We start from the raw sequence: 113,378 nt of genomic DNA on the forward strand, positions 1-113,378 counted from the left end.
AAGAGGCCAGTGCATGGGCCCAGGCAAGGAGTGCCACTTGCTTAGACAGGAACCATAACGGTGGAAATGGAGAGAAGAGGGACGCTTTGGAGACGGGTGTGGAAGCAGGATCTGCAGGATGTAGTCAACCAGAGGAAAGTGTCACGAATGTCTTTTGGGGTTTCCACCAGAGGAAACGGAAGATGAACAGTTGAGGAATGCCAGGAAAGAAAATGAGGTCTAAAACTTGGGGTGGGAATGGAGATTTTGAAGAAGAGCAAAATCTTTGGATTTTGCCCAGGAGAGGGCTAAGGAATTCCTTAAGTGGGAGGCGAGGCTTGGCGGGAACAGCTGAGGCCGGGTTTGAGAAAGGGGCCTAGGGAAGGTTTGGGTGGGTAGGAGTATTTGGGATTAAGGTGCGCAGCGGAGAGGCGGGAACTTGGCCTCGGGAGGGGTGCGGTAATTCTAGGCCGTGAGAAGCCGCTAAGAAATGCAGTTGGAGAAAGGGGCAGACCCATAGGAACTAATAGTCGGCACCCGGGATAAAACCCGCAGGACTGGGAGGCTAGCCAGGACCCGCCCAGGAGGTTTGAAAATGCCGGATTAGGAGTGCCCGAGATTGGGGGTCGACCCAGCCTCACCCCTGGGGCGGAACCAATTGTGACGGCAGCGAGGTTTGCTGCCGGCGCTACAAAAGTGCCGCACGGGGACGACGGCGTGCGCCGGCGTGACGCGGCCGCGCGGGATGGGCAGGGCCGAGGCCTAGGCGGCGACGAGAGCGAGAGGCCGCGGCGGGACGGCGGCTCTTCCACCCGACCGCCATGAGCACCAAGCAGGTCACTTGCAGGTCAGTGCGAGGCCCCGCAGGTCTTTCCCCGGGTGCGACCCAGTCCTGCGTCAGGGAAACAAGCCGGAGCGGGGTCGTGGAAAGTGGCTCCCGGTTCGGGGTCCGGCTTCCGCAGGCGAGGCGGGCGCGGCGGCCGAAGCCTGGGGCCCGGCGGCAGGAGCCTGGGACCCGGCGGTGCGTGGCCGAGCCTCGTGGCGACATCTGGACGAAGCCAGCGCGGGCGGCTGGAAGGAAGGACTGCTGGTGGGGTCCTGGGGGCCGGGCCAGGAGGGTTTAGCTGGAAAAGGTGATTTGGAGTTGCGTAAAGGGGCACCAGGAGGTGGTTTACAGATGGAGATACCACGCAGGTGTAGGCTGTTAATCGTTGGTGAGGGCCTCAAAGAAGCTGGGGCCCCGAAAGCGGCCTTGGTTTCCTAAGAGTTTGGAGAATTCCGATGCAGCGTAAACTTGCAGAGTTAGCGAGTTAAGAATTGCTGTGTGGAAAATAGCATTTACTGGAAGTTTGTTCATTGCCCCGCCTATTCCCAAGTCATTTATACTCGTCACCAGTCTTCAGTACTAGGCAGACGTTATTCCTATTTTGCATTGCAGGAATCTCAGGCTAACGGAGGTTGAGATTCTCATCTTACTAAGAGACCCATTTCCGTGGAGAAATACAACATTAATGGGTGGCTGGTTGTAGAAAATTCAAAGCCAGGTGGCTGCACTGCTCCTGTTAAATACAAATAACTTGATGAGTAACACCCTCATTCCTTGCTAAGCGTGTGGCTTGAAGGTACTGGGATCCTAGTCTTATTGGACCTGGAAAGTACAATTTTTCTTTTCATAATTGGTTTAAGTCTGTGTGGGAAACATTGATTAGGGGGGAAAAAAACCAGCCCACAGTTGTATGGTTTGATTGTGTAATGAGCAGTTTATTTAATTATCATCTGTGTTGTTACTTTTTTTCATTAGTATGAATAGTTGAGACAGTGTAATGTAAAAAGTTTCCTGTTAGCATTAGTCTACATTAACTGTTCAGTCAGTTTATGCAAGGCCTAGGTGACGTATATTTAGCAGTTGTCAGAAACTTGCACGTAAGTGTCTATAGAAAAGAATTTTACTAGGTTATTTGTAATAGAAGGTCTTTTGTGAAGAGCTTTGTGTATGTTTATTTTTATTTGTATAAAGTTCCCCCTGTTGGAGCAATATTCTTAGTCATTGTGGACTGTATAACAAATTTTGGTTACTGCTCCTAAGATGCGGCCACATAATGGTGCACGTTTATATGATGCTTTGTAATTGAACCTCAACTCTGTGTGGTAATCTAATTTTACAGATAAGGAAACCTTATGCTCAGGCTTGAACCTTGCCCCTAATTCACATCTAACTGCAGGAGCAAAAATGTAAATCAGGATCATCTTGGGTTTTCTCCTTCTATACTAGGAGATGGCCTGACCTAAAAGCTTTAATTCTGTTTTTCCCAAATAGGGGTGTCCTGCAGGAATTTGGTGCAGAGAAACTAGAGTGGGTTGGAACGTTGGGAAGGAATCAATTCTGTTTAAGTACTAACTGTTGTTCGTTGCAGGGGTTTGCAGTGTGCTGGGTGCTCTTTGAGGTTCTTTACAGCCGTGTCACATGTAATCCAGCAACATGCACCATTCCACAGATCATAAAACCAAGCCTTGGCATTGAAGTGACTTGCCAAGGTTATTCAGCTTCCAGGTGGCAGATATGTGGCATCAGAATTTATGCTCTTGTAGACCCTATGGCTCCCAGATAAGTTTCGGAAATGCTAAATTAAAGTTTCTTTACTACAGGAATTTTCAAAGCTTTTAATATGGTCATATGAAAGGAAAACTCAGCCAAAACCATAAGGAAAATAAAGGTTACTTGCAAAGAGATGTGAAGGAGTTGGGCCTCACAAGGGCTGCCTCGCCAAATAAAAAACAGAACACATATTTAAACAGGAAAAACGACCATATTACCAAGCGTACCAGGTTTACGTTAGTGTGCTCGCGATGGGAAAGCTTTTCTCACTTGATTATCTTATTCACTGAAGTCATATCTCCACACATTGGTAACTTACATGAAATGATCCAGGTATGATTTATTTGGGGGACCAGATCTAAACTGAGTGGTCTGCTGTTTTTGGTTTATGTCAGGGTGCAAACTGTTTTTGGTTTGTTTTCCTTGCTGTGGGGTGTGATATACTTGCTTATTCTGAATGTCAGCTGGACAGGGAGTTTGTTTTGCTTCCATTCTAATACGAATTATTTCTCTCAGAGAGATGGATGTGAAATGTTAGGATTCCGAGACTTAATGACAAAGACACTGCATATTTATTGCCTGGAATGCAAGAATGGCCCCTCACACAGTTGTGCTATCAGTCAGCTCCCCTGATTTCTTGACACTCCACTCTATCCAGAATTTCAATCTGGGGATCCTTTTTTGCTGATTCTTTTTCCAAACCATCTCCCTAAGTCTTCCAGTCTGTTTTCAAAGCCCTGGTGCAGGCCTTTATTATTGCTTGGTAACCAGTTTGTTTGTCCTCCTCCTCAGTGTGATAGAGGTCCCTTTGTTTTATAATCAGTAGTACAAAACCTAGAATTACAGTTTCCTGAGAGTCGGGCCTAGAGCTTTTGACTCACTGAAAGTCACAAAATATGGGGCATCTTGTGGCCAGTGAGTGGTAGGAGAAGCTTGAGCTCCAGACTTGGGCAGTTCTGGATTCTGATTCTGGTATCACAGTCTCTTTATCTGTAAAATTGGGATAGTAATGCCTAACCAGCAGCGTTGGTTAAGAGATTAGATAACAACGACTAACCATCCTAAGAGCATTTCTGGTGTGTTAGGCTAAGCACTGACATGCAGTCTGTGAAGTACAGCTATATCATATTACAGATGGGGAAAAGGTCTGGAGATTTAATTAATTTGCTCAAGGTCACGGGAAGCTCTCTGACCTCAGAGTCTTCCTTTACCCACTACACTGTACTTTATTTCATCCCCACCTCTTATCAGTTATTTCAAGCCTACTACCGTGCCTCGCATTAGCTGTGTCCCCCTTGATGGACCTTTTGTCACAAGCGGTACGGCCATAGAATTTAAGTCTGTGAAATTATGTGCGAAAACAGAAAGGAAGGTGACACTGAGAATGCAAATTACCCATATACCTGGAAACGGTTTGCAAAAGTGTTGCTAGAGGCAGGTACCGTTGAAAGACCTGCAAGAAACCAGATTGATTCTGTTTGGTTCAGCCGTCAGGCACAGCGAGAGCTGCTGGCAGTTCTGTGGCCAGTAGTGAACCTCATATCCTTTGCAGCATATAATAGCCACACCATCTGAAACGGTCTTTGGGGTCACCCAGGATAACAGATGACTTTGGAGTGTCCCCTAGAAAGAATCTCCCTGCTCTGAGTCTCCAGCCATGCACTTCCCCCCTCATACTAGCAACAGCCCACACTCCTCCCCAGCTCCTGTCTCAGTCTTCTCTCTAGGAAGATATAAGGGATGGTTTGGCCATAGGGAAGGGTGAGCAGTTGGAAATTTATTACAGGGTGTAACATGAAAAGGGCCTGGATTCAGTTTAGTATAACCTAGATGCTGAGGAATCGCTATAAGCGGATGACAGAGATGCCCCGAAGGACAGGCAGGATGCGCTCAGGGAAGTTTTGTGTTTGTCACTGGGGAGTGGAAATGGTGACATATGCTACAAAAATAGGGCTGGCTGGCTCTACCTCTTATAACACTTGTTTCACACCCACCTTTGTTGAAGGCAGTGATGGTGGCCTAGAAGTTATTTTTGAACCTGTTAAGATTTCAGCTCAGTGACTTACAGAAGTAAAATGGCTTGCATGAAGTCACCAGCTTATAAGTGACAAAACTAGAAGCTTTAGGTGGTGGTTAAATATTTTGGATTTTTGATGGGAAAGATAGTGCAGTTTGGAAGGCAAGTTTTCTGAATAGGACTTCCTCTTGCATGCCTGGTTAACAGGTGGTATCTGGTAGAGAAGCTGTGGTAGTCTCTTACCCTGATTCTTCCAGGAAATCTTGTCTAGTTCTCCAAAAGAAATTATTAAATGAAGTATTTGTTAGATCTCTCTTTTGTGAACCTGTTTATGTAACCAGTGTGAACCTGTTCTCTTCCACTCTTTGTGAGTTTACTAATCCTGATCATCGGATTTGGCTCTTGGCACTGATTTTATTTTTTTTATTCTTTTACTTTTATACCTTCAAAGATTACCATACTTGAGGATGATTGGAACAATGTCACAGTGTTGAGTAGCATTTCTCAAGAATTATTACCAGACTGCTTAGAAGCGTCATAAACTTTCGTGTCCAGGATCCCAAGACCACCCCTGCAGCTAGTGATTGGCTAGAATGACCCATGGGACTAGCGCATAGTCGTACTCAAGGCTAAGATTTATCACAGTGAGTAGTAAGGAGTCACAGATGGATCACAAGGGAGAAGGACTCAGGCGGCATCTGGAGGAGCCCATGTGCAGGCTTCCTGCCCTCACTTCCTCCCATAAAGGGTCACAGCACACTCTTCCTCCCGCAGCAGAAATGCAGCAGCAACATGTGCCCAGGGAAGCCCACTAGAGATCCAGTGCCCTGGACGGTCACCCTCTGCCCAGCATGTACCCAAACCAGGCTCCCAGAAGGAAAGCAGATGTTCAGCGTAAACCACATTGTACACAGTGTAGGCACAGTGAGCCACTTTGATCACTTAGAGACAGTTTATATCAGTGTAGGGAACTGTTTACCAGCCAAGTCCCAGGTGCTATAAGCAGGGCCTTGCCTCGTAAGCAGGCTCAGACCTGCTCTATTAACTCTGCTGCATACTTTTTAAATCAGTGTTGTGACAAGATTCTTTTCATATAGGCCTTTTTTTTTAAGTTTCTAACAAGAATACCCTTCGTTTGCCAGATTCTGAGCCTTTTTTCTTTCTTTTTAAGTAAATCTACAGCAGCCTTATAGCAAGTTACTACACAATCTCTGATTTAGTGGAAGACTCCCAGTGGGTGTTGCCTGGGAAAAGCATAACTGACCATCTAGAAAAGACCCTATAGGACGCCACCTTAGTATGGTCACTTACATCACAGGTCCAGTCATCTTTGTAGGCTCAGAAATTTGATTCTGTTGGTGTATTTAGAGATGGCTCATGCTACCCAGACTCAGTAGACACTGACATACAAAGTAGAATACCCTTTTAACATTTCCCGGGAGAAAAGAAATTGTCAGGTGGGCCTGGTCAGCACTTCTGCTTTTGGGGAGATAGACAGGTGGAGAAAATTAGAAGTGTGCTTAGGGAGCAAGGAGGGATGGAAGGGCCTCCAGCTCAGCAGCCTCCCAGGCCCATTGTAGGGCCGAGGTACAGCGTGAATTGCCACCTGTGTTCTCTGGTACCCTTTCTCTGGGAAGGACAGTCCGGGCCTTCTGACCTTCCTTAGAGTCCACTCCCTTTCCCAACGTTTGAACGTTGTCAGTAGTTCTCCAGTTCCAGGCACAACCACATAATTGGTTAGGTTTAGGCTTTCTGTGTTCAGTCGCATTTGGTGATGTTCCAGCTGCGTCTTCCTCAAGTTATTCCCAGGCTTTTTTCCCCCCCTTGATGTATACTTGATGTACAATATTATGTAAGTTACAGGTGTACAATATAGTGATTCATAGTTGTTAAAGATTATACTCCATTTATATTTCTTATAGAATATTGGCTATATTCCCCATGTCATACAGTATATCCTTGTAGCTCATTTTATACCTAATAGTTTGTTCTACTTAACCCCCTACCCCTATATTGCCCCTCCCCCCTTCCCTCTTCCTACTGGTAACCACTGGTTTGTTCTCTGTATCTGTGAGTCGGCTTCTTTTTTGTTACATTCACTAGTTTGTTATATTTTTTAGATTCCACATATAAGTGATAACATACAGTATTTGTCAGACTTATTTCACATAATGCCTTCCAAGTTCATCTATGTTGCTCCAGACGGCAAGATTTCATTCTTTTTACTGGCTGAGTAGTAGTCCGTTGTATATACGTATACCACATCTTCTTTATCCATTCCTCTGTTGATGGACATTTAGGTTGCTTCCACATCTTGGAAATTGTAAATAATATTGCTGTGAACATTGGGGTGCGTGCATCTTTTCAGATTAGTGTTTTGCATGTATCTTTTCAAATTAGTGTTTTGGAGGTTTTTTTATATACCCAGGAGTGGAATTGCTGGGTCACATGGTGGTTCTTTTTAGTTAGTTGGGAAACGTATGTACTGTTTTCCACAGTGGCTGCACCATTCTACATTCCCACCAACAGTGTAGGAGGGGTCCCTTTTCTCCACACCCTCACCAGCGTTTGTTATTTGTGTTCTTTTTTATGATAGCTATTCTGACAGGTGTGAAGTGATCTCTCACTGTGGTTTTGGTTTGCATTTCCCTGATGATTACTGATGTTGAGCATCTTTTCATGTGCATGTTGGCCAGCTGCATGTCCTCTTTGGAAAAATGTCTATTCAGGTTTTTTGCCCATCTTTTTTAATCAGGTGGTTTGGTTTTTTTGATGTTGAGTTGTATGAGCTGTTTATATATTTCGGATATTAACCCCTTACCAAATCATTTGCAAATATTTTCTCCCCTTCAGTAGGTTGTCTTTTCATTTTGTCGATGGTTTCCTTTGCTGTGCAGAAGCTTTTATGTTTAGTTTGTTTATTTTTTATTTTATTTCCTTTGCTTTAGGGGACAGATCCAAAAAAATATTGCTATGATTGATGTCAAAGAGTGTTCAGCCTATGTTTTCCTCTAGGAGTTTTATGGTTTCCAGTCTTAAATTTACGTCTTTAATCCATTTCGAGTTTATTTTTGTGTGTGGTGTTAACCGGATGTTCCCAACCATGTGTTCAAGAGCCCCAGCTCTCTTGGGTCAGGGGCCCCAAGTTGGGAAGCACTATACCATGGAGCTGCCAAGAGAGCACACTGTGGGCTGGAGCGGTGGGAAGGTTTCTTGGTCCAGCCAGGACTCGTGCTGGTCATGAAGGAAGGCGGGTTATCACAGTTAAGTACAGTGAAAGATGGGGTACAGTGTTGCAGAAAGGGGCCACGGTATGGACAGAGGCAGACTGCCAGGAAAATCAGTTTTGGTGGGAAAAGGTCAGGGCTGTCTTGGGAAGACCAGAGCTGGGGTCCCCTACTCAGCAATTAGATCTTCTCTAAGTCATCACACCTCTCTGAGCCTCAGCTTTCCTGTCTGCATCATGGGTATAGAGCTAATATTCCTCAGAGTAGTATCAGGATTAAGTGAGATAAAGAAGTAAAAGTGCTAGACAGAGTACTGATGGTACTGCTTGTTGGAGCTGTTGTATTTTTCCTCATTTCATGGATTTCTGATAACATACTTGTTCAGAGGGAGGGAGGGCCCTCCTTGCCCCGAAGTCTTCATTCAAAAGGTATGTGTTATCCCTTGCTAAAAAGATAAACTGTCACAGCCATACGGGAGAGGGGAGAAATGAGTGAAACCAGAGTGCTTGGGAGTTGATAAGGTGAAAGCTGGTGTGGAAACATCTTGGGAGTTACCCTGCCACTGTCTGCTTTTGTGTATGTTTGAGACTTTCCATAGTATATTTTTTAAGTTAAAACATGGGTTCACAGATAAAGCCCCTTTACAGAGCAACCTCCTGACGGGCTCCTCTCACCTACACTTCCAGCCTCTCCAGTCTGTCTTCGCCCTACAGCTCCAGTGGCCTTTCTGCAAGAGGCCTAGGAAGGGGGTTTCGTGTGTCTCAGGGCTTGACTTGGGCCCCTTGTCCCTTATTGGGAGGCGCACTCATCACTATTCCAGCTGCCCCAGTCAGGCCTGATCCTCCATCTGTCTCAGCAGGCCTGCCGCACCCTCGTGGGGCCTCGCTTCCCTGCCTTTCTGTGTGTTTCTGGCACATACTCCTCCCGCCCATCGGCACCCGGGCATTCTGTAGAGTGCTTGGCTAGGCGCCCCCTGGGCCAGCTCCCCCTTCTCTCTGCCTCGGTCCATGGACTGTGACTCCTCAGCCCGCTGCGTGCATTGTGATAAGGCCCAGGTCCCTCTTGTAACTAACTGTCAGCTTAATCGGCAGCGTATTTTTACTAAACTAATAAGAGCTGAACTTTGGGGGTACCCACTGTGAGATAGGTATTGTACTGAGCATTTATGTGGTTTTTTTTAAACCATACTCTCTCCAGCATTCGATACTTATCGTAATTTTTTTTTAATAAATTTATTTATTTTTGGCTGCGTTGGGTCTTTGTTGCTATGCGCGGGCTTTTCTCTAGTTGCAGCGAGCGGGGGCTACTCTTCGTTGCAGTGCACGGGCTTCTCACTGCGGTGGCTTCTCGTTGCGGAGCACGGGCTATAGGCACGCAGGCTTCAGTAGGTGGCTTGCGGGCTCAGTACTTGTGGCACACGGGCTTAGTTGCTCCGTGGCATGTGTGATCTTCCCGGACCAGGGCTCGAACCGGTGTCCCCTGCATTGGCAGGCGGATTCTTAACCACTGCGCCACCAGGGAAGCCCTTCATAATCTTTTAAAACTAAAGCAACCATTTACTATTACAAAAGCAGTATATGTTCATGGTAGAAATACTAGAAAGTACAGATCAACAAAAATAAGAAAATACCATGGGGGAAGGGTAAGCTGGGACAAAGTGAGAGAGTGGCGTGGACATATATACACTACCAATGTAAAATAGATAGCTAGTGGGAAGCAGCCGCATAGCACAGGGAGATCAGCTCGGTAGTTTGTGACCACCTAAAGGGGTGGGATAGGGAGGGTGGGAGGGAGACGCAAGAGGGAGGGGATATGGGGATATATGTATATGTATAACTTATTCACTTTGTTAAAAAGCAGAAACTAACACACCATTGTAAAGCATTTATACTCCAATAAAGGTGTTTAAAAAAAAAAAAACACCATATGCCTTACCCTCAAGGATTGCCACTCGTAAAAAGGCTATTGTCGGGCTTCCCTGGTGGCGCAGTGGTTGAGAGTCCGCCTGCCAATGCAGGTCCCCGGTCCGGGAAGATCCCACATGCCGCGGAGAGGCTGGGCCCATGAGCCATGGCCGCTGAGCCTGCGCGTCCCGAGCCTGTGCTCCGCGATGGGAGAGGCCACAACAGTGGGAGGCCCGCGTACCGCAAAAAAAAAAAAAAAAAAAAGGCTATTGTCTGTCTTTTCACATTGTTAAAATGCAGATGTGTGCATGTGTGTAGTTAGTGTTTACCAAAATGAGAGCATACTCTATGTGCTGTTTTAAAATTTTTTAATTGTGGTAAAATGTGCATAACATAAATGTACCCTCTTAACCATTTTTAAGTGTTCAGTTCAGGAGTAGTAAGGACATTCACACTGTTGTGCAGCCATCACCACCATCCAGCTCCAGAGCTCTTTTCATCTTCCCAACCTAAAACTGTGTCCCCTTTAAACACTAACTCCTCATTCTGCCTCCCCCAACCCAACAACACCCATTCTCCTCCCTCTCTCTGTGAATTTGACTATTCTAAGCACCTCTCATAAGTGGAATCACACAGTGCTGTCTTTCTGTGTCAGGCTTCCGTCAGTTGGCATAACATCTTCAAGGTTCATCCCTGTTGTAGCACAAGTCAGACTTTCCTTCCTTTTTAAGGCTGAGTAATATTCCATTGTATCTGTAGACCACATTTTGTTTATCCATTCATCTTCTGATGGACACTTGGATTGTTTTCACCTTTTGGCTACTGTGAATAATGCGCTCTGAACAGGGGTGTACAAATACTTGAATTCTTGCTTTCAGTTCTTCTGTGTATATACCCAAGAGTGGAATTGCTCAATCATGTGGTAATTCTATTTTTAATTTTTTGAGGAACCGTTTTACTGTTTTACATAGCGGTTACACCATTTTACTGTATATTCTGTTATCTAATATGCTTTTCTCAGTTAATTATCTTCAACTTTCCATGTCAATAAATTACCTGATACCTAGTCCGTACTCAGATTTCCCCATTTGTCCCACAAATGTTTCTTACAGCTGGTTTGTCCAAACCAGAATATAATCCAGGGCCAAATATTGCATTGGTTATTACATACCTTATATTCTGTCTACTCATCTAGTGCAGTTTCCTCCTTTTAAAATTTTCTTCTTTTAACAGCTTTATTGAAGTATAATTTACATACCATATGTAGGGACTGTGTCTATACGTAGCCTATATAGGCTGTATAATCTTTATAAGGACCATTCTGTTCCTATAGATTTGCCCCTTTTTTAACACTACTTATAAATGGATTCATACAACATGTGGTCTTTTGTGTCTGACTTATTTCACTTACTGTAGTGTGTTTGCATCTCATCCTTGTAGCATGTATCATTATTCCTTCCTTTTTATTGCCAAATAATATCCCGTTGTATGGATATATTACATTTTGTTTATCCGTTCACCAGTTGATGGAATTGTCAGTTTTCACTTTTTGACTATTATGAATAATGTTGCTATGAACATTCATGTATTATACATGTATTTGTGTGAACATATGTTTTCATTTCTCTTGGGTAAACACCTAGGACTGGAATTGTTGAGTCATATGGTAAATTTATGTTTAAGTTTTTAAGAAACCACCAAATCATTTTCCAGACCCAGGCCCCCTCCCCTTATTTTTTTCCATGACGCTTCGTTGGTAAAGAGATCTGGCCCACCTGCTGCCTCTTCTTTTGTATTTATCTGGTTGCTTCCTCATGAGGTCTTCTAGCTTGTTCCCAATCCCCTGTATTTCCTATAAACTAGAAGTTAGATCTGAAGTTTTGTTGGATTCAAGTTAAATGTTTTTGACTAGGATACATGGCAGGTTATGTTGTATATTTCATTCATATTGGGTAACATCAGCAGACATGTAATGTTTGAGGTTTTTTGTTTTTCCATATAGATACTGGGTCCAGCATCATTTGTTGAATTACCTTGACACGTTTATCAAAAGTTAATTGACCGTGCATGTGTGATTCTATTGACAAGCTTTTTCTTTTTCTTTTTTTTTTTTTTTTTTTTTTCTTGCGGTATGCGGGCCTCTCACTGTTGTGGCCTCTCCGGTTGCGGAGCACAGGCTCCGGACGCGCAGGCTCAGCAGCCATGGCTCACGTGCGCAGCCGCTCCACGGTATGTGGGATCTTCCCGGACCGGGGCACGAACCTGTGTCCCCTGCATCGGCAGGCGGACTCTCAACCACTGCGCCACCAGGGAAGCCCCCGTTATCCTTTTTAAATATAGCAGTGTGTATATGTCAGTCCCAAACTCCCTAACTATTCCTTCCCTCCACCCTTCCCCCCTGGTAACCGTAAGTTCGTTCTCTAAGTCTGTGAGTTGTTTTGTTTTGTAAATACGTTCATTTGTATCATTTCTTTTTAGATTCCACATATAAGCCATATCATGTGATATTTCTCTTTCCCTGTCTGACTTCACTCATTGTGACAATCTCTAGGTCCATCCATGTTGCTGCAAATGGCATTATTTCATTCTTTTTTATGGCTGAGTAATGTTCCATTGTATATATGTACCACATCTTCTTAATCCATTCCTCTGTTGATGAACATTCAGGTCGCTTCCGTGTCTTGGCTATTGTAAACAGTGCTGCAATGAACACTGGGGTGCATGTATCCTTTCGGACCATGTTTTTCTCCAGATATATGCCCAGGAGTGGGATTGCAGGGTCATATGGTAGCTCTGTTTTTAGTTTTTTAAGGAACCTCCATGCTGTTCTCCATTAGTGGCTGCACAAATTTACATTCCTACCTACAGTGCAAGAGGGTTCCCTTCTCTCCACACCCTCTCAAGCATTTATTGTTCGTGGATTTTTTGATGATAGCCTGTCATAGCTGGTTTTAAAGTCCTTGTCTGCTGAGTCCATCATCTGTCATTCCTGTTAATTGACTAATTTTTCTCCTGGCTATGGGTCACATTTTCCTGCTTTTTGGTATGTCTAGTAATTTTTGATTGGATGCCAAACATTGTGAGTATTTTTGAGCATTTGGATTTTTTGGTCTTCCTTCAAAGAATGTTAAAGTTTGTTTTAGTTGACAGTAAGTTATTTGCTATCAGCTAGATCGTTTTGAAGCTTGTTTTTAAAAAAAAAAAAAAGAAAATGTTTATTAGGGCAGGTCTAAAATCTCTTTATTTGGGGACTTGTTTACCCTTAATGCCAAGGCATGTCCCTCTACAGTTTCCTCTGAGTATTCAGCCAGGCCTCTCTGCTCTGGCTGGACAGAACTAGAATGCCTCCCAGTTGTTCTTTCAGGGCCAGAATTGGACAGCTTAGTGGAACATTCTTATATGTGTCTCCTGGTGCTCCACTATCTTTTTTGAGCCTCACCACAGTTTATAGTAGAGTAGGCAGTGTAATTTTTGTTTTATAGGTAAAGGTAGGAAGGCCCAGGGAAGTTGGTTTTGTGACTTGCTTACATGTGGCACAGCTAGATCTTGAGCCCAGGTCTCTGACTCCTTTACAGCCATACCCTTTAAAATCCATGAGAACAGAGCAGTCTTTCAGTGTGCATTTTCTCAATCATGAGGCTCACATTTTACGTATGTGGCCTATCTTAAATCAAGAGGATATATCTTAAGACAAATGCGTGGGATCATTTTTCTTCCAGAAAAGCTGTCATTGAAATAGATGTGGTGAATCTAAAATCACTGTCTTGGGCTTCCCTGGTGGTGCAGTGGTTGAGAGTCCGCCTGCCGATGCAGGGGACACGGGTTCGTGCCCCAGTCCGGGAAGATCCCACATGCCGCAGAGCGGCTGGGCCCGTGAGCCATGGCCGCTGAGCCTCCGTGTCCGGAGCCTGTGCTCCACAACAGGAGAAGCCACAACAGTGAGAGGCCCGCATACCGCAACAACAACAAAAGTTTTATGCCTCTGCTTGTCTCATCAGGTATTTTATGCATGGTGTGTGTCGGGAAGGAAACCAGTGCCTGTTCTCACATGACTTGGCAAACAGCAAGCCATCTACCATCTGCAAATACTACCAGAAGGGCTGTTGCGCCTACGGAACTCGTTGCAGGCAAGCACCCGCTTCTATCGCCAGCTGTTACACTGAGTTCACTACCTTCACGGATTTAAATCCTGGGTCTTGATGATGGGAAAACTTTAGTTTAAAAGTAATGTTACAAAAATAATTTTGAAACCTCAAATTTAGTACCATAAAAATTTTAATTTTTCAGAGTCACTTTTCATGTCTATTCTTATGAGTCTATAGTTATAAATTTGCCCTCAGAGTATACATAAGATTTTCTATCTTGCCTTTTTTTAACATGTCATAAGCTCCTTCCAGCGCTGCTACTTTATGTCTTACCTGTAATTTTATAATTCTTCATAATGTTGACGTACCATCATTTTATTAACTATCCCTGTATTAGATACTTAAGGGGCTTCCAGTTTTTTGCTATGAGTGCAGTGAACATTTATGAGCATGTAGAATCATCCTTTTTTACTAACATCTGTAGGCAAGTTTTGTAACTTCTAGACAGGAGAAAATTCCAAAACCTGTTCCTGTGCTGTTGTAGTGAAGGGCTGATCTGCTTTCCTGGGCTGCAGAGCTCCCTTCAGTCCTTCCTCTGTGCTGCCTGGGATGTGGGAAGTTGGCCCACTCAGCCCTCCCCCTGCCAGTGGTCGCCCCCAAGAGACAGTCCAGGAGAAGCCAGTCAGTCAGCATCTCTAGAACCGTCGGGCTCTCTGTGTGTGGTCTGGGCAGTGCATCTGTCCCACCCAAGTCCCACAGGACACTTAAGTGGAGGTGATAGCAGTGTACTACTCACTCTGAATTGCCAGGTAATTCTTACTAATTGATAAGACTTTTATCAGTTAAAATACAGGGAACGATTGTCTCATTGTCCCCATCTACAGATGGAGCAGAAGGAGGGATGTTCCAGGTCTGGGGAATGCGGGAGGCATGTGCATGTGGTGTGTCCGTAATGCATCTGCTGTGTGTTTTGTTCAGGTACGATCACACGAGGCCCTCTGCTGCAGCTGGTGGGGCCATGGGCACTGTTCCCCACGGGGTGCCCTCCCTGGGTTTCCACAGTCCTCACCCTCCTTCCGACCTCACTGCATCAATCGTGAAAACTAACTTACACGAGCCCGGGAAACGTGAAAAGAGGACATTGGTACTTAGAGACCGAAGTGAGTGAGCAGAATCCTTCTGTTGCCTTTTTGAACAGCACTCTTGCTTTCCTTGGCCTTCTCTTGTCAAGGGGGCTCCTAACCTCACACCCAGAACAGTCCTGAGAACAGGCTACATCTGGCTGCAGAGCGTTCAGATGACGCATTAGGCCTCGTGTCCGTGGTGGAGCAGAGCGCCAGGTTTGCCTGGCAAAACATTGAAAGTGGCCTTTTTGTCACCATGTAACTGTCATCTGCATAGCGTGGTTGCCCAACTCTGAGAAGCACCAAGCTGTTCATTTCAAAGCTACATGTTTTGTTGAAGAGCACGTTTCACTGTTTGTCTTCTTGGTCAGTTCATAGTCTTAGTTCTTAGGCTGAGCCAGTTCCACCTTTGGAAATAGAATAGCATGTTCAGGTTTGGGGAGTGATCTGTACCCTGGAGCAGGGTTTGTGTGGGTAGAAGGCTACAAATCGTAGTTGTTTTTATTGGCTGGTCCTCACCAGGTGAAGGGGTTTCTACTTCTGGAAATTGTTCAGCATAAGATAGGCAGATCCCATCCTAAGCAAACAATAAATCCATTGCGTCAGATATATCCCCTCGGAAAATGTTAGAAGCATGATGGGTAGGCAGCAGCTCCCGTGTGAGAAGCGGGTGGGTGGCCGAAGGACAGTTTGACTCTGGCCTCAGGACCCAGAGACTTGCTCCAGATTTTCATTCTCCTTCACTTTAAAAACATTGGTAACTTTACTGGTAAAAAGGAAACCACTGTATTCTATTGACCTTATTCTGAATTCCTTTTGACTTATACTTTGTTTTTTTTTAAATTTTTTTTTTTAAGTGTAACTGGTCCATGTGTTGAGATTTCCATACTTGGCATTTTTAAAAAGGAACTTTAGTGTTATTTTATATAAATATATCATGGTCTGCTTTGCTATTTCCCTATGTTGCCAATTATGTTTTTTTGTTTTTTTATTATGATTCTAAGTAATATCACTCTGAACATTTTTTCTTTTATTTTTCCCCTCTTGGCCTGTTTTTTTCCATACATCCCAAGAGTGAAATTCCCAAAGTCAGGGTTAATTTGTCAGGTTTTGACTGAATGCTTACCAGAAAGGTTGGGCCAGTTTTCATATGTGTGTGTGTGTGTGTGTGTGTTTTATTTTAAGATCTCTCTGGCATGGCTGAAGAAAAGACTTGCCCAAGTGTGGTGAGTAATCCCGGAGGCTGCAGCAACCTGCAGAACAGCCCGGAGCTGAAGCCGCTTTCCTACCTAGAAGCAATCAGGAGTGGTCTCGACAGCTTGGAAGCTAGCAGTTCCTACAGCAGCGAACAGCAGCTGTGCCCCTACGCAGCTGCCGGGGAGTGCCGATTTGGGGATGCTTGTGTCTACCTGCATGGGGAAGTGTGTGAAATCTGTAGGTTACAAGTCCTGCACCCCTTCGACCCAGAGCAAAGGAAAGCTCACGAGAAGGTACAGTTGCAAGCCTTTACGGGAACTCTTTTTAAGGAATTTGAAGTGCACTAAGTAACAGAATCGGTATTTCTGTAAGCATCTTTCTGCCAGTAATACCTGCATTGTGTCCCTGGCCAGCCAGGCCGAGTTCTGGAGAATTTGAGGAGTTCGGTGTCGGAAGGGACCTTGCAGGTCATTAGGCTCCCGTGTTTGTGCGGGCTTCTGCTCAGCACAGAGCTGTGGAGGTTGTCTGAACCCTCTGCCGTCCCCCGGGGGGTGTTCAGGTGAGCACGGGTTAGCGCTTCCCTCCTCCCCAGGGACATGACATCCCGGTGCTGTGCTGTGGGTTCGGTTCATGTGTGCATCCACTGTGCGAGGGCCTGGGTCCTAGGTCCTTTGCATTGATTCTGGTGCCTGATGCGTGGTGCTGCGCAGGGGACATGCTCTGTTCACCTGCCTCCTGAGTGTGAAGGGATTCGTTCAGTAACTGGTTCTCGTAGGAAGAAGTGATGCTGCTGACCTCTGACCCTGGCCTGTCACCCTGATGTTTTAGATTAAGGGTTATTTGGCATTAACGGTGTTGGTGTTGGGAATGGCGGTACCCAGAGGGGCAAGGAGACCAGGGTCCCAGTCTTTGGGACCTCCTTGACCCCACAGTGGCCCTCTATTCTTCTTGGGCCTCTGGTCTCGGCTTTAAATTGGAAGTGACCATGGAGCAGTGCCGACAGGCAGGGGGTGACCCAGTGGAGGTCTTGAGAGAGCTTTGTGTCCCGAATGCAGGCCTGCCTGAAGCAGCCACAGTCCCCGTTCCTTCCCGATCCTGGTTGTACTGTGTGGCCGGCAGTCATTCTGGGCTCTCACCACTCCCCAGCCCAGAACCAAAGGTTTCCTTCCCCCCTCCCTGTACTTCAGATCTGCATGTCAACATTCGAACACGAGATGGAGAAGGCCTTTGCCTTCCAGGCGAGTCAGGACAAAGTGTGCAGCATCTGCATGGAGGTCATCCTCGAGAAAGCGTCAGCCTCAGAGCGGAGGTTCGGGATCCTTTCCAACTGCAACCACACGTATTGCCTGTCCTGCATCCGGCAGTGGAGGTGTGCCAAGCAGTTTGAGAACCCAATCATCAAGTAAGTGCAGCAGGGGTCTTACCTATAGAATCTGGGAGAAGGTTTGATTGGGGATTTTCTTCCATCCACAGGGAAGCCTTCCCTTGTCCTCCACAGGTGAGTGGTGAGTCCTTGAGCAAGGACTTGAGCAAGTCGCAGACCCTCCCTGAGCCCAACTGTCTTTTCCTTTAAAAAGGAAGGTGACAATTCCTGCCAGGCATTTAGGTTGTTGTGGGGACACTCAGCAGGGATCCTCTGTGTGAGAAGGCCCATTTGCCTCTGGCACAGTTACTGGTGGTCCGCCCGTAGGCCGATTGCCTTTTTTTCTTTAATCTGTAACGCAGGGCTTATTTGAGGACTAAATAGAATAGTGCATGTAACACATTTCACATAATGTCTGATACATGGGATGTACTCAGTGAGCCAACACAGGGTTTTATCCCCCAGTTTTATTGAGAGATAACTAACACATAACATCATAGGATTCTTAAATTCTGCAGTGGGGTGGGAGAAAAGCTAAGTCATAGTGAGAAGTTACCGTGTGCTGTGTACTGTCAGAAACTTCACGTACATTAAGTCGTAATTCTCTCAGAGACCCTCTGATCATCATTCTCATTTTATGTATAGGGAAACTCAGGTATGGTGAGGTCAAGTAACTTGCCTGAAGTCACACATTCGTGTGGTAAAATACAGCTTTATTGAGATAAAAATGTACAACTCAGGGCTTCCCTGGTGGCGCAGTGGTTGAGAGTCCGCCTGCCGATGCAGGGGACATGGGTGTGTGCCCTGGTCTGGGAAGATCCCACATGCCGCGGAGCGGCTGGGCCCGTGAGCCATGGCCGCTGAGCCTGCGCGTCCGGAGCCTGCGCTCCGCAACGGGAGAGGCCACAACAGTGAGAGGCCTGCGTACCACAAAAAAAAAAAAAAAAAGTACAATTCAGGGTTTTTTTAAATATATATATATTCTTAGTTGTGCAGCTGTTGTTACTATAGTCTAATTTTAGAACATTTTCATCATCTTAAAAAGAAACCTCTACCTACAGTCACTGCCTATTCATCCCTCTTTCCAGCCCCTGGCAACCACTAATCTCCTCTTTCTCTATGAATTTACCTGTTCTGGACATTTCATATAAATGGAATCATACAATATTGTGGCCTTTGTGTCTGGCTTCTTTCACTCAGCATGTTTTCAGAGTTCACCCATATTGTAGCATGGATCAGTACTCCATTCTTTTTTTTGCGGTACGCAGGCCTCTCACTGTTGTGGCCTCTCTCGTTGCAGAGCACAGGCTCCGGACATGCAGGCTCGGCGGCCATGGCTCACGGGCCCAGCTGCTCCGCGGCATGTGGGGTCTTCCCGGACCAGGGCATGAACCCGTGTCCCCTGCATCGGCAGGCGGACTCTCAACCACTGCGCCACCAGGGAAGCCCCTCCATTCTTTTTTAGTGACTATAAATAATATTCCATTGTATGGCTAGACCACATTTTGTTTATGCATTCATCAGTTGATGGACATTTGGGTTGTTTCCACCTTTTGGCTATTATGGCTAGTGTGCCTATGAACATTTGTTTATTTGTTTGAATACTATTTTCAGAACTTTTGGGTATACCCTTAGGAGTGGAGTTGCTGGGCATATGGGAACTGTGTTTAACATTCTGAGAAACTGCCAGACTGCCATCCATAGTGGCTGGACCATTTTACATCCCCATCAGCAACATAGGAGGATTCCAGTTTCTCCGTATTCTTGCCAGCACTTAGTTGGTCTTGATTTCTGATGTTAGCCATCCTTGCAGGTGTGAAGTGATACCTTAGTGTGGTTTTGATTTGCATTTCCCTGATAACTAATGGTACTGAACATCTTTTTCTGTGCTTATTGGCCATTTTGGAGAAATGCCTACTCAAATCCTTTCCCCATTTTAAAATTAGTTTGTCTTTTTTATTGTTGAGAAGAACATGTTTCAACAGTAAATTAGGTTAGAGGATTGCGTTTGTACCTTTTAGAATTCCGGGGTGGGAAAAACACCTGGAGCAGTCATGCATTTGACCACAAGGTTTAGTGGTGGAGTGGGCACAGGATTTGTAACTGAATCTCTCCCTTACTAACCTCATTCTTACTTCAGGTCTTGTCCAGAGTGCCGTGTGATATCAGAGTTTGTAATTCCAAGTGTGTACTGGGTAGAAGATCAGAATAAAAAGAACGAGTTGATTGAAGCTTTCAAACAGGGAATGGGGTAAGTGCTCTGCGCTCAAGCGTGATCTGGTGCGGGCCTGGCTCTTGTTTCCATCTTTGCTTCATGCAGGGCCTCCCCTGTGGGGAGGCCACTCAGTGTCTTTTCTCTCGGGCAGCATGCTGGGCTCTGGGGACACAGATATGAGCAAGCAAGGCTGTGGTGAAGTGGACTTGCTTAACGGTTTTTAAGCTGAGCGGTGTCCCTTAGAAATCCTGCTTGTAGTGCTAAGATAGCCTTTTTATCTCTGATCATTCGTTCAACAAATAGAGATGAAAGATCTGTCTGATAGGCCTTTTCTAGTTGCTGGAGATACAGTATTAAACAAACTAGACAAAAATCCCAGCCCTCACACAGTTCACATTCTACTGAAGGAAAAAAATAAGAATAATAAGAAACAAACAAGAAAATAGGAAAATGTTTATTATATGGTGGGGCTAAGGAGTGAAATAAGCCTGGGAATGGGGATAGGAAATGAGGGGATTGCAGTTTCCATGCTGGAGCCCAGAGGACACGTCAGTAAGGTGACCTGTGAGCAGAGACCTTGAGGAGGCAAGGCGGCGAGCCACGTCCATGTGACTGAGAAGAGCGCTCAAGAGGGACGGGGCTGTCACTGCAGAGAAAGCTCTGAGGCTGGAGCGTGTCTGCCTTGTTCGGAACAGCAAGGCGGAGCTGCAGGAGAGAAGCAGGTGGGGAGAACACTGGAGACGAGGACAGGGGGAGTGGGGTGAATTGTGTCGGGCTCTGTACATCATTGGATAGACTAGCTTTTTTATTCTGGCTGAGGTGGGCAGCCGTCATACGATTTTGACCAGAGGAGTGACATGATCTGATATATTCTGAAAGGATCACTGTGGCTGAACCACTGAGAATATATTCAAAGAGGAGGCAAAAGTGGAAATGGGGAGACCAGTCAGGCTGTTACAACAGTCCAGGCGAGATGTGGCAGTGGCTTGGACCAGGGTAGGAGGCATGGAGGTGATGGGAAGTGGTCAGATTCTGGACCTGTTTAGAAGAACTGGGATGGATTTGCTGATGCGTTGAGTACGGCGGAGGATTCAGATTTCACTTCCAGTGTTACTACTTGTCATTTCTTTGCTGCACTTCTATCTTTGTTGGCCAGTTTCCTCTTTCAGTTATCTGTTTTTGTAAAATGTCTTGTGGATGTATCACTGGGCAACAAGGAGGCAACACAGCTCCACTGAATAACAGATGCACAGTGACCAGTCACCGACAGATTTGGGAGGAGAGTTAAGATGGTCAGTCACTGACCATGGCGCACACGTGCTGTTTGTATGGTGGTTTGGACTGAAGAGCTGACAGTGTGTGCTTCACATGGTCACTCACAGTTGTGTGTTGTGGTGACAGAAATTTGAACCGTGTTGCTGGGGGACCAGTGGCACTTAACGAAACCATGGTGGATTCATTTCCTGTGTCTGCTGTAACATTACCACAGACTGGGTGCTCAAAACACCAGACATCTGTTCTTTCACACTTGTGGATGCTGGAAGTCCAAAATCCAGGTGTGGGCAAGGGTGGCTCCTCCTGGAGGCTCTGAGGGAGAATTTGTTCCAGGCCCCTCTCCTGGCTTCTGGGCACAGCGTAACTCCAGTCTCTGCCTTTGTCTGCTCTGTGTCTCTCTCTCCCCTCTGACTCGTGTAAGGGTCTCTGTAAGACCCTCCCATTAATCCAGGATGATCTCATCTTGAGATCCTTAACTCCATCAGCAAAGATCCTTTCTCCAAATAGAGTCACATTCACAGGTAGCAGGGCTTAGGATTTTGAGCTGTCTTTTGGGGGCCGCTATTCAACCCACCGTACATGGTGTATCAGTCTGTTCCAGATTAACAACAGACTGGGTGGCTTATAAACAGCAGGCATTTATTTCTCACAGTTCTGGAGGCTGGGAAGTCCAAGATCAAGGTGCCAGCATGGTCGGGTTCTAGTGAGGGCCAGCATCCTCTCACTGCGTCCTCACATGGTGGAAGGGGTGAAGGAGCTCACCGGCTCTCTTATAAGAACACTAATGCCATTCGTGAGGGCTCCACCCTCATGACTTAATCACCTGTCTCCTAATTCTATCCCACTGGACATTAGGATTTCAGTATATGAATTTTAGGGGGATCCAAACATTCAGACCATAGCACATGATCAGAACCTTGCAAAGCAAGGGCTGCCTGTTTACCCCGGTGGTTCTGTGCCCCTGCTGATGGATACCTCTGCTGTTTCTGCTGTGTTAGCTATTTAGAATATTGTTTAGAATTCCATTTTAACTTGCATCTTTTTAGCTTATCTTTTTTTTTAATGCTTTTTTCTTGGGATTACAATATACTCCTAATATTTTAGTCAGAATTAATGTTCCTGCTGCCTTATATAATATGCAGTTACTTCCTCATTACCATCTTTGTGCTACAGATATAATGCATATCATACATTAGAACTGCACAAGGTAATAATTTTTTATTATTTAGGTATAATTGACAAATAAAATTATGAAATACTTTAAAGTGTACATCATGGTAATTTGATATACATTGTGAAAGGAGTCCCCCATCTAGCTAATTAACACATCTATTGCCTCACAATTTTTTTTTCTACCGTCTTAGCAAATTTCAGTTGTACAATAGTGTTGTCAACCAGTCACTGTGTTTTATCTTTATTCATCTTAATAGGTGATAGTTTGCACCCTTGCCTCTTGCAACCACTTTTCTACTTTTTCTATGAGTTTTTTTTTTTTAGATTCCCACATAAAAGTGATGCCGTCCAGTATTTGTCTTTCTCTGACTTATTTCACTTAGCATAATGCCCTCAAGGTCCATCCATGTTGTCACAAGTGGCAGGATTTCCTTCTTTCTCGTGGCTGAATAATATTCCATTGTGTGTGTGTGTGTGTGTGTATATACACACAGACACATACCACATATTCTTTATCCATTCATCTGTTAAACAACTTGTTTTCATATCTTGGATATCATGAATAATGCTGCAGTGAACATGGGGGTGCAGGTATCTCTTCTAACAGGTGTGAGGTGATATCTAATTGTGGTTTTGATTTGCATTTCCCTGGTGATTAGTGAGATTGAGCATCTTTTTATGTGCCTGATGGCCATTTGTGTGTCTTCTTTGAAAAACTGTCTCTTCAGTTCCTCTGCCCATTAAATCTGATTGGGTTTTTTTTTTGCTACTGAGTTGTATGAGTTCTTTGTATATTTTGGATATTCACCCCTTATCAGATCTGTGACTTGCACATATTTTCTCCCATTCAGTAGGTTGTCTTTTCATTTTGTGATGGTTTCCTTTGTTCTGCAGAAGCTTTTTAGTTTCACGTGGTCCCTCTTGTTTATTTTTGCTTTTGTTGCCTTTGCTCTCAGTGTTAAATCCAAAAAATCATCTCCAAGACAGATGTCAGGGAGCTTGTTGCCTATGCTTTCATGTCTTACATTCAAGCCTTTAATCCACTTTGAGTTAATTTTTATGTGTGATACAAGATTGTGGTCCAGTTTCATACTTTTGCATGTGGCTGTCCAGTTTTCCCAGCACCATTTTTTGAAGAGACTGTCCTTTCCTCATTGCATATTCTTGGCTCCTTTGTTGTAAATTAATTGACCATATATGAACAGGTTTATTTATGGGCTTTCCATGGTGTTCTATTGATCTGTGTGTCTGGTTCAGTACCATACTGTTTTGATCACTATAGCTTTGTAAACTAATTTGAAATCAGGAAATGCGGTGCCTCCAGCTTTGTTCTTCTTAGGATTGCTTTAGCTGTTCAGGACTTTGTGGGTCTGTACAAATTTTAGGATTGTGAAAAATGCCATTGGAATTTTGGTAGAGATTGCTTGCTTTGGGTGGTATGGACATTTTAACAGAATTCTTCTAATCCGTATGCATGGAGTATCTTCCCATTTATGTGTTGTCTTTGATTTCATTCATCAGTGTCTTGCAGTTTTCAAGTGTATGACTCTTTAACCTCCTTGGTGTTTCTAGGTATTTTATTCTTTTTGATGCAGTTGTAAATGGTATTGTTTTCTTAATTTCTCTTTCTGATGATACTTCATTGGTAGTATATGAAAAAACAACTGATTTTTGTATATTGATTTTGTATCCTGCAACTTTACTGTAATGTATGGGATGTAATATTTACATGCATTAGAACCTCACAAGGTAATAATAACTTTTGCCTTAAAACTTGTCAGATATATAATATTTCCAATGCTCTGTCATTTGGTATGTAATTCCTTCCAATTGATACAGTTGCCCTTCAGCCTCAAGAACTGCCTTTAACATTTTTGCTGATCTGCTGGTGATGAGTTTGAAGGTTTTCTTTTTATCAGAAATAGGGGTTTTTTCCCCCCATTCTTGAAGGATATTTTCATTGAATTTATTGGTCTAATTGGTCTCATTCACATGTTTGCCGCCTCTTTCAATGAGTAAAATTCTGAGATAATAGTTTGGGGTTTTCCCCTCTCTTCTTTCAGCACTTTGCAAATGTCGTTCTTTGCAAATGTATAATCTGGCCTCTGTAGTTTCTGATAAGAAGTCATGTGTGATTCAGATTGTAGTATGTCATTTTTCTGGGTGTTTATCCTGGTTTTCAGCAGTTTGATACTTTGCCTAGGAGTGATTTTTTTCATATTTTACTGCTTGGTTTTCTCTGAATTTGTAAGTTTATATTATTCACCAAATTTAGAGAAAGTCTGGCCATTGTTTCATCACATTTTTTACTACACTGCTTTTCTTCTGGGATTCTAATTACAGGTGATAGACTTTTTTATATTGTCCTATAAGTTTCAGGCTCTGTTCTTTTTTTTCCTCCAGTCTTTTTTCCTCTCTGCACATGTTCTTGAACACATGTATAGTAGCTAATTTGAAATCCTTGTTATCTTGAAGTTAGACTCTGTTGATTGTCCTTTAAGAATGGGTCACATTTTACTGATTCTTCATTGAGTTGAGTCATTTTGGATTGTAACCTAGACACTGTAAATCCGACCTTGTAGAGACTCTGGATTCTGTTAGGTTCATTTATAAAATGTTAATGTTTTTGTTTTAATAGGCAGAGAAGTTGTTTCGACTCAAACTCTTGGGCAGCAGTTCAAATCTCAGTTCAGTTTTTTTATCCTTAGCTGAGTTGCCTTGAGCCTGCTGCATTGATGTGTGGGTTAGGGACGGGCCTGGGATTTGGGAGGACTTAGTATGCAGTATTTGGATGGGTCCCTCTCCAGGCCCTTTTCTTTGGGGGACTGTTTCCTCTCTTCCAGTGGTTGATTTCCACCAACTCTTTTTGTTCTTTAGGCCAGAAAGACTTGATTTTTCCACTTGAGTTTTAGCCACCCCACGTAGATACTTGCCTGGAGCCTGCTCTAGGTTAAGTGCTATTTTTTCTTAAAAAGATAACTCCGTCTTTTGCCATTCCATTCTTCCAGGTGTCTAATCTCTTGAAGAATCCTACTTTTGTTCACTCTCCAGTGCCTTCAGGTCTTTTAAGAATGTCTGTATTTCTAGTTCATCTGCAGGAAGGGTACTAAAAGCGAAACTGTATATTACCTTTTTAAATAGTTCCTTTAAGTTGCAATATTGATTACTAAAGATCTTCTTCTTTTACCATTTTTACCTCCTGCGATGTTCTTGTGTGTCCACCAGAGGGCAGGAGTGGCAAGGCAGAGGGGTCCAGCCTGCAGAAAGGCGCTCTGCTGCAGTTCTCCGAAAAGTCACGTTATTGCTGTTTGGGTCTTCCTGGCCTTGCTTTCTGTTGATGACAGTGTTTTCATGCATTCCACAGACATTTACTGAGCTGCAGGCCAGGTTCCCTCAAGCTAAACACCAATGTGGGATATAGAGTAAAAATCAGTAAGAAATGTCATGGCAAATTACAGAAGGACAATTATGATACAGGTTATCTGGTGACAGATTCATCATGAGAGGCTGGAGCCAGATGTCACAATAGAGAAGGCACTGGGATCCACCTGGGAGTGTCAGGGAAAGCAGGATGGGAATGGGACCCTGAGCCCTGAAGCATGAATAGTTCGTGTGTTGGGGTTGGGGGCTGGGATGGCAGATGGGATGCCATGGATGCAGAATGGTGCAGATTGTGTTTGGGGAGCAGTGGGCGTGGTCCCTGGGGGTTGAAAGAAGTGTATCGAAGGATGTGGGACCTACAGGGACACAGGCACAAGTCTGAAGGGGCCTTGAGTGGTCTTTAAGAACAGGACGACAAGGGACACACTGTTTGGGGAAGCTCCTCTGAGGTGTGTGAAGAGAGTAGAACCTGGTGAGAAGGCCAGTTGAGACTGAACCACAGCAGGCAGGCAGGCAACAGAGGATGGTGCCCCGAACGCGTCAACGGTGTGGGAACCGAGAGGATGGTCGACTGGGGAGGTGCTTTGTAGGCAGAAGTCACAATTGGATGTGGGTGCTGAGAACAGAGATGGAGTAGGAGTGATCTGGAGGCTTATGTCCCTGGTAACCAGATAAGGCTGGGGGAGGGGGGGCGATCATTTGGGGGTGGGGACCAGAGAATAATGTTTTGAACCTGACGAGTTTGTTAAAGCCAGCGTCCCGCAGACCCTGTTAAGAACTTGCCACTTGAGTGGTCATTTGAAGATCTGCTCAGAACCTTGGGGACAGTGGGCCATGGATGGCGTCTGGTCCACAGACTTCTGCTCAAATCCACTCCCCGGTCACCTGTGCTTGAGTCAGACCTGGTGGAAGTGGACAGCCGCTGGGGAGCTTTTCTTTGTGCTGCTCTGAGGCCTGCCTCAGGGGCTTTCACCACTGTCTCTGCCGTTGTCCCGACTGAGAAAACAGGGAACACTGAAGTCAAGAAGGTCCCTTGTCTGCCACCGCCACGTACCCCATCCCCGCGGCAGCCTGCCCTTTTTGCTGGGATTTGGCTTCATTTCTGCACCTTCCCCGCCCTTCTGGCTTCTCGGGCATCTCTTCCTCTGCAATGTGGGATCACTTATGATTACATAAGTGATTACAAATTTCATTTCAGCGAGAAGGAATGGGAGTTGTCTGTTTAGTTCTGAGTTTCCTCAGGAGCAGGGGTTCGTAACATAGGGGTCTGTAGCTAGAAACTGAAGATGGGGGGAAATCTTTTTTAACTTTCTGATAACTGTATTTTGTAGACCTATGTGTCTTCTTTTATGCATTTAAAAACATTGTTCCAAGAAGGGTTCTGTAGCACATAGAGTTACGAAGCCCTGCTCTGGAGGGTGGGGAGCAAGGAAAATTGGAATGAGACTTGTAACTTTAGGCAGCTGCTAAAGCCTGCTGCTTTCCCTGTGACTCCTAAGTGAAGGCTTCCTGTGGTCACCTTGACGTCATTGCTGGCCAGGAGGAAGGAGAACTTTCCTGGGTGAAGCTCCTGTTGGGACTTTGAGCTGAGGCAAGTAGCCCAGCTTCAGAACCTTGGAGCCCAGACAGCTGGCCCAGAGGAATGCTCAGGCCTACCTGCCCCTGGAGGCCTTTGGAGCACTGCAGGCTCAAAACACAGTGGCGGCCCCGTGCACGTTCAATTCCACGTGAGGCAGCATATCGTGGTGCAAGTACTGTCCAGCTTGGAAATCAGCATCCAGCCTCTCTGAGCCTCATTTTCAGCCCCTCTGACCTGGCTCTGATAGGGATGGAGGAAGACAGTGGTTCATCTGCACCCCAGATTTTCCCACTGCTCTTTTGATCCTTTCTTTCTGCTTTTCAGAAAAAAAGCTTGTAAATACTTTGAGCAAGGCAAAGGGACCTGCCCATTTGGAAGCAAATGCCTTTACCGCCATGCTTACCCTGATGGGCGGCTAGCAGAACCAGAGAAACCTCGGAAACAGCTCAGTTCTGAAGGCACCGTGAGGGTAAGGACTTCGCCATCTCTAGTCAGGAACACTCACCTGTAGGCATTTCCGGGGACTGCTCCTGGCCCCTCCTCGTAGCTTTGGCAGAAGGGCATGTGGTAGGCAAACAAAATAGAAGCTACTCAGCTTTCACGTTGCCTTTAGCAATAACCAGGCATGTTTGCTGGCTGTTTTTGCAGTTCTTTAATTCAGTGCGGCTCTGGGATTTCATTGAGAACCGAGAAAGCCAGCATGTCCACAACACTGAAGACGTCGACATGACAGAGCTTGGGGACCTCTTCATGCACCTCTCCGGAGTGGAGTCATCAGAACCCTGAAGAGTAGGTGGTCGCCCTGCGTCTTCGGCTCCACCAGCCGAGGCTTCCCCAAGCCAGGGTGTGCAGAGCTTCCTTCACGACAGCCTGGGGTGGCGTGTCACTTGAATTTGAGTGGGGTTGTATTTAACCTTGGTCTCATCCACTCCATTATTACAGCCATGGGAAGGGTGAGAATATAAAATAACCTGAACACATATATGGAATTGCTGCTTCCCTAGTTGCTGTTTATGTTAGTTGCACCTCAAACTCCTCAGGGGGGCCAGCTGACGAGCCAGCGTTTTCACTGATTGATTCAGACCAGCCTGCCTCCCGTCTTCGAGGACTGTGCAGCTGCCCCTAAAGCAGCAGATTCATTTATCTTACCAAAGGATTCCTGTGTGGTGAACCTCCCTAGTATACTGAAGTAGTGTGGTCAACACTGGATTTGTATATTGCTTTTCAAAAACCAAGTGAGCGCTGCACACCTTAGCACAAACTTGACTTAGGGCTCTGCAGTGTCCCAAATCAGGGGAGAAGTCTTGTTGCAGGACGTTCAGCAGACAGGTATAAACTTTCTTACCTGGGGGTGGGGTGGGGGGGCTCTTGAAGTAGCAGGAAGCAGAGAGATATGGCCCCTCTTTTCCGGTTTGTGGTAGGGTAGGGTCACAATCGGAGTAATCTTGCACACATGCCTCCAGGGAAACTCTCACCTGCTGGCTTGTGCCCCGAGGGTTCATGTATGTTCTTATCTGTAAAACCTGGCTTTGATTTTAAATTTCATAAAAACAGCACCCAAGAACAGTTTCTGGTTCTTATCTAGCGGTGGTCCTGAAGAGAGTACAAGTCTTCTGTCATCAGTAGTGATTTTAATCAGTAGTGATTTTAATTGAAGGAGCATAACCTTGTGAATCAGAACGCAATCCAAGCCTAAATTATCTATTTTTATAGACAGTTGTAGACACCAAATGTTTTATAAAATGCATTACTTTACTTTAAAGAAGAAAGTCTCCTCTTTACCTGAGTTTGGAGTTCTTAAGTGAAGGGTGACAAAGGCTGAATTCAATTCCCAGCAGAGGCTCTGGGCCCATTTCCTGTTTCTTGAGTTCTGCTCCCAAAGGCATGAACAAAATGGAGTTCAAGCTGTGAGCTCAGGATTACTTTAAAAGGAGGAAACAGCCATTAAACCTACATTTAATTTATTTTATTAAAATAACAAATTGAATAACTGTATTTTGTCAGGCGCAATAAAAACAAAATTAAACCCAAGAAAACCTGTGTTCCTGGCTTCCTTGTATACGATGTGATGTAGGGACAAGGCTGGCGGGGCAGGGGTGGGGGGGCCCGCCCCCGCCCCATAGGGGCAGCTCCTGGAAGACAAATTCAGCACAATGGAAGACTGCTCCCTGAGAGGGCGGAGACTGGGAGGGGCAGGCCAAGCACCTCTTCTGGAAAACCATCCCAAAGCACTAGAGACCTTCAAGAAAAGGCAGTGTCCCCAAAGTCAAGTCCATAGTACCAAAGCAGGCTCCTCCAGGCTGCCACGGTCTCGACAGTCCTGGGCTGTTTGGTGCATTATGTGCAAAACTACCTGTTTGATGCCACACCACGTTATCTCTGAAGAGAAGTCCTGTGATAAGCGTTCCTCACAGGAGCTGATTTCCAAAATCCACATGTCCCCACGTCACGGCTGGTTTGCCTGCTACCTGCATTTCCCCTCTGAGTGCTTTTTCTTGCCCTAAAAATACTCGAACAGCTGGGGCCCCAGATCATGTACTGCCATCAGCAGCCACCGGTGCATCTGAAGGAGGCTCGGCTCATGAGCACAGGGGTTGTGGGGGAGCAGGACAAACCAACACTGCAAATGGCTTCCTCCTCCCAGGGCCAGAGGGATAGAAAAGGCAACGTGAAGTTAAGGCCCTGTGAGTGGTCTAGAAGGTCCTTAGCAGCAGCTTCTCTGAAGACGAGCTCTGTCCCCGCAAAAAGGTGATGCCTGCTGACTTCCCTTCCCACCTGGTGGCCTGAGTGCAGGTGCAGAGTCAACTAGAAGACAGGCAATCTAGGGGATGTGGTCAGCGTGCAGGCATTGATGTCCTCGGTATGGGCCGCCCGGTGCAGGGATGGCTCAGAAGCGCTCCGGTTGATTTTCGGTAGAGAGTGTTGGAGCAGCTCAATGGAAGACAGGATCTGAAACAAGGCCATAAAATGCTCTCATGGCAGGGGACAGGGCATTCTGCAGCAGCAGCTTTCAATCTGGGCCAAAGACACAGGCCGTTCTCCCCACCCCCACCTGCATCATCTTGTGGAGAACACAAGTCCCTCCCTATAGAACAAACAGCAAGAAACTTCTCTCCTTGTTTGTATCACTAAGAACTCCTGCTTTAATCAGTTCTAGCACCTTGAGCCAAGTCTTACCTGGGGAAAAAGAGGCCTCTCTTCCTTAACTTTCTTCACACAGTCGGCTACCAGCCTCTTCATTGCTTTGGGGCAGTTCTTGTACAGCTTACTAAGGTCTGGGGAGGCGTACCCTCGGCCAACCATGAAGATGATCTAAGGGAGAGAAAGCAGTTGAGGGAACAGGTGGATGAACAACAGTGAAAGCAGCACCTTCCACCCTGTGTTGCTCAGACGGGCAGAGCCCGGGGGCTTCCACGGCGAGCGGGTCGTTCAGCACCAGTGACGCACCTGATCGCGGTTGCTGATGTGGGAGTAGGGCAGCTCCCCCGTCATAAGCTCATACAGCACGATGCCGTAAGAGTAGACGTCGGACTGGAAGCTGAACGGGTTATTGTCCTGCATTCGAATCACCTCTGGGGCCTACGGGGACAAAGTGCATTTGTCACCATCTGCGCCCCACAGACATGCAGGAGCCAGGCTGTCCCTTGGGCTGGGTATGAAAGTCCCCGCCTCAGCCCTGCTGTAGCTCTTTCCCAAAGGGCTCCCACTCTCAGGCTCAAAGGAGCTCAGGAATCCTGTCTCTTGAGATCCAGCACTCCCCATCACCTAACTCCCCCCGAGCTGTGCTTCAGCACTTCCTCGTCGCCAGCTTCCTCCAGGAAACCCAAATTTGCCCAGGGGCTGCCAACACTACAGGTGTCACGGAGGTGGTCAGGAAATGTAGAGAAATGCCTGAAGCCTGCATACAGACCTCCCATCACATCACCCCTCCTGGCCCTGCACCCTGCTAGAGGGAGCCCAGCCGCCTCACCATCCACAAGATGGAGCCGGTGGGTTGTTCAACCTGCTGAGAACCACTCCAGCGCGACTTCACTGTTGCCAAACCAAAGTCTCCAATTTTGACCGTCAGGCCTTCATGGAGAAATATATCTCAATGCCTGTTAAGGACTGTGGTTTTAAAAGAATGGTCAAGTTACTTTTGAAAAACTTCCCCAAGTTCTTAACTAGCACCATCTCGGCCTCCCATCTGCCCCAGCCTTCTCTGCACTGGATTTGCTAGTGCTTTAGAACGCGGCTCCTTCCAGGAGGTGCTCCGGGCACCAGATTCTCTGGCTCCAGCCACAACAAGCCAGTTTGCCCCCCACTGCTGCTGCTGCTGCTGCTGCCTCCATTTACACACCTAGGAGCCGGGTCTCTGGCCGTGTGACATTGCCACATAACGTAGGTGCCTTTACGCCCCAAGACTCTGAGCATGGCCTGCTGACTGCTTACATCCATTCGCCTGCATCCTGCCCTCCAATGGCTAACGGAAACACCCTGAGTCCTGAATGCTGTCTGCCTGAAGGCATTTCTCACAGGATAGGTACCACTTGGTGACTTCGAAATCAAAACCAAACACCTCAGTTCTGAGTAAAGAAGCCAGGCAGTTTAAGGCCGACTTGTGGGATCTGCTGATGCCCAGTAGTTCATACCTCCTTAAAATCGGTGGTGTCTGCCTTCATGGTATAATATGTTGGTCCCCAAAAACCCACCACTAAAAGGTATCCTATGTCTCAGACCCATGCCCAAAATAGGCCACATCCCATCATGCGACCCAACACAACTGCTGTGCCTCTCACTGGCCAAGAAGCAAAGTGTAGCTGTAATGCCATACTCCCTTCAAAGAGAAAGGCTGGTGGAGGGAGGCAGATGTACAATTGTTACATTTCACACCCTACAGCAAGAAAAACACCTTTATTCATTCCCCTTCCGTAAAAGCACATTAAGTCTTTGGAAAGGGTTGATTCCAACAGTAATCTCTAAGGAAACCATTTCTGTGCATTCAAGAAACAATTTTAAGTAGTAATTTTTAAAATCTTGCAACTTTTGGCTTGCAGCTACTGTCTGACCAGATATACAGTCCACAAACTAGAAGTAAGCATAAAAGACAAAAGGCCCATTCTCCCAAGTTAAATTTAGTAATAAAGAGCATTTAAAAATTGGCCTGTTTCAAGCATAACCCAAACGGGTATCTCAACTTTCATGGAACTCTTTCCAGAGTCACTTTTGCTGAGGTAAACTTTAAAAGTGTCCTAAATTTAGAACTGAGCAGTCAGATGAAACTACCACCAAAGGATACTGTTGGATTTCATGTCTCTGTGGATGATGTTCTTTGCATGCAAGTAGCTGTGAAGGGAAAATAAGTCTATTAAAACCAGTTTGAGAGATATTGGTAGAAAGCAGCTTCAAATTACATCTAAGAAGTAAACCACTTGAAGGCCTGACTCCTAGTTGAGAAGTCACTTTCGGGGATTGGCCCTGCACTGGTTCAGCCTGGTCCACGTCAGGACTTACACCTGAAAGTGAGGCCACAGCACAAACAGGGAAGGTCTTCTTTCAGCATCAGTTTTATTCAAAAAGTAATTCCAACAACCCAAATATCCATCAACTGATGAACAAATAAAACGCTGTATACAATGGGATATTCTTCAGCCATAGAAAGGAATGGAATACTGATACACACTACAACATGGATGAATCTCTCAAAAACACGCCAAGTGAAAGAAGCCAGACACAAAAGACTTCATCTAGTTTCTTGAAAATCTTCTAAAATTAGTGGTGATGGTTTACACCTCCGTGAATATACTAAAAAAACTGAATTGTACACTTTAAAGGGGTGAATTTTAAAAGTGAATTTCATCTCTAAAAAATAACTGACTAGTCATTTCTGGAAATGTACACAATGCAAATTCCGTATGAATTTTAAAAATACAACATGAGATTTTATAAACCACTTGCAAGCACAGCTTTAGTTAAGTTCCTAGTTGTCGGGGGGTATGAGGGGTACCCCTGCTCCACATTAGGGGTACTTCAAAGGAAAAGTTTGAGAAGCACTGCCCTGGCTTAGCCAAGAATGAAACGCACACGCACACCCCTTTCACAGAGAAATGTGTCGAAGCACAAAGACCCAAAACAATAGTATTTAATGGAGGTGCTATGGATCACCTTAATTTAAGCATTCTCCGAAAGGAAAAATTACACAGAACGTGACACCTGATCAAACCTTTACGTGGAATAAGCACACTTGATGGGCTACACCTCAGACACGATGCCCACCAGAAGGTGGCAACCCGCACTGTGTTAGAGTGTTAGGCTGAATTTTTTTTTTTTTTTTTTTTGCGGTACGCGGGCCTCTCACTGTTGTGGCCTCTCCCTCTGTGGAGCACAGGCTCCGGACACGCAGGCTCAGTGGCCATGGCTCACGTGCCCAGCCGCTCCACGGCATGTGGAATCTTCCCGGACCGGGGCACGAACCCGTGTCCCCTGCATCGGCAGACGGACTCTCAACCACTGCGTCACCAGGGAAGCCCCTGTCTGGCTGAATTTTAAGGGCGGTTGCTGGAACCTGAATCTGAGCCCTAAGGGGGTAGCCTCAGCTTGGGCAATAAACCTGAATTTCTTGTTCCTTTGGCCCACCACACAGGTTCATTTCCAGCTGTGCAAAAATATCACAGAAGTCACTTAACGGGCCTGGCTTTTCCTAATCTTGGTTCTGATTTAGGGACAAGTTGATCCTTGGACCCCAGATTTTCTACGCATCAGGCCATTCACTCACTCCATTCCCTGAGCCGTCTGCCGGGCAATGTCAATCAACTGGAACATCTGGAACTTGGTCTCCTGGACGTGCAGGTGTTTATAGAGGCTGCTGCCCTCGCACCACTGGGTCACAATTGCCAGGTTGTCCTTCGTCATGTACCCCATGAAGAGCAGGATGTTCACGTGCCGGGTTTTGCTGGAGAGTGGAGGGAAGGAGAGAAGAAAGGCTCTGAACCTTCCGCTGCTGCAGAACAGGGAGATCTAGTCTGCTTTCCCACTGTCTCCGACCAGACCCTGCATGTTCCTGACACCACCCAGGCTTACAGTCCAGGGGCTAGCAAAGCAAACCCAGCCGACTGCTGATGAACCAGCTGGTGTTGTGAGCTGATAGAGGGGCTGCCGTCACTGCCCTCAGTGCTGGCCTTGATCATACAGAGGACGTTCTCTTTCATCAACATATATTCACCAATCTCCCCACAGGGGTCACAAGGATCCCTCATCTATGGAATCCATCATTACTCAGTTTATTCCTACAAGTGTAAACAGTGACTCAAAGACTTCAAAACTGACGGTTTTGAAGTCCAAATTAAGGCAACTTAGCTATAAAGAGTTCTTGTAAATAAATGTGAAAATAGAACCCACCTCTCCCTACGTCAAAACAAAACCCAGAGATAGAACCTGGGCTGTTCTATCAGCGTAGTGAGCCCAGAGACCTGAGGCAGTGGAAGGGGGTATGCTCATCAAAGGGGGCTCTTCTAAAGGCTTAACAAGCGCATAAGCTGGAAGAAACCTTCCGCTCCTTTTCACTCATGAGGGAGTTGTTTCAACCACAGGACTCCACAGTGAACACTCACCACCAGTCCCAGCCATCAGCCCTCAGAGACAGGTCATGATGCCATGCAGCCTACTTCCTCTGCGGTGCTTGTACCAGCATCCACGCCCCGCCCCTGCCACACCAAGGGACAGGCCAGCTTTCTACTCACCGAAGGACAGCCACTTCATTCCTGAAGGCCTGGAACTGCTCTGGTGTGGGGTCAACAACCTTTAGAATCTTTACTGCAACATCTCCTGCAAATTAGTTTATAGTCAGTGCAGCTGAATGATCTTACTTTGTTATTTTTCATGTACACTAGATCTGAAGAAGATATAATTAATCACTTATTCAAAAATCATATACCTACACAGATGGAACAAATACTATGCAAATTTCTGAATTATCAAGTAGCTTAAAAAATTAGATTATACTACTATCCTTAAAATACCGCCCCACAGGCCTTGAACCAGCTTGGTTTAAACTGTTCCTGTCAAGCCTGGCATCCCCAGCGCTGAGGTCATGTGTGACAGGTCACAACCTGGGCCTGTGAAGATGACATCAGCAGATGGATATGAATGGCCCAGCAAATACTGAGTCTTCGGGGCCAGGAGGCTGGGGCCCAGAAGCAGGCCAGTTAGTAAGCAGTTGATGCTAAACTCAACAGCCACATTTCAGTGAGACCTGAGAAGCTCCCTTGTACAAATTCAAAGACATATATTGAAATTAAGCGTCTCGGCCTTCAGTGCCGTTAGAAAGTAATCCTAATGATTAATACTGATTGCTTACTATACCCTGGCACTGTCTGCTCTCACAGGTATTACCTCCTTTAATCCTCGTAGCTGCTCTATGAGGTTAATACTGTCGTCCTCATCTTACAAGCAACAAAATGAAGTTTAGTTACTTGGCCAAAGTCATACAGCCAAAAGAAAGTGCTGGAGCCAGGATCAGAACCCTAGTCTGACTCCAATAGCTGTACTTCTAACTAAAATACTGACTACTGACTGTCAATCACTGTGAGTAAAAACCAGCCTCTTCATATAACTTCAGAAACATCCAGGGATCAATTCTACTTTACAGGTGCTACCGATTTAGAAGCCACTTTCAGAAGTGTTATGTCATACTTACAATAGTTGTAAAGATAGTAAATTACCTGAAGCCCCATTAGGACCTCAGCTTTTCATGACAAATAACTTTACTAAATACAATGATCAAACAAAGTAGGAGTTAAGTTCAGTGGCACTTGGAGGTGACTTAGTTCCTCCACAACTGAGCATGTGCCCTTGGCAGCACCCCCCTGCAGCCTGCTGGAGCACTCATTCCACTTTTGGGGAGCACCAAATGGTACAGAGATGGTTCTTATGATAGGTCCCTAACTGTTGCCCTGTGATCTCTGTTTGTTATCATCTAAAGCTAAAATCCCCACTTAGCAGCAGCTTCCAAATTGGTTCTTATCCAGTTCACTGGCACATGAACTTACTGAGGGCCCAGGGCTGCCTGGAAGGTGCTGCTGACTTTGGATGGCAGAGCTGCATATGCTATATTCAGAGCTACCTTATAACTAGGAAGATGCAGCTGGTAAACTATGCAGCCCCAACCTCAAGTTCCTTATGACTGAGTAGAGGGACAGGAGTCTTTTGCATAATTGCCCATTCTGGAGCAGTCTGAGCCAAGACAGGATTGGGGTCGGGGGATGACAGAGGAGGGGAGTAAATACCTTGGCAGAGAGGATATAGAAAAGTTTTCTGAAGGAAGTGCGATATAAGCCAAAGGAAGGGGCTGTTCTAGACTTGGTACACCAGGAACAAAGGTGAGGTAAGGGGGATGAGAGAAACGCCAAGTTGTGTTTGGGAAACTCTAACATAGCATGTGATTTGACACCTGTAGGACAGGAGGGAGGCCAGGGAGGAGGAGTCTGCTACAAGAACGCAGGTGCAATGCAGGCACATTGGTGACAGCAGGGATAAAAAGGAGGAGATGGAGGCAAGAAACCCTGTGAAGGTGAACTGACTCAATGTGGCAGTCAACTGAGAGGAAGGGCCAGGAGATGGCCAGGCAATAGATGGGGGTTTAAAGGGACAGGCTGGAGATAGGGATGCAGAAGAAAGACTTGGGGAGATGCTGGATGGTCCCTCAGAAGGGGTTGCTTCCTAGTTCATGAGCCTAGTTTTGCAAGCCCTTCCCTTTCTCACAGCTTTTCTCTGGGCATGCTCCAGTCATCGCTGAACTCACCCTCAGCATCACCCATTTTGGACCTGATCAGTAATGCAACCTCAGACCTCAGATGATCCATCAGCAGCCAAAGCCTGTTCACAGTGACTCGCTCTGACCTGCTGTCAGCTGAACATCCTCCACCTCTAGCCTCTACTTTCTGGACTCGTGAACAAGACTTATTCCTGTTAAAAGTTCATCCTTTCTTTGTTCTATCATCATAGACACTTCAAATCCTCCCATCTTTCTAAATCCAAATTCTATTATCCAAATCTGCATGACACCTCTGTGTAAGTCATCCACAATACCTGAGTCATGCAAGTCACTGATGGAAAAACTGAACAGGGTCAAACTATAAACAGAGCCCATGGCACCATAGGGATCCAGAGGCCAGGCAGCTCACGGTTAACAGTTATGGTAGCAGATTATGTGCACTTTCTTACTCAAACCCAGAGACCATACTCTGTGTTACAGCACAGCCTCATTTGTATGTGTACCCTCCAAGGACTGCCGTACCAGCGATTCAGTCTGGTAGGAACAATGGGCAAACACCATAGGAAAACCAATTTCAACTCCTATACAAAATGGTTTTCTACTGGTAGGAAATGCCCAGAGCTAGAATGACTTTTCAGGTAACTCATGAGCTCCCTTATCACTCTGGTTTTCAGGACAAGGCTGGGCAAACCTCCTAAAGGTCTTGCACAATCTGAGACCCCCATTTCACCCAAATGATATCCAAAGTCTTTATGGTACCTTATAACCCACACCCCAGACCTCACTGCTATTAGCCTCTCCCTCTCTCATTCTACTAAAGCCATTCAGACCTCCTTGAGTTCCTCGGACAGGCCAGGTGAGTGGCCCATTTTGCATCTGCTGTTGCTGCTTCCCAAATGCCACTTCCTCAGCAGACTCCTCCCTAACCAATCTACTAAAAACTATGAACCAGGCCTGCCACTCTATACCTGCTTTCCTCCATTTTTCTCCTTAGCACTTAGGACACACTATCTCCTTTGCTTTTCTTGGTTATTATGCCCACCAGAATATCAACTCCGTAAGAGAAAGAATTTTTATCTGTTTTGCTCAGGGCTTCATTCCTAGCCCCTAGAAAAATGCTCGGTATTAGAAGAATGCTCAGGAAACACTGGCTGAAGAAATGAGTGAATTCTAAGATGCAACTGTCAGCAAGGCAAGTTATGAATTGAAAAGCTGTCTGTTTGAAGCTCTGGAGTTGGAAGTGGCCACAGCCTCTAGCAGGGAATACCAGGGACTTAGTTGCTCAGCAGTCCTCGGCACCAAGCACATCATGACTAAGTCCACCTCTCCAGCATTCCGCGCAATAGGCATTCAGCAACACTGCTTAATAACTACAGGAAGTACTCATTATTTGTCAAACCAGAACTTCTTACTTTCCCTTCATAGTAAAGTCAGAGGCAAATGTAGTACAAACAAGTTAAGATACATGGCTATTGGGTATCATGTTTTTAATAAGATATTAATATTATTCATCTACCATTGAAGAAGGAAGAGCTATTATCACTGGTGAATTTCAAATGTTTTTACCCCTTTTTTTTTTTTTTTTTTTTTGCGGTACGCGGGCCTCTCACTGTTGTGGCCTCTCCCGTTGCGGAGCACAGGCTCCGGATGCGCAGGCTCAGTGGCCATGGCTCACGGTCCCAGCCGCTCCGCGGCATGTGGGATCTTTCCGGACCGGGGCACAGACCCGTGTCCCCTGCATCGGCAGGCGGACTCTCAACCACTGCCCCCCAGGGAAGCCCTGTTTTTACCTTTTTAAACACCAATTAATTTCCCTGCTTTAATCATCTGAGATTGTCTAAAACTTATTATACATACCCCTGCTTTCTAGAACGGAAATAGAATGAACACCATTCCTCCACTACTTATTGACTCAGTCAAAATGACAAACCTCAGCCTTAGGCTGGGCTGGGGATCCCCATAGATGGTTATACCAGGCTGCTGACTTCACACTGTGGCCCAAGAGTGTTCCCAGGTTTGGGGATCTGCTCTTGAGGGGGTTGCTGCCTTCTTATGCTGTAAGTGACCTCGCTGCTAACAGTCTGACAGCTTCAACTGCTATATTCATCTCTTTTAATGTGTTGTTTGTAATTAGCAGAGGCTGCCAAATCAGACCCCAAATTCATGCCCCAAAGGACACTCTGCACTTGGGCCCACAAGGGTCTCTTCCGTACATAAGGTAAGTGCGCTGATTAGTTCACGGATCTGAGGCCTCCACTTTGGCTGCCTTAAGACCTTTTCTGTTCACAGCCGACAGGCAGAATCGGTGGGGGGGGGGGGGGGGGACGACACCAAAACAGCTGTAATTTTTAATAAATTGAATAAAACGTTCTATTATATATAGGAATCAGAAAAGCAACGGGGGAAAAAAATGGAAGCAAATATAGCACAAAATACTCAATCTAGAAATTACGCTTTCCTTGACCCTCTCATTTTCCTCTTCATTCACAGACCACGGCTTGCTTTCTGAGGGGCTAAAAGTCCACTGCTCCTCGCTCCTCTGACTTTTGACACTCTTAAATTAGAAGAAGTAGAATCCTAAAGCATTAGATGTTAGCTACATCCTGCCAGTTGTCTTTATGGAAGGAACACTATAGCAGATACATCTCCTTACCATCGTTTAAAAGTTCGAGATTGAGACAAAACGGAAGCTCAAGGCAGTACTGTGCAAATCTAATGCTCTGAAAAACTACGAACCCCCAAATAAAAGTGCTCAATCAGAGGAAGCTTAAATTTGGGCGCAACTTAAACTGCATGTATTGGCTTTTAGCTGAGGCTTAAAAACGGATAAAAATGATAAAATGCTCCTAATGGAAGCATTAAAAGCAGTGTTTTCTGCTCCACTTCCTGCAATTACTTACAGCCTTCTTGTCTCAGATACAAGCACTCAATCTCACAAAATTGTGTTTTTCTTTTCTAAGGGATCACCAAGACATTTATGACATCTATGTAGAAAATATTCTGCAACAGCATAATTTCTCAGTGACCCAGGAGGCAGGCCAGTAGTATATTAGACGCAATTTTTGAAAGAAAAGGAATCACCCTACATGTATCTACAAACGTTCAGTCCTTTGCCAGTTCCTACAAAGAACGAGAAATTTGTCAGATGATTAGTTATAAGTGGAAAATCCACAGTGTTTCTCAGTTTTTAACAACTTGAATTTTAATGCTCTAATGTATTTTATGCTCATAACTTTGTCCATTTATGTATAAAGATGAATACGGTGGCATCCAAAGTAGAAACACAGGCATCTAGGCACCCTAGGTTTTGTGTGGGGTTTTGTTGTTGTTGTTTGCTTTATTAAAATCTGAATTTAGAAGAGATGTCTTTTGGGGAACATGTAGCATTTTCCAGAAAACAGTTTCTGGCTGACATCCTAAAGCCAGAGGCATTAAAAACCTGACAGAAATGTTAAGTATGTTGACAAAATACAGAAGCTTTGGCTACAGACCTTAAAATAGAAAGTTTCTTCCAAGTGACAAAGTGTTTCCATTAAAATAAGAATGTCAAGTCCCCACAGATTCAAGAATTAAGTCTGTGCATTCCTGTTTGATAGAGATTCCCACAACCAATCCCAGGGCACAGCAAAGAAAATCGGTTTTAGGAGGCTCCTGGCTTTCCTGTGCACAACTGTTTGACCATGGGTATGTGAGTTCCCCCTCTTGGGGACCTTGGTTTTCTGGCATGTAAAATCTCTAAGGTCCTTTCCAGTTTTAAGTTTCCAGAATCCATGCCCCTCCTAATAGCAACAGAGTCTTAAACACATTTAAGGAGCTTCAAAGCATGTTCCTCCCAGGCGCACACTGTATTTAATCAGTTTATAAGAGACTGTGACATTTCACTATGGTGCTCAACTCTTTTTCACCAATTTCTCATTATCCTGAAAACGTTTTCATACCAATTATAGCATTGTTGAGTCTCAAAACAGTATGAAACGTCACTGAGATACCATTAAGTTCAATCTTCAGATGCAATCAAGTACCCTTGGAGAGTGCTGCTGTGAGCCTGCCTGGCCCTCTCTGGACTGAAACGTGACTTCACCCTGGTAGTAAAGGAAGGGTCCCAGACTTACCATGCCACTTGCCCTTATAAACAGTCCCAAAGGAGCCTGACCCAATCCGAGTGGAGAGCATCACTTCACTGGCTTCTATTTCCCAGTAATAGCTTGAATCTCTCTGTCCACGAGGCCTCTAAAACAAGCAGAGATCACTGTTATACTCCATGGACTGTTAAAAGTCTGTTTAACGAGGGTGTCAAAGAAAAGATCAACCCAACTCCATCCATTCCCATATCTTTTAAAGATAAGACATATTAACTATAATTCCAGTTTTTGTCTTTTGAGAAAATACCGTTTTAGTTGTGCCCTGCCTTGCAACAAACCAGCAAGTTTTCCAATGTAAGCACGCCAAAAATGGCATTGATATTTATAATGTATTCATTTAATTAGAACCCCCCAACCCTAAAATTAAAGGCATTCTCATTTCTGACTAAGCTTTTCTTATTGAACCCTAACATGCAAGAGGTACTGTTAACCATACTCACAATTTTGTTTTTCTCCTGGGTGCTGGATCCCGGTGCCCGCTCTCTCTGTGCCGGCACAGGGGTTTTGGGCTGTGACCAGCCTGTTGGGCTCAGATTGTTGGGACTGCTGGACAAGGCTGAAGGTGAGGCTTAATAGACAAGACAAACAGAATTCACACATGGGTAAGCCAACAGAAGGTGCACAGCATAAAGAGAAAAAGTCCATGACTATTTGCTAAATGACTTAGACAAGTACCTGATTCACCGTGACTTCGAATTGCATCCTGAAACAGAAAAGGAAAGCTGGTCAATTTCTGCACTAGAAAAGATGTTCTCTGGGGGAGGGAAAGGGAGAAGGATTTACAGGAGCAAAGTGGATTATAAAATCTCTAAAACACCAAAGGTCTAATTACATACTCTAACTTTTCTTTGATTAAATTCATCAAATGTCTGTGGCCAATATCTCCAAGATCGTTATCATCAAATATTAGGAGGACTGATGCTAATTTCTCATATACAATAAAGCAGCATTCTTTTTTCTCTCTAGAAAGCAATGCACACTGCAGACTGATACTCTTTAAAGGAAGGCTGGCAAAGTTACTATCAAGGTGAGATCCTTCCAGTGGTTGGGGATCTTGCTCCACTGAAGCTCAAAAAAATAATAAAAAAATATTTTTAATGAGGGGTTCAGTGGCAAGTTCACTGTTACTCCTCTAGGAGTTGGATTTGCTATGGGTAAGCACCACGACTACATATTTTATCCAAACCTAAAACCATAGAAAGCTGGAAGGACCGTAAATCCCCTAATCTAAAACCTACATTTTACATATATGAAAACACGTGAACAGATAAAGGAACATGGCGAGTGTCACACAACCAGTAGGTGGCAGAAACAGAACTAAAAATCACCACCCACAGATCTCAGCCATGAGCTCATTCATCACAAAATGCTCCTCAGATCTTATGGGTAAGCTCTGAAACTAGTTACATTCTACTCAGGTGAGAGGTCAAAGGCTACCTTTAGAATTTATTAAACTGTTTAGTTGGAACAGTTTAAATCACAGGGCTCTCCATGAGACCTAAATCCTCATTTTTATAAATCCTCACTTGGAGTATATAAATAACAATAATAGAAAAACACTTGGTCCCCATATCCTCAAAGAGGATTATTTCTCTTGGAAGTCTTACTCTGTTTTCTTTGTGTAACCACAGTAAAGACAGGATCCTTTTTTTCACACAACTGTTACTAGAATGCTCACACTCTATGACATCTTTACAAGAGATAAGAAGAATCACAGGCCAAGCTGCGCCTCCCCCACTTTCGCAGCCCCACCCAAACAGCTTCAGAATTTACCAATAAAGCCTGGTTCTGGGGTTCTCAAACCTGGCCAGTCTTCAGAATCACCAGGAGAGGTGTTTAAGAATACAGATTCCCAAGCCCCTCCACCCCACTAGGACTGATTTAAGTATGTCTGGGAGGGAAGGTGGGAAACCTAGGAATCTGCATGCTTTTGAGTATGACAGGATGACTGCCAGGTAGACAAAACTTTGTCCAAAATAACTTGAATTTCAGTAGAATATTTAGCAGCTGTAGCTTTATTATTCAACTAATCTATTCTTTGTTTTTAGTCAAAGCGTGGCACAATGTATTTTTACTGACCAGAAGTACATTCCCATGCACTAGGATTTTTTCTTAATGTCATAATTTTCTTCCCTGTATCCACTTACATACCTCATACTTAATTCTGTGCTAATTTCTACAGTTGGACTGATTTATCATCATCTCGAAATCTAAATATTAAAGAGAACTAAGATGGTTTAAACAAAGCAAGGAAGTGTACTTTTAAAATGCTGAATCATATGTGATTTTTAAAAAACAGGAATCAAAATTTGGTCTGCTTCTAAAGTACAGAGAGGATTAAGCACCACAGATGTGCTAGTTATTCTATAATAAAACTTCAAGAATTTTCACTTTTCATGTTCCCTCTAAGTATCAGTGTTTATACAGGACTAAATCACATATCAGAAGAAAAGTAACTGGTATATTACTGTATTATTATCAGGGCTAGTGACAATACAATAGAGACAATAAAACTCATAGCTTGCATACACATGACCCCCTCACAATAATCTTGTGATAACCAAAGTGCCCCCAAATGACAAGTTTAGGCCCCACATTCGAAAGCCAACTCTTTTGTTGAGCCCCTCCCACATCTGATCGGTAGGACAAGTATGTCGAAAATGATCTGAGGTCTGACTGAGGTACGTAAGCTGTGCCTGAGGTAGTGGGTGGCCCTGAGGTTTTTCAAGGAACAATTCATGATGTAGATAGAGCACAGCTGTCTTTGATAAAAGCTTATCAAAGGATTTTCAGGGCATACCAACCAAACTGACATATTTTGTTTCTAAACAAAATATAAATAGAATAGTGATGCTGTTGAGTAACAACTAAACAAATCTAGCATTAGTCTTTAGTTGAAAATGATTTTTAAAAAAATTTTTTAATACCCTTGGCCTCAAAATCTCACTTGAGAAACTGATTTCACCTATCAACAATACCACATAAAGTTATTTTTTTATTCCCAAATATGCTATTGCCAAAAAAAGAAAACATGAGACCAAGTCTGACAAGAAACATAAAATTTAGTGATTGTTTCATTTTTGACAGGCTACTGTCTGACAGTCTTAGCAATCCTGCTACTTTACAAGAAAGCAAAGGCATGAAGAAGAATACCTACTCTTCCCCTCAAACAAAATCGTCTGGACCACGCCCTGGGAGAAGCATTCAGGCTGTTATTCTAGTCCAAAGCAATGAGAAATAAGAAGAATAAAGAACAAAGGAAGTATTTTAAGTGTATTCAGTTGTTAATAAAGATGAACTAGAAAGCAAACCAAACAGAACATACAATAAAGCCAAGAAAAGAAAAAGCAGTTTGAAAACACTAGCTTTGCGCATTTATATCTTCCTAAATACCTGCTTATTAAAATCCTGTGACTCCACCCTCTTATTTCTAAATAAAATCACTTAAAAGTCTTTCAGAGAGTTTGTAGTCCTCTATCACTATTATTTTCTTTGCCACATGAAAAAGAAACTACTCTTTATGTATCTTATTCACTAGCTCACTGAAATCCTATTCAAATCTAACATGGAAACAATCAGTTCAAATGTTAACATTTCTTCAGGAAGTTTCAGTTCTCCATTTGAATGATATACCAACCAGATTAATTAAGCTAGTCTCAAGATACAGTGAATAAGAAATTCAAAAAGTCCAGAGACCTGACAAAGTGCTGCAACATTCCTTATCAGGTCTGAAACCCAAAACTCTCTTGACACAACCATCAACCCCACCCAAATAACTGACACTCTTCACCACCCGCAAAGGACCCTATTACCTCAATCATCCTGCTGTCCACGGGCAAGGTGGTGCTGACCATGTGGACATTAGGTGTGGACGTCGACCTCTGCCACTGGGAGAGGGAACATTCAGAGGAGGGCCTGGGGGTGTTGAATGTGAAAACGTGGGGTGTGGAGTATCTGTGCTGGGAACTAGGTGAAAAGGAGAAAGAAAATTCCATGGTTGACACTCAGGCCTCTGTATTGGTAAAGTCTTTCGACTACCTATTTTCTGTTTCTTCTGTTTAGATGCCTTTGCATGCAAATTTTTAAAAAGTAAATAATATATGTGCTCAGAATTCATGTGAAAAGAAATGATACGTTATAAGTTTTCTTCTATTTAATAAATCACCTCTACAGGATACTCCGAATTTTTAGACCATCTCTGGGAAAGAACAGATTAGCATTTGTCAACCAATACTACCCCCTACTAAAGCTAAATGGAACTTGCCCAGGTTAATTTAGAGACTAAATTAGAAAACTTTAAGGAAGATTTTTTAATAGACGGTTAGATCTGCCAAGCATGTCTGCGAACAGGCCAGCATTTTATCCACTGTGCACTCTCCCCCCGTAAACAGCTCACAAAATCAATTAATGTGAATTCAGTTTTTAGGTTTCAATACCTAACCGTGAAATTTATCACTGGCCTCTTTTACCCAACGCCACTCTCCCACCAACCAAACTGGGAACACGCATTAAGTATAACATTTTCATTATCTGCTCCAAAGATTACTCGGGAGTTTTGTTTAGATTCAAGTAGCACCATGCATAGATTCAAGAGATAAAAGACTTTTTTTCTAAGAGAAATTGCTCTATCCCAATTGCCTTTCCAGGCAATTCAACATTAATGCCTTCAGAGGCCTGGTTTCTTCTACCTAAATCTTCAGAAGCAAGTACAGTTTTTCGGTCAGGTTTGCTTTTCAAATTATCAAGAAAAATAAAAGTCATATACAAATATATCCAGATATCACTTCGGTACAAATTCCTTGTTCTGAGATATACTGTCTTTAACAATTTCCATGAGTCTTACAAAGGCTAGTAAATATTATATGATTATATATAAATTAAAGTCAGATATTTTGGACAAAGATGTAGATTTATTTTAGGTTCCAAATTCATGTGTAACAGTAAGGCATGTGCACTCAACAAAACTCTGATTTTAAAGCTGGAAAACAGAGTAAAGACAAATTATGTGCAAACTCACAGGCACATTAAAACAGATATTTATATTAAAAATCTAATTAGATTCTTTTCAAGATAGCAGTTTATTCAATGTTGGGTTGGCCAAAAAGTTCGTTCAGGTTTTGCCATAAGATGTTATGGAAAACCTCGAACGAACTTTTTGGCCAATCCAATACCATGGTTTTAGCAATGCAAGGCCATAATAAGCACTTCAAAGTTGAGGGTTTTATTCTTACCGAACCATTGTATATCGTTTTGGGATGCTTTCCCTGAGGCTCATTGCATACTGAGGAAGGCAAAATCTCAAACTCTTTAAAATGTAATGAGATACAAGGGACATGCTAGGATAACAGAATAAAATGTAGTCAGAGTCACTTTCCAGAGTTTAAGAACTAGAGGACCACAGAGAAAAAGTTCTGTTTTGCTCTAACGCCAATGCTGAGTTCCACAGAAGCAGCAAAGGGTTTACACAGAGAAAGGAGGGAACGCAAGGGAACTCTTGTATTCATGCTTTCAATCCCACCTGCCCCAATAAAACTTTCCAAAAGAAAAGCAGTAGGTAAAAAAAAATACCTAACAGGCATCCGGGAGACAGACTCTCGCATCCGACGCATTGTCAAAGAAGGCAGTACTGGGACCCCACTATCACCAACAGTGTAATTTGGGAACAGCCTAAATGAAATCAGAGGAAGACTGGTTTATAGACTTGCAGTAGTAATTTTACAGTCAGTCTGCCTGGCCTTGCAAACTCACAGCTACTCAAACTCAACTTTTCCTAGTCACATTTTACTGGACCATTTCAGGCTACCCGCCAGGGTAAGGGGGTACCTAAGTGACTGGGTTTGAACGACTACAGAATGTGAACAATCTTGACCGGCCAATGAGCACAGAGTCTCTAGTGTGCATTTCTAGGGAATACTGGCCAAATGTCCAGCCATATCAAAATAATGTGTTCTTTTAAGCTAGAGTAGGGCAATTCATAACCTATATCACGTAGAGCTTTTCAGAAACATTCTGTCTTGGAAACGCACAAATGAAAAGACAGAAATATGAAGGATAGATCACCTTCAGCATCAAAAGTCATAAATAAGAGGAAAAGTGATATTAACATTAACTGGGCATCTTCCCTCCATGAGATGAGCACTTGGTGCCCGGTAAGTTCACATGTTATCTCAGTTAAGCCTCAAAAGAACACTGCAGGGCTTCCCTGGTGGCGCAGTGGTTGAGAGTCCGCCTGCCGATGCAGGGGACGTGGGTTCATGCCCCGGTCCGGGAGGATCCCACATGCCACGGAGCAGCTGGGCCCGTGAGCCATGGCCGCTGAGCCTGCGCGTCCGGAGCCTGTGCTCCGCAACGGAAGTCTACAACAGTGAGAGGCCCGCGTACCGCAAAAAAAAAAAAAAAAAAAAAAAAAGAACACTGCAACCATGGTAATACCCCCGTTTTTCAGATGAGTGAGCTGAGGCTCAGAGGGGATTACAGATAGTTAATGACAACATTGAGATTTTGACCAATGTCTGCTGGACTCCAAAGTTTGTGCTGTTTATGCTACCCAAGCTCTCTTTGCAAAAGCAACACATGACTACCACGTAAGCAAAAAAGATGTTCCCATGGTAGTTTAATGATAACATTCCCTTAGTTTTTCTGGTACCTTCAAAATAGGATAAAAGTTCACCTTTGACTTTTCATATCCCTGTTAATAGTTTTTAAGAGGTTCTTTGGAATATGTAACTTTTAATTTAAACCTTTAAAAAAAACCAGTTTGTCTATATGGAATATATTTTAGTAACTGGTTTGTCTCCTGAGGGATACATGTGTTTTTTTAAGGTTTACTGTAATATCATTTTAAGACTAATGTTTTCCCTAGTTTGAGGTGAAGAAAACAGCACCAACCACACTTTCTGCTCCTTCTCGATGTCAGAGGTCTGTTCAGTGTTATTTAAGAGTAGACAGAGTACTGTCTACTAGCAACCTAGTAAAAACAATCTGGGGTGGGGGGGGGCGGTTCATATCCCTCTGCTCTTTACCTTACTGAAGCACAGTATATCAATCTCTGTTTGACAGGTAATACTCCTACCAGCTCATTTCAGAGTGTTATATACCACCTTAAAACTTGCTAGTTAAAAAAAAAAAAAACTTGCTAGTTTCAGAACTGTCATGTTTCTAAAGTAGATCGTTTCTAGATCATGATAATTCATTTAATAAGTCTAAAACCCAGACTTGTCAGTCAAATATACAGTATGCATCCTCAAAAGGGGTTTATATCTCCCTGCCCCCTTATATTCTTTGAAAAAAGAACAATGCCTTACAAGAGCTGTCTGATATTACTCCAGTCCACACACATAGTAGGTACTTTGGTGCTACAATGCTCGTGAAACTTGTAGCCACAAGTCTGACATCTAAACCCATTTAGCAGGAACTTCTGACAGATGTCACAGAAGGCAAGTTTCAGGAAGGTCTTCCGAGCCTGGAACAAGAACACAGGTGTAAATTATACTGAATAAAAAACAAAATAATTTCCTTCTTGACCCCCAAGAGGTTTTATTAGAATGGAGAATCACACTTCCAACATTTGTAAAATTCATACACAGAAATTAAAGTACATCTGTGATCTAATGACACCTAAATTCCTTTACTGTAAACAATGGCACAGCTTTAAACAATCCAACAACATATATACTTATTATCTCTGAGAAATTCCTACTGTGCCAGCCAAAGCATCCAGCATACCACAAAGAGAGAAGAGATCTGCAACTTACAAAGTTGTGTGTTGTGAGTGGAACATGATCCAGGAAATCTACTTGAAGTTCCTCTCCAATCAACGAGGCAGCATCAGTATTCCAATCTAAACGTGTTTTTTTACTAAAGAGGATTTTAAAAAACATAATATGAAAGGGAAATACTTAAATTAGGTGCAAGAGTTGAATACCAGTAATAACAACAGCTACCATTTAGCTCATGCTACATAAACATAAAACTTAACTTAAATCCCATACAACACTGACATTTAATTCATACAACAAACCTATAAGGACTTCCCTGGTGGCGCAATGGATAAGACTCCGTGCTCCCAATGCAGGGGGCCTGGGTTTGATCCCTGCTCAGGGAACTAGATCCCACATGCATGCTGCAACTAAGGAGCCCGCCTGCCACAACTAAGACCCAGTACACCCAAATAAATATGAAAAAACAAAAAACCTATGAAGTGGACATTATTATCCCCATCTTAGAAATGAGAGAAATGGGGCTCTAAGAAGGTAACTTGCTCAAGGCCACACACAGAGTATAAGGGCCTATCTGGAATCCAGGTCAGTCAGACTCCAAAGCTTGTACTATTAGAATAAAGTTTTTTTTAAACAATGAAATAAAACAATCTCATGATAAAGGAAATATGCAATAAACTTGACTTTGTAACATTAAAATCCTATAAAAATCCTAAAATCCTACAAAATGGGTTACAAATATTGCTACAGTAGCAAAATTTAATCACTAGCCTACTTCAATCTAGAAAATACATAAATAGAAAGGAATCACAAATCAAATGCACTTTTCTATGAAGATTGGGCTCAAATCTGTAGAACTGTCTGCAGAGTCTATACATATAAATTGATGAAAGACTCAACTGTCTTAAAATTTACTCTGAAACCACTCTTACTGTGCCTAAACAAGACAGAAAAATAGGTACATTTAAGTAAAAATTAATTCCCAGTTCCTTCCTCATGTCTTATCTAGTTTATCTGGCCCATTTCCTGAAGGAAGAATATTCTCAGGTAGGGAGAGAACACCACATATACAGCACCATTCTAACCTCTCCCTTCACCTTCGAGAAGCCTATTAGAGCCATCTTTCTCATTATATGGCAGGAAATAATCCATCCCTTAATATACTTCCCTATACAAGCTGTGGGAAACACAACATTACTCCAAAGTCCTGTTTTGCCCTAATGAAGAGGGAGAGGGTCAGTCCTGTTTCCTGATCAGTCTTGAGGTGCCATCCATCCAAAAGAGAACCTAGGGTAGCTTCAAACAAATACAGCGTGGACAAGAGTGGCTCAAGCCCCTCACTGTCTCAGAGTCTCTCTAGTCTTTAGGGAGCGCCAGGCACTGGCTTGGGGACCAACTTGGGACTGTACCCACATAAAACTGGCATCTGCTTCAAAGATTTTGCACTTCAGCAAAAAGCCCCTAAGCTGAGAGGAATAACATAAACAGATGAATTTATGCTCACCCTTTTTGTTGCAGCAAAAATAGAAATGAAACTTTTCTGATAAACAAGGAAAATAAACAATGAACAGGCTGGGAAAACAGCATAAACAGGACTGAAAGAGTTAAGCAATCTTGGTTATTCTTTAGCTGTTACTACTAACAAACACTTGTAGCTAGACTTGTCCTTCACAAAGCTAAACAAAGCTAATTACTCTCTGATTCCATATAAATTGTTCCCTGCACCTGGCATTTATTCTGGCTGCATTCTCTTGTAGCAAATCACCCCTTGTAGATGTTTACATTCATAAAGTAGGTCACCTGGCTGATAACCCAGAGATAAATGGACCCAATTACCAGACTGCCTGATGCCAACGGTGACTGTTTTAAAATACTGCAAGAAGAATACAAGACCTTCACCACTTTCACCCTTATCACTTACCCTGGACTGCTAGTTCCACCTGTAACACCCCCTGTAATTCCCCAGGACAGGGGGACACAGTTCTTGAGGCGCTAGCCTGCTGTGTCTTCCCTTTGCCTGGCAAAGAAAATAAAAAGCTTCTCTATTTCTTATCTTCCAAATCTCTGTCTCCGTATTTTTATTCAGCATCAGTGAACAGGGAGCCAAATTCTGGCAACATTTTGAGTACTCATTACCTAGGCTAGTCTCTCAAACTAGGGAGCCCCTTGAAATATAAAAGATGTAAGCTAAAGATCAATAACAGAACTAGCACTTTGCAAGAAGAACGTAAAATTAAGGTTGTTATCCCAGATTTGGGGGGAAACAGTAACAGGTAACAGTCACAGATGGCTCTGATGCTACGGGGTATTACTCCTAGACTTTGAGGCGATGCCTCTATCTTGCTCCCACCATTAGGAATAGGATGAACTACACTGATCCTCCTTGAAGCAGAAATTCCCCTGCATCTTTTAGCCCTGTATCTGTCAAACTGCTGGGATTCAGTAAATATTAACTGAATAAAAATGAGTGAATTATAAAAGTTAATCTCTTAAAGACAGTATTCTTTAACTATAAATAATAATGAAACACTTTCTGAGTACCCACGCTGTTAACTGCATTATAGCAAACACAAAATTCTTGCTCTCGAGAAACATACCATCTGACATTACTGTTTCCTTCTACGGAAACACTACCCAACAACTAACATGTACTTTATATTCCAATGCAATGTTCAAGCAAAATTTTCAAGTTCTTGGTATCTTATTTTTCTGAATTGTCTCTTTATAAACAAGGGTATTCAAATATTCACTATTCTATAGGAAGCGAGTACAATTTTTTTTTATGGAAACACTTATTATTTGAAGCTAGGAAATCCTTACTAGTATGAAGGAAGAGCTGGCTGACTTTTGAGTTCTTACCCCTTGTGTTCGTGGAGAAATCTGAAAACTGCACAGCACTCTGGTTGCAGGCCCCTCACCTTGAGAGCTTTCATAAGGCAGGCATGCAAGCTCATTCCATTCCGCACATTGACCTACAAACAAAGGATCACCTTTAGAACCAACAAAGGCTGCACAAGCACATCCCTTGGAAAGGTGAATACAGAAATAAATCCACCAGTCTGTAAGGGTATATGTAGAAGATTTTATGACAGCATTGCTTGTACAGTTGATCCTTCAACAACATGGCTCTCAACTGCACAGGTCCACTTACACGTGGAATTTTTTCAATAGGAAATACTACAGTACTACATGATTTGTGGTTTGTTGAATCCGAGGATATGGAACAGCAGACACAGAGCACATATACCAAGGGATGACTGTAAGTTACACTCGGATTTTCAAGTGCACACGGGGATGGCGCCCGTAACCCCCTTAGTTGTTCAAGGGTCAACAATAATGGCAAACACACACACTTCCTGAGGAAGCACCCAGAATGTCCAGCAATAGGTAAGTGCTTGAATAAAGTACAGAACATCTGTATGTGTCACACGGTGCTGCTAATATATTACTTATAATGACTCGTCAGAGGGTGTTCATATTAACCGGGGGAAAATATTTTTCAGAATAATACAAAGAGTAAGATTATTTAAAGGGTGGGGAACCTATATATGTTTATATATGTTATATGAGTGTGAAAAGATACTCAGCTGTTACCCCTAAGAGAAAGTGGTTGGGAGAGAGAAATGATCAACTTTCCCTTTCTACATCTCTAATTTGTTTGACTCAATGAAATGTTCATGCAAGCATAAACATCCACCAGAAAGGAAAATAAGCCAACCCAATCTATAAACAAACATGAGTTCTTCTGATCAAAACTTTGTATTTCAACCTATTTTAAACAAAATGGTTGATATTCCTAACAAAAATTCCATCTCACATGCACTTCACACTAGGGAGGGCAAGCAGGAAGTGGAGGAAATAAAGCCTCTGCCCTGCTGTCAGGACAAACATCACTGCTAGTTTAAATAAATCTGCACACCCATTCCAGACAGCCTTAGCAGTATACGCCCCTTCACATCCCCCTGTACCCAATCCTCAAAAACTCAGCAGGCACTCAGAAGCCTAACAGAGGGACTTCCCTGGTGGTCCAGTGGAAAAGAATCCGCCTTCCAATGCAGGGGACGTGGGTTTGATCCCCGGTCAGGTAACTAGGATCCCACATGCCGCGGGGCAACTAAGCCCGCGCACCGCAACTACTGAGCTCATGCACCTCAACTAGAGAGCCTGCGTGCTGCAAACTACAGAGCCCACGGGCTCTGGAAGCCACGCGTCCTGGAGCCTGTGCGCCACAACTAGAGAAAACACTGCACCCCACAACTAGAGAGACAAGCCTGCGTGCCGCAACGAAGAGCCCACACACTGCAACGAAAGATCCTGCATGCCTTAGGACTTCCCTGGTGGTGCAGTGGTTAAGAATCCACGTGCCAATGCAGGGGACACAGGATCGATCCCTGGTCCAGGAAGATCCCACATGCCGCAGAGCAACTAAGCCCACGAGGCACAACTACTGAGCCGGAGTGCCTAGAGCCCGTGCTCCACAACGAGAGAAGCCACCGTAACGAGAAGCCCACACACTGCGACGAAGGGTAGCCCCCGCTCGCCACAACTAGAGAAAGCCCGCATGCGGCAACAAAGACCCAACGCAGCCACAAATAATTAATTAAAAAATAAAAAACATAAAAAGATCCTGCATGCCTCAGTGAAGATCCCACATGCCACAACTAAGACCCGATGCAGCCAAAAATAAACTAACTAAATAAATAAATCTTAAAAAAAAAAAAAAGCCTAACATAAAGTGTGAGTGCCAGGGTGCTAATAATGGCAACTATATAAAAATTTCACCGAAGCTCTTAAGCATTTCAATAAAAGCCCTATACATTTTGTTTTTAAAGCCAATAAAGTTAATCAAAAGTAAGGCAACTAGACAGTATGGGCTGTAGAGAGAGCAGAATGTAGATTAGCAGTGCTTGCAAACTGCTCAAAGTAGAGTCCTTCCACTGGGTGAAAGTGTGACAGCTGACAGTGGCCAACCCAGCCCCTTCCCAGACGGAGGTGAGTGATGTGTGTACTTATTTTAAAGGTTTAAAATATTTTTAAATATGCATTTACAGTGTTTCACAAGTTTATTTTAAAGGTTTCTTGAAGCAGTGATACCCTTAGAAATATCCCACTAACTTCCAGCTTCCAGACACAAAACAACAAAGTAAAGGGAGAGAGAATGATCTGAACTATGAATACACCGAAAATAAGGACAATGAAAAGTAAATCAACACACACATTAATAGAATCATGACCTGTATCAAATACTGTGCAGTAGTACTTTGAAAACCGTAAAGTGATATCTGTGCTATTTAATCTTCATTAAAAGTCACAGCTCCAAGAGCTAAACAGTTCTTCAAATATCTTCTAATCCAGTGGGGTTCCCAAATGTGGCTGATATTACAATCATCTGAGGAGCCTGTGAAAATATTTTCCTGGCCTGCTCCCTCTAACACATCCATCTGATTCAGTCATCTTGAATGAAGCTCAGGAATCTGTATTTTAAACTGCTTCTCGGATGATTCCAGTGGTAATTAATGGGCCTCAGTTATGATCCAAGCACTCATCCAATAATAATTAACAGCAGCAGTTAGTCAAAGAGACATGTTTACAAAACAAATGACAAGAAAAATTCAAAAAACAAGCAACTACTAATTATTCTAAAATTATTTAAATCAGACGTAGATCCTCTCTATCACTCTTCTCTCTACACCTCCCCATGGACACAGGTTGTAATCAGCTAAATCTGACTAATCTCTGGAGCCCACTAAGTGATTATGATAGTCATTCTGGGCTCCAGCAGTGAAGCAACCTGGGGATGATTAGAAACAGCTGACTGGCCATGCTGGCCAGCAAATGACTCCTTCCTCCTTCAATGCTCCCCTGAAGCTGGGTGCCTAGTGAAAGAAGGTGGTTCTTCCAGAGACACACAGTCCACCTCTGGTCAAAGAAACAGAAGAAACTAACCTTCTCTGACAGAACTTTCTCAAAAGCTGTCAGAGAAGTCAAGCTTCCAAATCAGTCATCCCCAACCACCAGCTGTGCTCAAATGAAGGCTGTCAAGTACACACAAATGCCGGACTTCCCTGGTGACGCAGTGTTTAAGAATCCACCTGCCAATGCAGGGGACACGGGTTCGAGCCCTGGTCCAGGAAGATCCCACATGCGTGGAGCAACTAAGCCCGTGTGCCACAACTACTGAGCCTGCGCTCTAGAGCCCACGAGCCACAACTACTGAGCCCACACGCCATAACTACTGAAGCCCGCATGCTCTAGAACCCATGTGCCGCAACTACTGAGCCCGTGTGCTGCAACTACCGAAGCCCACGTGCCTAGAGCCCGTGCTGTGCAACGAGAAGCCCCCACTCGCCACAACTAGAGAAAGCCTATGCACAGCAACGAAGAACCAACACAGCCAAAAATAAAAATTTAAAAATTAAAAAAAAAGGATACACAGATATAGAAAACAGTCAGAAATAATCATAACTGCCATTTTACTTATGAACATGTAGTCAGCATGAGCCTCATTTCATAAAGGTCAGGAAACAGAGGCTAAAAATATTATGTAATTTGTTTAGATGATACAGCTTATAAAAGGCAATACAGGGATTTAAATTTGGGCCTTGTTGTCTTAAAGGCCCATACACTTAATTATTACGCCAAACTAAGTTTCCTACTCTTCCAGGCAAACTGGTAGATGGGGCTGGAGAAGATAGTGGCAGTAATGCCCAGAAGCAGCACCAGATGATCTTCAGCTTCCCATCACATTCAGACTTCCCACCTGGGCTCTCCACTTAAGGTAAGAAAGAAAATTATTGAGAAATAATGGGTAAAAATCACTTTGCAAATGAAAGACTACTGTTGAAAGATTAGGGGATTATTATTACTATTTTGCCAGCCATTAAACTTTCATTTGTAGGAAAGGGAACAAAAATAAATTTACTCACACTTTAAAATGCCTTTGAGCTAGCTTTGCCTTCAGTTCAAAATGTACCTAAATGTACAACACTATAACTGGAAGGCTCTTTAGGGTCACAAAAGTATAAAGGAAGTTTTAGTAAAGTGGAGAGAGTTGAACTGTTAGAAACAAGCTGAGAAAACTCTGGACTGTACTTGCCAACCTTGGAACCTTGCCTCGCCTAGGTACACAGAATAAACAAAATGCACTGCTTTTACACAAAAAACAGAGGGTGGGAAAGGAGGAGGTGTGGACGTTTTGAAGGAAGGTTTTCGCAAATGTCCCAGGCCAAGCAAAATCAGCACAACTTCACTTTTCAGTTTCAACCAGGTGTTTTTTTTCCCCCTCCCAGGATAGTAAGAAATTTTTTGAGCAGTAGTTTCTTAGAAAAGTTGAGATTTTGTGTCAGAAACTATGCAGGAATAACTGGCTAGTTCAGTGCCCTTGGAAAAGAGCTGTGATTTTTAAGCTACCTCCAGCTTTGCCACAAGTCCTAGGAAATTTACCAAAATAATTTTTTCTAGGTAATTTTATTTCCTTCAATATATCTGTAATACCGAAAAATTTTTAAATGAACAGTTTGCTTTAATATTCAGAACAAAACAATTTTTTAATCACCAGAAATGTCTAAGGGAATTTTTCAAAGAACCCTTTGAAATACATCCCCATAAGAATGTACTATTTTCACCTCACACTAGTGAGAATGGCCATCATCAAAAAATCTACAAACAATAAATGCTGGAGAGGGCGTGGAGAAAAGGGAACCCTCCTACACTGTTAGGGGGAGTATAAATTAGTACAGCCACTATGGAGATTACTTTAAAAACTAGAAATAGAGCTACCCTATGATCCAGCAATCCCACTCCTGGGCATATATCTGGAGAAAACCATAATTCAAAAAGATACATGCACCCCAATGTTCATTGCAGAACTACTTACAATAGTCAGGACATAAAAGCAACCTAAATGTCCAACAGCAGAGGAATGGATAAACAAGATGTGGTACATATATACAATGGAATATTACTCAGCCATAACAAAGAACGAAATAATGCCATTTGCCGCAACATTGATGGACCTAGAGATTATCACACTGAGTGAAGTCAGACAGAGAAAGATAAATATCATATGATATTGCTTATATGTGAAATCTAAAATAAGGGTACAGGGCTTCCCTGGTGGCGCAGTGGTTGAGAGTCCACCTGCTGATGCAGGAGACACGGGTTTGTGCCCCAGTCTGGGAAGATCCCACATGCCGCAGAGCGGCTGGGCCCGTAAGCCATGGCCGCTGAGCCTGCACGTTGGGAGCCTGTGCTCCACAACAGGAGAGGCCACAACAGTGAGAGGCCCGCATACCGCAAAAAATAAAAATAAAAAGGGTACAAATGTACTTACCTACAAACCAGAAATAGAGTTACAGATGTAGAAAACAAACTTATGGTTACCGGGGTAAGGTGGGGAGGAATAAATTGAGAGATTGGGATTGAAATATACACACTACTATATATAATATACACACTACTATATATAAAATTGGTAGCTAATAAGGAACTACTGTATAGCACAGGGAACTCTACTCAATACTCAGTAATGGCCTATCTGGGAAAAGAATCTAAAAAAAAGTGGATCTATGTATACGTACAACTGATTCACTTTGCTGTACGCCTGAAACAAACATAACATTGTAAATCAACTGTACTCCAATAAAAATAAAAAGGGCTTCCCTGGTGGCGCACTGGTTGAGAGTCCACCTGCTGATGCAGGGGACACGGGTTCATGCCCCAGTAAGGGAACATCCCACATGCCACGGAGCGGCTGGGCCCATGAGCCATGGCCGCTGAGCATGCACCTCCGGAGCCTGTGCTCCGCAACGGGAGAGGCCACAACAGTGAGAGGCCTGCGTACCACAAAAAAAAATAATAATAAATAAATAAGAGTGTACTATCTGTTTAGAGGAAATGTCAGTAAAGAAGACATTTCAGGCAAGACTAACAACAGAATGAAGGCCAAGAGCTGGGATAAAGCAAGGGGTGTGAAAAGAACACAAAGCAATAAAATCTGCGACTGGAAAGCCAATTAACAAAGACCCTAAGTGGAATCCTATCACACTGCTGGTGGGAATGTAAATTAGTGCACACACTATGGAAAAGAGTATGGAGGTTCCTTAAAAAACTAAAACTAGGGACTTCCCTGGTGGTGCAGTGGTTAAAGAATCCACCTGCCAATGCAGGGTACATGGGTTTGAGCCCTGGTCCAGGAAGATCCCACATGCTGCGGAGCAACTAAGCCCATACACCACAACTACTAAGCTCTAGAGCCCTTGAGCCAGAACTACTGAGCCCGCACGCCACAACTACTGAAGCTCGCGTGCCCTAGAGCCCATGCTCCACAACAGTAGCAGCAACTGCAATGACAAGACCACACACTGCAAATGAAGAGTAGCCCTCACTCACCACAACTAGAAAAACAAAGCCTGCATGCAGCAACAAAGACCCAACATGGCCAAAAATAAATAAATAAATAAATTTATTAAAAACAAAAACAAAACTAAAACTAGAGTTACCATATGATCCAGCAATCCCACTCCTGGGCATCTATCCAGAAAAGATGAAAACTCTAATTCGAAAAGATACATGCACCCCAGTTGACAGCAGCACTATTTACAATAGGCAAGACATGGAAACAACCCCAGTGCCCACCAATGGAATATTACTCAGCCATAAAAAAGAAATGAAATATTGCCACTGAAGAATACCATACTGAGATTTCCCTGGTGGTCCCGTGGTTAAGACACCGAGCTCCCAATGCAAGGGGCCCGGGTTCAATTCCTGGTCAGGGAACTAGACCCCGCATGTCGCCACTAAAGATCCCGTGTGCCACAACTAAGATCCAGCACAGCCAAATAAATAAATACTTAAAAAAAAAAAAAAAAAAGAATACCATACCAAGTGAAGTCAGACAGAAAAAAACAAATATTATATGATTATCACTTAAATGTGGAATCTAGAATACAGATGAATCTATACACAAAATCAAAATAGACTCACAGATACAGAAAACAAACTTACTGTTACCAAAGGGGAAAGGTGGGATAAATTAGGAGTACGGGATTAAAAGACACAAACTACTATACATAAAATAGATAAGCAACAAGGATTTACTGTATAACACAAAGAACTGTTCAGTATCTTGTAATAACCTATAATGGAAAAAATCTGAAATTTTATATATATATACACACATATATCGGAATCACTTTACATCTGAAACTAACACAATATCATAAATCAACTATACCTCAATTAAAAACAAAAAAACAGGTACAACTACAAAACACTAAAATAAAATTTTAAAATAAAGACTCAACGTGACAGTGAAGATTTTGCCTGCCTATAAGATGGGCAACATGATCCATAACGTTTTCTATAGGGTGATGGACAACTATATTGTCTGAGAGGAATGTTCACGTACCACTGTTCTTTGCTTGTTTGGCAAAAAAACACGGATAGTGTTGCTTGTCTTAGAAGGGTCCGTAAGTTTGCCATCATCTGATGCCCGACGCTGATAGCCAAACTGCTGAACTATTGTAGGGGAGATGCAGCTGGGGCCATCAAACACAGCGTCTTTGAATCCAAAACCATTGCTGATCGTCTTCCAGGCCCCCTGTATGTGCTCCATTGATGCAGCTTACACAATACTTAAACCTGGTAAAAATAAATAAATAAATAGACAAATAATTAGAATTCCTGAACAAAAGTAATTAACTCAATAATACAATATACAGAGTAATTGTGAAAACAGTAGTATGTGGGCTTTCTTGTAGGTGACATCTTCTGCTTAAATAAATTACTCAGAAAACTTCTATTTTAGTATATTTCCATAGAATATTTCATAGACAACTCAAAAATTAACAAAATGGGGATTACAGATCTAAAGACTCATCAAGGGTTATACCACCCGTTAAAAGCCAACCTGGAACTATAAGCCCAGGTCTCTTGACTTCTTATTCTAATATTGGGTGGGCCAAAAGGTTCGTTCGGTTTTTTCCATAAGATGGCTCTAGTAGCACTTGGTTGTCTTTAACTTCATTTGAAACAATTTTGTTAGATTGTATGTGACAGCTGTCATATCAGCGTGCATTTAAAACAAGACATCAGGGGCTTCCCTGGTGGCGCAGTGGTTGAGAGTCCGCCTGCCGATGTAGGGGACACAGGTTCGTGCCCCCGTCCGGGAAGATCCCACATGCCGTGGAGCGGCTGGGCCTGTGAGCCATGGCCACTGAGCCTGCGCGTCCGAAGCCTGTGCTCAGCAATGGGAGAGGCCACAACAGTGAGAGGCCCGCATATCGCAAAAAATAAATAAATAAAAATAAAAAAATAAAACAAGACATCAAAATTGGTGAAATTTTGTGTACCCATTTTAATATTGAAGATGGAAGGAAAAGAGCAACATTTTTGGCATATTATGCTTTATTATTTCAAAAAAGGTAAAAATGCAACTGAAATGCCAAAAAAAGATTTGTGCAGTATATGGAGAAGGTGCTGTGACTGATCAGACGTGTCAAAAGCGATTTGTGAAGTTTCGTGCTGGAGATTTCTCACTGGACGATGCTCCACAGTCGGGCAGACCAGTTGAAGTTGACAGTGATCAAATCGAGACAGTAATTGAGATCAACGTTATACCACATGGGAAATGGCCGACATACTCAAAATATCCAAATCAAGCACTGAAAATCATTTGCACCAGCTTGGTTATGTTCATCGATTTGATGTTTGGGTTCCACACAAGTTGAGCGAACAAAACCTTCTTGACCATATTTCCGCATGCAATTCTCTACTTAAACGTAATGAAAACGTTCCATTTTTTTTGTTGTTGTTGTTTTTGTTTTTTGCGGTACGCGGGCCGCCGTGGCCTCTCCCACTGCAGAGCACAGGCTCCAGACGTGCAGGCTCATTGGTCATGGCTCACGGCCCCAGCCGCTCCGCGGCACGTGGGATCCTCCCGGACCGGGGCACGAACTCGTGTCCCCTGCATCAGCAGGTGGACTCCCAACCACTGCGCCACCAGGGAAGTCCAAACGTTCCGTTTTTAAAACAAATTGCGACAGGCAATGAAAAGTGGATACTGTACAATAACGCAGAAGAGATTGTGGGGCAAGCGAAATGAACCACCACCAACCACACCAAAGGCTGGTCTTCATCCAAAGAAGGTGATGTTGTGTATATGGTGGGATTGGAAGGGAGTTCTCTATTATGAGCTCCTTCTGGAAAACCAAACGATTAATTCCAACAAGTACTGCTCCCAATTAGACCAACTGAAACCAGCACTCGACAAAAAGCGTCCAGAATTAGTCAACAGAAAACGCATAATCTTCCATCAGGATAACGCAAGACTGCATGTTTCTTTGATGACCAGGCAAAAACTGTTACATCTTGGCTGGGAAGTTCTGATTCATCCGCTGTATTCACCAGACATTGCACCTTCAGATTTCCATTTATTATTTTTATTTATTTATTTATTATTCTCTTAATGGAAAAAATCTCAATTCCCTGAAAGACTGTAAAAGGCACCTGGAACAGTTCTTTGCTCAAAAATATAAAGAGTTTTGGGAAGATGCAATTATGAAGTTGCCTGAAAAATTGGCAGACGGTAGCTGAACAAAAGGGTGAATATGCCGTTCAATAAAGTTCTTGGTGAAAATGAAAAATATGTCTTTTACTTTTACTTAAAAACCGAAAGCACTTTTTGGTCAACCCAATACTTTTTCAATTCCACTTCTCTCCTTTTGTTACTGTATATTAAGTATGAGCAACCATACTTGGAGTATGAATAACAATTAGTACTATGAGAAATAAAAAAAAAGTGTAAGCCATAACTTTCTGCCTTTGAAGAAGGAAAAGAAACTAGTATTCTAGGATGTGTGTTAGACACTTAATATATAATCTCATTTAATCTGTGTAAGGACCCCAAACGATTTTAAATCCCTTCCTCCAACCACCCTTTATTTTTTAAACAAATAAGGCACAGAAAAACCATGCTACTTGCCCAAGAACACCCAGGTGATAGGTAAAATAACCAGATTCTGTATCTGTTTATATTTAAAGTACACGAACTTTCCAACATAACATTCGGAGTTCAGTTTTAGTGCAGAAACAAACCTTATAAACCGAAGCAAGGAGAGACAGTTACCTAACAAAAAATAATCAAATGTTTTAATTGGGCAACAAGAAAACTGCAATGCAAGTCCATAGACAGTCACACAATGACAATAAGTCAGATACTCTGCAGTAAGGACATGCAATGCCCTGACGCTGACTGGGAATCAGCAACCATGCATAAGTGAGAGATATTAATTTCCTCCTGTAGAAAACAGTGAGGTTGACAGGGAATCCCATCCTTCTCAAGCCTTACTCCTTCAGAAACTTGTTTTATCTTATTATTAGCATTATTAGCAATAGTTACCTTTTACTAGGTGCCTACTATTATGAAACAGTATATACTGCATACATCCCACTCATATTACCCAACCTGATCCTTAGAGGATACTCTAGGTAGGAATTACATCCCCATTTTTATAGTTGAGCTTTAGCGGGCAGAGGAGGGATTCAGAATTGAGCAGCTCTATCTGACTCCAAAGCCCTTAACCTTCTCATATATAGCAGTGACACTTGAAATCATTTAGTCAGAGTTAAAATGGCCTAGAGTTAATCCAAACGTCTTGTTCTTAACCAGAAGTTTCTGTCTGAATACCCACTATGTACTATGCTCTTTCTCACATCACATGCCTGAAGCAAAAGGGGACAATATATATTAACTATTCTTAGCTGACAGCTGGGAAAACTAGAAAAGTTTAGAGACTTAAGATCACTACCTGGCATTGCTCTCACAGTCTTGGCTCAACTTTTTCGGAGGAGAATATGGTAAGAAACTATTAAAGTTTTGAAATGTTCTTAAAGACTGATCTGGTAATTCAGTATCACTCTAGGAATGTATCCTACAGAAGTATAAGGCAAGTGTATAAAGATATATGTATAAGCATCTTCATTAGAGCATTGTTCATATCCTTAAAAAATTGGGGAGAACACCAAATACTTAACAATAGGGAATTAAACAAATCATGCTAATTCCCACGTGATAAGTAAAGTAGATCTGTAGGTGCAAAGGTAGAAAAAGCTACCCAAGACAAAACAAAAAATGACAAATGTAGTTTGAACCTCTTTCATACTAATCTAGAAAGAGGGAGGGAAATCTAGAATCATAAAGAAGTGAGAGGGGCTTCCCTGGTGGCGCAGTGGTTAGGAATCCGCCTGCTAATGCACGGGACATGGGTTTGAGCCCTGGTCCGGGAAGATCCCACATGCCGCGGAGCAACTAAGCCCGTGCGCCGCAACTACTGAGCCCGTGTGCCACAACTACTGAAGCCTACACGCCTAGAGCCTGTGCTCCACAACAAGCAAAGCCACCGCAATGAGAAGCCCATGCACCGCAACGAAGAGTAGCCCCCGCTCGCTGCAACTAGAGAAAAGCCTGTGCGCAGCAATGAAGACCCAACGCAGCCAAAAATTAAAAAATAAGTAAAATAAATACATTTTTTTAAAAAGTAACACAAACCTATCTTTTTAATTTAAAAAATAAAGAAGTGAGAAAATATAGAATAATAAACAAAGTACCAGTATTTCAGCAAGATGATTAAGGAATTTTAACTTTTTATATATCTATTTACTTTTTGCTTTTTTATTTTACTATTTACTACAAACATCTATAAGCCTATTTTATTTATGCAAGGGGGAGGGGCAGGACAAAATCCTACAGCCTTCAAGTGGCAGGGCCATGACGCACTGCCTCCCATTTCTGGCACCTCTACCCAAGCCCCAACACACTCCTAACTCTAAAAGCTCAACTTCTTTCTGAACATGCCAAGCTTCACACCTCAGCACTTCTGAACTTCCTGTTCCCTTCATCTAGAAGGCGAAAACCTCCAAAAACAAGCAAGTTGGCTTTTTCACATCATTAAGGTCTTCACTTAAAAGATCCCTTTAGAGACACCTTCTCTCTCCACCCTAGTCAGAAGACCGCACTCCCCTACCGCCATCAAATAACCTTTATTTTCTTCATGCCGCTTACCACTAATGTTAACTGTCTACAGATTTTGGTCAGTACCTCCCACCCCCTTTCTGCTCCATGCCAAGCTTGCCAGTACCTCCTGCCAATCTTGTTCACTACTGTATTCTTAGTCCTTAATACAGTACCTGGAACACAAGCACTCAAATATTTATTAAATGAATTCAGCTAGGAGCCAGAATAATGCTGCAAAAAATATAATTTTTTTAATAGAAAAGACCTGTCAAGAACTAGCAAATGTGAATTAAATCTCCAGTTGGTAGTACGCCTTTAAAAAATACCTATTATTCAGCAAAAGACAAACTGCAATAAATTGCATTCTGTATTTAATTGTGAGGGAAGACTGCATTACAATCTATTGGTTAAAGAACCCACTTACAAGACTTAACTGTAGACTAAGTCAAAGATCATAGTTATTTTATGACAAATTCTAAGTTTTGTAGGCACTTGGAAAATAACAGTGCTGGTGTGTAGTAGAGAACATACTACAATAACTGTTCATAAAAACTGATAAAATAAATGCAAATCCAGCTTAATTCTCAAGTTTTTGATTATCATTCATAATTTTTAATTTTCCATGTCTATATCAAGACCACTTACAGGCTGAGAAGCACACTAAGGCAGTGCCTCCCAACCATTTTCATTTCACTCGTAGAAAATGATGGATCCTATTTGTAAGGTATGCCTACATAAGCAGACAAGCCCAGAAAGGCCAAGGCCCCTACCAGTTGCCCCAGGACTGACCTGTTTATCATAGGAAGCTCTAAGGCAAGGTACTCTGTTATCAATTAACAAGAAAGGGTACACATCTAAAAACAAGAAAGAAGCATCTTCTAAAAACCATACAGCAGGACTTCCCTGGTAGCACAGTTGTTAAGAATCCGCCTACCAATGCAGGTGTCACGGGTTTGATCCCTGCTCCAGGAAGATCCCACATGCCACGGACCAACTGGGCCCGTGTGCCACAACTACTGGGCCTGTGCTCTAGATCCCATGAGCCGCAACTACTGAAGCCCACGCACCTAGAGCCTGTGCTCCACAACAAGAGAAGCCACCACAATGAGAAGCATGTGCACCACAACGAAGAGTAGCCCCCGCTCACCTCAACTAGAGAAAGCCCACACGCAGGAACGAAGACCCAACACAGCCAAAAATAAATAAATAAACAAATAAATAAAAAGAGGAAATTGTTCATGTCCAGAGCAATTTTTAAAAAAAGATAACTTTGGTAACAAAAAGTTATATGGAATCTAATTTTAAAAGCTCATTTCTGTCCAATGATTAAAAAGTAATCTTTCTAAAATAACTCTCTTCACATATACAAAACAGTAGCTTTATTACGACAAAAGTTCGCTGATCTTAAACACTTACATGTTTATAGTTATATATGGTGAGACAGCCTGAGAATTTATATTCAACAGACTACACATTTACCTTTTACCAGAAAGGACACAGCATATTCATAATTTCACTTATTATGATAGCGAAATTCTATAAATTTAGGAAGTCTACAATTTACTTAACATGAATTCTTCTAGCCTATTCTAGAATAGAATATTCTAAAACACTCTAGAATAGGCTAGGCTCAACTGGTTTTCAAGCTGCTTCCTTCTGCATTCAGCCCTCCTCTCCTCCAACCACCCCCATTACAGAGCACCCCAGAAATCAAAAAGCCTAGATCCTACTCTACTTTGCTTCCTCCACTACTCTTCCATTAAAGATTTGCCACAATGGGCTTAACCCCAGATTCAGTCTCTGAAAGACACCAGGGGATGGATATCTTATGACAGAAAATGGGACAATTCATTAATTGCTAGATATCTTAGCTTTCTGTAGTCACACACTCAACATTTGTCAATGATGAGTAGATCAAAATTTCTCTAAATTTATTTTTTCTAGCACAATTTCTGAAGCTGGCAGGTTCCATAGGTTCACCAAAGTTTCCCTTTTATTGATTTCATGCTTCATTCTGTCACACTGGAGTTTGAAGATACATTCACTTTAGCCACGTAATTCATGATTTTTTACAGTTTGAACTCTTTTTCAAAGCTACATCTTTCTATACCAAAATGTCTGTTTTTATTATCATAGTTCACCTCTCATAATCATTCAACCTCATTTATTCTCTACATGAATATTCCTTTTCAGAAAGTTAGAGAATGATACCTTTTCTACATCTAAGTTAAAAAGTGGTTTATAAATTCTAAATAGTACTCAGTTTGGGAGCAAACAAAATAACCAAAATAGAAAGACACATAGCCCTGAATTATGCGGCAAGGGGACTCAAGGAAGAGTCAAAGACCAAACCCCTGAATCTTGAGATCCATTTCAATTGCCTTCTTTGGGCCCTTTTGGTTGGTGCAGTAGTGCTCCACCTTAGAAAGTTTTGCTTTCTGCAGTTTCAGTTACCAGTGGTCAACCATGGTCTGAAAATACTACATGGAAAATTCCAGAATGAACAATTCCTAAGTTTTAAATTGCATGCTTTTCTAAGCTTTTTGATTTCTAAGTCGTGTCATGAAAACTCACACCAACCCGCTCCCTCCTGCCTGGGATGTAAATCACCCCTTTGTCTAGCACATCCACACAGTATACTCTACCTGCCCTTTAGTCATTTAGCAGCCTTCTGGGTTATCAGATGGGCTGTCTCAGTATGGCAGTACATGTGTTTAAGCAGCCCTTATTTTACTTAACAATGGCCCAAAAGTGCAAGAGTAGTGATGCTGGAAATTCGGATATTCTCTTACTGTGCCTAATTTATAAATTAAACTTTATCATAGGTATATAAGTATAGGATAAAATAGTACAGAGTTCAGTACTATCTGCAGTTTCAGACATCCACTGGGGGTCTTGGAAAGTATCCCTCACAGATAAGGAGGAACTACCATATAACTAAAATAGCACCCAATATGTTTCGAACAAGGACAGAATAAGTACCTTCTTAATAGCCAGCTTCTTCAAGGAAGACTTCAAAAACTCAAGTCTCTTTCTTTCCTAGACTGTAACTCAGCACTTTTTCAAGCTGTAGAGAATGACCCATAAGTGTTCAGAAAATCATTTTGATGAGTCATGACCAGCTTTCTTAAAAAATAAGGCAGAGCACAATATATCCACATAGTACAGGTAAGTACTATTTTGAGAAAACTTTAATTCAGGTACACACACATTATAAAATGTATTCCTTAGTGTAGAACACTACTAAGTTTGAAAGCAATTGGTGTAATTCTAAAGCCCAGAATTCCTACCAGAGCTTCCACTGATTTCCCAAATGCATTTATCCACACAAAAAACATCTCCTTGCACTGAATGATAAATTTTTTTAAGGATCCATCTAGTCTTAAATTGTCTTTCTTAGCTCTACCAGTGAACTCTCTCCATGTGTGTGCTAATTCCACTTTACGTTACATTTTAAAATAGTCATTTCTGACGATCCAAAACCTATGGGATGCAGCAAAAGCAGTTCTAAGCGGGAAGTTTATAGCAATACAAGCCTACCTCAAGAAACAAGAAGAATCTCAAATAAACAATCTAACCTTACACCTAAAGGAGCTAGAGAAAGAAGAAGAAACAAAACCCAAAGTTAGTAGAAGGAAAGAAATCATAAAGATCAGAGCAGAAATAAATGAAATAGAAACAAAGAAAAGAAGAGCAAAGATCAATAAAACTAAAAGTTGGTTCTTTGAGAAGGTAAACAAAATTGAAAAACCATTAGCCAGACTCATCAAGAAAAAGAGGAAGGGCTTCCCTGGTGGCGCAGTGGTTGAGAATCCGCCTGCTGATGCAGGGGACATGGGTTCGTGCCCCAGTCCGGGAAGATCCCACATGCCGCGGAGCGGCTGGGCCCGTGAGCCATGGCCGCTGAGCCTGCGCGTCCAGAGCCTGTGCTCCGCAACGGTAGAGGCCACAACAGTGAGAGGCACGCGTATCGCGCAAAAAAAAAAAAAAAAAAAAAAAAGAGGGAGAGGACTCAGATCAATAAAATTAGAAATGAAAAAGGAGAAGTTACAACAGACACCACAGAAATACAAAGCATCCTAAGGGACTACTACAAGCAACTCTATGCCAATAAAATGGACAACCTAGAAGAAATGAACAAATTCTTAGAAAGGTATAACCTTCCAAGTCTGAACCAAGAAGAAACAGAAAATATGAAGAGAACCATCACAAGTAATGAAATTGAAACTGTGATTAAAAACCTTCCAACAAACAGAAGTCCAGGACCAGATGGCTTCACAGGTGAATTCTATCAAACACTTACGGAAGAGCTAACACCCATCCTTCTCAAACTCTTCCAAAAAACTGCAGAGGAAGGAACACTCCCAAACTCATTCTATGAGGCCACCATCACCCTGATACTAAAACCAGACAAAGATACTACAAAAAAAGAAAATTACAGACCAATATCGCTAATGAATACAGATGCGAAAATCCTCAACAAAATACTAGCAAACAGAATCCAACAACACATTAAAAGGATCATACACCACGATCAAGTGGGATTTATCCCAGGGATGCAAGGTTTCTTCAATATATGCAAATCAATCAATATGATACACCATATTAACAAATTGAAGAAGAAAAACCTTATGATCATCTCCATAGATGCAGAAAAAGCTTTTGACAAAATTCAACACCCATTTATGATAAAAACTCTCCAGAAAGTGGGCAAAGAGGGAACCTACCTCAACATAATAAAGGCCGTATACGACAAACCCACAGCAAACATCGTTCTCAATGGTGAAAAACTGAAAGCATTTCCTCTAAGATCAGGAACAAGACAAGGATGTCCACTCTCACCACTATTATTCAACATAGTTTTGGAAGTCCTAGCCACGGCAATCAGAGAAGAAAAAGAAATAAAAGGAATACACATTGGAAAAGAAAATATAAGACCGTCACTGTTTGCAGATGACATGATACTATACATAGAGAATCCTAAAGATGCCACCAGAAAACTACTAGAGCTAATCAATGAATTTGGTAAAGTTGCAGGATACGAAATTAATGCACAGAAATCTCTTGCATTCCTATACACTAATGATGAAAAATCTGAAAGAGAAATTAAGGCAACACTCCCATTTACCATTGCAACAAAAAGAATAAAATACCTAGGAATAAACCTACCTAGGGAGACAAAAGACCTGTATGCAGAAAACCATAAGACACTGATGAAAGAAATTAAAGATGATACAAACAGATTCAGAGATATACCATGTTATTGGACTGGAAGAATCAAATTGTGAAAATGACTATACTACCCAAAGCAATCTACAGATTCATTGCAATCCCTATCAAATTACCAATGGCATTTTTTTACAGAACTAGAACAAAAAATCTTAGAATTTGTATGGAGACACAAAAGACCCCAACTAGCCAAAGTAGTCTTGAGGGGAAAAAACGGAGCTGGAGGAATCAGACTCCCTGACTTCAGACTATATACTACAAAGCTACAGTAATCAAGACAATATGGTACTGGCACAAAAACAGGAATATAGATCAATGGAACAGGATAGAAAGCCCAGAGATAAACCCACACACCTATGCTCAACTAATCTATGACAAAGGAGGCAAGGATATACAATGGAGAAAAGACAATCTCTTCAATAAGTGGTGCTGGGAAAACTGGACAGCTACATGTAAAAGAATGAAATTAGAACACGTCCTAACACTATACACAAAAATAAACTCAAAATAGATTTGAGACCTAAATGTAAGACTGGACACTATAAAACTCTTGGAGGAAAACATAGGAAGAACACTCTGACATAAATCACAGCAAGATCTTTTTTGATCCACCTCCTAGAGTAATGGAAATAAAACCAAAAATAAACAAATGGGACCTAATGAAACTTAAAAGCTTTCACACAGCAAAGGAAAACATAAACAAGACAAAAAGACAACCCTCAGAATGGGAGAAAATATTTGCAAAGAAATCAACAAAGGATTAATCTCCCAAATATATAAACAGCTCATGCAGCTCAATATTAAAAAAAAAAACAACCCAATCAAAAAATGGGCAGAAGACCTAAATAGACATTTCTCCAAAGAAGACATACAGATGGTCAAGAAGCACATGAAAAGCTGCTCAACATCACTAATTATTAGAGAAATGCAAATCAAAACTACAATGAGCTATCACCTCACACCTGTTAGAATGGGCATCATCAGAAAATCGACAAACAACAAATGCTGGAGAGGGTGTGGAGAAAAGGGAACCCCCTTGCACTGTTGGTGGGAATGTAAATTGATACAGTCACTATGGAGAACAGTATGGAGGTTCCTTAAAAAACTAAAAATAGAATTACCATATGACCCAGCAATCCCACTACTAGGCATATACCCAGAAAAAGCATAATTCAAAAAGACACATGCACCCCAATGTTCATTGCAGCACTATTTACAATAGCCAGGTCACAGAAACAACCTATATGCCCATCGACAGATGAATAGATAAAGAAGATGTGGTACATATATACAATGAACTATTACTCGGCCATAAAAAGGAATGAAATTGGGTCATTTGTAGACACGTGGATGAATCTAGAGACTGTCATACAGAGTGAACTCAGAAAGAGAAAAACAAATATCGTGTATTAACGCATGCATGTGGAACCTAGAAAAATGGTACAGATGAACCAGTCTGCAGGGCAGAAACTGAGACACAGATGTAGAGAACAAACGTATAGGCACCAAGGGGGGAAAGTGGTGGGGTGGGGGGGTTTGAACTAAGAGATCAGGATTGACATGTATACACTAATATGTATAAAATGGATAACTAATGAGAACCTGCTGTATAAAAAAATAAAATTCAAAAAATAAAAGATAAATATAAAAAAAATAGTCATTTCTGCTACTTCATGTGATTCTTCCACTTTTCACATATTGCACTGCCAAGAAGACTCAAAAAAACTCAGTATACTAAGTTTTCATTCTTTCCTCAGGTACCATTAGTTATTCTGTGACTTTATTTATCATTCAAATTTACTGTGAAGATACCTACTTTAATGGATTCACTGAAAGTAACCTGAGACCATTCTCTAATACTGATTAGGTTACATGGTTCACTAACTTTTAAATATGACATTTTTAAGGCACAGAACTTATATACCCATGGTTCTCACACTATGACGTCTCATCTACTAAATTATTTTACCCTATGTAGAAGTTTCAGCATTTTGTTCTCTCTCAAAATAGCCATTCCTCTTTACCTTTTCATTTATCACTTCTTATAATGATCTTTATTGCTGTAAGGTCTTCTGTTTCCTGTTCTTTTCTGCTTTTAAAAGAAAATACCAAATAAGAGTGTGATGTTACATCTATTTCACTGAACTTAATGTAGATTCCACTCCCAATTTAAACCCTTCTCCAAAGTGCACACAACAAAGATTATACTCACTCACAGTCTTGTAACTTTCTTTTTAACCTTCTCTTCTTGATCTTCAGAGATCCAGTCTCTGTATAGCATGAGAACCTTCAAAGGTACAAAGTAGGTTTCTGGAAGTCTTCTTTTGAGGGGAGCCCCTGAGTAGAATTCTATACACCTCTATTGAGGCTTTGGGTCCTCTGTGATGTTCTTCAGGTAGAATTTTCCCCATAAAGCCTCCCTTCTTTGCTCCCTTATTCATAAAGAATTTACCGCTCGCTCCTGTCTTTTATGTTATTCACATGTATATTAATAGCCCTTCCCACCCTGAACTGTAATTATTTATTTACATGTCTGCCTCCCTACCTGACTATAAGCTCCTTGAGGATAGAGTACATGCATGCCTCTTTGTTCTCCTTTGTTTCCCCAGAACTTAGCAGGACATGTGACTCTGAGTAGTTATTCAACCAAGACTTCAAAACCAATGTGATGGTAGTCGCAGAATCCATAATACATTAAATTTATGTAAATTATTAAGGAAAATGGCTATTTTAATATGTAATATAAAATTATAACCACAAGCAAGCATTCATGAAAAACACAAATACTAACAAAAACTAGCTATCCGAACAATAACAATAGTGGTTTGCTCTGTTTTGACATCTGCCAAAACTCACTAGGAAACAAGATATAGTCACCAAATAATTAGTTTCTTAAAATTCTGTACCAACTAAATAGTAAAAATGATAGTAATATTAACTAACAGCTACTGAGTTCTTGACATTTCAGTACGTACAATACTACTGAGTAGATACTACAGTATGTATAATAATATTGAATTTTTCACATATCATTATGTTAGTATCAGTTCTTTACACATAATATCTCATTTAAGCCTCCCAAGAAAGATACTATCTATGAAAGATACTATTATCCTGATTTTGGAGATGAGGAAACTGAAGACCACAAAAGTTAAATAAAATTATCCAAGATTACACAGTAAGCTAGAGAGCCAAGATTACTGACAGAATATCTAAGGTCAAAAGCACTCACAAGTTTTACCAGAGCTTTATCACACCATCATTCTTTATTCTTAAGGCAGATAAGATCAGTGCAGTTGTGAGACAGGCTGTTGCTCAGATGAGGTACCAGATTTCAACCTTGTGGCTGCCTGCTCTAGCTTCCTGCTACTGGCTCTTTCCTTCCACTCTGGTCATTTGTTTTTATTATACTTTTATTTAAGATGATATAATTAAATTTGGGCAGGGGAACGGAGGAGAAAAGTTATCCATAGCCTTATTTATCCTAACAAAACATTTTTTGGATATCATCTTCTAATATTAGAAGCACAATACATGGATATCTGTTCAAAATAGACTTCCACCTTTTATTAGCTGTGTGGCCTTTTGCCAAATTGCTTAACTTCCCCCACACCAATTTTCTCACTCAATCTCTCATGCAATAAACATTACTGAGCAACTATTATGTACCAGTCACTGCTTTACTCTAGATGCTTGGGTTAATTCAGTGAATTAGAGACAAACACCCCTGATCTCAGGAGAAGCATATCTTCCAGTGGAGGACACACAATGAAGTGAATTATATAACATGACAGTGGATGATAAGTGCTGGGGGAAAGGAGACAAGTTGCAATTTACATAATGAGGTCAGAGTAGGCCTCATTGAGGAGGTAAGAGCTGAGATCACAAGTCAGCGAGTTTGACTTGCAAGTAGCTGGGGGGGACAGTCAAGGCAGAAGGATCAGCCAGTGAAAACCCTAAAGCAGGAGTGTCCTGTGTACAAGGAATAGCAGCAAAGAGATCATGGAGTTCAGTGAAGTGAGAGTACAGCTGGGGGAGGAGGAACAATGTGGTTAACATACTGTTTTGTAGGTCACGGCTGTAAGGACTCTGCCTTTTACTGAGTGAAATGGGAAGCCACTGAAAAGTTCTGAGCAGAGGAGACACACAATCTGCCTAAGGTCTTAAAAGGCCTAGTCCAGCTGCTATACTGCAAATAAACTACGTAGGCAGTAAACACACAATTATGGAGTTCAAAAGATGTCTGCGCTGAAGGATTAACTGTAAAAAGGGATAATAATACTCATTGAGTTGTCATGAAAATTGTTCAACAATGTTTGTAAAGCATTTAGCACTGTGCCTGACACTGATATTGTTATAGCTTCTGCCTCAGACAAGGACACTCAGCATAGGAAATGAGAGGGTAGAAAATGAGCCTATGCCTCAATGAGCCTCGTACACAGACAGCATCAGCCTAAAAGAAAGGGATTCTCCTAAATCACATGAAGGGGACAGTCCTGCTAGCTGAGCCACGGACCTTTTGCTATTTAGCAATGGTGTCTTTGGGGCTAACTGTGGCCTTAATCCTTGTCCATATGTGTACATGTGCACAACTGCAGTCTCAATCCACATCCTATGTTATACATTATTCTCCTTCCAATTTTAAATATTTCAGTTATTTGTCTAATCATATACCCCATTGGTTGGATGTAATTCATCCTTAACCTACTTTTTAATATCTTTATATTAGAGTATAATTGCTTTACAATGTTGTGTTAGTTTCTGCTGTACAACAAAGTGAATCAGTTATATGTAAACTTATATCCCCATATCCCCTCCCTCTTGAGCCTCTCTCCCACCCTCCCTACCCATCCCTCTAGGTCGTCACAAAGCATCAAGCTGATCTCCCTGTGCTATGCAGCAGCTTCCCAGTAGCCATCCATTTTACATTTGGTAGTGTATATATGTTGATGCTACTCTCTCACTTCGTCCCAGCTTACCCTTCCCCCCCCCCGTGTCCTCAAGTCCATTCTCTACGTCTGTCTCTTTATTCCTGCCCTGCCACTAGGTTCATCAGTACCATTTTTTTAGATTCCATATATGTACGTTAGCATATAGTATTTGTTTTTCTCTTTCTGACTTACTTCACTCTGTATGACAGATTCTAGGTCCATCCACCTCACTACAAATAACTCAATTTTGTTCCTTTTATTCCATTGTATATATGCATCCTTAACCTATTTTTAAGTCACATATTTTTTCAGATTTAAAAATCTCTGAAATCAGAACACATCTTAAAAACAATGCTGTGCCTTATTTATCCTAACAGAGAACCTTAAATGAACACCTCAGATATACAGGTATTTTGCTTAACAACTAGGTGTGAGATTACTGGGTCAAAAGATAAGAATTACGGATGAGTGTTGCTACTGTCATGTTTTCAATATTTTAAAATTGGTGTGGGGTGAATTTTTGTTTTTAAGATAAGCTTATTTGCTGAAGCAACTGGTTGCTATTTATTTTCTCTGATCTTTTTTTTTTTTTTTGAGGCGGGGGAGTAAGGTAAGTTTAACCAGGAAAAGGAAGGTTGTGTTGTTTCATTTTCTTAGAACTGACAAAGGTTTCCAAAAGTTTAGAGGGTAAAGATACTGACTGATAAAGGCAACACCAGTGGGTGTAACTTTAAGAATTTCACATTAGGTCAGCTTTCCAACAGCAGGTTAGGTGTTGAGTGAGATTATTTTGTGTTTTTTTATACTCTATCGAAGAAAAGTAGAACTCAACAGCTTGATTCCCAAAGAGCTCTCTGAAACCCTTCTAAAAAGGTGGCCGCCTAGGGGCTTCCCTAGTGGCGCAGTGGTTGAGAGTCCGCCTGCCGATGCAGGGGACACGGGTTCTTGCCCAGGTCTGGGAGGATCCCACATGCCGCGGAGCGGCTGGGCCCGTGAGCCATGGCCACTGAGCCTGCACGTCCGGAGCCTGTGCCCCGCAACGGGAGAGGCCCGCGTACGGCAAAAAAAAAAAAAAAAAAAATACAAGGGATCGGGAATCAGAAAGGCTTCAAATTTCTCAACACGGCAAGCTAGAAGACATAATGAAGCAAAGTCATCTAAATTCTGAAGGAAAAGTATTTCCAATTTAGAATAATCAGCAAAACTATTGTAGTAGAAAGATATTTTCTGCCATTCATTACCAAAAATATTTTACCCTTCACTATCCCTGTCTCAAGGGATTTTTTACATGAATGAGTAAATCAAGAAAGAGATGGCATATAGGAAAAAGGGGATCCAACACAAGAAAGAAACTAACAAAATCCCCAAGAGGTCAGTGGAGGGAAATCTCTGGATGACATCTGTGCATCAAGAACAAGAATCCATAATTTTGTGACCCTTTCTAGCAACCTCAAACTATCACCAACAACACTCACCAAGACGATGCCTTTTTCTTTTCTTCAGAGACAGAGAGAGGAGAGAGGGGAGAGAGGAAAGGGTGGGGTAGAGAAGTGGGGGGAGAGAAGGGATGGAAGGAAACAGCTCACATTTTTAAAGTTTTACATGATCCTATACTCTCCTTTTTTTAATTGAAGTACAACTGACTTACAGTGTTGTGTTAATTTCTGCTATACAACAAAGTGATTCAATTATATATATATATACATTCTTTTTTGTATTCTTTTCCATTATGGTTTATCACAGGATATTGATTGAATACAGTTCCCTATGCTATATAATAGGACCTTGTTGTTTATCCATTCTATATATAATAGTTTGCATCTGCTAACCCCAAACTCCCACTCCATCCCTCCCCCACCCCCTTGGCAACCACAGGTCTGTTCTCTGTCTGTGAGTCTGTTTCTGTTTCATATATAAGTTCATTTGTGTCATATTTTAGATTCCCCATATAAGTATTTGTCTTTCTCTTTCTTACTTCACTTAGTATGATAATCTCTAAGTCCATCCATGTTGCTGCAAATGGCATTATTTCATTCCTTTTTATTGCTCCATTGTGTGTGTGTGTGCGTGTGCGTGTGTGTGTGTGTATATCTTCTTTACCCACTCATCTGTCGATGGACATTTGGGTTGTTTCCATGTCTTGGCTATTGTGAATAGTGCTGCTATGAACATAGGGGTGCACGTATTTTTTTGAATTATAGTTTTATCCAGATATCTGCCCAGGAGTGGGATTGCTGGATCACATGGCAACTCTATTTTTAGTTTTTTAAGGCACCTCCATACTATTTTCCATAGTGGCTGCATCAACTTACATTCCCACCAACAATGTAGGAGGGTTCCCTTTTCTCCACACCCTCTCCAGCATTTGTTATTTGCAGACTTTTTAACGATGGCCATTCTGACCAGTGTGAGGTGGTACCTCACTGTAGTTTTGATTTGCATTTCTCTAATAATTAGCGATGTTGAGCATCTTTTCATGTGCCTGCAGGCAGGCCATCTGTATGTTTTCTTTGGAGAAATGTCTATTTAGGTCTTTTGCCCATTTTTCAATTGGGTTGTTTGTTTGCTGTTGAGTTGTATGAGATGTTTGTACATTTTGGAAATTAAGCCCTTGTCGGTCGCATCATTTGCAAATATTTTCTCCCATTCTGTAAGTTATCTTTTCATGTTATTTGTGGTTTCCTTTGCTGTACAAAAGCTTGTAAGTTTGTTTACGTCCCGTTTATTTTTGCTTTTATTTATACTGCCTTGGGAGACTGACCTAAGAAAACATCGGTACAATTTATGACATGATCCTATGCCCCTTTAAACACATTCTCCCTTGTAGAGGAGTTAGTGAGACCTGTGCTGGGTCTTGAGACATTCTGGGTGGTTGATCAACATGAATATAGTCAGTCTAGCAGTATACGGTTTCCCAAAGCATGGGCCATACGTTATTCATGGTTTACAAAAATTATTTTAGAGGATTTGTGGACATGACATAAAATAACACTAAATCAATCAGATAAAGATTATGATAAGGAAGAAATATCAGTTTGGTATCTTTAATACCTCTATAACACTTCTTAATCTCCCTTTTTAATTAAAAAATATAGTTTTCAAACTCAAAGCCACTACAGACCCTAATATTTAACTACAAATTAATACTGTTTTTATTTTATTAAAATAGCAGCAAAGGAATGTAGTACTATATGTGATTCCTATTCTCCTGGCAGCTTCTTCTGGATTCTTTTTTTTTAACATCTTTATTGGAGTATAATTGCTTTACAACGGTGTGCCAGTTTCTGCTTTATAACAAAGTGAATCAGTTATACATATACATATGTTCCCATCTCTCTTCCCTCTTGCGTCTCCCTCCCTCCCACCCTCCCTATGGATTCATTTTGACTGTGTATTTTTTGGACGTGCTTATAACATAGTTCCCTCCATTTTTGTGCAAAAGAAGTCAACACAAGAGAGTGAGTCACAACCATCCACCCTTGATACATCACTACATTTCCAGCAAAGAAGCTTGCACCTGCTTTGCTCCTGCAATTTAGGATGAGGCTATCACCTAGCCTTTATCTCTATAACTCAACAGCCTCAAACTACTTCACTTTTTTTAAAGTTCCAGAGAATCCCCTGGCAGTCAGTCCAGTGGTTAGGACTCCGCAGTGGGCACAAGTTGGATCCCTGGTAGGGGAACTAAGATCCTGCAAACCTCAGCATGGCCAAAAAAAAAAAAACAAAACAGTGAGCTATTTAAGAGAAAATATTAAATAAGCACTACTATAGGTGGTTCTCTGTTCTAGTAAAAGTTAGGAAGATGATACTTGAATGACTGAAGTTGTGAAAAACTAGTCTAGCAGAGACAATACATTCTTTAAATTAATGACCTTGTACTCTGCCATTACTTATCTATCAGGCTTTTAAGCAAGTCTGATCAATAAAACCCTAGTAATCAAATCTAGAGTGTTTCTCAGCCTAATGCTCCTTCTCCCTTCCTCCTAAAGAAACTTTGATTATACTGCACTTCCAGGGGTTTCTTCTGTCTCCAACTGTATCTCCTCTACCTTGTTTATTGGCTTCTAGTCTTCCTCCTGCTCCAACCATGGATGTACCTCAAGGCTTCTATGTTGCTATACTTTCTTAGTATTCCACAGCCTTTCCAACCTGCCTACATACATTGCCTCCATCAATGAAAAGTGTGGTGGACAACTCTATGCTGTCTCCCAATCCCACACTCCTCTTTTGAGAACATCCTTCCTTCACCCATAGGAATAAGCCCTGAGCAGTGATGTTTACATTTTTATATTCATGATCCTGCCCCTTTAGAACCCACTACGACTGAATGGAGCAAGGATCCAAGCTGGGAACTTGATCTGAAATTGAGAGAATATATAAACTCAGAAGGTATAAGAATGTTGGTCCATGGATGTCCAAAGCAGTAAAAGCAAGTTTGCTGTTAAGACAGCAATATTCTCCAAACTGACCTATAGATTCAATACAAGCCGTAACAGAATAGGCTTCTTTACCAGCTTCTTTGTAGAAACTGACAAGCTAAAATGCATATGGAAATTGACCCTAAAATGCATATGGAAACTCAAGGGAGCCAAAACAGCCAAAAAAATCTCGAAAAAGAACAAAATTCGAGGACTCATACTTCCCAATTTCAAAACTTATTACACAAAGCTACAGTAATCAAAACAGTGTGGTACGGGCATAAGGACAGACATATAGATCAGTAGAACTGAACTGAGAAGGGTGCCAAACAATTCAGATATCCACATGCAAAAGAATGAAGCTGTACCCCTACTTAAGAGCATATACAAAAATTAACCCAATGGATGAAGACCTAAATAATGTAAGAGCTAAAACCATAAAACTATAAAACACTTAAAAGAAAACAAAGGAGTAAATCTTGATGACCTTGAATTTGGCAGTGGTTTTTAAGATATAACACTAAAAGCACAAGCAACAAAAGAAAAACAGATAGGGACTTCCCTGGTGGTCCAGTGGATAAGACTCCGTGCTCCTGGTGCAGGGGTCCCAGGTTCAATCCCTGGTCAGGGAACTAGATCACACATGCATGCTGCAACTAAAACCCAGCACAGCCAAATAAATAAGTAAACAAAATATTTTTTTAAAAAAAGGTAAACTGGACTTCAACAAACTTAAAAACTTTTCTGCTTCGAAGAACACTATAAAGAAAGTAAAAAGACAACCCAAAGAATGAGGAAAAAATATTTGAAAATCACGTATCTGGTAAGCGACCTGCATTTAGAATACAAATATTCTATAGACTACAGAATAAAGAATTCTTAGAATTCAATAATTAAAAAAAACCACAATTTAAAAACAGGCAAAGGATCAGCACATTTTTCCAAAAAAGATATAAGAAACAGCCAAGAAGAACATGAAAAGGTGGAACATCACTAATCATTAAGGAAATGAAAATCAAAAACACAATGAGACAGCACTTCACATGGCTATTACCAAAAAGAAAGAAAGAAAAAGAGAGGGAGGGAGGCATGGGCAAGGATATAGAAAAACTGGAACTCTTGTGCATTGCTGATGAGAATGTAAAATGGTGTAGCTGCTACAGAAAACAGTATGGCAGTTCCTCAAATAATTAAAATTAGAATTACTATTGACTATATGATCCAGCAAGTCCACATCTGGATGTAGACCCAGAAGAATTGAAAGCAGGAACTCAAAATATTTGCACACCCACATTCACAGTATTATTCACAACAGCCAAAAGGTGGACGCAAGCCAAGTGTCCACTGACCAATGAATTGATAACAAAATATGCTATATACATACAAGGAAGTATCATTCAGCCTTAAAAAGCAAGGAGATTCTGGACATCCCTGGTGGCACAGTGGTTATGAATCCATCTGCCAATGCGGGGACACAGCTTCGAGTCCTGGTCCGGGAAGATCCCACATGCTGCAGAGCAACTAAGCCCAAGTGCCACAATTACTGAAGCCCACACGCCTAGAGCCGGTGCTCCACAACAAGAGAAGCCACCACAATGAGAAGCCCACGTGCAGCAACGAAGAGCAGCCCCCGTTCGCCGCAACTAGAGAAAGCCCGCGTGCAGCAACGAAGACCCAACGTAACCAAAAATTAATTAAAAAAAAAAAAAGACTAGCCAGATTAAAAAAAAAAAGGCAAGGAGATTCTGATATATGCTACAACTTGGATGAACCTTGAGGACATTATGCTAAGTGAACCAAGCCAGTGATAAACGGACAAATATTTTATGATTCCACTTACATGACGTACCTAGAGTAGTCAAATTCATAAAGAAGGAAAGTAGGATTTAAAACAAAGAAAGAAAGTAGGATGGTAGTTGGCAGGAACAGGAGGGGAGAGTGGGGTGGGGAGTTTAAGGGTACAGAGTTTCAGTATGGGATGATGAAAAAGTTCTGGAGATGGATGGTGGTGATGGGTGCAACATATTGTAAATGTACTTAATGCCACTGAACTATGCGGTAATTTATATTATGTGTATGGTACATGGTGGTAAATTTGTTATGTATATTTTACCACAATAATTTTTTTAAAAAGAATGTTTATAGTTGCCTAAACCTACCATGTCATTAAAAAAAAAAGATAGCATGTTGATCATTACTAGTCAAAACACCATTAAAGTCAACGATACTAAATTTGGAGGCACTGGGAAAGCCCATGCATCTCCATAGACCTTGTGGCTTCATCTTAAAAATAAGGTACGAAGGACTAAATCAGACCTACTTCTAGCTTGCAGTCTCAGGACCCCCGTGAACTCCAAATGTTATATAAAAAAAAAAATCCTCCCTGGAATTCCCTGGGAGTCCAGTGGTTAAGACACTGTGCTTCCACTGCAGGGGGCCCAGGTTCAATCCCTGGCAGGGGAACTAAGATCCCGCAAGCCGCACTGTGCAGCCAAAAAAAAAACTCTGGTTATTTCTATTTCAATATTTCCAAATAAAACCTAATAAATTATTCTTTAATCTTTCAAAAGTCTGCCAGAACAACAAAAATCATCAGGCTTCTCTCTCTCCTGCAGACTGGAATTATAGGACTTAGACTTGCAGGTTATTAGAACCTTAGGACATCAGAATGTTCATAGCAGCATTACTCCTAATAGCCAAAAGGACATCAGAATGTTCATAGCAGCATTACTCCTAATAGCCAAAAGGTAGAAACAGCCCAAATGCCCACCAACTGATGAATGAATAACTAAAATGTGGTATAATCTTCCCTAGGTATCTGCAAGGGATTGGTTTCAGGACCCCCTGCAGATAACAAAGTCCAAGGATGCTCAAGTACCTTATATAAAACGGCATAGTATTTACATATAATCTACACACATCCTTCCATACACTTTAAATCATCTCTAGGTTCTTTACAATACCTAATACAATGTAAATGCTACATAAATAGTTGCCGATAGGTGACAAATTCAAGTTTTGCTTTTTGGAACTTTCTGGTAATGCCTTCAGGTAAACAGCATTTCCCAGGGAAGCTCTTCAGAGTAAGGAGCCCCAAACATGACTTCCTATCTCACTGGCCTCCAGTGAGTGACTCTGACCAAATCATTATGTCCAAATGGCTGGCCTTTACTGACTGACTGAAGCTAATCAGTCTCTCCACTAGAGCTAAAGATGGGGTCAATCTCATTAAAATGGCTCAAATGAATGGCTAGGTAATAAGGATAAGGGCTGACAGTTCCTCAGAGAAAAATATGGGATACAGTTACAATGAAAGGGGGAAACAGAAACAAACAACAGGTGTTCACTTCACTGGTTAACAGGTGTTCACTGGTTTACAGGTGACAATCAGCAAGATCAAGGGATTAAAGGAAGGAGCTTAGAGAAATCCTTAAATTGACCTACTGTACATACTCTTAAAGGTACAATCAAAACTCAGGTGATACATTTAAATTCAAGCTTCTCAGATATTGCCACTGTTTATAAAATACACACACATGACCAATCAGGCAAGCAACATGGGTCTTCTTAAGCCCTTGTAGCTCTGTTCAGCAAATCTCAAGGGAAGATACTTGAGCATGCAGGGGACAAGATACCAGACGTTTTCTTGTTCAGTGGCTTCTCTGGAACACATCTATCTCTAGAACCAGGAAAATAAAATTTCCAGAAAGTGAAATATGAGAAAATATAAAAGGAACAGACTGGGCTTCCCTGGTGGCGCAGTGGTTGAGAGTCCGCCTGCCGATGCAGGGGACACGGGTTCTTGCCCCGGTCCGGGAGGATCCTACATGCCACGGAGCGGCTGGGCCCGTGAGCCATGGCCGCTGAGCCTGCGCGTCCGGAGCCTGTGCTCCGCAACGGGAGAGGCCACAACAGTGAGAGGCCCGTGTACCGCAAAAAAAAAAAAAGAAAAAAAAAGGAAAAGACTTGACAGATAAAGAAAAACAAAACCCAGCATCTTTTAGGCATCTACTATGAGCTACGCAACACCCTGAGCAGACAGGTGTTTATATGCTATTTCATTTAATCCACATAACCTCAAGTTACCTGCCTCCTCTGCAAAATATGGAATTGGAAGAGATGACCTATAATGATCCTTCTAGCTCTAACACATTATGATGATTCTAGTGCCATGAAAATCTAACATATGTTAAACTTTTCTGATATAGAATATCCTTCCCTAGCTTTCCAAACAGACTATACTTCAACTTTCTCTTAATGATTTATAAGTTACTATGAGTAACCTCTGGCTATCTACAGAATATAAATATAGTAGATTTTCCTAAGAAAACAATTTTACTCAGACTTGAGTGACGGAGGTTAATAACGTAACTAATATTTTAAAATATTTTTATAATACATCTGTTTTGAAGTAAAATTCAAAAACCAAAGATTTAAGATAAAACATGACTTCAAAGAACTTTCAGGTTTAAAGAGTAGGCATTTAATCTAATTTTAGTGGTAGTCTGATGGAAAAGTTTCAAAACAATAATGATAATGAATGTAACAGACAACAGAGTTCTGTGTCTCCTTTCTATTCTTCAGGTATTTCTTACACTCTGGTTGCCAGTGCCACTTCTGACTTGATAGTATTTACACCTCTATGGACTCCCCTACTCCTCAGCATTTGCTACTGACAACCCGATATGAGAGAGAGAGATAATCAAGCCTATGTATTAAGGAGCACAACAGAAGAGAAAGAACCTAGCCTACTAAGCTAGAAAGGGCCTAGCCTACTGAGTAATGAAAAGGCTTCAGGACAGGCTTATGTGCATGGTCAAAGCTACATTCCAGAAGATTTAAGGCTACCAAAAATCCAACATTCCTGTAAGCAAGGTCCTCCTACACACTTGGTCTACAAAACTGTACAGACTCTTCCGGTAAAAGTTTTTAACACCCAAATTATAAATTCTTAAACTCCATGAGAACAGTGACTCAGCTTTGATAACCTCTGTATACTTAACTCCTAGAAGAGTACTTATTGAACGACTAAATAAACTGAGCTTGCACTTTGAAGTCAAAGAGACCTGTTGATGAGTAACCTTCTTGGCTATGTGAACTTCGGCAAAAAACATCTAAGCCTAATTTCTTCATCTGTAAAGTAAGCACAACTATATTTTAAGAGGTGGCTATGAGTAGTAAATGTAACACTACAAACTATGAAAAATTCACTGTCTGGTACACAGTGGTCACTTAATCCATGACAGCTATTACCACACGATAGCTATATTACTATTTTCGGTAATAATAGTGCTTATCCACACAACAAAGTAACCTAGATATGATCCTTGATTCCTTTTTTCCTCGCCCACCACATTTAATCATCCATCATGTACTGTCAGACCCTCCAAAATCCAACTACTTTAACCCAACCCAACCAATCTAACCTAAAGCACCATTTCCTCTTGCCTAGATTACACCAGGAGTCACAATGTCCACTCCCAAAGCCTCTAAATCTATTCTCTACTGAAAAACCTTAAAACACAAATCTGGTCACACTATTGCTCCGCTAAAATCCTTATTTTAAGTGTGACTGGTTCCCTATCACACTCAAAATAAAACCCAAATTCTTTAACTATGACCTACAAGGCCTTACATGACGACCTGGCCTCCATCTTCCTTCTTCACCTTATCTCCTACCCTTCTCTCTCTTGTTCACTTTATTTCTATCATACTGGCCTTCTCGTTGCTAGTCACTTCTCGTCAATCATGTTTCCACACAAATGTCACTCCTCAAAGGGGACCACCTTGACCATCCTGTTTTAAGTGTATCCTGCCCCTCCCCATCATTCTTCTCTCTTTACCCAGCTTTGTTGTTTTCATAATACTTTATTACCATCTAATTAATACTTTGAAATTACATTAGATATCTGCCTAGCCAATGATTGTCTGCCTACCCTACTAGATAGTATGCTCCAAGAAGGTAAGTTCAGTTCATCCTAAAAACCCCATCACCTCTAACAGTGTCTAGCATACAACTGGCCGTTAAAGACACATCCTGAATGAGTAACAAATGCTGGCACCTGGGTCCAATGGGTGCTGAGTTCTAACAGAAATCATCAGTGCATTTATGAACCACACTATGCTGAGGGGCTACACCCTAGGACTAGAACACTGACAATTGTGGAATTCTGCAACTGTAGAATCGGCACAGTGTAACTGCTGGCTGGCAGTCAGCTAAATTCATTACAGCAGCTCCATCAGAGAAATCCCAGACAAAAACCAGCTGATTAGAGCCAGCTGAAGCCATTATGTAATTCTACTATGCTTGAGTTATTTCCAAAGTTTGATTTACTAGTATTGTTTGGCATTTTTCTTCATAGTTGTTTTATTTTAAAAATAAAACCAAGCACCATTCTTGTTCACCTGCTCTGTCACACTAAACTGTAAATGTGTTCCACCTACACACACATCCATTTGTCCTAAATATACACTACTGAAAATAAAATGTCGTTTTAAACCACAGTGCCCCTGCTAAAGAAATGTAGAAGTGTGTTTTTAAACATGCCTAAGAGCATGTAGAATGCAAAAGAATGTGTAGAAAGAGGATTTCAGATGGAAGGAGGGGATTGCTCAGCTTAAAGGAAATACAATAATTAACAAATATTTGGAGTACATGTCTCAAAACAAGAATGCTTTCTTAAGCATAACCAAATTATAGTTTAGATTCTTGGATGTTAATCTAAAATATTCCTCATATACATAAGTTGTCAACCATGAAACCGATCAGCAAAATTAAAGAGGAAAACAAACTTAAAATTTTGTTAGTTTTCAGCAATTTCAGAAAGTGCAAAAGCTAAAATCTGGGAAAACTGCTACATTTTCACATCAGGTTTCCAAACGATTCTAGAATCAGACAGTAGTCACCACTTTCTCTGTATTTGCTATGGGCCAAATACCATGGGCCATAATGTTGTAGCCCTAAAACTAATTCTCCATCTTAGTAAATGATGAAGCCGATTTCTCAATGAATAAAAAACAAGTGACTGTTGAATGTCAACAAGTTTTACATGCCACACCTAATTAGATGATTAAAATGATAAAGTTCTCAAACTCTTTTTTAAATAATTCAACTATAGGAATGTTTAAAAAAAACTCAGCTTTTACAGCAAATTCATATTTCTTAAAATCAAGAACACATTCCTGGGGGTTTCCATGAACAATATGCACCAGGACAGCCAAGCAGGAAGCTCTGAAGAAAGAGAACAAACAGAATTTTCATCTTACACTTTCAAGAAATAAGTTTATCTTTTTGAAAGTCTAAACACTGGTAAAGCAAGGTACAAATCCTCCTCATAATACTGCACTTTTGTCATCAGGCAACAAATCAAATGGGCAGTAAGAGCACAGTACCTACCACTCAACTCCCAGGCATTAACAGAGAAGTCACAAACATTCTCTCAGCTAAGGCAAAAAGCTTTACTGTATTTCCAAAGTCTGCAGAGTTCTGAGCACTCTTTCCATAATTCTCATGCCCCAATCTACACAAAACACCATGTGACTGAGAAACTGGTTATAGCAGGAAGGGACACTCTTGGATATGCAAACAAAGCAAGAGAGTAGTAAATATAAGGGCCATACTATGTTTGTGAAAACTGACAAGAATTTCAGAGAAATCAAGTTATTTCCTAGTACAATTCCTAACAAGTGATAGTACAAAGGACACTTGAATAGTTTATTCTAAACTCAAAATCAAGAATACCAGGTCATGATAAAGGCATTTTAAATGCAACACATTCATTTCAGCCTTCTCACCCTGTGACCCAGCTCTAGCAATAATTTCAATGAACTGCTGCATTCAGAGGCATTTCTAAAAATGAATAAATAGCACCAGATTAATAAAATAGTAATTATTAAGAGATTCATTATGCTGGGAGAGTCTTGTTTTTTGCTCTTTTACTTTACCAGACACTATAAAAAACATTTTGAAAGCAAGACTATTTCAGGTGCAAGATTATTAGGGAGCAGCACACGTACAAAGTACTATTAAAGAGCCTCAGGACAAGTCAAACCTGATAAGACCACAATTATGAAAATACCAGTACTTAGGGTATAATTTTTTTAAGCGATTTGAGTCCTATGCTTAAGGTCCATCTACCACCTTAAAGCCTAATCTGAGGCATACATGTTTGACTGGAAATGTTACTCTATCAACTTCTGGAGATACCTCAGCAGAGCACTCACTCAACATTCCTCATCCATTGTCTTGTCACAGTTACTCTCCCGAAGGGTTAGACACCTTTGGACCACGGTAAGAAAAACCAATTATAACAACCCTGATTAATTCAGGAAGCTCTTCAGGAGTTCAGTGTGCAAGAATCAAAAAGTCCTAAAACTTCTGCCTAAAAGAGTCAAGAGGCAGTTGGGCAAACTTGGGGCTAAGGTTGACTTTGTTTCACCCTCTCCCTACCTCAGCCAAGCCAAACAGCCAAATAAATTTTACTATCCCCTCCTGACTAGGGACGGACACACACACACACACACACACAATGTAAATATTTTCACACAGAGACATTCTGAATTTTCTTCAAAATGCCTCAGCAAATCAGCATTTAAAATCAGTCTAAAAAAAGCCCTCACTTTTGAGTTTTTATTCAAATACTTATTTTTATTTTTATAAAAATTTCATTCAAAAATATTAAAGTGGTAGAGCAAAAAACACCTATGGCAGCTAGCACTTTGGCGTTGAATGAGATTTTAAAGAAATTCTTAATCTACCTAAACTCTAGTTTCTGAGAATGCAGCAATGCATTCTGTGGTTGAGATTGATTGCAGATAGTTTACTTCAAACAGGACAACTTAAAATTTCACAGAACTTTACAGTTTATTCCTCTCCACTATCTCATAGTGCTGTTAGAATTAAACAGACTAAAAGCAGGTATTATTCCTCTTTGTAAATAAAGAAAATGTGAAGTTCAAAAGATCTAGTGACAGTAAGGGAAGCAAAACAAACAATTCAGGTCCTCAGACTCTTAAATTACAGCTCTATTTTAACACACTGATTTAAAACACAAAAAATAATCATTTAACATTGTTACTATTACACTACTTTGAAATAATTACTGTTTATTGTTTATAAGTGATGCATCAGACCTGTATGTGGAAGAAAGGAAAATATGTTTTGTATATCATAAGCAATTTAAATTTACTTCATATTTAAGAGATTTTTATCTCATTTCTAAATAATAAATGATTTACCTTAGAGCGGTTGTATTACTAATGCATTTTCTCACATGACCTTTCTTCTTATCCACTAAATGATACAGAATAGAGAATGTATGAAATATATAATAATATATAATATATAATAATGTATGAAATATATTATATAATATATAATCTTTTATTCAGAAAGCTCTTATTCAAGACAAAAATAATGAAGTCTAAATTGCTTTTTACAGCTCTGTAGCTCAGGGGTTAGAGCACTGGTCTTGTAAATTGCCTTTAAGTTATTCTTCTTTATCTTCAATCCAAAATTTTTCTCCCCAGAGTTGGTAATAAATACAGCTTAGATAAAATAAAATCTCCATGTAATTAGAAGACTGCTGAACTACAAACCACGACTCACTATTTCTGAAGATTAGTCAATACAAAAGAATTCCTATACATCAAAATAACCTGGGCACTGCCCTAGAGTTAAAATTCTGTTGTAATATTATCTAGCTGCTGTGAGTTTCTCCTTGGTTTGAAAGCAGAGAAAGGAGGAGGAGGAACTGGTAGCAAGAGCTTTAAAAGACTACGACTGGTATAACTGACCTGAATCCACTACGGTGTCTATAGTTTTAAATAGCCTTTGATTTACGACACCTAAACTTAAGATTTACTTGTATTTCATTCTCCTCTACTCAGCATGTTTTATAGTATGTGAGAGTTAAATAACACATGAAACACACAGTGTTGGCCTGAGACAGTAAATATTCCCTATTATCATGATATACAACAATCAGGAACTCTCCTAGATAGCCCTTACACCTCCAGCCTGGGTTTTTCTGAGTTAAAAGCCTAAAGCTCTTAACCGCTACTGGTACTGTCTTCCAAAATTAAGTCCCAGGTTGCAAAATACAGATCAACTGTTTAGCTCTCACATTACTTGGGGGAATAACACTGGCAATATGCTATCTTGTTCATTTGATCTTTGCAAATTGTCTCCATATTCCCAGAGATCCTCTGCAGAGACTGCACGGAGTAATAATTCCAGATGCTTTACCCATTAGTCTATAACTCGGAACCTGTGAGTAACATCAGCACGCTCCTAAATTACCTACAATTAACCAATGTAACTTTTTGGAAAACACCTCTCTCTCTGCTTGGATTTATCATTTCCTCAAAAAGCCTATTTTTTTTCCCCATGATAGGAGAAATTAGACAAGATTTACTATCAAAGAGAAATAAATCAAATGTTATGTACAACTTACAGTGACAATGCTTAAAAGACATGTAAAATACCCTCTTTCACTGTTCTTTAAGTAAAATACAGTTAGAAGTAGCTCTATTAACTATATATGGTATACAACTTTATCTTAAGTATATGTCAATTTATATTTTAATCAGTTAATTAAAATATTCTAACTCTATCTTCCTGGTAAATCAGAAAATTAGAAAATAGGCTAAGAGTATAGAGTAGGAGAAATGGTAGCAATGAAATAAACTTAGTTCATTGATTTTTAATAACTCCAACAGCCATTCTGATCAGAACACTAACACTATTCCAAAGACTTGTGTCTACTCAGTTTTGATTACTTAATCGTCTAATGAATCTTTAAAAATTACAAAAGCCAACAAATCATTTCAGAAATCTTTCCACTAAGCTCACTCTTCAGAGTATTACCTATCATATAAAATTCTAAGCATCTTAAACATTCTCATAAGAACTGGCAAAATTTGCACAGAAAACTTTCCAGAGAGGGAAGTCTCCCCATTAAATGGTAAATGTTTAAGATAAAACATTAGACGGGTATCCCCAATCACTCCAAACTTTAGATTAAAGGCTTCAGTGTGAGCCCACAATTGTCTTATACAAGTGATTATAAGTTCCTAGAACTTTATGAAACATTGATTAGTGGTGGAGAGAAACACATTTTGGAAAGAAGAATACTTTTTTTTTAAATTTATTTTTGGCTGCATTAGGTCTTCATTGCTGCATGCGGGCTTTCTTTAGTTGCATTGAGCAGGGGCTACTCTTTGTTGCGGTGCACGGGCTTCTTACTGCGGTGGCTTCTCTTGTTGCGGAGCACCGGCTCTAGGCGCGCAGGCTTCAGTAGTTGTGGCACACGGACTCAGTAGTTGTGACACACGGGCTTAGTTGCTCCATGGCATATGGGATCTTCCCGGACCAGGGCTTGAACCGGTGTCCTCTGCATTGGCAGGCAGATTCTTAACCACTGCGCCACCAGGGAAGCCCCAAGAAGAATACTTCGTAAAGTGCTATTTTAAACTAAATTCCTAAATTAAATATGTAAGATTTCAAGAAAAGTTTTCACATACAAAGTCATAACAAAGTGATTCCTTATCATCTTACAGAAAAAAAGTAATGGAAGTAATTATTTCTACTCAACTCAAAAAAAAGTTTAGGAAGGACAACTCTTCAGAAGGGATACCTCTGAAGGCTCTATGAAAAGTACTTGGGAGAGGCAAATTTGATTAAGACTTGATCCCAGCCCTCAATAAATTTATAATTTAGATGAAGAAGTAATACAGGGATGAAGTGGGGTTAATCATCTAAGGCCTATAAGAAGGAAATGGAACTACTCTAAGTCATAAAGAAAATTATAAGGCAGACGGCATTCCCAGAAACCTAACAAAAACAGTAAGTTTGTATCACATATAGAATTTAAATTCTAAGGTGCTGATAGGATGTATGTAGGATGAAGTCAAAACTAACCCAGAAAATCTCTCTCTCTAATCTCTCCTTAAGTAGATGGCCTATATTTAGGGTATTTACTCCATCTGTCTCTGTGTTTCTTCCTCTTTAAAATAAGGATCACAATGTACCTACATCTTCAGGCTGATGAGAAGATTAAATGAATTAAGGTAGGGCTTCCCTGGTGGCGCAGTGGTTAAGAATCTGCCTGCCAATGCAGGGGACACAGGTTCGAGCCCTGGTCTGGGAAGATCCCACACGCCACGGAGCAACTAAGCCCGTGAGCCACAACTACTGAGCCTGCGCGTCTGGAGCCTGTGCTCCATAACAGGAGAGGCCGTGACAGTGAGAGGCCCACGCACCCTGATGAAGACTGGCCTCCGCTCGCCACAACTGGAGAAAGCCCTCGCACAGAAACAAAGACCCAACACAGCCAAAAATAAATAAATACATTTATTAAAAAAAAAAGAAAAAGAAAAAAAAATGAATTAAGGCAAAACTCTCAAAAGAACCTGGCATATAGTAGTTAAGTCAACAAAGGTAAGCTATTATCTTTACGGACCTTTTTTTAAAAATGTATCTTTAGACACAACAATCACACTCAATTGTGAGATGGTCAAACTACAAGGCTTGGGAGAATTGAGAGTGACAAAAGAATAGATTCACTTTCTTCAACTGCAATCAAAATCTCACAAGAACATAGACTCAGTATGAGGAATGGTGGCTAAAATTGCCTGCGTTATTAAAACACTTTTTTTGGCAGGGCAAAAACATAGATGAATACTCGTTTTTTGTTTGGTTGTTTTGTTTGTTTTTGCCGCACCAGGTGGCTTCCGGGATCTTAGCTCCTTGACCAGGGACTGAACACTGGGCAGTGAGAGAACAAGAGTCCGAACCACTGGATCGCCAGGGAATTTCCTACTCATATTTTAATGTATTTATAATGCGACTTCACTCTTGATTTCTCCTTTAAGCTCATCCCTTTGTTCAATCCAGCCTTGGTCCATCTGAGAGACTGGGTGATCAATTTTTCAAGATTACTCCAAGCTTCCTTTAAGGATTAAGTGTTTTGTTTTGTTTTGTTTTAATTCAGTTGGTCACACAACACTGGAAAAAACCCACCCTCACACATAAAAAGTTTCTGCTGAACAGAACAAACACTTAAATAAAATGTCATCTTGTCCAAGCTACGAAACAATAATATGTCTAGTTTGGAAATGGCTTAACTACAGTTTCCCAACCAGTTCAAAAGGGCACTCTGATGCACTGCAAGGTGGTGTGTGTGTCAATATTTTGAGTTTTCTCACCCCTCTTTCTCAATTTCTGACCACAAACTGGTAACATCATCAGATGACTGGCCAGCATACACGAACATGAAAAAATGTGATACTCTACCCTTCTAATAGTTAGCAAGCAGGGCCGCCGGAGTTTAGAAAAGAGTCTAACTTTTTAAAAGGATAATTAATTTCAAAACAAGTTAATCAGCTAGTCCAAACAATTATGTTAAAGCAATCAGTTCCACAATGAAAGACATCTGGAGCCAATTTTATTTTTAACTCTTACTTTTTCATTATTTTCATTTTAAGTCACTTTGTCTGAACTCTTTTTTAACCCAAGTTTTACTTTTCATCTCCAAATCAGTCATTGCTTCTTCATTTAGGCAGCAACTGCTCATTTTTAAATGAAAAGAGCCATTTACAAAGTAAAACCATTAACACAAGCATGAAAATACATCAATGCACAAATAAAATATGGTTTAGGAATGATCATTTTGATGGCTGGGTAATAATGAAGTAAAAAACGCCTAGTCAGTGGAAGGGGATGGAGAGGAAATAAAAACCACGCAGAGGGGCTTCCCTGGTGGCGCAGTGGTTTAGAGTCCGCCTGCCGATGCAGGGGACACGGGTTCATGCCCCGTTCTGGAAGGATCCCACATGCCGCGGAGAGGCTGGGCTCAAGAGCCATGGCCGCTGAGCCTGCGCGTCCGGAGCCTGTGCTCCGCAACGGGAGAGGCCACAGCAGTGAGAGGCCCGCGTACCGAAAAAAAAAAAAAAAAAAAAAAAAACACGCAGACATCTCATCCTGCTAATAAGTTAATGCCTGAAAACACTGACTTAACCTTGTACCAATAATTTCTGTTCCACATAAAAGGCATCCATTTCAGTGGCAAGTCCTGCATAATTAACAAGTGACTTAAAAAACAGCATTAGCTTTCCTCAAAAATAAAGACATGAAATATAAAATAAGTGAATCCACTATTCTGCACACTAGCATCTCTCAATTGGACAGACACTGAGATTTATCCTCAAGATAGGAGGTACTCCTCCAGGTTTACAATCTTGCCAAAGCTATTTCAAGAAGTAACCATCTGATTCGGCTATTTCTCCTACAATGCATTCTGGAGTCAATGGCTTTCATACACAGAAAGATTCCCTAGTCTTCAATGATACCCCCAAAGGTAATCAATCACCTTGCTTGTTTTAATAACTAGTAACAATTACAATAAGGTATACCTGTAAAACTGATAGTATCACTTGTTTCCCAGAAAATATTTTAAATCAACTTTTCAAGAATAATTTTCTTGAAACAAGGAAATGTGCAGAAGTTTTCTCTGTAAATTAGACCATTGAATCATTAAAGCCCTAAATTATACCCAGCTACTTTGCCACAGGAGCAAAAAAACAAAATACGAATATGTAACCTATGTAATTATACACCAAAGTCTGAATGCCTTAAGGAAAAGAACTATACGCATTTCCTACATCTTGTTATACTCCATCATCCACTATAGTACCTCGCACAAAATTAGATGCTTAAATAGCAGAATAAAATATTAATGGAGAAAAGCTATCATTACAATATTTACCCTAATTCTTTTCCATGGATATTGAATCACTATCTACCACATAAAAGTACTGATATATACAATCTAAAGAACCAGAATGCCTCTCTGTATACTGCAACCTGGCAGAGAACTGAGTGGAAAAGTATAAGGAGCACTATCATTTAACAATTTCTAAGAATCTATTTCAACTGCTAATTGCTTCGAAGAATATAAAGTTAAGAAAGACAGACCTGGCCTTCCAAGAGTTTTTAAAGTAGAAGAAAAAAAATCATCATTTCCCAAAGACTATGTGCTATGAGCTTTCAGGATGACAAAGAGGCCTACAACAAGATGTGACAGCTTTTTTTTGTGTGGTGATGGGGTGGAGAGGCGTTAACTTCTTAAGAAAACTATAAGAATTTGGAGCATGGAAAGGTCACTTATAGCTCAAGTGGAGGAAGAGGTAGACACTAAAGAATGATTTCATTGTAGTATTTGAACTTGAAGGGGTAGCATTTTAATAGACGCATGTAAATGTTTTTCTTTATAAAAATGGAGTCTTATTGTACATATTTTAGTACCCTACTTTTTTCACTTACTATATCTTACCACCCAGGATTAACTGAAATCATCTTTTACAGGTTAACTGAATACATTTTAGATTAAAAGGGGATGAGGGTAGGGACTTCCCTGGCGGTCCAGTGTAAGACTCCTCGCTTCCAATGCAAGGAGCTCGGGTCTGATCCCTGGTTGGGGAGCTAAGATCCCACATGCCACGTGGCCACCAAGAAAATTAAAGAAAAAAAAGCGGGGGGGAATGAGGGTACAAAGAAGGTAACTACAACAACTGTATGTACCAGCTTAAAAAACTTTTTTTTTTTTCAAAAAATGAGTCACTAATTGTGTAATTAATTTATCTCTTTCAAGAACACTGTATACAAATACATTTATAAGGAAGGAAAAAGTCCATGCGATGCAAATACAGCCAACTTCCTAACCTTCTGGTTTGACCATTCGATCTAATCAGCAGTGAGAAAAAAGCCTAGAGCCACTTCACATCCATTAGGACAGTTACTATCAAAAAACAGAAAATAACAAGTGTTAGCAAGGATGCAGAGAAATTGCAACTCTCATGCATTGCTGGTGGGAATATATAATGGTTCAGTTGCTGTGGAAAATAATTTGGCAGTTCCTCAAAAGGTTAAACAGAATTACCATATGATCAGCAATTCCACTCCTGGGTATATACTAAAAAGAAATAAAAGCAGAGACTCAAATAGATACTTGTAAACCACTGTTCATAGCATCAATATTCACAAAAGCCAAAAGGTGGAACCCAAGAGCCCATCAACTATTGAATGGATAAATAAAATATTTTATGTGTGCACACACGGGAGCATACACATACATACACACACACACATACATAATGGAATATTATTCAACCACAAAAAGGAATAAAATTCTCACACACAATATAATATGGACGAACCCTGAAAACACAGTAAGTGAAATAAACCAGATACAAAATTATAAATATTGTGTGATTCCCCTTATATGAGATACTTGGACTAGGCAAATTCACAGAGAGAAAGTAGAACAGAGTTTACCAGAGGGTGGAGGTAGGGAGGAATGAGGAGTTATTCTATAATTGTTACAGGGTTCTTCTGTTTGGGATGATGAAAAAGTTCTGGAAAAAGATTAGTGGTCATGGTTGCACAACACTATGAATGCACTTAATGCCACTGAGTAATACACTTAAATATGGTTAAAATGGTATATTTTATATTTTGTATAAGTTACCACCACCACCCCCCCCAAAAAAAGCCGAAAGGGTCCATTTTGCATTGTCAGACAGCTAGATAAATACTAGTCGTGAAGGACATATCTATTCTCACATTCACACTTCTCTAATTCCAGTCCAGACTAAGATCAAGGAAGGCAGAAGAGTATCATTTATCCCCTCATTCTCTCTGGCTGAAACTTTCCTCCACATATAAAGCCTATGAATGCAGAAGAAAATAGCCAGTATGGCAAGAGTGGCTTGAACCAATGAGTGAGCTGCCAAAGCAGGCAAATGTCCTCAAGGAGCTGGCAGTGAGAACCCAGAGCACTCTACTGATAAAGCAAAACAGACACGGTAATTCCTCCGACAGATGTCTAAGTTACAAAGTTCTGAGTATGAGTTTAATAAGTAGTATACCCTTTTAATTGTAAGCATTTGTGTGGTGGGCAGTAGGAAGGAACTAAATCCACAGGTGATTAACCTGTGAATCTCTACTCATGCAATTAATGTTTATTACATAATCAAGAGAAAGTTTTAAGAACTAGAGATTTATAAATAAGACATGGCTCAGCTCTAAGGAGCTTAAGTTTAGCCAGAGATGTAAGACATCTATACAAAAAATTCAATTCAATAAACATCATTTAGCACCTTACATTCAACAAATTGAACTGAAATCAGGGGGGCCAGCCACTGTGCTAAACTCTGGGTATTCAAAGATGATTAAGATACAGTCCTCCGAGAAAAGATGAGAGGTAAACAAACACTTTAATAAAATATCAATACGTCACAATAAATACATATAAAGTCTACAGTGCATGGTACCGAAAAGTACATACAGAAACCCTGTTAAGTTTAAATAAAAGGTCTTATTATAAAACCTAATATTAAATGTGGTAATTTAGATTCAATACTTTCACCAAAGCACACAGGCCTGGTCCCTCAGCCTCTCAAATTTTTTCACAAATATCAGTAAAGAAGGACTTGCACATTGACTAGAAAGCATTAATTTGAGTTGATAACCTAATGGGATGATAAGCTCACAAATGACTATATGATAAAGACCATAAGAAAAATAAATGTAAGGGTTTTAAGGTGGGGTTCAAAGAAGGAAACAATGAGTGAGAAGAAGAGAAAAAGATCGGGAAATGATATTTAGAAGATGGTGTTCAAAATGACTCTTAAAAGAGGAACAGATAAAAGTGAGGAAATCCTGTGAATCTCTCCTCATTAGATAAGGTCGCTGAAGGCAGGAACTTACCTAATTCACCCTCCACCACACTAGCCTTCTGCACCTACTTAGGTGCTAAAAAAAAATGGCTTCTGAATTCCACTGAAGATAGTAAGAGGAATCCACATTAGCAAGACATAGAAGCAAGAACTGTATGCTTAGTCTGAAAAGCAATGGAGACTCTTGGACAATTTGCCAAAGGAAGTAAGGCCAGCACATCTACGCCTGAATATTCTTGTATCATCACAAAACAGGAAACATAAGAACCCCATAACATATTTCCCTCCATGAAAAAAAGCTGGGTATCTGGGAAACAAAGGGGAAAGCAGAATTACTCTGCACAGCATAACTTTCTGTATTCTTTGAATTTTGTAGCATGTGACTGTACTACCTATACAAAAAATTAATGAAACTCAATTTTTAAGATTCTACACATTTAAAAAGTGAATCTGGCAATAATGTGAAAAGTGTACTGGCATGGGAAGAAATAAGAAAAAGAAGTTCAATTCAGAAGTTCTAACAACAGTCAAGGCAAATACAGCATAAAAGCCTGAACTAATCTGGAGGAAGTAGAAAACAGGTGAAAGAAGCTCAAAAATATAGTTGTAAGTGTAATCTGAGAGTGACTGAATGGTTTGGAGGGACATAAGGGCCCACACCACGAATAGAATTTAACTTTATTATATGTATTTTTCTATTATAAGCCAATATATTCAGAGAATATGAAGAGTATAAAGAGGAACATTATCCGTATTTCTACTGTTTAACAACCATTGTTAACATCTACATGTGTTTTCTCCCTATGGGTAGGTTTTGAGTTTTTTTAAAAAGCTTGAGATATAATTTACATACCATACACCTCACCCATTTAAAGTGTACAATTCAATGGCTTTTATTATACTCACAGAGTTGTGCATTCACCTCCACAATCAATTTTAGAAAATTTTCAATACTTCAAAAAAGAAACCCCTGTCACAGTCACTCCCCATTGCCTACTCCCTCCAGCCACTGGCAACCACTAATCTACTTTCTCTGCAGATTTGCCTACTCTGGACACTTCATATAAAAGGAATTATACAATATGTGGTCTTTTCTGACTAGCTTCTTTCATTTAATATAATGTTTGCAAGGTTTATACATGTTGGAGAATGTACCAGTACATCATTCCTTTTTATTACTGAGTAATATTCCACTGTACTGTTTCGTTTTTTAACACAACTGTAATCATTTGGATATAGCATTTCCCGCACCATAAATGCTTCATATACGCCACAGTTAATGAAAAGCATAGGGCCCCATAAGTGGCTGTACCACAGTTTACTTAATCACTTTATCGTTGTTGTACATTCGAACTTTTTCTAGTTTTTTCCTACTGTAAACAAACTTTCTTAAATGCAAATGGGAGTTCCTTTCTGAATGATCTATCTGGATCCAGGGAAATGCCTCTCCCAAAAACTCTGAGCTTCCTAATGAGATTTGCCACACAGAACAAGAATCATGTTCTAAGGAAAACTCAGTATTTCATCTACCCCAAACCTAGGTAAAGGACAGATGTTAAAAGCTATCTGAGATTGAAAAGTATGCCTCCATAAAACCCAGATTAAGAATGTCATAACTTTAAAGACCTATTATCAAAGTTAAAACATTAACTACCCTGATTCTTCCATCAGAAATGTTTATGGGTGGAGAAAGGTAAATACTTTGTCCAAATATGATGCGTAGAAAGAAGTAGCTTCAAAGAAATCAGACTACTTTTGCCTTCCCTAGCAGGCTGGAAGAAAATAAATAGGAGACAACATCTTGACTACAACAGTAAAGATGTACTTACTCTTGCTACTTACTGGATCATAATAAGTGAAACCCAACAGGTAGAAAGATGTCATCGGTATAGTCTACAAGGGTCCTCAGAAGCAATTAGACATATCTGGTTCCCTAAAACACTGTCATTGCCTGCAGCTTCCCATTCATTAACCAAAAATGTAAACAGTTTCTAAATCACAAAGGTTTTGATTCCAAACTAGTTTTAGGGTTGTTAATCCCCACCCAGTAAAATCCCTTAGAATCTGATCTAAAAATAAAACTCTGTGTCAAGTGTTCCTCAAGAAAAACTATGTACACTGATTGGAATGTGAAGCAATTAACACACTTCTTGAGTGATTTGCCAAAGAGACTTGAGATAGCCTGGGCCAAAACCAGTAACAAAGGAACAACACCCATTTGACATTTTCCTTGGTTAAACTGACATTCTAGGAGTAGTTTTAGAAGAAAAGCTAACAGATCTGAAGTTAACTATTAAAATCATTGCGAGCTACACAAGTATTCTGGGAGAAAAGGAGGAACAGAATGATTCAACCACCGTAAAATTAAAGATGAAAATTTTGATAGGTAATTAAGGAATTTTTACTCACAACTTTAAGGCAATACCCAGACATTACTATCCTGAGGATTACAGGCAAGGCAGTTAAGCCCTATACCAGAAATACTAAGTGAATTATAACACAAATATCTAGTATCACATTTTCAACCTGGTCAGTTTAGCAAATAAGCATTCTTATACATCCATACACATACATAAATATAAACACACTCTCACACACACACCCCAACCTAAATCCTAAACAACTTTATCCTAAATGAACCCAAGTGTTCTTTGGATTTCCCAATTAATTTAGCCAAGGTGAGCAATTTTCCGACTACAGACATTTGTTATGGAGAACTGACTTCCATGACACGCACAATTTAAAAAACAGAAGACCTTTTAATAAGTCAAAGCTCGATTTTGTGGTTTCATTAACCCCCATCCCGCTGTGACATTACTCCACTGCCTTTCAAAGACAATATTTAAAATTCTCTTCTGCAAGTCAACATTAAGGCATGCTGTTTGGCTAACAAGCTCCTCCCAAGACCAGGATTATTATATATGGCCTACTATGTTAACATGCAAACAAAAGCACGCTCCCATGTAACATTTTTCTACTTTAAGCAATAGGTTATTAACAAAGTTTTACCTGGAATTAAGATGTGATAGAATCATGCACCTACTACTAACAGGCTATTTGAAATAGTAATTTCAAGTTATTAATTATATTTTCCATTTAATAAATAATCTGGTGCTTCTGAAAGTCAAATTCAACTTCCAAGAAGTTGTTTCATCTTCAGAGCAAACTCCTACTTTGGATTTCACAGACGGCATGTTTTAAACTAAAAGCAACCAGTCTCAAAGCAGTTATAATACAATACTTAATGTTTAACCTTTCTCCATTTCATCTTTTAGATACTTTTCATCATAAGTGACCAGCTTAACCTGCTTCTCACTGTTTTCTTCTGCTAAACCAAATCCCACAAAATATGTTCTAATGTATTTCACTCAAGCCTTCTATTTTGAAGGCATGCACATCTTTTAAACTATTTGACAAGAGTTTAACAAGACTAAGCAGTTCCACTACAACTTACGATCACAAACACCGCATACCTAAAAGATGAGCTTTTACAACAGAAAGAGTAACAGGTTAATTTTCCCAAGTATCCAGTGTTCAACTGGGTCAAACTGTCTCTGTTGCATTTTCAACAGCTTATCCCTTGAAGTGATAAGGGTGAAAACAAGCCAAAAGGTTCTCCAGTGGTATATAATCATCACAACCCAAGAAAGATTTAGGAACTGCTAGATTAAGTCCGTTAATACCATAATAATCACTTTAGCATAAACGTTAATCAAAATACAGATCTTTGGGGAAAATTATGTTCATAGAGCTAAAGACTTTATAACAGAATTGGAATCCACGGAATCAATCCAAAGAAACAGTTTACTATATAAAACATTTACTTAACTAAAAATATACTCACTTGCATTCTACAATTTTTCAGATGTTTCATACAATATGCCAATTTCTAAATGACTGGGGAGCATGGTTTATATTGTCAACAGCCACTGAAAATGTAGTATTAGTAGAGTGTACTACATTTATAAAATCAACATTTTTGTTAGCAAGTGTAACTTTAGAAGAAACGTTTGCAAGAATCCCTAGGAATATGAGTTCAGTTCGTTCACCACAATGCAAGTACAAAACATTTGACATAAAGCCCGTATCAAAATGTTCTTAACTGGGTTTAACAAAGTCAATCTGTGCAATTACTATCAGCTTTAACATCAACAGGAGGAGGAAATAAAGTTATCAGCAAGAAAAGAGAATTAGCAACACCCGTTTAAAATAATCCCAATTAAATCAACTAGTTCACTATCTTCAACAAAGATCCTCCACAAGCTAGCCAACTTTTGTTTCAGACCCTAATCTCCCACCACTTCCTTCCTGCACCCCAGACTGCTTGCTGCTCCCCAAACTCCTGCACGTCTCCGTGCCTCTGAACCAGCTGTTCCCTCAATTTAGCATGCTCTCCCCTCCTCCTCACCTGATGAGCACTTACTCATCAGCCCAAACCTCAGCACAAAAGTCCCCTCCAGTCTACAAGCTTCCTCAACTCCCCCAGGCAAAACTAGTTGTTCCAAATTCCCAAGACACTTGGTAAATCCATCCTAATCACAGCGCACAGTGTTCATGCCTCGGGAGCTAACAGAGGGCAGACTCCCTCCAGCCCGGAGAGGACGAATCAGGCAGAAATGATGAACGTGCGCTGAATCCATTCCCTACTTAGACTGGGTGATCCTCTAGAACCCGGCCACATCTCGAAGAGACACAGTAGACCCTATCATTCTTCCCACCAAAGAGTGAATACCAGGGGGGCACACCCAGAGCCCTTGAAAGAGAACAATGAATGAACAGAGCCGCCTCGCCTCTCCTGATGTCCAAACTCCTCTCTCTGGGCATCGACTAGCTCTGCAGAGCCTCTGCAGCTGCAGAACTGAAGCGTCCTGGAGGCTCTCACTTCACACACAAGAGCCCTGGATCTTCATTCCAAAGGCATCCCGGGGCCAATCGTCAGTATAAGCACCGCAAACGTCTCATTAGGTACCCGCAGAGTCCTGAGACCCAAGGGGAGGCCCCTATGCCTTTGTGGTGGGGCATCGACCCATTTCCTCCTCCCGTCCCTGACTGCTCTCATCTTCCGGAAAAGGGTGTCACTTGAGAGAAGATGCAAGCCCGGGTCCCCCACTCCGCGGCCAAAAAAACATTAACCCATCTGAGTGACAACACTCAGATCCGAGACAGCTCTGGGCGGTTTTTCCCGTGGCCAAAATATAAGGAATGTACACCAGATACAGGGGTAGTGCCGGCACGTTTCCCCAAAACACTAGGAAACCTGAGTGGAGATGTGGGAACTCTGCTCGCCGGCCATGACACCGGGCCCCAGGGCCCCCGCCCGCCCAGCGCCACCCGGGGTGACAGCGGCCTGGCCCGGGCCCTCCGCCCGGCAGCCGCGGGGCCGCTCCGTCAGCGCCGCCTTGGCCGGGCCTCCGGGGAACCCGGCCCCCTCAGCCCCGCCGCCGCCCGTCTCCCCCGGCATCCCGGGCCCGGCCCTGCAGCCTACCTGAGGGAGCCCGGCCGCCTCTGTGTCCAGTCGTCCGGCAGTGGCGTCTGGTCCGCTCCTCCTCCCCGCGGCGGGCGAGGGAGCGGGAGGCGGTCACATTCGGCGCGTCCCCAGCCCAGGGGACGGGGCCCCGGGCAGCCCTCGCATCGTCGCTCTCGCACTCCGCACCTCAGGGCACACACCCCAAAGCCCGGCCAGCTGGCCCTCTTCGGTGCCCAAGAAGAGCGGCAGGGAAGCCTTCGCTTCTCACGCTCTTTCTCGTCTTACTCCCGCCATCTAAGATGGCGGCCCCAGCGCCCGCACTGAAGACGCCTTCGGGCGGCCCCGGCAAGCGAGCCCTCCACTCGGTGCTCCTCCTCCCGACCTGCGACGCCACCAGCTCTCTGCTTCTGCGTGAGCTCGCCTGGCGGCGGACTTCAAATTTGGCTCGGATATCCATCGCTCTGGCCTGAACTCAGGCCCCGCCTCCCAGGGGGCGTGGCTTTGCCATCCCCCTGGTCGCCATTTCGGAGCCGTGAAGGCAGTAGGGCGGGTCCTCCCTGGCCCCGGGTTGGCGATCGGGAAGGGCCAGGACTTGGCTGCCCTGAAGGAGCCTGAGAATTGGCGGGGGGAGGAAGGCCAGCTTGCCGGCATCGCGAGGCCCAGAGATAACCAGACGTGCCCGAGGACGCATAGCATAGAGGACCGTGTCCACCTTTGGCCCGTCCTCCCTGGAATCGGACACATCAAGTGGCAAATCGCAACCCATCATGCGGGAAAGTCCCTAAACTTTTCTGAGTCTCAGTTTCCTCACCTGTAAATTGAGGGTTCCTTTCCCCCGTCAGACTGGCAAAAAGTTTAAAAGACTGATAATACCCAGTCTGGTGCAAGATGTGTGAAAACCTGCTGTGTACCTTCGTCCAACGCTGGCAGGAATGGATATCGGGAGGGCAATTTGGCGTTATCTATGGACATTTTAGTGTATATAGTATTCCTCCCAGCAAGTCCACTTCTAGGCACTCATGCTAGAGAAATAGGTACACATACGCACAAAAAGGCACCTGCTAAGATGTTTATTACCATGTTGTTTGTGTTAGAGATAACACTGGAAAAAATGTGGATTAATTAAATAGGAAACAGGTTAAATAAAGGGTGCTAGCTACACAGTACAGGATATCCATCTGTTAAAAAGAATGAGCTAGATCTATGTACTGATTTTTTTTTAATCCAGGACATTAAATTTTAAAAAGTAGAACATGTACAGAATGATTTTATTCATTCAAACACAGGCACACAAAGCTACCCAATACCATGTACAAGTCATTCATTTAAATTTTTATTGCAAGCCTATTATGTACCACACATTGTTCTGGGTATTGGGAAGTCAACAGTAATCAAAAGCTCTGTTTTGCAGAGATGGGAAACCCAAAGAAAGCATAAATAATAAATTCAGGTAGTAATATGTACAGTATAAAGGGAAATGAAGGGACTTCCCTGGTGGTCCAGTGGTTAAGAATCCACCTTCCAGTGCAGGGGACGCGGGTTCCATCCCTGGTCGGGGAGCTAAGATCCCACATGCGACGGGGCAGCTAAGCCTGCCTGCCACAACTAGAGAGAAGCCTGCGCCGCAACGAAAGATCCCATGTGCCGCAAGGAAAATTCCCACATGTGGCAACTAAGACCCGACACAGCCAAATAAATAAATATTTAAAAAAATAAATAGAGGGAAATGAAGATGAAGAGGAGATAATGACAGGAGTATGTGGACCTATATATAAATACATAAATATATAAATACATAATAATAAAATAATATGTAAATACACATAAATATACATAAATGCAGGGGAAAGACTGGAAGGCATTGAACATGTAGGGACCATGAAGGGATTTTTTTTTTTTTTTAATTAGGAATAATGATGTTACCTGCCAGGGTTCTTGGCCTCCTTAATCAATAGAAATTGATCAGAGGCCAGACAAGAAATTCAAGCAAGGCTTTATTGGGTCCCCTGCTGCAGCAAGGGGGAGTGAAAACAAGCTCACTCCCCAGGTGGGTGGTGAGGTGTTTCCTTATAAGGGATGAGGGTAGGGACGGGTCCAGGGTCAGGCTGGATGGGGTGCTTAGGTGGTCTGCCCAGCCCCCTCATGGTGCTGTGTGCAGGGGGCATGCGAAGTACCCTGCTTTTGCTCCCGACACCTCAGAAGCAGCAGTTGGGTTTTTGGTCGTTTGTATCTTGTTCTCTATAATTTGCCCCAACTGCATGCACGCAGTTATTTTTAGTCCCTTATAGTTTCTTTGTATTTTGTCCAGGTGTAAGCACTGCAGCAAAGGGTCCCAGGTCCCAGATCACACGTCCCAGCCTGTCTCAATAATACGTACCTCACAGGATTAAATGAGATAAAACATGAAAAGCACTTAGCACAGAGCTTGGGGGTTGAGGCTGACTGCCAAGGTTCAAATTTGGACTCTGCCCCTTCCTCATCTGTGACTTGGATAAGTCATTTAAACCTCAGTTCCTCAGTTTCCTCATCTGTAATGAAAAAGCGATAGCACTCACCTATTAAGAGTTGTAAGGATTTAGTGAGTTTAAGATGTAAAGCACTTGGAACAGTGCCTGGTTCACATTAAACATTATAGAAGTGTTAGTTGTAATTATCATAGTTAACTCTTATCATCCTATCATTACTGCTTAGGGCAGAGCAGCAAACCACACATGCCGACCCCTAGGCCATTCCTTTCTTCAGCCACCCCCAGCTGGTATTTGCCCAGCACTTCACAGCTTAGAAAGTTGGAGTCTGTGCCTCATTCAAACTTCCCAGCTCACCAGTAAGAGTGGCTACTTCATTTTTTCAAAAATAATTTATTGAGGTGAAGTACACATAACATGAAAATTTTTTACAATTTTATTTTATTTGGCTGCATCGTGTCTTAGTTGCAGCATGCAAGATCTTCATTGAAGCATGTGGAATATTTCGTTGTGGCGCTCAGGCTCAGTAGTTGTGGCATGTGGACTCAGTAGTTGTAGCACGCAGGCTTAGTTGCCCTGCAGCATGTGGGAGCTTAGTTCCCCAACCAGGGATGGAACCTGCGTCCCCTGCACTGGAAGGCAGAGGCTTAACCGCTGGACCACCAGGGAAGTCCCGGAATCAGCCGTTTTAAAGTAAACAACTCAGTAGCATTTAGTACATTCACAATGTTATCCAACCACCACCTCTACTTCCAAAATATTTCCATCACTCCAAAGTAAAGCCCCTTACCCTTTAAGCAGTTTCTCCCCCTCCCATCCCCACCCAGCCCCTGACCACCACCACTATGTGTTCTATCACTATGGATTTCTCTGTTCTGGATATTTCATATAAATGGAATCATATAATATGTGACCTTTTGCTCTGGTTTCTTTCACTTAGCATAATGTTTTCAAAGTTAATCCCCGTGGCTGCACATAGCAGTACTTCATTCCTTTTTATGGCTGAGTATGTAAGTATATACCACAGTTTGTTTATCCATTATCTGTCAATGGACATTTGGGCTGTTTCTATCTTTCAGCTCTTGTGCATAGTGCTGCTGTGAGCATGCGTGTACATGTACTTGTTTGAGTACCTGTTTTCAGTTTTTTTCAGGCATATACATAGGAGTGGAACTACTGGGCCATCTTGCACTCCACTGGGTTGCATGTCCCCTACTTTGCAGACCTCCGGTTTGGTGGTAGGAGAAGTCAGGAGAGCTAGAATTCCTAGGAAAGTTCTCAGAAGAGGAACGGAAGTGGGGAAAGGAATGAGTCAGAAACGGCTTGAAGAATGGACATGCCATGAGCTCAGGTCAAAGAGAAGAGGGAAAGAATGGGAGGGGTCCATTGGTGGGGGAAGGGGATGAGGGGAGGCTAACCTGGAAAATTTCCTGGGTGTTGGAATGTTCTACTTCTTAATTTGGGAGGTGGTTTCATGAGTGTGTAGATATATATATGTATGTAGAAATGGCTGTATGTAGTTTTCTATACATTCGTTACACCTCAGCACAGAAAAGATGGGCAATAAGGTCTCCAAACCTGGCCAAAAAGGGTGCATTTTTCAGAAGAAAGAAAAACTTCACAAATAACAGCTACCATTTATGGAGCCTCTTCATGTGATCAGGCATTTTTCACAATCTTCAATACACATCACAACTTAAAAGGCCTGATCTTCAAATGAGGAGCCCCTCAGAGAGGGTAATTAATCTACGGACAAAGCTGGGAAGTGGTGGAGTGGGGGTCAGGACCCGTTCCTCTGTTCATTCCTCATCCAGTTGCTGAAGATTTCTGTTGTGCCTAGTATGTGCCAGGCCCCATGTTAGCTCTGGGCCCATGGCAGCGAATAAGCCACAGTCTCTGCCCTCAAGGACTTTAGGGTCACAGCGGGGCAGAAAAGCAGCGAACAGGTAAACCAACACATCAAAGTGAGACTCAGGATTGTAGTAAATCTGTGAAGGGAATGACCAGAGAACGAAGGAATGGGGGGCAGTGTGCCTTCAGACTCAGGGGCCAAGGAAGGCCTGTCTCAGGAGGAGGTGATAGTTAAGCTGGGCACTGGAAGTGAGAAAGAGTCGGGAGAAGGGCATTCTAAGCAGCTGGAATAGCACGTGAAGGGCCATGAGTGGGAAAGGAGTGTAGGCCAGTGTGGTCAGAACACAGCCAAGGAGGGGGAGCTGGGGCTGGCGCAGTGGGGACTGGACAGAGGATGGAGCCACAGCAGCCTGACTCCCACGCCTGTGCCCTTTCCATGCCATCCTACCTCTCCAGCGAGTTTAATTTTAGTCACAGATGAGTTGGACGTGTGGGCCCAGCCTGGGCTGGGTGCTGGAGAGACAGAGCCATGTAAACAGACAGTTACCCCACTGGCGGGTCCAAATGTGCTCGAATGGCGAGGAGCTGCCTGAGTTCTGTGGGAGGGCACCCAGGGGAAGGGGGCAATGACCGGTTCTGCCTGGGAGGGTCAGGGAGGCCTCTGCAGAGGCCACCTTGAAGCTGAGTCTTAAAGGAAGAGTCAGAGTTTTCCAGACTGAGAATGGAGGGTGGACAGGGCAGGAGGTGGGAACAATGTGGGCCAAAGTGTAGAGGTGTGACTTATGTTTGGGAAACCCCAAGCAGCCCTTGGGTGCCCAGAGAGAATGGTGAAGGGGAGACCTGGAGGGCAAAGGATGTCTGGCCACAGTCAACCTCCCTCAGGCCATAACAGGGCAGTCTGTAATGGGGAGGTAAGGAGCTGCCTCCTCGGGTGGTCAACCACAATACACGCTGTGGAGTCACGTGCAGGAAAGCCTAGTGCAGTCATCTTGGAAACCAGCAACAATTAAGGCCTGGATGCCCTCGGAGATTACCTGGGGCTTATAAACTGCAACAATCTCTACGTAAGTCAATCTGGCAATATCAGAATCACAAATGCATAAACCTTTCCCCCCAGAAATTCTCCTTCCGGGAATTTATCCTACAGAGGGACTTGTAAATGTGTGAAATGATGTGTATATGGAAAGATGTCCAAGAAATTCTGTTGAATGAAAGAAAAAGAACCAAGGGACAAAACAGCATGAACTGGGCTTCCCTGGTGGCGCAGTGGTTGAGAGTCCGCCTGCCAATGCAGGGGACAAAGGTTCATGCCCCGGTCTGGGAAGATCCCACATGCCGCGGAGCGGCTGGGCCCGTGAGCCATGGCCGCTGAGCCTGCGCCTCCGGAGCCTGTGCTCCACAACGGGAGAGGCCTCAACAGTGAGAGGCCCGCATACCACACACACACAAAATAAATAAAATAAAATAAAACAGCATGAACTGTATGCCACTTTTTGTGAAAAGGAAAACATTTGCTGGTAAAGGCTTAAATTAACTGGGAAGGACACACAAAATACTACCACTGGTGATCACAGGCTAGGGGAAGGGTGGGATCCCAGTAGATGAAGTACCAGAGTGGAAAAAATTGTTTTCACTGCCTAACTTTTTATAATTTTTATTTCCTTCTTTTTCTTTCTTTGTTACTTTTTTGTTTTTTCTTTTCAATTTAATCTTTGGTTTCTTTTGTATATCTTTTTTTTAAATTTTATTTTATTTTATTCATTTTGGGCTGTGTTGGGTCTTCGTTGCTGTGTGCGGGCTTTCTCTAGCTGCAGCGAGCGGGGGCTACTCTTCATTGCGGTGCGTGGGCTTCTCATTGTGGTGGCTTCTCTTGTTGCGGATCATGGGCTCTAGGCGCACAGGCTTCAGTAGTTGTGGCACGCGGGCTCAGAAGTTGTGGCTCGTGGGCTCTAGAGCACAGGCTCAGTAGTTGTGGCGCACGGGCTTAGTTGCTCCGCGGCATGTGGGATCTTCCCTGATCAGGGCTCGAACCCGAGTCCCCTGCATTGGCACGTGGATTCTTAACCACTGCGCCACCAGGGAAGCCCCTCTTTTGTATATCTTATTTTTACTTGTTTAGTTTTCTTATCTTTTTTCTTAAACGTTTTATAGTTTCAAATTGTTGAACCATGTGAGCACGTTACCCACTCAAAAATTTAATTAAAAATAAACAGGCCTGGGGGCTTCCCTGGTGGTGCAGTGGTTGGGAGTCCGCCTACCGATGCAGGGGACACGGGTTCGTGCCCCAGTCCAGGAAGATCCCACGTGCCGTGGAGCGGCTGGGCCGGTGAGCCATGGCCGCTGAGCCTGCGCGTCCGGAGCCTGTGCTCTGCAGCGGGAGAGGCCACAGCGGTGAGGTCCGCGTACCGCAAAAAAAAAAAAAAAAAAAAAAAAAACAGGCCCCTCACCCACAAACTTAGCGTGACCCTCACCAGGACACCAATCACCCAGGACTCCAGGGATAGGCCTGAGGCAGTGCCCTCTGGGATGCCTGGGCCCCTGGATGCCTGACCAGCTTCTCCACGCTTCCCAGGACCACATCCTTTTCTACTCTAGCTCCTCAGCTACAGGGCCTGGAGATAAAAGGGGCCCTGACTACATAGCCACACCTACAGTGTCTGCTGGGGGGTCCACCTGCCTTTTGAGCATGGCCGTCACACAGCCTCCAAGGGCCTCTCCCACCACCTCCCTCGGGTGATGTAGGAGTAGAAACACTTGCCTTCAAGGGTTATTGGGAAGAAAGGAAATGGGAAGGTGGCACGCAGTAGGTACCCTGGCACACAGTGGGTGATCAGGGAGCACTGCCCCTCATCCCCTCTCCCACACCTCTTCCTGACTTCCTGCTTTCTGCCCTCAACCGACAAGTCTGCCAGGTCTTGGAAAAGGAAAACACCCGTACTTTCAAATGTCCCTTTCCCGCTTCCAGTTACCACCGTAATTCTTTCTTCCCTTTTAGGGTCAAATTTATCCAAAAATGGTCTAGACTCAGGCTCAATTTTCTCACCCGTCCCTCCACGAAGCCCCACAGTCTCCTTGTCACTGAGCGCGCCCTCCAGAAGGCTTTCCCAAGCCCAGGCCTCAGTGCCCTTTATGACGTTTGGTAAAGGGCATCATCCCCTTCCTGTTGAAATTCTGCCTCTGCCTGACGTCTCCTGTCACAGGACCGGCCACCATTCTCCTCTCAGGCCTGTGGAAACCAGAGCACGTGGCAAAGCAGCTCGTGTTATTCCCTCTGCTGGAAACGCTCTTCCCTACTCTCCATCCCAGCTCCAGGGCCCCGTCTCCACAGAGCCGCCTCTGGCACCTGCAACCTTCAGTGTTCTGTCCTTTCTCTGCATTTTTGTGCATTTCCTGCTTCAGCCCCACACCTCATCGGGCTGCCTTTTCTCAGGCTCTCACTGCTTCCACTGGCAGAAAAGGCCTGAGGTTTGGAACCAGACACTGAATTTCCATCTCCTTATCCTTTTAGCTGTGTGCCTCTGGGCCAGGCAAACAAGCCGATACACCTTTCTGAGAGGTTTTCTTATCTGTGCACAGGGATAATAAAGGCCCACCTCACAGGGCTTGGGCAAGGCTGACATGCTTATTAAAGCATCTTATCTTGTGTTCATGAGGGGCAGGGTGGGCGGCATGGACATGAGATTGGGGAAGTCACACAAGGCCGCTTGAACTCAGAAGGCCCAGCACTTGGGGTTTAATGCTCTGTGGTCTCTATCGTGAAATCCTTTTTTTTTTTTAATCTTGAAATTCTTGATAACTTCATCTCTGAATTTGTGTTTTGGTAAGTGAACCTGATGGGACAACGGAGCCTGCACCCAGGGCTATGGACCCTCCGCTCGCACATAGTCGTGTCTCCTGCCTCCCAGGGGTTCTTGGACGCCTGCTTCCCTTCCTTTCTGGCACTTCCCTCCTGACCAGCCTCCAACCCCACCCAGCGACCTTTGCCATCCTTGTCCTCCAGCCCCGGAATGGACTCCTGCAGCCAGGAGGCCCACGTGGGCCCCTCTTTGGGTCTGCACTCACGCTGTGAGCATCCCCGCACCTCAGGAAGCCCGGTGTTTAATAGCAGATACAGAACGCCAAGACAGGTCTAGAGAAAGGAAAAAGTTCTACATTTTAGTACCTTTAATGGCAACTTTTCCTGCTTCATGAACGAGAGCCCCACACTTTCACTTTGCACTGGGCCCCAGACATTATGTAGGTGCCCTGGAGAGAGGCCAGCAGGGTTATACGGCCCTGGAGGGGTCTTAAAAATCGCCATTGCATCCTGCAGGTTTAACCTGGAGCCTATCATTCCAGTCGCCCCACTGTGTAACAAGCCACCGTGAACTTAGGGGTGTAAACGTGCTCTGCTTTGTTATGCTCACAAATTCTGTGGCGTAGGAATGCAGACAGGGCCTAGCAGGGATGGCTTGTCCCACAATTTCTGGGACCTCAGGAGGAAGGACTCCAGTGGCTAGAGGTGATCTGAATGGCTGAGGGCTAGACCAGCTGGGGCTGGAGGGTCCACTTCCAAGATGGTTTCCTTACTCATATGTCTGGTACATCCATGGGGATGTCTGGAAGGCGTGTGTGTGTGTGTGTGTGTGTGTGTGTGTGCGTGTGTGTGTGTGTGTGTGTCGGGGTGGCGGGGGGTGGATGTTGGCCAGGACAGTGTGCCTGAGTACCTCCTGGCCTTTCCAGCACAGCAGCCTGAGGGTAGTCGGAATTCCTACCTGGCAGCTCAGAGCACCAGCAATCGATGCAGAAGCTGCACCATCTTTTATGACCTGGTCACCCAGGGTCATACGTACTGCACTGGCTGAAGTATTCACAAGCCTTCCCAGATTCAACAGCAGGGAACACAGACTCCATCTCTTGAAGGGGGACTGACAAGGTTACAGAAACTCATATGCGATGGGAGATATTGTTGCAGCCTTCTTTGAAAAGTACAATCAGCTACAACAATGATTTAAGTTTTAAAATAAATTGTGATTATCTTGTGAAGAGCATCATTAGTTTGCATTATGCTTGTAACGGGATTTTGATTTAAAAGCATCGTATTCATTATATTCAACAAAGCAGTTTGTTAAATATGAGCGTTTAAAACACATCATTGCCATTTTTTAATATCTGCTTTGGCATTTCTACGTTTAAAACTATAAATAACGGGAGCTTCAAAAAATGCAAGTGTCTCGGGTCTCTCTCAATCTCCAGAACAAGGATCTAGTTATTTATTTTTGTAATATTCTACTACCCTGATCCCCCAGCGTGTAGCACTGAGCACACAGTTGGTGCTTAATATTCAGCAATTTCACTATTCACTAAGACAGAAGAGAAACTGTGGCTCCAGCTTTGAGGCGAATCTAAAGGAACAAGACGTACTGGATGACTAACACTTTAATTTCAGGTTGTTTCACTGGCACCATTATCCAGAGTCTAAAATGGGTCCAATTTCTTCGCTGGCTTGGCTTGGCTATTCTACAGGGAGAATGAAAGCCAGATACTCAGGACCACGGATGTGCTTGTGTTGCTTTGTTTTGCATAAATCATGTGAACAATCATCTCAGTTCTCCAGTTCACTCTCCATTACCTACAGTGCCATTTATTTCAATGAACGTTTACTGAGCATTCAGGGGGCCACATGCTGAGCTAGCCACTGGAGATGTAGAGATGCCCAGAGCAGTCCATGCCCTCAAGGGGCTTACTGTGCAGTTGGGGGAGGGGGAGGAACAAATGAAATACAGCCACATGCAAGCAACTCAAACATGATACTGTGCACGGGGCTTGACCTTGCCCAGAGCACTTGACTCAGCCTGGTCACTGTGATTGGTTCAGGGATGGACATATGACCCAACTGGATCCTATCAAAGTGAATCTCAGGATTGTTGAGGAAGCTCCCACATACATCTTCTGAGTTTTTCCCCTGGATTTGAACCCTGAGGCGAGGGAAGGCTGGGGATGCCTCAGCTACCTTTACACCTTTACAGAGCTGAGCCTGGAGTCCTGCAGGAGCCTGCTGACCTCTGCTGAGCACTGAAACCAACCAGACCTGAGCTTTTCAGTTCCATGCAGCGTGATATTCCCTTTTTTTTAACCTAAAACCATTGAGTTAGTTTTCCCATTACTTGTAATAGAGTCCTAATAGATGCTCGTGCGATTACCTGTTGATTTCCTCTCTGGCAATATTGACAGTCGGTTAAGGTTATTTCTCTTTCTTTTTCTGAAAAGAAATCTCCTAGAACATGGAAATCACTGGAGGCTATGCACACACTTCCAGAGGGAGAGGGTCTGTGAACTGAAGGACCACCGAGGGAGAAGCCACCCAGCATCTTTTGGCCCTCAGCAGCTCTGTGCCCTCAGACAGCCTGCTTCACCTGGCCAAGCTCCGAGGCTCTTGTGGATTTACGGTTTGATACTGGAGAGCTTAACTGGCCATCTTCACCAGACTAGGTCCAGCATGTTGTGAGAACTTGGGAATTATTGTTATTATTACATTATTAGCACTATCTGCGTCCTTTATAAGTAGGCATTGGCCTCCTAACTTTGAGTAGGTGGGAACTGAGGGGCCTTTTTTATTGGGACCCTCTGGTATTCAGCTTCCACCTGTACCCCTCCACCTACCTCTCCGAAAGGGAAAGACTTAGAGATGGTACCAGAGGTCAACCTTAACTAGAAGCTTCTGACACCAGATTCGTAGAAATCAGGCCTGTGTGTGCAGCCCTTTTCTCAGCCTCAAATATGGTTTGCACACTTCAAATTCTAGATATTGTTTTCTCATAGTTCCTTTCCTCATTATGGTTCTGGGCAACTTTGGTTTTATCTTTCTCCTCGGACCACTCCTCGTAATGTTGGTGTCCAGTCCACGTTTGCTCTATCAGGAAAGTCAATGCTTTTCTTCAGAAACCGTTTCGGAAGGCAAACAACTCCAAAGCAAGTTGGTCAACATAGAAAGGAAATTAACAGCAACAGGAATAGCTGACAGTGATTGAGAGCTAACTATGTCTCAGGCATAATGCCGTAAGGCATATGGCAACAAATCCTATGACTGAATCTGAGATGCGTGCCAGGATCATCCTGTTTCACACGCAAGGGAACTTAGGCAGGGACATGCTGCTAATGGCGGGTGAGCTCTGGGCAGAATCCAAGCAGTCCAACCCTACCCCCCTCTATTTTTAAGAAGATAACTATTTATTTTGATATAATTTCGAACAAAGAGAAAATTCACAATACTACTATAAGGAACTCGCATATATAGAACCTGCATTTTTAATCATTACACTATATTTGTTCAATGAAAAAATAGGTACTCAAACATAGCAAGTAGCTAATCTTAATTAAGGAAACACCAGGGCTTCCCACCAGGGCTTCCCAGGGCTTCCCTGGTGGCGCAGTGGTTGAGAGTCCACTTGCCGATGCAGGGGACACGGGTTCGTGCCCCGGTCCGGGAAGATCCCATGTGCCGCGGAGCGGCTGGGCCCGTGAGCCATGGCCGCTGAGCCTGCGTGTCCGGAGCCTGTG

The 113,378-nt window shown here is 42.3% G+C and overlaps 2 protein-coding genes across 3 annotated transcripts; one reads left to right on the forward strand and one right to left on the reverse strand.

The window, feature by feature from the left end:
• Nucleotides 1–676: 676 nt before the first annotated feature.
• Nucleotides 677–29,151, forward strand: MKRN2 (makorin ring finger protein 2). Of its 2 annotated transcripts, XM_060023084.1 has the most exons (8): nucleotides 677–826; nucleotides 13,722–13,850; nucleotides 14,787–14,968; nucleotides 16,118–16,422; nucleotides 17,317–17,531; nucleotides 19,633–19,743; nucleotides 27,440–27,584; nucleotides 27,764–29,151. In XM_060023084.1, exons 1-8 carry the CDS (start codon nucleotides 801–803, stop codon nucleotides 27,899–27,901), a joined length of 1,251 nt encoding a protein of 416 aa, XP_059879067.1. In that variant the 5' UTR covers nucleotides 677–800; the 3' UTR covers nucleotides 27,902–29,151. The 2 variants fall into 2 exon arrangements, with proteins under 2 accessions (XP_059879067.1, XP_059879068.1); XM_060023085.1 differs by lacking the exon at nucleotides 27,440–27,584.
• A 3-nt stretch (nucleotides 29,152–29,154) lies between these two features.
• On the reverse strand, nucleotides 29,155–101,869 carry RAF1 (Raf-1 proto-oncogene, serine/threonine kinase). The gene is made up of 17 exons (XM_060023083.1): nucleotides 101,542–101,869; nucleotides 59,135–59,367; nucleotides 51,586–51,698; nucleotides 48,763–48,865; nucleotides 48,313–48,470; nucleotides 46,577–46,675; nucleotides 44,821–44,974; nucleotides 41,684–41,711; nucleotides 41,449–41,576; nucleotides 40,979–41,096; nucleotides 34,834–34,918; nucleotides 33,870–34,046; nucleotides 32,394–32,440; nucleotides 31,086–31,204; nucleotides 30,563–30,694; nucleotides 30,293–30,427; nucleotides 29,155–30,064 (listed from the first exon to the last, which is right to left on the reverse strand). The coding sequence occupies exons 2-17, from the start codon at nucleotides 59,339–59,341 to the stop codon at nucleotides 29,921–29,923; spliced, it is 1,947 nt and encodes a 648-aa protein (XP_059879066.1). The 5' UTR covers nucleotides 59,342–59,367; nucleotides 101,542–101,869; the 3' UTR covers nucleotides 29,155–29,920.
• Nucleotides 101,870–113,378: the final 11,509 nt, after the last annotated feature.

Source organism: Delphinus delphis, chromosome 10, assembly GCF_949987515.2.
Source record: "Delphinus delphis chromosome 10, mDelDel1.2, whole genome shotgun sequence".
NCBI classification, from domain to species: Eukaryota; Metazoa; Chordata; class Mammalia; order Artiodactyla; family Delphinidae; genus Delphinus; species Delphinus delphis.

Excerpts from the sequence above, each read along its gene's own strand:
- MKRN2 (XM_060023084.1), top strand. The coding sequence starts at position 801 with ATGAGCACCAAGCAGGTCACTTGCAG. Across the intron at positions 14,969-16,117 it reads ATTGGTACTTAGAGACCGAA|ATCTCTCTGGCATGGCTGAA; the intron begins GTGAGTGAGCAG and ends TTTTATTTTAAG. Across the intron at positions 19,744-27,439 it reads GCTTTCAAACAGGGAATGGG|AAAAAAAGCTTGTAAATACT; the intron begins GTAAGTGCTCTG and ends TCTGCTTTTCAG.
- RAF1 (XM_060023083.1), bottom strand. The coding sequence starts at position 59,341 with ATGGAGCACATACAGGGGGCCTGGAAGACGATCAGCAATGGTTTTGGA. Across the intron at positions 48,471-48,762 it reads CACTCACAACACACAACTTT|GCTCGGAAGACCTTCCTGAA; the intron begins GTAAGTTGCAGA and ends TTCTTGTTCCAG. Across the intron at positions 31,205-32,393 it reads CAGAGACATGAAATCCAACA|ATATATTTCTCCATGAAGGC; the intron begins GTATCCTTTGGT and ends ACAGGCATTGAG.